Source organism: Symphalangus syndactylus, chromosome 19 (assembly GCF_028878055.3).
Source record: "Symphalangus syndactylus isolate Jambi chromosome 19, NHGRI_mSymSyn1-v2.1_pri, whole genome shotgun sequence".
Classification (NCBI taxonomy): domain Eukaryota; kingdom Metazoa; phylum Chordata; class Mammalia; order Primates; family Hylobatidae; genus Symphalangus; species Symphalangus syndactylus.
This window is the reverse complement of record NC_072434.2, coordinates 78,070,236-78,214,414: the sequence shown is the minus strand read 5'-3', so window position 1 is coordinate 78,214,414 and position 144,179 is coordinate 78,070,236. Positions and strand designations below refer to the sequence as shown.

The following is a 144,179-nucleotide window of genomic DNA, read 5'->3' as shown; positions in this document are numbered from 1 at the left end:
TAAAAAGTAAATGAGGCAGCAAAAGCATGATTCCTTTATCTCTAGTATGTTGTTTACAAACTGTCAGCTTTGAGGATTTTTTAATATGCATTTTGAAGAGACAAGCACATTGAATATACCTTTACAATTAGAAAGTAAATTGTAAGTTTTCAGGAGGAAAAGATCTATGGAAGAATTCATTGAACTTTCTACACCATGAATAAGAGCACTTCTGGCATCACAAGTATTTATACAATACCATTTATCTCAAGGGCAGTATAGTGGATTAGGAACTAGCAAACGTTATGTAATTCAATATAACCCTAATTAACCAGAATCGCATTCTGGAATTCGGTCAGAGAAGTAGCTAAAGATATGGTGCTTTCTGTTCACAGTAGAAAAAGAAGGAGTCCCCAGTAGACACTGGCTGATAGTTATGAAACATCAGAGTCAGGTGCTATACTAAAAGCTTTACATGTAAAATTTTATTTTATTCACACAAAAACCTTGTAACTTAAGAACTATTATCACCTTCATTTTACAGATGAAAATATTAGAACACAGAAAGATTGGCCAAGATCCCATAACTAAATGTGACAGGGCCAGGATGCAAACCCAGATGGTCTAAGTCAAGACTGCAAATGCAGGATCTACCCCTGATCTGCCTTTTAAATTAAATCACAGGTTCCAACTTCCAGTAATAGTGGAATAACTTGTATCTGACTACCCTTCTATAAACAACAATTATAAACACTGGGATAAAATACTGAAAACTGCTTGAAGACGCTAATAGACAAAGAAAAGCAAGCTGACAACAGAGAGGATGTGATCGAAGAAGGTAACTACATTTCTGTGATGCGCATTTATTTAGCTTTCCGCTTGAGTGCATGTATTAGTCCGCTGATAAATATACCTGAGACTGTGTAATTTATAAAGAAAAATAGGTTTAATGGACTCACATTTCCACGTGTCTGGGGAGACCGCACAATCATGGCGCAAGGTGAAAGGCGCATCTTACACGGCAGCAGACAAGAGACAGTAACAGAACCTGCAGAGAAACTCCCCTTTATAAAACCATCAGATCTCGTGAGACTTATTCACCATCACGAGAACCGCACAAGAAAGACCCGCCCGCATGATTCAATTACCTTCCACCTGGTCCCTCCCATGACAGGTGGGAATTGTGGAAGCTACAATTCAAGATGAGATTTAGGTGGGGACACAGCCAAACCATATCAGTGCACTTGTGGGTCTGTACAGTCTGTAACAAACAGAACTCAAGTAGGAAAGTCCACTTGCACTGGCCTAAGGAGTCAGGAAATGAAAACAGAGGAAGAAAATCCTAGAATAGAAAAAAAACTAAGGGAAGGGGAGCCCCTAGTCCTTGACTGACAGCTGAACTACATGTCTGTGGAATAAATCAAAGAATTCACTCTAAAAGGCTGAGTTGCTGAATAGTAGTTTCTGCAAACCAAGTTTCAGTTTGTGTCCAGCTTAGTTATAAAGGCTTGGGAAACGCATCTTGCTTTTTATTAGACGTCAGAAAAGACATGCCTTAGAGGAGCAAAACTCTCATCTCATGACTAAAAGGTTTGCCCTATCCCCAGCATTAAAGAGAAAATAAAGACCTATTCTAACAAAGCTTAAAACCATGCCCATACAACAAGATCAGGGTCTTTTCCAGTCTATCTCTTGGATAGACCCTATGTTGGGCAATGAAATAAGTCCCAGTAAATTTCAGAGGACTGAATTCATATAACACATATATTCTTTGATTACAACATAATTATATTTGAAATCAATAATAAGGACATTTGAAAGGAAGCAACAGTCTTCAAAAGAAGCTCATGGGTCAAAGAAGAAATCACCAGGAAAATTTTTAAAAATTTAAAACGCTATGTAAAAGAAAGCTGCTGTGTCTATATTAATACCTAACATTATAGACTTTAAAACAACGAGGGGTCTTTAGTAATAATGAAAGGTTGAATTCATTAAGATGACAAAAATCCTACATTCCTGTGCATCTAATAAGTGTGCCACAAAGCAGAAATCAGCAGAACTGAAGGGAGAAAAAAACAATCACACAATTATGATGGGATATTTTAAAACCCCACCTATCTCAGTAATTGGTAGAGCACTTGGCTAGAAAAACCAATAGGGATATAAAAGATTTTAGCAGCACTAATAATCGACCTGATCTAATTGAAATTTATAGAACATTGCACCCAACAACTGGAGAGTAAACATCCTTTTTAAATTCACTTGAAACATTCTCCAAGATAGACTACATGCTGGATCATGAAATACATTTCAAAGGATCAGAATAACAACAGAGTATGCTCTGTGATCACAATGATATTAAATTATAAGATATCTAGAAAATTGAAGAATATTTAGAAATTTAGCAACACATTTTTAAAATAACTCATACAGGTCAAAGAAGAAATCACAAGACAAATTAGAAAACAATTTGAGGCTTGGTGCAATGGTTCACACCTGTAATCCCAGCACTTTGGGAGGCTGAGCTGGGAGAATCACTTGAGGCTAAGAGTTTGAGACAAGCCTGGGAAACATGGCGAGATCTGTCTCTACAAAAGAAATTAGCCAGCCATGGTGGTGTGCATCTATTGTCCTAGCTATTCAGGAGGCTGATGCAGAAGGTTTGCTTGAGTACAGAAGTTTGAGACTGCAGTGAGCCACAATCATGCCACTGTACTCCAGTCTGGGTGACACTCGAGACCTTGTCTCAAAAAAAAAAAAGAAAAAGAAAAAGAACCTCTGTGAAAACCTACATCATACAAAATGGTGAACTATTGAATGCTTTGCCCAAAGACCAGGAACAATCTTTGGATAAGTATATCCAATTCCATAACTTCTATTCAAGAGTGTAATGGGATCCTGATCAGTAAAAGAGAAGGAAAATAAATAAAAGGCATTAAGATTAGAAAATAGAAATAAACTTTATTCATAGATGACATGGTTATGTGCATAAGCGATGCTAGGAAATCTACATAGCAACCACTAGAATTAAGTGAATTTAACATGATTGCATGATACAAGGTCAAGATACAAAAATTTATTGCACTGTACATAATAGGCACAATTAGAGATTAAGATTTTAAAATGGTAGCTTTTATAAAATTATTTAAAAATTAAATGCTTAAGAATAAAATTAACAAAAGACAAGCAAGACCTGTATGCTAAAAAGTACAAAATGCGTGCAAAAATTGTAGACAGAAATTTTAAAAAGCTCTAAGTAAAAGGACATATATAACATCATGGATTGAAAGGCAGTATTTTTAATATGTCAATTTTCCCCAAAGCTGCTGGTTCAATACAATCACCACCTTATTCCCAGTAGCTTTTTTTGGTAGATATTAAGTTCATTCTAAAATGTATATGAAAATGCTAAGGTTCTCAATTAGCCAAAAGGATCTTGAAAAAGAACTCAGTAGAATTTACTCTAATTTATTATAATTAAGCACTAATTATAATACTAAAGTATTTAAGATAGTTTGATACTGATATAAGACAGACAAGTAGATCAATGCTACTGGAAGAGTCCAGAAATAGACTCACATATTCAATTAATTTTCAACAAAAGAAGGCACCAAGGCAATTCAAAAACAAAAGTCTTTTCAACAAACAAAGCTACAATAACTAAATAAACACATAGGAAAATGTGAACCATGATCTCTATTTTAGACTACGGACAAAAATTACTTGGGGATGGATCATAAGCTAAAGCTGGAAAACTTATACATGAAAGCAGAGACTAACTATGCAGCTTTGAGTAGGCAAAAATTTCTTAGGTGGGCCATCAAAAGCACTAACCGTAAAATAAAAATTATTAGTCAATTGCAGTTCATCAAATCAAAAATGTATTTTTTGACACCATTAAGAAAATAAAAGGTGAGACACAGAGTGAAATACTTTCAATACATGTATCTGACATATGTTCAGGAATATATCCAGAATATATATCCAAAATATATAGAGAACTCCTATAAATCAATATTTAGGCCAGGCGGGGTGAATCACATCTGCAATCTTAGCACTTTAGGAGGCCAAGGTGGGCGGATCACTTGAGGTCAGGAGTTTGAGACCAGCCTGGCCAACATGGTGAAACCCTGTCTCCACTAAAAAAATAAATAAATAAACAAAATAAATAAAATATAAATAAAAATTAGCCAGGTGTGGTGGTGCACGCTTGTAGTCCCAGCTAGTAGGGAGGCTGAGGCAGGAAAATCACTTGAACTTAGGAAGTGGAGGTTGCAGTGAGCCAAGATCACACTACTGCACTCTAGCCTGGGCAACAGAGTGAGACTTTGTCTCAAAAATAGATATACATATAGATAGATATAGATATAGATATAGAGAGATATAGGTATATATATAGATATACGTATATTTAAAAGGCAAGCAACCCAATGTCAATTGAGCAAAGAACTTAAAATGAACACATTACAAAAAACAATATGAAATATTTGTAAGCACATGAAAAGATGCTCAGAATTACTAGTTATTATGAGGATGCTTGGTAAAACCCCCATGAGATACCACTATCCACCAGTATAATGGCAAAAGAAAAAGAAACAAAAATCTGACTACCTCAAACGTTAGTAGGATAGAGAGCACAGGGAATTCTCATACATTGCTAGTGGGAGTGTAAATTAACCCAACCACTTCGGAAGTGTTGACAATTTACCCAAGAAAGTCAAACATATATCTATTCTATGCCTTAGCAATTCCAGTCTTACATATTTCTTCAAAAATTAAAAAGTGAAAAGACATGACTCTGAAAAGCCTTGTAAAAGAGAAAGAAGGTTCATAGCAGCTTTATTCATAATAGCCAAAAATTTAGAAACCACTAAAAGGGCAAGTGAATGGCTTTCATTTGGAATCCTACTCAGCAATAAAAAAGCAATAAACTATCAACACAACATGAATGCATCTTAAAAAGCATTATGTTATGTGAAAGAAACCAGGTCCCCAAAGAAGTGTGTAACGTTTGATTCAATTTTTAGAAAGTTCTAAATCAGGCAAAACTAAGCTATATTATGAGGAAACAGAATAGTAATTGACTCTAATGAGAGGACTGACCAAAAGAACAGGTGAGGAAACTTTCTGGGGTAATGGAAATGTTTTAACATCTCTATGGGTGGTGACTGCACGGGTGTACATGTGTGTCAAAATTCACTAAGTAGTATGCTTAAATGGGTGTATTTTATTTTATCCCAATGAAATACTTAAAAGTTATATAACAATTAAATTATGAATGGCTGATGCTTCTGCCATGTCATCTCCCTTGAAGCATAAATGCATTTTTTTTTTTGAGACAGAGCTTCCGCCTTGTTGCCCAGGCTGGAGTGCAGTGGCAGGATCTTGCTTATTGCAACCTCCATCTCCCAGGTTCAAGTGATTCTCCTGCCTCAGCCTCCCAAATAGCTGGGATTACAGGCACACGCCACCATGCCTGGATAATTTTTTTTTTTTTTTTTGTATTTTTAGTACAGACAGGGTTTCACCATGTTGGCCAGGCTGGTCTCGAACTCCTGACCTCAGGTGATCTACCTGCCTCGGCCTCCCAAAGTGCTGGGATTACAGGCGTGAGCCACCATGCCTGGCCTGAAGCGTGTGCATTCTATGGCTTGAGAAAGCAGGATGCCACGCCCTCGAAGGGCACAGATATTCTGGTGTAGTGAAGAGGGTAGTGTCTTCAGGATAACTGCATGTGCTGCTTCTACCACAGGCCACGGCATGGATGCTCATTTGTCAGTCTGCAGTTGAGCTCCACAATCCCTCAGATTGGCCCCACTTACCATCCATTTTCCAAGAGGGGCAGCTCTCTGCTTGGAATGGTTTCCCCAGTGTCCCTGAAACTGAGTTGAAGCCTAAAACGCATATCTGAGCATCCATCTTCCTTCAGCCTTTTCCTTTCCTATACAAGTTTTGAGTTAGGCCTTACAATTCTGGACTCTGGATAGCAAATGTTGTCATTCTAGGTGACTCTAATGAAGCTTCAGGTATTTGTCTACTAACTCCACATTCTGTGACATGTCCATGTCGTAATTTTTAAAATAAGCAAATAAATAATAACCTCTCTCAAACCCAAGAACATAGCTTTACAAATCTTTAATACTAGACATGATCGCTTGTTGCTAATGACTTGATTCTAGAATCAAAGAATCCCCAAACATCCTTCTCACAACCAAGTATCAATCGCTCAGGAAATGTTGCAGAACTTTCTCCTTAGTTCGGCTAAAATCGGGCTCGTCATGCGACCAGGAAAGATTAGGCTCGTGGACACATACAAGGGTGAGGAAAATGGAACGTACTGTTCAAAAAAAAGGAAAAATTATTCTCAGCAAAGCGAGAAAGAGTCCTCTTAGCAGGTTTCCCGCCTTACCGATCGAATCCCAGGTCACCACGCAGGAATACGAGAGGCCAGGCTCCTCCCCTGGGCAAACTATTGCTGACTTCCCGAGGCTCCACCCCATCCTCCCAGCCCGTGGGTGGGCATTATTCAGAAAGAATCAGACGGGAAAGGGCGGGCGTCATTCGGGACCAGCAGTACGGTTTTTCCGCCTTGCGGCTGTTTAAGACTTGGAGGCGGGGTTTCGCCAGGGGCTCTTGGCTACCTTTTGCCTCTGTCAGAAACAGTCAAACCATGATGATTTTCCAGTTTTAAGTTTTGATCATTAACATTCGCTGTGAATAATCGTGTTTCTGATACAAACTTCCTGGCTAATTTTCTTATATTTAATTTATATTCAAAACATTTTTTCCTATGAATTATCATGTCCATTCTTATTTTAAAGCTCATTCGCTCAGCATTTATGGTAAATATGGCCTTAGCAGCTATTCTCATGTGAGTAGTTGGACCTAGGAGAATGCATACGGGGCTGGCAATCTGGAAATTTGGATTCTAGTGTTGGCTGTTATAAGGTAGGGATTTGGGGCAACTTCCAACCTATTTGGATCTCAGTGTCTACAAATATAATACAAAGGAATTGGACTAAGCATTCTCTGAATTTTCCCCTCTATTGAAACCTTTGGTGACAACATAAACCCTAAAAGGGAATTATTTTATTTCTATTTTTCCGGCTAGGTTATCATACAAGGATTCAGACGAGATGAGGTGGCTAAAATATTCAGGGACTTTAGCGGGGAAAGAAATGCTGGCCTTTTTCATGAGACTTTCTTCACTTAAAAGTATCACTGAGCAGAGGGGTCTATTTTGTTCACAACTGTGTCCCCATAACTTTAACCGGTGCCTGGCCCTATGTAGCCACTCAGTACACATTTGAGTGAACTGTAATTAAACATTTGCATAGGTAGTACAAGAAGGTTGTCCATAGGTGCAAGCACCCTGTCTGTCTTACTCACTGCTGTACCCTGATGCCTAGAATGTGCTTGGTATATAGCATATGTGCAATTACTGTTCATGGGAAAAATAAGTGAAAGAAAAAGTCATTCTCACAAAAGTGTTACAGAGCAAGGGCTGAAATCCAAAATATCTACATCTTCCTTGAATGGTTTTAATATCCAGATCAAGTGCAATGCCAACTGTAGCCAACTCCCCTGAGGAGGCCTGGAAAGCTATTTGTACTTCTCCTTTGGTGGAATCCTGGTGGGCATATCTGAGATAAGGAAGAAAAGGACAGTGATGAGTACAGCAAAACATAAGCAGCACCAAAAACTCTTTAGAGGTTCTGGACGTGGCTTGATCTTTGCTTTACACATATGCTGGGTCTTGAAAAAGCAAAAGTTAAGAAATAGAAGTAAAAGAACTAGAAAAGCAAGAGCAAACACATTCAAAAGCTAGCAGAAGGCTAGAAATAACTAAAATCAGAGCTGAACTGAAGGAAATAGAGACACAAAAAACCCTTCAAAAAATTAATGAATCCAGGAGCTGGTTTTTTGAAAAGATCAACAAAATTGATAGACCGCTAGCAAGACTAACAAAGAAGAAAAGAGAGAAGAATCAAATAGATGCAATAAAAAATGAAAAAGGGGATATCACCACCGATCTCACAGAAATACAATCTACCATCAGAGAATACTATAAACACCTCTATGCAAATAAACTAGAAAATCTAGAAGAAATGGATAAATTCCTCGACAAATACACCCTCCCAAGACTAAATCAGGAAGAAGTTGAATCTCTGAATAGACCAATAACAGGTTCTGAAATTGTGGCAATAATCAATAGCTTACCAACCAAAAAGAGTCCAGGACCTGATGGATTCACAGCTGAATTCTATCAGAGGTACAAGGAGGAACTGGTACCATTCCTTCTGAAACTATTCCAATTGATAGAAAAAGAGGAAATCCTCCCTAACACATTTTATGAAGCCAGCATCATCCTGATACCAAAGCCTGGCAGAGACATAACCAAAAAAGAGAATTTCAGACCAATATCCTTGATGAACATTGATGCAAAAATCCTCAATAAAATACTGGCAAACCGAATCCAGCAGCACATCAAAAAGCTTATCCACCATAATCAAGTGGGCTTCATCCCTGGGATGCAAGGCTGGTTCAACATACGCAAATCAATAAATGTAATCCAGCATATAAACAGAACCAAAGACAAAAACCACATGATTATCTCAATAGATGCAGAAAAGGCGTTTGACAAAATTCAACAACCCTTCATGCTAAAAACTCTCAATACATTAGGTATTGATGGGACGTATCTCAAAATAATAAGAGCTATCTATGACAAACCCACAGCCAATATCGTACTGAATGAGCAAAAACTGGAAGCATTCCCTCTGAAAACTGGCGCAAGACAGGGATGCCCTCTCTCACTGCTCCTATTCAACATAGTGCTGGAAGTTCTGGCCAGAGCAATCAGGCAGGAGAAGGAAATAAAGGGTATTCAATCAGGAAAAGAGGAAGTCAAATTGTCCCTGTTTGCAGATGACATGATTGTATATCTAGAAAACCCCATTGTCTTAGCCCAGAATCTCCTTAAGCTGATTAGCAACTTCAGCAAAGTCTCAGGATACAAAATCAATGTACAAAAATCACAAGCATTCTTGTACACCAATCACAGACAAACAGAGAGCCAAATCATGAGTGAACTCCCATTCACAATTGCTTCAAAGAGAATATAATACCTAGGAATCCAACTTACGAGGGATGTAAAGGACCTCTTCAAGGAGAACTACAAACAAACCACTGCTCAATGAAATAAAAGAGGATACAAACAAATGGAAGAACATTTCATGCTCATGGGTTGGAAGAATCAATATCGTGAAAATGGCCATACTGCCCAAGGTAATTTATAGATTCAATGCCATCCCCATCAAGCTACCAATGACCTTCTTCACAGAATTGGAAAAAACTACTTTAAAGTTCATATGGAACCAAAAAAGAGCCCGCATCGCCAAGTCAATCCTAAGCCAAAAGAACAAAGCTGGAGGCATCATGCTACCTGACTTCAAACTATACTACAAGGCTACAGTAACCAAAACAGCATGGTACTGGTACCACAACAAAGACATAGATCAATGGAACAGAACAGAGCCCTCAGAAATGATGCCGCATATCTACAACCATCTGATCTTTGACAAACCTGACAAAAACAAGAAATGGGGAAAGATTCCCTATTTAATAAATGGTGCTGGGAAAACTGGCTAGCCATATGTAGAAAGCTGAAACTGGATCCCTTCCTTACACCTTATACAAAAATTAATTCAAGATGGATTAAAGACTTCAATGTTAGACCTAAAACCATTAAAATCCTACAAGAAAACCTAGGCAATACCATTCAGGACATAGGCGTGGGCAAGGACTTCATGTCTAAAACACCAAAAGCAATGGCAACAAAAGCCAAAATTGACAAATGGGATCTCATTAAACTAAAGAGCTTCTGCACAGCAAAAGAAACTACCATCAGAGTGAACAGGCAACCTACAGAATGGGAGAAAATTTTTGCAACCTACTCATCTGACAAAGGGCTAATATCCAGAATCTACAATGAACTCAAACAAATTTACAAGAAAAAAACAAACAACCCCATCAAAAAGTGGGCAAAGGACATGAACAGACACTTCTCAAAAGGAGACATTTATGCAGCCAAAAAACACATGAAGAAATGCTCATCATCACTGGCCATCAGAGAAATGCAAATCAAAACCACAGTGAGATACCATCTCACACCAGTTAGAATGGCCATCATTAAAAAATCTGGAAACAACAGGTGCTGGAGAGGATGTGGAGAAATAGGAACACTTTTACACTGTTGGTGGGACTGTAAACTAGTTCAACCATTGTGGAAGTCAGTGTGGCGATTCCTCAGGGATCTCGAACTAGAGATACCATTTGACCCAGCCATCCCATTACTGGGTATATACCCAAAGGACTATAAATCATGCTGCTATAAAGACACATGCACACGTATGTTTATTGCGGCACTATTCACAATAGCAAAGAGTTGGAACCAACCCAAATGTCCAACAACGATAGACTGGATTAAGAAAATTTGGCACATATACACCATGGAATGAATACTATCCAGCCATAAAAAATGATGAGTTCATGTCCTTTGTAGGGACATGGATGAAACTGGAAAACATCATTCTCAGTAAACTATCGCAAGGACAAAAAACCAAACACCGCATGTTCTCACTCATAGGTGGGAATTGAACAATGAGAACTCATGGACACAGGAAGGGGAACATCACACTCCGGGGACTATTGTGGGGTTGGGGGAGAGGGGAGGGACAGCATTAGGAGATATACCTAATGCTAAATGACGAGTTAATGGGTGCAGGAAATCAACATGGCACATGGATACATATGTAACAAACCTGCACATTGTGCACATGTACCCTAAAACCTAAAGTATAATAAAAAAAAAAAAAACTATGAGAAAAAAAAAAAATAGAAGTAGAAGCCAGTGGTGAAGATTTCTTTCCTAACGTTGGAAACAAAACTGATTGGAAACTTTTTTCCTAATGGCAGTAACCTCCTTTGAAATCTTTACCATTGGTTTTTACCTATTAACTTTTGCTTTATAAGGACCTGGCACCTTATGTTTTATAACAACTATGTGGTTGGGAAAGACAAAAGAGCAATTGGGCTATTTCTAGCCCTGGGGATCTCGTCCTAGCTTCACTGAGCTACATACAAGTTATTCAGCAAACCAATTAATTGCCTACACTTCAGTCTTCTCCTCAAGTGAAGAAGTAAAAGTGTAAGTTATTATAACAATTTAATGTAAAAGAGCTATTAATCATCATCATTGTTATCATGTTGCCAAAAAGCAAGACCCAACTATATGGTGTCTGAGAGATACCCACTTTAAATACTAAAGCATATTTAAAGGAGGTACAACTTACAAGTGTTAAAAGTAAAAGAATGAAAAGTACAAAACTCGAGCAAAAGCAGAAACTTGTGGGGGACCTAACGTAGCCCCAGGAAAGTCAGGGATGAGGCTTGCCTCAGGGAGCAGCTAACCCAGGGATACAGAGTGATAGTAAGGCATTGCTGTCTATTTTTGTCTGTCTCTGGCCTCTTACTTTTTCCACTGTAGTTTTTCTTAGCTCTGATTATCTTTCTCCAATGGGCAGCGAACAGGGATGGGAAATGGCAGCTACTATTTCTCACAAAATGTACTGAAAGTTTATTGTGTGCCAAATATTGTTCTAAACTTTTTAGATGTATTCACTAAAATTTCACCACTTTATCAGGTTAAGTGCTATTATTATCCTTATTTTACAGAAGGAAACTAAGAGACAGAGTCAAAATAAGTTGCCCAAGGTCACACAGATAAAAGTGGTGAAACTGGGATTCCTAGGTTTAGTCCCAGAGAGACTCTGTGTTTTTTTCTCTGGCTTCAGTTGGGAAATCCTTAAAGCAAGACTCTGAGTTGGTGACGGTCACCAGTCCTCTTCCCTCTTCTTCCTTTGCCCAGGTGTATTCTCTAATGACAAAGCTGCTCCCACTAAACCAATATGCTTGGAACGGAAGAAGGTGCATTTCCCAGAGGAGAAAGGAGAGCTGTATTATAAAATCAGTATGCATTCACGCAGTCACCTGGAAATGAACCAATCAAAGGATGCCGTTTAAGATGTGCAGGTTCAAAGGGGTAAATGACACCAATCTCCTTGCAACTTGCTTCTCTTTCTCCTCAACAGTAACTTCCACTATACTTTGGAGATTTACCTTCTGCATATGTGAGAAAGGAAAGAAGTGTGTGTGTGTGTACACATGTATGTATATATACATGGATATATATACCATTTTATATATATAGGTATACATGGATATGTATACATACATGCGTACTAAACTTAAAATTTGCATTGCTTCGGTTTTTATACCATGTTAATGTTTCAGTAAAACAGGGCTCTGCCAAGATCGGGCCACTGCACTCCAGCCTGGTGACAAAGCAAGACTCTGTCTCAAAAAATAAAAAACAAAACAAAAACAGGGCTGTGTTTTTGTAAACTAGCCATCATCAGACAGGTCTGTAGCATTTTACTGTATTTTGTCACCACATATTTGCTTAATATTCACAGCTGATAGAGGCACTTAACTGCTTCCAGTCAGTGTGGTTCAGAAAAGATATATGTTAATAACCTGTTAGAGAAGTTATGCCTAGAGGCTTTATTGTAGAAAGGGAACTGCTCCTGTATCTGACTTAGCAATCTTATTTAGACATTCCTTTCTCAACTGAACATATAATTCTCTGTTTCTCAGATATTCTCCTAAGCAGCTCTTTTGTCTTTCTGTTGGTTCAGCCAGTTAAACTTTGGTACTTTCTATCAAATATGTTTGAATGTTGCCTTAACATATGGAAGGCACATGCATTTTTTGACCTAGATAAAAGCTATGATGTTGGCTGTATAATACCCCTTCCCCTCTTCTGATGGAGGAAATGCTGCTGAGTACTGGATTGGGCATCTTGACACCATCAGCCACCTCCCCACTTCATGAAGGGTCCTCCTGTGGCAAAGGAGCCCTAGAAGGGGAGACAAGGGTATGGGAACAAAAGGTAGGGGTCAGCTGGCCATGGGTGGGGAAGGTCCAGTCTGAGAGCTGCTATTCTGAAGTACAACCTTAGGGCATTTTCTATTCCTAGCATTTTTGCTGTCCTGAGGCTGTCCAGACATTAAGGCTGAGTTATGCTCCTTGCTTCAAAAGGAAGATAAAATCTAAACAAGAGCAAGGGAATTAAATGGCCCCCTTTTGGCATTCAAAGCGCTCTTGAAGCCCTTTTCAGAGACAATAGTTGCAAAAAGCTAGAGCTAGTCTTTTTTGAGAGAAAAAGAGATTTTCAAGTCCCAGTGAGCCAAAGCTTCCTGGAATCTAGGTTTATAAACTAAACATAGGTAGGAAAGATGAGGATATCATGTTCGAACATTTCCCTGGCTCAAAGTGTTACCGGAGAGGGGTCTCAATCAGGACCTCAAGAGAGGGTTCTTGGATCCTACACAAGAAAGAATTTGAGGTGAGTCCAGAGAGTAAAGTGAAAGCAAGTTTATTTATTAATAAAGTGAAGGAATAAGGAATGGCTACTCCACAGGCCCTCAGGACTGCTGGTTGTCTATTTTATGGTTATTTCCTGATTGTATGCTAAACAACAGGTGGATTTTTCATGAGTTTTCTGGGAAAGGGGTGGGCAATTTCCGGAACCGAGAGTTCTCCCTTTCTTAGACCACATAGGGTACCCTCCTGACGTTGATCATGGCGTTGGTAAGCTGTCATGGCTCTAGTGGGAGTGTTTTTTAGCATGCTAATGCAATATAATTAGCATATAATGAGCAGTGAAGACCACCAGAGGTCGTGAAGTGAAGACGACCAGAGCAGTGAAGACACCTAGCGGTCACTTTCATCATTTTGGTAGGTTTTCGCTGACTTCTTTACCACATGCTGTTTTACCTACCCTGTTGCCAATTCTAGGTCACTGTCCCAACCTGTCATAAGTGAGGGGAACACACTCTTGTGTTGACCTCGTCTCTCATCTTGTGACTTAGAATGCAGCTCAGTAGGTCTCAGCCTTATTTTACCCAGCCCCTATTCAAGATGGAGTCGCTCTGGTTCAAACACCTCTGACAAAAGGAAGGCATGGAAGGTTTTTCTGACCTGCACAAGGATGCAGGAGATATTTCAAGCTAAGGAGCAGATGGCGGACTGAGTAGGGACCCAGTGCCTCAGCCACCCTGGCCCTTGTGTATATGTGTAGGTGTGTTTATAAGGGACGGGGCAGCAGATGATAGATTACAGAATTGATAGGGCTTGTTTTTCACTTTTTGTTTGGAACTATCGGAAGGAAACCATCTCAAAAGGTTCCCCATACTTATGACAGGTTGGGACAGTGACTTAGAATTGGTAGTCGGTAGGTTGGAGAGAAAAAAAGCTCAAAATAGTACCTCTGTGGCCTGCCTGAATGAGGAGAGAGGCAGATGTTTCCGCAAGTCTAGTGAGGGTTGAAGGAACGTAGAGGGGATTGGTGGATTGAAAGAGGCCTGGGGCTGGCAAGAGAATGTTGCAGTGTGTGCAGACTTTGTGGTCCCACACCTGACAGAAAAAAAATGATATCAGCAATAGGTGCACTGTCCCCTCTGGAAGACTAGGTGGGACCAAGGATATCTGTAGCAGGTGCAGAAGGACTAGAGATCACCTTACAAGGATAAAGAGTTTATGCAGATCAAAGCTGGTAGGACCCAGAGAACAGCACCAGAACGCGAACCCTGCTGTTCACAGATGCCATCTTAGGAGACAGGCAATACACAACAGAACTGATAGAGAATCTGAACTTTAAGTTTAAAGCTTGGATTGAGTGAGTAATTACCCCAAAATGGGACGTACTTCTAAACCAAAGAAACCAAATCTTCCTAGGCAGAATTAAATGGGAACTTTGGAGCTAAGAAAAGTTCATTTTCCAAAAAAAAGTCCCATCTCTATGAGAACTGAACTCTGTCCTTTTTTTTTTTGCCCAAATTTTTTTTTTTTTTTTTTTTGAGACAGTCTCTGTTGCCCAGGCCTGGAGTGCAGTGATGCGATCTCGGCTCACTGCAAGCTCCGCCTCCCGGGTTCACGCTATTCTCCTGCCTCAGCCTCCCGAGTAGCTGGGACTACAGGCGCCCACCAACACGCCTGGCTAATTTTTTGTATTTTTAGTAGAGACGGGGTTTCACCGTGTTAGCCAGGATGGTCTCGATCTCCTGACCTCTGATCTGCCCGCCTCAGCCTCCCAAAGTGCTGGGATTACAGGCGTGAGCCACCGTGCCTGGCCTTTTGCCCGAATTTCTATCTAAGTGGCCTGGGAGTCATGCTCTACACACCATAAAATCTTGCCAGATGGGTTTCATTTAACCCTATATAATATTTACTTTCCAACCTGACTCTGGCATCACATCACATGACAGATAAAGAGGAAATCAAAATATTTTAACACAAAATATGTTTCTTTGCCATATTTTGAAATGATTCTGTGGAGTCGTCTTTTGTTGGGGGGAGATTTGCATCCTGTAAAGAATCTATTAACACAATGAAATATTTTCCCTTCCAGACCCTCCTAATCCTGAAGAGATTAAGAGTCTAGCACTTTTTACAGGTCTGAATAGGAAACATTTGCCACTTATTATCTCTAAGAGTGGCCACTTCTGAGACTTGATCTACATAATAAGTACCTTGGTCTCCACAACCCTCTCTCTTAACACAGACACTTCTTTCTGTTGATTCCAGGCTTTTAGATCATAACTTAATTTTTTCAACCAATTGACAATCAGAAAATTTTTTGGTTTTGCATGTGTGTGTTTTTTGGTTATTTTTTTGAGACAGTCTTGCTCTGTTGACCAGACTGGAGTGCAGTGGTGCCATCTTGGCCCACTGTAACCTCTGCCTCCTAGGTTTCAAGTGATTTTCATGCCTTAGCCTCCAGAGTAGCTGAAATTACAGGCATGTGCCATGCTGGGCTGATTTTTGTATTTTTAGTAAAGATCAGGTTTCACCAGGTTGGCCAGGCTAGTCTCAAACTCCTGGTCTCAAGGGATCTGCCCACCTCGGCCTCCCAAAGTATTGGGATTACAGGCATGAGCCACCGCGCCTAGTTGCCAATCAGAAAATCTTTGAATCTACCTGTAAGCCTCCACTTCAAATTGTTCTGCCACTCTGGACCAAACCATGTATTAATGATTAATGTCTTATGTCTTCCTAAAAGGTATAAAACTAAGCTGTAACCCAACCACCCTGGGCACATGTCCCAGGACCTCTTAAGACTGTGCCTTGGGCCATGGCCACTAATATTTGGCTCAGAATAAATCTCTTCAAATGTTTTACAGAGTTTGGCTCTTTTTGTCGACATCTACATATATCAGCATTCACACAGAATTCACTCACAGAATCATAAGATGTTCATAAGATACAGGAGACTTCAGCCCCAGATCAGTCTTACCAATATCAGATCTAACCTGTGACTGTACAAATAAACGAAAAGATCTAATTTTTAAGATAGCTTTTAACCAAAGGCAAATCCTCTTATTTAAAAGCCTTTCTTAGGATAAACAAAGCTTGCTTGCTTGCTTTTCTTTTCTTTTTTTTTTTTTTCTGAAACAGGGTCTCACTTTGTCAACCAGGCTGAGTACAGTGGCACAACCTTGGCTCACTGCAACCTCCACCTCCCCAGTTCAAGCGATTCTCCCACCTCAGCCTCCTGGGTAACTGGGATTACAGATGCATGCCACCATATCCAGCTAATTTTTATATTTTTTGCTAGAGACAGGTTTTCACCCTGTTGGCTAGGCTGGTCTCAAACTCCTGACCTCTGGTGATCCACCCGCCTCAGCTTCCCAAAGTGCTGGGATTACAGGTGTGAGCCACCTGCACCTGGCCCAAAGCTTATTTTGTATTAGGTATCTCAGTTCACTTGTACAGCAGTGTCTTGTTGGTTTTTTGTTTGTTTTCGTTTCTGAGACAGAGTCTCACTGTCGCCTAGGCTGGAATGCAGTGGCATGATCTCAGCTCACTGGCTCACTGCAACCTCTACCTCCCAGGTTCAAACTATTCTCATGCCTCAGCACCCTGAGTAGCTGGGATTACAGTCATGTGCCACCATGCCCTATTAATTTTTGTATTTTTAGTAATGACGGGATTTCACCATGTTGGCCAGGCTGGTCTCAAACTCCTGAGATACAGGAGGGAGATAAGGGGGCCTGGAGAATCTTCCACTGGCCTGCCCACTGGGTGGATGGGGTGGAGCCTTGGGAAGTTGCTGCCATTTGCAGGGGGAGGAGCATGGTTCCTCCTCAATCTGTGAGATGGGGGCCTGTTAACAGGAACCCCTCTCACTTTGCTGAGAGTTTATCTTCCATTTCACTCAATAAATTCCATTCTCCCTCACCCTTAAAAGTGTCTGCGTGTCTAACTTTTCCTGGTCGTGTGATAACGTATTTTTTTTTCCTACAATATTTTTGGCATCCAGACATAGAGCGTGAGAGGGTGAGTATCATGCAAACCAAAAGATCATTTTTTTCTTTTGCTTCTAATCCTTTTTATCCTCATACCTCTTCTGAGGATAGAGGAAACTGTACTCCACCCCACCACAACAGCTGCAGGTGCACATGGGATCGATCAGTGAATGGTGGCTCTCCTGCTCCCATCCCGGCCAGGGCTGAAATGCATGGCCCAAGGGTGCCCAAAGGCAGGCTGGCCAGCTCCCTGCCACACAGCCACAGAGCCTTCCCCTCCCCCAGCCAAGGGGTCCTATTCCATTGGACAGCAATTAAGTTACTCTCGCAAGTGGAGGAACCATTTGCATAAGAATAAAAGGTTCTTCCCCAGGGATCTTTTTTCTTTTCCCTACCCTGTCAGCAGTTGACTTTTAAGTGAGGTTTTTTTCCCTTTTGGAAGACATTTTGCTGTGCCAAAAATAATAGAGATCACTGTTTATATTCTCTGTAAAGTTTTAATTATGAAAAAGGATTTGTGAGGTTGGTCTTGAGTTGTAGCCAATCTGGTGTGCTTTCCATGTCTTTCTGTATAGTCTGTAGCAAACTCTGTGGCAAGCCTCCATCTTGTTTCACATCTTTGGGAGTGTGGCCCATAACCACGTGACAATGGTTTTGTTTTGGCCTCCGCCATTTTACAATGGTGGCCTGGGTTTCAATCCTGGTGTAGGGAATGAGTCTTTTCTGGTTTGGTATCTATGCAACTTTTGCTATCTGTTCTCTTCCCCTCCACAAGCAGCCTTGGATTTTCCTTTCTCTGAGCCTCTAATAAAGTTTGAAAGCCAGAAATATTGGCCCCCTGGCGTGGCTAAATTAAGTTTATAAGCGAGTTAAAAAGATATTCTTAAAGAGCACCCAAGTTAATTATAAGTGGATATAAGTCATAAGTATATTTAAAAGGCCTTTACGTTTTTCTTTTCTTGGATCTTGCTTTGCTGCAAAGAGGTTTTTTTCCTCAGTCGACTGAATTATTTTCCTCCATTTTGCCTTGCCACTCTCAATGCATACATGAGAGAAGAGAGAACTCTGTTTTCCTCACGGAAGCCCAGGAATTAAAAGTGGATAGATACTTCTCAAAATCTGTTTTTTGCCCCATTTATGGCTGTTTATTAGGCCTTAGCAGCTGCATGTTTTCCTAGCCCTGTTTCTTATTTTTTTTTTTTTGAGACGAAGTCTTTCTCCGTCGCCCAAGCTGGAGTACAGTGGCATGATCTCGGCTTACTACAAGCTCCGCCTCCCGGGTTCATGCCATTCTCCTGCCTCAGCCTCCCAAGTAGCTAGGACTACATAAGGTGCCCACCACCATGCCCGGCTACTTTTTTTTGTGTTTTTAGTAGCGATGGGGTTTCACTGTGTTAGCCAGGATGATATCGATCTCCAGATCTCCTGATCTGCCCACCTCGGCCTCCAAAAGTGCTGGGATTACAAGCGTGAGCCACCATGCCCGGCCAGCCGTGTTTCTTAAAAGGTTCCACCCAGAGGCCAATAATACAATTAGGAGATTGGCAAATGAAAGATCTTATGGTGACTGGGTTTTCTTCTGCCTGTCTCTGTAGCTATATATGTGTTGTGTGTGATGTCAATAAAAAGACTTCTAATTAATTGACCTAAAGGAAGTTAAGTGCTTGGATCAAATATTTTTTATAGGGAAGATAAAAAGCTGTGGTACCTTTCAGTTCATGTGACTTTAATCTTTGAGAAATAGAAACAGTATTAAAGATTACTGGCTAAACACAGATGTTGTCAAAATATAAATAGATTGGCTAAATTATGCAGGTCAGGTGCCGGGTTTGCTAAATGTTTTAAGGTTATAAACTGCTTTTTGGGTTTTGAGAACTGTTTGACTTGCCTTCTCCACATTTGGTAAGGCCTGAGGACACACAGAACTAATCACACAATTAATTACGCTGGAAGGACTAAAACCTTCGCTGCACCTAGCACACAATCAAAACAACTTGCCAAGTTTTACATTAAAGTTAAAAATTACTAGGAGTTACCATTTTAACATGTAATTGGAACTACTGGAAATAAATTTACATGCTAGGTGTGCAGGAACAGTAAAATGTGTTTTAGTGAAAGATTATAAGAAGGCATGGAAATGTAAATTCTTGCCTAGGGTTAAAGGATTGTTTTCAATTAGATAGAATAAAGCTAAAAGTTTGAATAAGTGGTAGCAAGATTGTCAAAATTAATCTTGCAAAAATTCTGTGTGTGAACATATTGACTAAATTCAAAAAGGTATTATATGGCTTTTCTGTAAATTGAACACTGAAACAAAGGCACAACAAGGTACTCTTAAGGCACTAATCTGTGCTAGCAAAATTTTTAAAGGGTTATAAAAAGTTTTTGCTTTTTATAAATTTCTGAGTCATCATTTTGGCAAAATAAATAATTTATGATAATCTAGAATTCTATTTCATAACATCAAGTATTTTAAATCTAACACTTAACATGCTTCCCAAAATCAAACCTCAGTTTCAAAATTCTTTCCTCACCCCTGGCTTTTGGATGCTTCAGATGGCCCCTGGAGTATCCAAAAGAGAGGCAAACAGGATTATTTGACATGTTTAGGTACATGGGATTGCCAAAGTGGTGTTCAATTATCTTTAGGTTAAATTTTGGTGAATGATATTAATGTAAGTTCCAAAATTGTATGGGATTTCTAAAATTCTAATGTCTAAAATATATGCTATTAACCATGATTAAGGTTATGTTAATTTATTGTAAACTACAGAGATAACCAAACTTCCTTTTCAATTGTGTTTCCAACTGTAACTACCCTGGACATTTTGTTATTCACAGAAAGTCACTGTCTTGTTTTAATCCTTTGCAAAAGATGGTTTATAGTAAGTTATAGGACTCTGACAGGTGCTCTCAAATACAGGTTTCTGATAACTTAGGAGATGGTAACATTCTGATAATGATTCTGATAACTTAGGAGTATGTTTGTTTCTCTTTGCCTGGTTCCTCTAGAATTTGGAAACTATCGTGAGTATTCTTAATTTATGGCAATATAGTTGTTTGCATCAATGCAATTAAGAATCCATTTTCTTTTGCAAGAGAAACTGGTTTTTCTCTTTTTAGAGAAAAACTAAATTTAGAGAAACTGGTTGTTTTACCAAGGCTTTGACTGGAAGGGTATGCTTCCCTTTAAGGAGTCAAGCTCAACTTGCAGAGCCAATAAAAGGCCCTTGGGAAAACTGGCCTCATACCCTTGTCTACACAGTCCCTGTACAGGGTTCCTGGCCTGTGGTCAGTAAAGCATGTCACCTTCTAACAGGCCCAGGAGCTCCAAGTTTATTTTGGGACGTTTAGAGGAGAGGATCATCCAACTCACAGGTATTTGAGGATACAAACCCATGGCTGGCCTTGGCTTCAAAGGTCATATAAACCCATGGGTAGGCTCAGCTTAAAAGGTCTTATCTGAGATTCCTTGTGGAACAGAGTTTCATCAAAGCCAATCTAAAAGGCCTATGTAGAAATAGTTATTCTTGCTGCACTTTATGCAAATAATCAGGCCAAGTATAAGCCTAAATTTATTTTGCAAACAACTCAGTCCTATCATTTTTTTTTTAACAAAAATGAGGACCTGAGAGATAGAAATTATGTTTCAAAACTTATCACATATTTGTCATTAAATTCTAAACTCATTCGTTATTTTTAAATTTTTGCCTGCATTTTAGACTAACCCTACCTAGTTCTGTAAACCAACCAGCAATTTCTGGCTGCAGTCAGAAAGAACAAAAGGGATGGGTAATGTAGAAATATGGATCAATATTCTAGTTCTAAATAATTATCCTGCAAATCCTATCAGGTGATGGGAATAAATAGGATGCCCATCCCTGGAGATTTTTTTTTTTTTATTTTGTGGTTTTTTTTTTTTTTTTTTTTTTTGGGAAAGTAAGACCATGAGCGTTAACCAAAGCCAAGCACCACGCACCCAAATCTTAGAAAGCATAACTATAGCCACCAGTTATCTGGGCATGTCACAAGACATCCTTTTTTCTCCCTTGTTAGAGGAGGACTCAATTCCACAGCTCACCTTAGCATTTGGATTATGATAAGGAGTCCACGCAAACCCCCTGAGACAAATTTTTGTCCCAAACTCAATGTCAAGCTTCAAGTCAAAGCTCTAGGAAAGAAAACTGGATCTGAGGGATCCAGAGGCAGATAATAACAGAAATTAAAATGCACAACACAGGTGAACGTCGCCGATTCCTGCCCATTAAGCCAAGCTTCCCATTTCATGGATAAAAGTCACACTAGTATCACACTTCATCCATAAATGAAGGCTAGGGAATTCAAGGCTATTGATTGCAGAGGATATAGGGCGTATTTGGGTAAGAGCAGATCCTCCCACCTACTAGGCCCCCGATTAATATGGTGAAAGCTGCTTTAACACTTATGTGTGGAACCCTGCTGCAGTCACCAGGACTCAGGGATACAAGGTCAGAACAAAGAAAGAGGAAGGCCTCACTTTCCCTCCCTCACATGCCCCAGGTATTTGCTAGAAAGAGAAAGAAACCAGGGTCACCTGCTCCACTCTTTCTAGATGAGCAGCCATTCATCTTCAGCCTGTACTGCTTTCAAATGAATCCTGAACCCCTGGGACTCCTTTGAAAACAAGTGTTTTTTTTCCTTCCTCCTCTTCTGTCCTCTCTTTACTGATAAGTAATTGTGTCTCCATACTATAGGACACTCCCCTCAGATGCTTCCTCCAAGCTGCAGTTAACTTCCCAAACCTTAAACTGGTTGCCTTAGGATTGGGCTCAGGGGAAGAGAACCCAGAAACCTGACATGCTCCCTAACGGGCCTTTGGCTTCCCTTTCCCTGTGCAAACTGGTAAAAGGCCTCAGGATTTTTGAGTTGTCGTTACCTGCCCCCAGCCCAAACCTTATTTCGTTTTGATACGTTTTCTAATAATCCGGTTTGTCTCTTCTAGCCTTCAGTCCATCCCACTCCAAATGGTCATGCACCTGAAGCCTTGGATGCTGGCCCCTTCTGCCAAGGACCCTTACATAAGCCTCTGAGGGAGCTCTGACTACCATTTCCTCAGAACAGCACCCCCTGTCCGCAGGAAGCAGTTAAGATTGATCTTCATCTTTATCCTTACTCTGATGGCAGTGAGATGTACTTCTTCAGAGGGGTGAATGATAGCTGCAGGAGGAAGATAAGGGTGAACATCCCCAGAGAATCTCCCACCGGCCTGCGTGAGGGAGGGATGGGGTGGAGTCTCAGGAAATTTGCGCTGTTTGCACCGGGGGAGCCTGGCCCCTTCTGTTCCTGGGTAGAACCTGGGATTCAAACTGTGAAATGGGGGCCTGTTAACAGGAACTTCTCTCACTTTTCTGAGAGATTTTCTTCCTTTTCACCCAATAAATTCCATTCCCTCTCCCCCTTCAAAGTGTCTGTGTGCCTCACTTTTCCTGGTCCTGTGACAAGAACCTGGCTTTTTTTTCCTCTTTTTTTTTTTTTGAGACGGGTTCTCGCTCTTTCGCCCAGCCCGGAGTGCAGTGGCGCCATCTCGGCTCACTGCAAGCTCCGCCTCCCGGGTTCACGCCATTCTCCTGCCTCAGCCCCCCCGAGTAGCTGGGAGAACCCGGCTTTTTTTTCTACAACACTGGCCTCAAGTGACCCACCCGCCTCAGCCTCCCAAAGTGCTAGGTGTGAGCCACCGCTCCCAGCCTGCAGCACTTTTTGACTTATTGCAACCACCAGACACACCGTTAACTCCCAACACTATTATTCCTTGAAGATGTAAATAATTTTAGAGCTGGGCATGGTGGCTCACACCTGTAATCCCAACACTTTGGAAGGCTGAAGCGGGTGGATCACCTGAGGTCAGGAGTTCCAGACCAGCTTGGCCAACATAGTGAAACCCCGTCTCTACTAAAAATACAAAACGTTACCTGGGTGTGGTGGCAGGCGCATGTAATCCCAGCTACTGTGTCCGGAATTGGTGGGTTCTTGGTCTCACTGACTTCAAGAATGAAGCTGCGGACACTTGCGGTGAGTGTTACAGTTCTTAAAAATGGTATGTCTGGAGTTTGTTCCTTCCGATGTTCAGACGTGTCTGGAGTTTTTTCCTACTGCTGGGTTTGTGGTCTCACTGACTTCACGAGTGAAGCTGCAGACCTTCACGGTGAATGTTACAGTTCATAAAGCTGGCGCTCTGGAGTTGTTCATCCCTCCCGGTGGGTTCGTGGTCTCGCTGGCTTCAGGAGTGAAGCTGCAGACCTTTGTGGTGAGTGTTACAGTTCATAAAGCTGGCGCTCTGGAGTTGTTCGTCCCTCCTGGTGGGTTTGTGGTCTCGCTGGCTTCAGGAGTGAAGTGCAGACCTTCACGGTGAATGTTACAGTTCATAAAGCTGGCGCTCTGGAGTTGTTCATCCCTCCCGGTGGGTTCGTGGTCTCGCTGGCTTCAGGAGTGAAGCTGCAGACCTTTGTGGTGAGTGTTACAGTTCATAAAGCTGGCGCTCTGGAGTTGTTCGTCCCTCCTGGTGGGTTTGTGGTCTCGCTGGCTTCAGGAGTGAAGTGCAGACCTTCACGGTGAATGTTACAGTTCATAAAGCTGGCGCTCTGGAGTTGTTCATCCCTCCCAGTGGGTTCGTGGTCTCGCTGGCTTCAGGAGTGAAGCTGCAGACCTTTGTGGTGAGTGTTACAGTTCATAAAGCTGGTGCTCTGGAGTTGTTCGTCCCTCCTGGTGGGTTTGTGGTCTCGCTGGCTTCAGGAGTAAAGTGCAGACCTTCGCAGTGAGTGTTACAGCTCACAAAAATTAGCGCAGGCCCAAAAAGTGAGCAACAGCAAGAGTCACTGTGAAGAACAAAAGAACAAAGTTTCCACAAACTGGAACTGGACCCCAGCAAGTTGTTGGTGCTGCCTGGGGTTGCCTGCTTTTATTCCCTTATTTGGCCCAACCACATCCTGCTGATTGGTCCATTTTACAGGGAGCTGATTGGTCCATTTTACAGAGTGCTGATTGGTCTGTTTTACAGAGTGCTGATTGGTCCGTTTTGACAGAGTGCTGATTGGTGCATTTACAAACCTTTAGCTAGACACAGAGTGCTGATTGGTGCATTTACAATCCTTTAGCTAGAGACAAAAGTTCTCCAAGTACCCTACCTGATTAGCTAGACACAGAGTGCTGATTGGTGCATTTACAAACCTATAGCTAGACACAGAGCCCTGATTGGTGCATTTACAATCCTTTAGCTAGACGGAAAAGTTCTCCAAGTCCCCACCCGACCCAGAAGCCCAGCTGGCTTCACCTCTCACTGCTAGAGAGGCTGAGGCAGGAGAATCACTTGAACCCAGGAGGCAGAGGTTGCAGTGAGCTGTGATCGCACCATTGCACTCTAGCCTGGGCTATAAGAGCAAAACTCCATCTCAAAAAAAAAAGAAAGAAAGAAAAAGTAGATCATTTTTTGAATATTTGCCTCATGTAATGCAGAACTACTATTTACCTTTTGAGATTTTATTTTATTTATAGACCTTTTCTTAAGCTCGAAGAAGATGGTGTGACCCTATAACCATAGGCCAGAAGAATGAGAATGCCAATGGTGAAAGGAGGCTAAGGTGGTAAATCAGACAGGAGCTCGATGCAGAATACAGCAGGCTGAAGTGCCTCCGACATGGCTTTCTTATTTGCCATGCAAGCTTAAAAGAGGAGAAATAAGGGGCATGCTCTTCACAGGGCCAGCTCTCATCTGGTGGGATGAAGAGTAACACAGCTCCGTGTTATCCTTACTGGGCAGCCTTCCCTGGCACCTCTCAGGCTAGCTGAATGCCTTTTCTCCTTCTTTGTCATCCTAGTATGACACTGTATTATGATGGCCTGTTTGTTCAGCCCTCTAATAGGTGAGCTCTTTTAAGTCAGCGATTTTTGTTAATAACTTTAATAATCCTGATGCCTTGCACACTGCACAAAATTTAATAATGTAACTGTGAGACCAGCCCAAGCTGGGCCTACTCTGATGATAACAACATGTTAAGTTACCTTGTAGGTATAACAGAGCAAAATAACTGCATGTCATGTAGCCCAAGGATGCTCAAGGGAAAAAGCTTTGACCTCTGCTAATGTCCGTAACCAGCCAATTTTCTCAGAACCAAGACTAGGATATGACCAGAACCTGAATACTGGAACTCTTTCGGAAGCAAAAGTTTCATTGGCCTGGAAGATCTTGTGCTAAAATCTGTCTTCAACATACTTTCAATCAGACCCTGTCAAGTCAACATTCCTAAATTCTATCCCTAGCCTCTCATCCCTTAAAACTTTTCCCAGATCCCAAATCAGGGAGCCAGATTTGAACCTACTTCCTGTTTTCTTGCTTGATGATTTTGCAATAAAGCCTTCCTTTTCTCAAAAGCTGGTGCCATGGTTCTTGGTTTCTGTCTACATCAGGCAGAGAGCCCATTTGCACAAAAACAGTAAAAGCTTATTAATTGAGAACTGAGTAGAAGGAAAATAGGAAGAAGAAAGAGAAAAGAAGGGAGGAAAAAAGGAAGGAAGGAAAGAAAGAAGGGAGGAGGAAAAGGGAGAACGAAAGAAGAGAAAATAAGTAAAAGGGAAAGAGTGGGAACTTCAGGGCATTGTGCCAACCCTCTGATCCCAAGGCATCATCCTGGCCTGACGTGAACTTGAAATTCTCTGGACACGGGAAGCCAGGACCTCTGTGCACTAACCTTGCTAAAATTCTCTCCTGCCTCTGCACTTTGCCAAAGTTGAATTGAATAGCATCCATTCTTTTCAGTTTCCACCCTAGAGCAACATTTTCAGTAGTAGAGTTATTCTGGGTTCTACAGGCAACAGAAATCAATGTCTGCCTCGTCTCTTTGACCTTGCATGTGAAGGGGAGCTTTTTTAGGTGATGCAAGTACAAAGGGAGAGTGAAGCCATAGGCAGTTTGGACAGCTAAATATAGAGTGGCGCTTTTAAAAATGCTGTCTTGGCCGCTCTGAGTGTCTGGAAAGACCTGCCGGTCACTGACAAGGACAAAGGATCAGCTTTGACTGGACTATCTGAGGATTCAAGGACCTATATGGAATTGAGAAAGATTATTTGTAGCATATCTTTGGAAATTGCCATGGCTAATTATGTGCATCTTGCCTCCTGGCATAATTTCCCTGCAGGTGACCAATATAACTGTTTTTATCCCTGTTTCACAGCAGCCCTGAAAGCAGGCTGGAGTGACTAATCTGGTTTTATAAAAAAGTGTTGGGGCTCAGGAAATGACTTCCCAAAATATGGAACTAAACAAAAAGTCTCAAGGTCCCTCTGACATTCCCCCGACCCCCATCTCTCACACCTTTGTCTCTCCCAAAGCAGATGACGAGGCTATTCTCTGAAGTTCCCTTATCTACCCAGAAACCGGACTCCCAAAGAGAAATCCAACTGCCTGTGATCCCTTCCTTGAAATTTCATTAACCAGAGAAGATTAAAACTCATCACAGAGAAAAAGACTAAAAATTAAACACCAAACCTAGAGCTCAGATAGACTTTGAACTGTGTTTGTTCTCCAGTCCCATTCAATTCCCTAAGATAATTATTTAGTTATCACTATCTGAATATTGGGTGCATTCATTCTCCCTAAAATTTATTTACTCCTGCATTCCCCTCACCCCTTCTCCTATGAAGAAAGGTTTGTAAGCACCTAGACCCCATTGGATTATTGAATAATCATTTTCCTGCAATTCTCCCATGCTATACATGTTAAAATGATGTGTATGCCCTTTTCTCCTATTAATCTGCCTTTTTTTAGTTCATTTTCAATGAACCTTCAGAGGATGAAGGGGAAAGCTTTCCTTGCTCACCCTTGCACAAGGAAAACAACAACTGTGAGCTAGTGTCATTGCCCTGGGCATAGCTGCCATATAAGGGCATCCTGGGGAAGAGCATGCTGCTATGAGAAGAGAAAGTGTTACAAAATGATAGGGCATGACAAAAAAAGGGCATGAACACATAATGGTAATAAATTGCCTAGAAGCCAGTAAAGTGAACTCTTCAGCTAAAGCCATTCTAGGCCACACAGTGTCACTCAGTCAGGTCCCTTTTAGGTAATGGCAGAAACTGGAAATTGACAAGGAGTTATTTCTCTATGATACAGCTTTTACCTCCTAGCCTATCATGTGACTCCTACTCCAAAATCAGGAAAACTGGTTGCTGAATCAAAGACAATGAGCTGAGCTTCCTCGGAGGTCTCCACAGGTGAGTTGGGCATATGGATAAAGAGAACAGTGTGATTTGGAATTGCATCATATCCAAACACCTTTAACAAGATAGACAAAGCTTGCTTTTCATCAAAATAAAAATCTGCCACATGCTTCTATCCTTGTGTCATTGTACTAAATTATGTTCAAAGAAATATGCACAGGCATATTCTTGCTTTTTTTTTTTTTTTTTTCTGTTTTTGAGACAGGGTCTCACTCTGTCGCCCAGGTTGGAGTGCAGTGTCATGATCTTGGCTCACTGCAACCTCCGCCTCTCAGGTTCAGGTGATTCTCCTGCCTCAGCCTCCCAAGTAGCTGGGATTATAGGCGTCCGCCACCATGCCCAGCTAATTTTTGTATTTTTAGTAGAGATGGGGTTTCACCACATTGGCCAGGCTGGTCTCGAACTCCTGATCTCAGATGATCCGCCCACCTCGGCCTCCCAAAGTGCTGGGATTACAGGCGTGAGCCACTGTGCCTGGCCCATATTTTTGCTAAGATAACTGAGTCAGATACGAAATATGAGAGGCAAGATTTTATTATGGCATGAGTTCTGGTGCCTGAATAGGTTCAAATTCATTTCCATTTCTCATTTTCAAGGTGGCATTGGGAAAGTTACTTAAGTTCTATGCCTCATCTGAAAAAGGGAGGCAAAAAGAATGCTCATTCATAGATAGGGTTGCACTGAAGATTAAGTCAGTTAATAATGTGCAAAGTGTTCAGAAATGTATCTGGCATGTGGTAAATCATGGATAAACAGCTGTTATTCTAAATGCACAGAGCATAGGGCAATTTGAAGACCTTAGTTGTGCAGAGTTGTACAGACAGGGACAGAAAGAATTCACCCATGATCTGCATTCACTTATGAATTCCAGCACTCACTCATGACCGGAAGCCAGGGCCAGCTGTCCAGGAGAGCTCTGTCATCCCTCAGGCAAGCACAACCAGATTCTGTGGGGTGCAGGTGTACTGGGTGTACTTGGCAAAATGTTGCTCTTATTTGTATGAATGGAACAGGCTGTCTCATATACTGAACCATAACTTGCTATTGCCTGTTTCCTCTCTCCTAGAGAACTTCAAGGAGATTGTGGCGGACAAACCAGATGATGCCAAAGCTCAGATGTTTAGGGCCTAATGAATGCCCAGAAGGAATAGAGGTTGGTGCTTGCCAGGTTTCTGTCTTTGAACCAAGTGCCAAATGTTTGAACAGTTTGCATAAGTATGTCCCAAGTCCTTCCCTTGATGTGTTAGACACTTTAGTGACAGCAGCGATGGGAGTCAGAGGAGCCCTCAGGAAGTGCAGTGTGGCTGTGCAGATGAGTCCTTGGATTGAGCACAGTGTGGCTGACATGTGACTGTAGGCACTTCGGGGCAGACAGAATTAACGGTATCCAAGTCTTATGCAAAGGTAGCTGTAGGTTTTGTCCTTTGCTCTGGGCCTTCCAGAACAAAGATCAGATCAAATAAGGTAGTTAATGATCCTTCCTGGCAGGAGGTTCCTTTAACTCATTGAAACAGTGTCTGGAAAGGTAGGATAAGGAACCTAGATACAGTATCCTGAATAGGACTACAATTGCATGAACACGTAGGACATCCATTCATTCGGCCAACAAATACTTATTCAGTTCTGACTATTCAAAAGGCACTGAGGTAGATACTCAGGTGGTTCAAATTTTCTTTGGCAAGATATTGAGCCTCTAAAAACAGTCACCAATAAAGGCACAGCCAGCAGCCAAGCAGTCCTGGAGTAGTGACTCCTAGCCCCTAATGGAAGGGACCACCCACATTCTATGGTGATTGGTATCTCTGGGGCTGCTTGAAAGTGGTTCTTAGGGACACAAAATCTCCATTCAATAGTCTTATTTACTTGAAATAAATATATACACTGAAGCACAGCAGGCATCCCAGCCAGTATTGAGAGATCCACAGAAAGAACTTCAAAGTTTAAGCTGTTAATACTGTTGATCAAGTGATTTCTCTTGCCACACCTCTAAAGTTAGCTGAGATTCTCTTTGGAAGAGGATCATAAATAAGAGGGAGGGATTGTTAACGTTGTTTAGGAGCTGAATTATCATCAATTATCATCAAGAAGCTTGACTCTTCAGAGGGCTCAAGGATTAAGGCAAATTAAAATGCTTTCTTCTTCATCCCACCAAGAAGTTGAGTGTTCTTTCTTTATTCCTTTAATTGGTAAAAGAGTTTTATTTTGGCTTTATTTTATTTTATTTAACCTCTAAAAAGCTGGAAATGTCATTTTAAAGCCTTGACATCAAAAGGTGACAGAGTCTCAGTGATGGGATATGAGAAATATACTCTTCTGAGATCTATAAAGAACTTTGCTCAAATCTTTATGCATGTAAATCCTTGAGTGCTCCATACTTCATATTTTTTTTAAAAAGTACTAGAGGTAGAAATCTATAAATTTAGTTCCTTCGAAATTGGAAAGATTGTCTCTAAAAACTGATAATCAAGTTCTTAGTCCTCAAAAGTATATTTAAAGAAAACAGAATCATTCTAAAAAACCTAATACCTATTTATGAGATAATAATAGGGGAAGAGGCTGGGCACAGTGGCTCACACCTGTAATCCCAACACTTTTGGAGGCCGAGGCAGGTGGATCACCTGAGGTTGGGAGTTCGAGACCAGCCTGAACAACATGGGGAAACCCCTTTACCAAAAATACAAAATTAGCCTGGCGTGGTGGCACATGCCTGTAATCACAGCTACTCAGGAGGCTGAGTCAGGAGAATAGCTTGAACCTGGGAAGCAGAGGTTGCAGTGAGCTGAGATTGCGCCATTGCTCTCCAGCCTGGGCAACAAGAGTGAAACTCCATCTCAAAAAAATTAAATTAAATTAAATTAAATTAAAAATAATTTAAAAAGTAGGGGAAGAGATCAATTGTTATCATGATAGAGAGCCTCTAAAAGGACTCCCAGTGATCCCTGACTCTGGACATTTATGCCTTTAAGCAAGACCCTCTCCTTGAGTGTGGGCAAGAGCCTAGGGACTCACTTGTAATAAACAGAATATGACAAAAGTGCTGACTATTCAAAAGGCATATGGGATGTGCTTTCTCACATTAGGTTGCGAAAAGATTGTGGCTTCCACATTGCCACCTCCCCGCTTGCCTCATATATCTCTTTGATCCTCACTCTATGGAAACCAAGCTGCTATGTTGTTAGTAGTTACATTGAGAGACCTGCATATCAAGGAATTGATGTCACCAGCCAATAGCCAGTGAGTAACTGAAGCATACCTGCTGGCTATTGGCTGGTGACATCAATTCCTTGATATGCAGTTCTCTCAGTAGAACGACTCACAATATAATGTGTGAGTTACAAGCACATCCTCACAATACATGTGTGAGTTAGAAGTACATCTTTCCCCAGGCAAGCTTTCAGATGAGACCACAGCTTCAGCCAACAGCCTTGTGAGAAACCTCGAGCAGAGGACCCAGCTAAGCTGCACTCAAATATCCAACCCACAAAAACTGTGAGATAATAAATGTTTTTGTTGTTTTAAGCCACTAAGTTTTCAGATAATTTGTGACACAGCAATAGATAATGCAATTATCAAGCCCTTAGAAATGTTTTTGGCACCATACTGGTGCTTTCTTGATACAGTATTTTGGTTAAGAATATAGTTTCTGAAGCCTGTTTGTCTGGAATTAATTTTCACCCCTAAATCTTGTCATTTGTACAATCCTGGAAAACTTACTTAGCTTTTGAGTGTCTCAATTTTTAAAACTTTAAAATGAAGATAATAACTGATAGGGTTATTGTGAGAATGAAATGATTCACTACCTGTGAAATATTCTAAGAACTCAAACTCAGTAACTATGAGCTGCAATTATTTTGATCCTCACAATAATTTTGTAAGGTAGATAATGTTACTCTTCTTTGGTAGACAAGAAAATTGAGACCTAACCAGAAACTTGTATGCAAAATAGAACCTCATCACTTACCTGAATATACAAAAATCAACTTGAAATTGATCACAGACCAAAAAGTAAGAGCTAAGACAATAAAACTTATAGAAAAAACTTAGGAGAAAATCTTTGTGACCTTATATTAGGCAAAGAGATCTAGGTTTTTTTCTGCCTACTGGCTATTCTGAATAATGCTGCTATGAGGATGGATGTACAAGTATCTCTTTGAGATCCTGCTTTTAGTTCTCTGGGGTAACATATCCAGACATGAGATTGCTGGACCATGAGGTAGTTCTATGTTTAATTTTTTGAGGAACCTCAATACTGTTTTCCACTGTTTTACATTCCCCAAGAGCACAAGGGTTCAGATTCCCCAACAGTGCACAAGGGTTCTGATTTCTCTCCATCCTTGCCAACAAGGCAACATAGCAAGACCCTATCTCTACAAAAAATTTTTTTTTAGTTAGCTTGGTGAAGTAGTGTGCACCTGTAGTCCCAGCTGCTCAGAAGGCTTGAGCCCAGGAGATGAAGGCTGTAGCGAGCTATGATCATGCCACTGTACTCCAACTCAGGCAATAAACTCTGTCTCCAAAAAAAAAAGGTACAGCAAAAATATGGTATTATAATCTTATGAGACCACCATTGTATATACTATCTGTCATTAGCCAAAAATCATTATGTCATTCATGACTGTAGTTGATAAAAAATATTTGTCCTATAAATGAGTGAAAGCAATGATCACCTACTAATATTTATTATTGTCAGCACATTTCTAACAATTTACTAATGAGGGGGGCTTCTGGCTGATGAGATGGGGAGATATGGGGTTTGGGACAGAAGATCCAGACAGTCTGGGACTCACATAGACCCAGAGCCTAGTGGTTATTGCTAAGTCCTTGCATAGAGGAACCCATTATTTTACTTGTAGTGGATGTTGCTGTTCCTTTGGGGGCCTTCTCTTGGGCTACACTTTGGTTAAGCTTCGGTTCATTTTCAGTGTGACTTTGTTGCTGCTCAGTTTGTATGTGTCCTCTTAAAATATAATAAAATAAGTGGCTCTGGAACATTGGAGTAGTGAGACTAGCTTTTCAGCTGCAAGTGGAGAGATGGAGCACTTGGTAGAGAAACGTTCTTTGATAGACACCCAGAGTAATCGCCAGCAGCAGAAGGTGGAGAAAAGCAAATACGTGTGATAAGCATACCCCACCTTTATTTTCCCCAGGTGATTTTGAAGAGTTTTTTTGCCCAAGCACAGGATATAAGGAATAAAGTGCATTTGTATTAAAACTAGGTGCAGAATCAAACTTTCTAGCAACTAACAATGGTGAAAGTGGTAGTTATCGGCCATCTGCTGAATGTGAGCACACATGGATAATGGAGAGCTGAAGTGATTAATTGGGGTGGGCAGAGGTATTCTTAGAATCTGAAGAGTACTTAAAGGAACTGTGTACAGTTATTAAATGAAGTATTATTAAAGTGTATCCATTTAGTTGTTAAACTATTAAAATATATCCATATAGAGTTGGTGAATGATATCAGACATTCAATACATAAATAAAATTATAATACTTGTGCAAATTCATAGAGCTTTTTCTCTCACCTCCAGTATCATTTCCCTACCCAATTATGTTGTGGCCATTCCCCAACAGTGCTCCTGTTACATTGTCAGTATGGTAACTTACTTTACAAATTCTTTAGAATAAACATGTGATGTGTGTGCTAATTAGTTTTAATCTGAACATGAAACGTGCTTAGTTAGCATGCAAAGTTTCTTAACCATCCATTGACATGTAGTCGTTCATTCATTCAACTGTCAAATATGTTCAAACTGCTTAAAGTTGTTGAGGCACTATTCTAGGAGACAAAACAGGTTAAAGCACCTGCCTCAGTAAAGCTCATGGTCTGGTCACAACTGATCACGACTTGAGGTGCTTACTTAGGACCTCCCAATATGGCTATCATATCCAGGGATTTGATAATTGGAAGGGATTTTAGAAATAATTTTTATATTGATAAATAAGTGGTACTGAAAATATTTGGGGGACTAAAAAGATTCTCCAGCCCCTGCTTATACATGAAGATCAAGGTCTAAACAAGGGACAGACCCAGCAGCCTTATATGTTCGAAGCAGGCTTGAAGTGTAAGTTCCTGGTGCTCCCATTGGTCGGAGCCCTCCACTTCTTGGAGGACTCTGTCACCTGATCTGATTCTATGGCTGGCTGACCTTGCCCTCAGAGTATTATTGCCTCGACTTTGGAGCAAACAATTGATGCCAGGTGCCTGCTGGAGTGTCTGAAAACAGAATAGAGCTTTACTGAGCTTCCAAGAAAGGTTGCCTGAGGTTTCTGCAACTGCTTGCTGAAAGTGTTTGTACACTTGGCATAATTTGATCAAACATTTGCTTTCATTGTAATCTACTGTCTGAAAACAACATTATCGGGGAAGGGATATTTAAACCCTACCTTCCTCTCATTGCTAGAGGTTACCCACATTTACCAGAAACACAAGCCAACTCAATTAGCCAAATGAACTAGATCAGTTCCTGAAAGCCCAATGCTTTCTTCCTCACCAGACCTTTAGTCTTCAAAATGGTCGTGTCTGTGATCTCACTTCCTTCTTTCTGCTGGACTCTAAGGGGTTAGTTAGATTTGCCAATTATTGTTAACTATGCAGAACACTCACACTTTAATAGTTTAGGTCAGTTAGAGCTGAGCTCAATAGGGTAGATTTCAGGCACTGAGAGTTGCTTAATCAGAGCTTGAAGTGATTAGGCAGCTGGGTCTTTTGATTTCTCCCAAAATATTCAAATCAGGAAGCTGTTCACTCTCCCAGGGTCATCCGAAAACATCGTCCAATGCCATGGCACTAACTTCATGGAAAATGACTCTTAATTCAGCCATTTTCCACAGAACTGCTTAATTTCCCATTAGTAGCATTTATAGAGTATTTTTTTTCTTGGGCATAGAATACCTTATTAAATGTTGCAATAAATCATCATTAATAATGACAACAAATAATTACTGAAAGTCACCTGTAGTCTCTTGAGAGTAGGGGTGAGAGTGGGCAACAGTGAGGTGCCTAAAGTACTTAGAAATAAACCCTCTGTATCACAGCAGGGATACATAAGCTCCTGTTAAGGAGACGGAGAGCTCTGAGATCTATGGCTGATGAACCTATTGAAAGTGAAATGCACATCCTGACATAACCACTGAGAAGTGGGCATGTGGTCCTGGAAATAGAAAACTTAATGAGCCAGTGCTAAACAGACTCGTGATACATATTAATAAATCTTGTGAATCTACAATATTTACAGCATTTTATTATATGGTATATACAATATAAATGCCATTAAAGGTTTATTGGCTGATTTCTATATCTTCCCTGCATTCTTTATAATTGTTTTAGTGATTCTCTTAATCTGGGCAGGGTGTTATAACAAAGCACCATTGACTGGGTGGCTCACAAATAAGGGAAATTTATTTCTCACAGTTCTGGAGGTGGGGAAGTCCAAGATCAAGGTACCAGCAGATTCAGTGTCTGGTGATGGCCTTTTCCTGGTTCATAGATGACTATCTTCTCACTGTGTCATCACATGGTGGAAAGGATGAGGGAGTCTCCAGGGTCCCTTTTATTAGGACACTAATCCCAGGGACTGAATCAACTACAAGAGGTTCCACCTCCTAATGCCATCACCTTGAGGGTTATAATTTCAACATATTAATTTTGAAGGACACAAGCATTCAGCCCATAGCTGTGATGGATCTACTTAATTCTAGAACATGACCCATATCCCCCTAACTACTTAATGTGAGTACAGTGTGTCGAGGGGGTCCTTGCCAAGAAGGAAGAGATGGGCATGGAACTAGTGCTTGCTTTAGAGTGATGCTGATAACCTCTATCCTTAATCAATGCTGCATGCAGCCTACTAAACATGGTAGGCCTGTGTTAACAAACACCAAAAAAAAAAAAAAAAAGACTGGGTCAGAAGGAGTTGGGTAGCGAGGATGCAGAGAAAAAGGAGAGTCTCAAAGTTGGCAGTATCCGTCTGTATTAGTCCATTTTCACGTTGCTGATAAAAGACATACCCAAGACTGGGTAATTGATAAAGAAAAAGAGGCATGGCAGCAGAGAAGACAGAATGAGAGCCAAGTGAAAGGGGAAACCCCTTATAAAAACATCAGATCTCGTGAGACTTATTCACTACCACGAGAACAGTATGGAGGGAACTGCCCCCATGATTCAGTTGTCTCCCACCGGGTCCCTCCCACAACATGTGGGAATTATGGGAGCTACAATTCATAATGAGATTTGGGTGGGGACACAGCCAAAACATATCACCGTCCAACTAATGTCTGCTTATTAGTCAGAGAAACAGAAACCAATAGGATATGTCTAGATATATAAGAGGAGGTTATAAGAATTGGTTCACATGATTGTGGAGACTGAAAAGTCCCACAACATGCTGTCTGTAAGCTGGAGAACAAGGAAAGCCAGGAAGTCATTCGGTTTGAGTGCAGGAGAAGATGGATAGCCCAGCTAAGAAAAGAGAGAATTTACCCTTTCTCCACCTTTTTGTTTATCTGGGCACTCAATGGATTGTGCTCACTGACTTTGGGCAGTGAGAAGGATCTTCTTTATTCAGTCTATTGATTCAAATGCTTGTTTTGAAACACCTTCCAGAAATACCCTTGCAGACACACCCAGAAATAATGTTTCGCTAGCTATCTGGGCGTCCTTTAATTCCGTCAAGTTGACACATAAAATTAACCATCATAGTCAGAAAGAAGATTCACTCTACCTTTATACATCCCTGCTGTGGAGGTAAACATAACAGGCTTTCAGAGCCTGATGACATTGAATATTCATATTACATAAATAACATCCCTTGTTTTCCTTCTTTTCTCCCTAAGCCATCCACTGATTATTCAAGTTCTATTGACATTAAGACAAATTTTTATATTCTTTAAAATACTATTATGTTCTGTTGGAAATGAAACACTCTACAGCCTTACATGAGAGTGGAGTCACAAAATGGAATGAGCCTAGATCTTGAATCACTATGTGAAAAGCCACCCACTCAACACACATTGGACTGCTACGTCTTAAACTTCTATTGTATAAACCTCTGGATTTTTAGATTTATTTGCACAGAAGCTTTCATTACCTTAACTAATACAGGGCCCTAGCAAATCCCTCATCTTCTTAAACTTAATGACTTTTTACTTCTCTTTTCTGCTTCTGATAATTGTGGTGGGAAGATTTATAATCCCAGAAGAATAGAAAAGGATTATATTATTTCAAATGACACTGCTAAATGCAAATACTATGAATGTGGATCTACTGAGTGTACCACAGCACCTCTCCCCAGCATATTGTATGTTCAGCCAGCATCTGGAAACTAATGCTCTCTCAAAATTGGCCTATTACGTTTGAAAGTGCGTTGACATATACAAGCCAAAAAATGTTTATGATGAACAATTTCATCCTATATAATTCCCTTCACAAATCAAGGGTAATTTCTAAGATCACATAGGTATAGGATTTATAGATTTTATTTTGCTGGTAACATAGGAATTACTAAGTAAATGATAGACTTTCTGTTTAATACAGTCCATTCCATGAAAATAACAGAGTAGCCTCTGCAGAGGAATTCAGATAGAGTAGGAGATAATGAACTATTATGTAATCTGTGCAATGAATTAAAATGAATACAATCAAGTATAATTATGATGCCTTGAGAAAAAAGGTATTTGGTAACCAAAATGGTTAATAATGCTTCTTAAGGAAAAGCTCCTTAAAAATAAACTTCCAAGTGCTTAAATACAGCAAAATAACAACATATTGTGAATAATAGATTATTGCTGGGACAAATATGAAAATGAAGACCATCAGGATAGCATGATTGGCAACCAGCTTGTTTTTCTCTGTCTTCCTTGAGCATTTACAAGAGCAGAGATCTGGTGTGTTGGAACATCAGCTGGAAGGTGTAGAGGGCTGTGTCCAAGGACAAGGGCTCTGGAGGCAGACAACCTTGGTTTCCATCACTCCCTGGTTACATATCATTGAGAAATTGACTTTTCTCTGTGCTAAACTTCATTTTTCTCTCTATAAAATGGGAACATAAGGGTGTCTATTTTTTAGATCTGTTGTGAAATATAAGACAAAATTACAAAGAAATTCCACAGCAATTTACCTAGCAAAAACTAAGCACTCACTAACCTTAGCTAGATGTACATTCAGAAAAAGATTAACACAAACACAAATAATAGAGAGTTGTCATGTCCTGAGATCCATCACAATGAGCCAACACTAGGTTAATCTGAGTACTGAAGATGATGGAGACTTTTTAATATTTCAAAGCACTTTTCACCCTCCTTCATTTTGTTCCTCAGTTTTCACTGTACAACCCCCCGCTTTATTGGGAATGACAAAACTAAGGCATAGTCAAATTAAGTAAATTATATAGATTGCATGCCTTGTTAATAGCAAAAGACTAGAATCTAGGTCTACTAGTTCCCATTATACTTTTTAACACTAACAGGAAGCATAATTTTGTGTAGTTAGCCTCACAGAGATTGTGTTATTGCAGAAATGTAATAAAGCACCCATATTAAACACCCCAGAAATAAGAGAGTTTACATACACAGGATTTTGGGGTCTGTGCTGGAGATGGAATGTGGGTAAACAGCCCCAATGACCAGAGTTTTTACTGGGGTTTCATTACTGAGGCAGGAACGATTAAATCAATCAAGCTGGTCCAAAGTGTCAATCTTCTAATAACGTGGCTGATCTTTCTGGGAATCTGCCCCCATCCTGAAGCAATGTAGGGGGCCCATCAGGAGTTCCTTCAATAGCATAGTAAGAGCACTCCTGTCAGTCAGGAAAGCTCAAGGGTTTTTGAAGCTCAAGTTGATAACCAGGCACAAAGATCAAATATATTTTTTGTTATACCACACAGTATTTCTTTGAAAAACCCAAGCCACCACCTCAAGTACTTGGGAGGGAATTTATTACTGATTAAACCAAAGAAATTCTCAATCCCCTGATATGCCTTTTAATAATTTCTCTTGACGTTTGTCACTCCTACAGTTTGCACTGATTTCAGAGGTGGGATGGTATTTTAGAGGCCCATCTGAGCCCCTGAGATAAGCTCTCATCAACAACTCTCTCTCTCGAGGGCTGGACAATGGGTCTTCTTAGAGACAGCTTTCCACTGGACAGCCTTATCAGGTAGTCCTAAAGTGTAATACACCATCATGAATGCATTTTTCTCTATAATTCTTGCCTATGTTTACCAGATTTTCAATGATGAACATAAGTGACTTGTTAACAGCAAATTTTTTTTAAAAAAAGGAGTAGCAGCCTATATTTTGGTATATCCATAAAATGACACTATGCAGCAATTATGAAGAATGGAAAGAAGTCCAAAATATAGCTTTAGATAAAAACATCAATGCTATATAAAAATCATTATTAAATTTAAAATATGTATCTACCCTTACATATACAAGCACATATATATATCTAACCATAATATAGCTTTAGATAAAAACATCAGTGCTATATAATAATCATTAACTTTAAAATATATATCTACCCTTATATGTACACACACATACATAAATATATCCTTACATATACACAAACGCATAAATATGTATCTCTATCCTTATACATATATGTACGTATACATACATACATATTTAACATATACATATTAAAAGTATGTATATATATATACATATATTCTTATATATACATATACACATGCAATAGGTATATATACACACATATATGTATAATATGTTAGGATATATATATATATTTTAAAGTTAATAATGGTTATCTCTGGTAAGTGATACTGGGAGAGTCAGGAAACATGGAGGAAAATTGGTTTCTTCCCACTGGATACTCTTCTATAGGTTTAGTTTTTAATATATAGGTAAATGCAAATATGCCTTATTGTCAAATTTTCTTCTTTATCTTTTTTCTGAGATGGGGTCTTATTCTGTCACCCACACTAGTGTGCAGTGGCTCGATCATGGCTCACTGAGTCCTTGAACTCCTGGCCTCAAGCAAGCCTCCCACCTCAGCCTCCCAAAGTGCTAGGATTACAGATGTGAGCCACTGTGAATGGCCTGTGCCAAGTTTTATGTCAATGGCAGGGGGTAGCCACAATTATGAAGTGGAAAAAAGGTATCTTCCCTGCTTAGGGGAACTTACAAGCGCTTAGTAAAGTGATATTTTGTAATAAAAAGTAAGATAGAAAAAAGAAGCAAGGAAGACAGGATAGGAAAAGAGAGGAATTGAGGGAGAGAGAAAGAGAAGGGGCAGGCATGAGTTCCATGACTGTGTACCGCAAGTTGTGTAGAATTTGACAAATAACAGCTATAACTAGTTCCTTCATAGAAACATAGCAAACTCAGTCATCATCCCTGATGTTATCATTATGTATGTATTTAAGATAAGTTTTTGCAACAACTGTTCTTTTCTCTCTCTCTCTCTCTTTTTTTTTAAATACAGGATCTTCCTCTGTTGCCCAGGCTGGAATGCAGTGGCATGAACTCAGTTTGTGGAAGCTTCCACCTCCCAGGCTTAAGTGATCCTCCCTCCACAGCCTCCCAAATAGCTGAGACCACAGGCGTATGCCACCATGCCTGATTAATTTTGTTTATTTTTTGTAGAGACAGGTTCTCCCCATGTTGTCCAGGCTGATCTGAAACTCCTGGGCTCAAGTGATCCTCCTGTCTCAGCCTCCCAAAATGCTGGGATTACAGGCATGAGCCAACATGCCCGGCCATCTACTGTTTTTATAGTCAGGAGATTATCACCGTAAATTGTGTAGCCAAGGTGACAAAGAAGTTATTAATAATTTTATGACACATTTCCCTTTTCTTCTGTGCCCCTTCTAAAATGTTTAAATTTATTAGCATAGTAATATGGATTTAATGACAACACAATGGAGAAATCTGGAATTGCAGAATGAATGGTGATGTTACACTGCTTTCTGTACAGATAATTTTATCTTCATTAAAAGCTAGTGATTTAGGGGTACTCTTAAGATTATAAGCCTCCTTCGGAGCCTGCAGTGAGCCGAGATCGCGCCACTGCACTCCAGCCTGGGTGAAAGAGCGAGACTCCGTCTCAAAAAAAAAAAAAAAAAAAAAAAAAAAGATTATAAGCCTCCTTTTATAGAGCTTTGGAACAAAAAATGTTCTTAATAAAGAGCAGGAAGTGAGGAGGGGCTGGACTCAGACGGGTGACCTGTTAGGAGGCATTGTCTAGTCTCGGGACAGCAGGCAGAGTAATTGCTAACTGTAGGAAGCTTCCAAGGATAACTCTGGGAGTCCTCATCTGGGCTGAAGACAGGACTACTACCAGAAGGGCAGCAGGATCAATGGGACTCCAAGTGAGTGCATGTCACAGAAGCCCTGGCCCTGGTCTCCCAAGGCAAGGATGCCTGAGTTCTACTTGTCATGTATCTCTCTGGCTGACCACAGCTGGCTGTCAGGCCCAGCAAACATCTCTGCAGTCTTTCCGGGGCAAAACGTCTCCCCTTCCAGACATCCAACTTCTTAATTCTCCTGACCTTAGAGCCCATCTTAAAACAAAATGAAAAACAAACCAGGGAACCAAGTTGCTGGATGACTCATTGCAGAGTTTCTCCTTCTTTCCCAATTACACAGGGTATCTAAGATGAGATTAGCCAAGGCCAACAGGGCAGACTATTGTGCACCTGGCTAGCACCGTCTTCCTTAGGCATTAAAGTAAAAACACTTGATCACATAACACCACCTGCCAACATTCAGCCTCCTCTGCCCATCAGCCTTGCTGACACAGGGAGTGGAGAGTTGTATAGAGAAATGACTCATTCAAATATGACTTAATCTAAACCGTAAGTGTATGATTTATTAATGTGCCACCAGGCCTTACACCACAAGAGCCATTCCAGAGAAGTCTTTTTTCTCCTGAAAACAGTGCCAGCAGCTAGCTTTGTGACATTCTGGAAGCCCCGTACAATGCTGTCAGGAGCATAGGGGTTTTACTTTATCTCCCTTGCTTATGCTCCACATAACTGAAATATCTCACCGGAAGCTGCAGCAGTGCTGGCTCCTTGCACAGCAATACGTGACCACTGCAGAACAATCAGTTGGAGAGACAGTTTGGACTACATGGAGGGTGGAGATAAGGACAAAGTGAAGAATACACAGGAACCAGTGCCTCCTCCTGGAACTAAGCAACTCCAAGCTGCTTCCATCAGCTGCTAGGTCCACTAGGGAGGGACCTACTGAGAGGTGATTGGATTATGGGGGCGGTTTCCCCCATGCTGTTCTCATGATAGTGAGTTCTCATTTGATCTGATGGTTTCATGAAAGGCTCTTTCCCCCTTGCTTTCTCTTCTCTCTCCTGCTGCCATGTGAAAAAGGTGCCTGCTTCCCTTTCTGCCATGATTCTGTTTCCTGAGGCCTCCCCAGCCATGTGGAACTGTGAGTCAATGAAACCTGTTTCCTTTATAAATTACTCAGTCTCTGGTATTCCTTTATAGCACTGTGAAAATAGACTAATATACTTGCCCTTCATCCCAACGATGGATTTAAGACTAGAGACATTTCAAATAGTAGGTTTTTTGCCAAATGCCTTTCGCTGTAGAAGTTCTATTCATGGCCTTTGTCCATTACACTGGAAGTCCTGCCACTTCTTCGATGGTGGAGATTAAAACAGTGATTGCTTGTGGTGGTGGCGGGGCTGGGATTGGGAACATTGAGGATAAGGTGGGAGCTGCTCATCTCAGACACTACTGAGATAGTGGGAAGGGCCACATAAATGTCTATGGAAGAGATGCCTTTGCCATACAATTCCTTCAACAAATACTCATTGATCATGCACCATATCTGGGGGTGTAGCTGAGAACAAAACAAAGCTGTTTTGAGGAGCTTTAGGCTGTAGAGAAAATAGAAAATAAACAAGCAAGCAAATGGATGTTTTTAAGTGGCAAAAGTGCTAAAAAGGAAACAAGTAGTGGGATGAGATGAGGGGAGGAGAACTTCAGGTAAGGTGGCATCAGAGCATGAAGCTGAACTGAGGATGAGTGAGCTGAGCTCAACAGAAAGGACTGTTGGACTGAGCCAGCCACATGGAGATCTGGAGAGGGGAAGAGGGCGCTACCATTTTGTTTTTGGTTTTTTATTGGATTTAAGACACCACTATTGTACCTCTAAAAGAAAAAAAACACTGTAATTATAATTGTAAATTGGAAATTACAAAATTGATTGTAAAACACATTTTGATAACAATGATATTAAAATATGTTAAAATACATGCCTTAGCATCAATATATTAGTTCAAAACCCAGAAGTGTTAAACAAGCTAAGTGCTTTTCTAAGCAACTGAAAAGAATCTGATATGTTTATAGTTGGTGAATGACAGAGAAAAAGGTGTGAGGTTTCAGCAGGGCAAAACGATAAATCTTGAGGTTTTAGTTTAATTAAAAATGGGTGACGATACTATTTACTGAGATAGGAGAGATTTCAGGTTGCCAAGATGTCAATTTTGAACATATTTTATATATGTTAAGTGACAATTAAGAGAAGGAGGGTTAAAAGGAGACTTAAGATTCAGTGAAAACTCAAGATTTTTGAAGACTTTTGCTCCATATCCATCAGGAAACCAGAAATCCCTGAAATTAATAGCTGAATAAATAGAATAAGGTCAACATTATTTTTAATACATATTTTTATGTCATATGCATACTATGTCACCATAATCAGTAAAGTGTTAAAGTGGCAGAAAATGCTTCTACATCATTTTCATTCTGACAGGAAGTAGATAGAAATGGCATGTTATCTACAAAGCCAAGTTCTTTCAAAATTTATAGCTTAATTTCTCCAATTGTTTAGAATGATAAATTTTTCATTGAGGCCATTGACCAGCACAATAATTGTGTCTACACAGCATGTTTATACCAAATACCATTGCATCTGTTATGTCCTGTTCATGCTGTGACCTTCCCAGAAGGCAGTTAGGGATTGAAACTAGTACCCAGAATAGTGTAGATCAGAAAACTGATGTCAGGCTCTAGTGACATGTGTAGGTAGTGGCAGAACTGGAATTAGAACCAGATTTCTGTAGTTGCACCCCTGGTTCTTTGCTCCAAATGCTAAAGCCCTTGGTTATTTGATTTTCCTGTTGTCTTTATCCTATCCCCAGGCTCTATTTGGGTTTCTGTAGTGAAATTAAGGATAACCTCATCTGCATGCTGTACTTTCTTAAATAGATTTTTCTAATCTCCCATACTCCCACAACCATAAATGACAAAATACAAGCATGCTCAAAATCATTGTGCCCCACAATAAAAAAGGCTGTTGCTATGTTTTGGAAACAGATCAATCTTGGTATTTAAGTGTTGTTTGAACAAAGATTAACTGAGCCTGTTCTCCTCCCCCAGGTACTCAGACCCAGAACATACTGTTTTCACTCCAAGAGAGAGTCTGAATGTCTCTTTTCTGAGAAATACAAAGAAAAAGTACTTTTTTCATGAATTTAATGCTCATTAAAGTTAATAGTCGGAAAGCCTGGCTAATTAGCCGACTTCTTCAGAGGGCTTTAAATAATATAGTTACTGTATTTTTATTATATTGAAACCTCCAAATATATAAAGTTAGCATCTTCAAGGTGGGAGGAAGAGGAGAAATTGGATTTCTCTAAGCTCCCCGGTGATTCTGATGATGACTCATTTGGGGAACTGCAGCATTGAATGGCCCTCCTAAAATGAGGACAGCTATTTTCCGGACTAAGTAGCATTACCCCTCCCGACTCTCCCCATTGCTCATCCTCTCAGAGACTTCCCTGTCTCAGATTGCCCCATCTTTCTCATATATTATAATCACTTCCCCTCTACTGGTTTCTTCTCATACGTTTAACTTGTTCAATTGCCTTCCATCTTTAAAAACAGTCAAGGCACAGCCCTTGATTTAACCATAGGAAGGCCACTCCCCACCACCCTGCCCACAGCTCTTTTCTTCCTGTGTAGTGAGCACTACTTCTTTGAGCTTCTGAAAGCTGTAGTCACTGCCTCTTGCCGGTAACTGAAAGCACACTTCTAAGTTTGCATATTCCCTGACTTCTCGACAGCACTTGTGACTCGCCATCTCCTTTTCTGGAACACTGTTTGCTTGGCTTTCACAATATCACCCTTTTCTACTTCTTTTTCCTTTTCTGGACACCGCTTTACAGAAAATTAACATTCCTCCTTTTCCCGCTGACCCTGAATCTAGAAAGAATCATGTTTCTTTCTTTATTTTTTATATCTTAACTTTTGACGGGTAGATTTTCAAGCATGCATAAAAGTGAAGAAAACAGTATAATGAACTAGATGTACACATGACTGCATCTTATCAGTGCAATATACACCCATATTACTTTTTCTATACTTCATCCATTTTCTCCCCGCTCCCTGACTTGGATCAAATCCCAGACATTATATTATTTAACCTGCAAATATTTCATCATATATATATGAGAATGTATAGATCTGTATCACTATATAGAGTGAGAATTTCTTTCAAAGAAAAGATAATCACAATATTATAATCTCATCAAATGTAGTTGTTATAATTCCTTACTGTCTAATAACAATCCTGTTTTCACAATTTCTTCTCTTGAAATTTTTAAAAATTAATTTCATTGAATTGAAATCTAAATAAGATACAGAGATAAAGATTCGTTGACACATCCCTTGAGTATTTTAATTTATAGGCTCTCCTACTATATTCCCTGCCTCTCCTTGCATTTTATCTTGATTCAGTTGAAAACTCTGGGTCATTTGTCTTACAAAGTTTCACAGGGTCTGCAATTTGGTGAAGGCATCCTTTTGACATCACTTAACATGGATCTCTGTTCCTTGTATTTTCTAGAAATTATTGGTTATATCTAGAGGTTTGATCAGAGTTAGGTGGAATTATAAAAAGATTCCTTCATAGGTGATTGTGTGAAGTTCCATCAGAAGGTAACCATCTGGTTTATCTCTCCTTTTGTGATGCTAACAGCCACTGAATATGGTAATCTTCTCCAATCATTAAATAAATTTCTTTTCTGGAATTATTCCAAAAGAGAAACTTTTTTTCATCATGTATTTGGTTGTCCTGAGTTATGATTGTATAGGAAAAACGGGATAACCTACTGATACTTTCTCTTTAAACTAGTATTCAAAATAATAAAAGTAGTCCCCTAGTATTATCTAAAGATTTCAAAAGACTTTTAAAAAAATTATTGATGATTTTATGAGCTCAGGGATTAAACATAGTCAATCTGTTTCAATCCCTTGCAGTTATTCCAATTAATAATAAAAATTTCCTGCCTTTGGCTTGTGGCAGCGTATTCATGTTATTTCTGGGTCACTTTGACATGACTCTAGTTGTCTTTGATGGTATCCTTTTTGTGACAAAATGTTCCAGGATTATAATTTCCTGTCCCATACTGGGAAACAGCCAGTTCTCCAAAGAGCTCTGGAACCATTCAGTGAGAAATGTATTTAGATGCAACATTCTGGGTGCTAAGCATGCCCATTAACCTGATCAATCTTACATCTTTCCTTACTTTCAGCATTGCCAGAAAACTCATTTCTCAGTGACACCATTGTAATTACTCATTTGATTATGCCACAATACACATATAAGAGTCTCAGAAAAACAGTACCATCAGCATTATATGGCAATATCTACAAGCACTTTAATATTTTCTTATTGGGGGTACACTTTTTTCCATAGAGAATATTTTACTAGGTAAGAACAATAATATTGATATGTTTTAAATTCTCTTGAAGTGGTTCTTCTTTATAAGGTTATATCACCAAGTAGATACACAGTTATAATGTTTGATTATTAGGCATTGCTTTTCTTAAAATTTAATTTTGTTTTAAAGCTATTAAAATCAGGTTTCTTAAAGAAACATCCTCATTCTATCTGGATCAAAATCACTTTCAGGGCTAATTAAAAATGTAGCATCCTAGATTCATGAAACCAGAATTGCTGAGGAGATAGCCTGAGAATCTGAATTTTTAGCAGACTTTTTTTAGGTAAGAACTTCCCAATGATTTTGCCACAAATGAAGTAAAGAAGAATAGACACCCTCAGCTTTCTAGTGGCTTGTGGCAAAGAAAGCCACAGGCCTTGGGCTGATTGTCTTCCTGCGTGAACTGCCTCATTCATTTCTCTCAGGTACCTTACCCGCAGGATCAGTTCTGTGAATATCATGAGGTGAAAAAGACTAGGAAACACTGTCCTAGGTAACTTTTTAAAAAATTTATTTCATTTTAATTTTTTTTTTAGAAATGGAGTCTCGCTCTGTCACCCAGGCTGGAGTGCACTGACACGATCACAGCACACTGCAGCCTCAAACTCCTGGGCCTCAAGCAATCCTTCTGTCTCAGCCTCTTGAGTTGCTGGGACTATAGGCACGAGCCACTGTGCCAGGCTCTAGGCAACTGCTATGCACAGTGAAATTTGAGGACCACTGCCTTAAATATCGGTGTCCTCGGGTTCTTCTATCTGGGCCAGATTCCTTACTCGCTGTTCTGCAACCCCATCTGGGACAATTCCATCACTCCATAGCTTCAATTCCCATAACCACAGATTTGCTGTCTCATACCTGGAATCTACAGCCATGCCCCTCATTGTCTTTTGGCCATCAACTTTTAAATGTGTCCCAAAGGCTCCAAACCAATATGCATCAGCCCCAAGGTGGAAGACAAATCTCCATGTGTCCTAAATCAACTCACCAGGACTGTATCCCACCTTTCTGCAGTCTAGCAAATCATTTTAATTATAACAGTTGAGATGAAACGTTTCACCCCCCACTAGACTATATTGTTATTAATGGCAAGAACTTTATCTTCTTCAGAGTAACTATTTCTCAGTAGTGTTATATTACATTTTACATGAAGGACACTCAATAAACAATAACTTCCACCTGAACTCATTTCTGAGCTAGCAGCAGAATTGGAAAGGAGTGAGTTTAAATTCACCTCTGCTGCTTAGTAGCTATGTGACTTTAAACAAGTTATTCTACTATTCTGGTAATTAGGGTTTTCACCTGAAAATTGAGAGAAGCCAATTCATTTCATAGGGCTGATGAGGAAAAGCTTATAAAACAGCTGGAAAAAACCGCCAGGCTATGGTAGGTGCTCAACAATTATCAATGTATTCCCCTGACATTTATCTTATGAGGGAGGCATTGGCCGCCAATCACAGATGACAAAGTGAAGACTCAAACAGGCAACAAAAGAGGTTCTCAATGTTATTTGGGGGTGGCACCCACCTTATAGGGTTCATGTGAGGATTTAATTAGATAACTCAGGTACATTATCTAAGCTGAGCCTAGCCTGTAGTATGTATCCCCTTAAATGTAAGCTTCCTAAGAACAAGAATTTTGTCTCTTCTTTTCATTACTGGGTCCCAAGCACCTAAAACTGTATATGCTGCATTGTAGGAACTCAATACATATTTGTTGATAACACAAATATTAATTCCCAATCCCCATTTTCAGTATTTCATTCACTGTGAACCTAACATTGAGATGCTTCTGCTCACCATGTATCCTGCCTGTGTTGGTGTATATTCAGCTCACTTTTGCTGGACACAAGAAATAAGGAGAAAGGGCTCCTGTTTAGTGGCTTGACGAATCATCTAATAGAAAAATATTAAAATCCACCTGGGCAAAACAAAAAAGAAAGACATAGTGTGAGACGTAGCCAATCCTTGTGGGAGAAGGGGTTAAGAGAGAATTTTGGAGTTGAACAGCATGACTCAAGGGAGCAGCTTTGAAACAATGAAAGAATCTGGAAATGATTATGATGTGGGTACATAGCAGGTGGTGGGGTAGAAAGGAGGTGGGGGGAAGAGAAAATTAGAAACAGCAGGGACAGGGCTGGCACTAGCACAGACAGCGAGGTGAAAGCTGGCACTGGAATAGGATTAGGCTATTAGAAGAGCAGCTGATTGCAGTCAGGACAAATGGGCACTGAGCTGGTGCCAATAATGACAGAAAATAAAGGAGAAAGCAAATAGAACCTGAAGTGGCAGTAAATTTAAAATTAGACAGATGAACATGTAGTCTAAGACCCATTTATTAATCCCTGCATTCACTCTTCCATAGTAATAGATGCAGTCCTTACAGGGCAGGTTCCTTCCCCCTCCAGTAACATGCTTGTATTTCCCCCAAATATCTTGAAGGAATAAACAAAAGAATATAAATTATGGCTTTTTTGAGCACTAAGCAATTTCTAAAGGAATGCAAGGATCCCCTAATCAAATAGCTGTGTATCAATAATAGGATTTTTTAAAGGAGCAGATCTGTTGTGTGGGATAAATCAGAGATTAGTGTGCCAGTGCTCCAAAGAAATGAGAGAAAGGTAGAAGAAGGTCTGCAGTAAGTAGATTTCAGTTTGTGCGTAATCAGTGAGAACCTGCAACCTGGAGAGAAGTTTAACATGCACTCTGGTAGAGAAGTTTAACCTTTGAAATGTTAAAAAATAGGATTGTTGTCAGAAAGTAAGACTTGTCTTACAAAATAAGTTTTTATCTCTATCTTTATTCAGACAGGAAACACGAAGTGTCTGGATCAAAGAACAGACTGTTGCTCACAGAGCACCTTCATAGCATTGTTCTTGATGCCCCAGTTGCCCAAAGGGATGGCAGGTTGAGGACCAGATGTACTTGCACGTTCAGGGGATGCAGCACAGAGAGGAACTCCAAAATTTTTATTTATTTATTTATTTATTTATTTATTTATTTATTTATTTATTTATTTATTTTGAGATGGTGTCTCACTCTGTCACCCAGCCTGGAGTGCAGTGGCGTGATCTCCGCTCACTGCAAGCTCCACCTCCCAGGTTCACGCCATTCTCCTGCCTCAGCCACCCTAGTAGCTGGGACTACAGGCACCCGCCACCACGCCCGGCTAATATTTTTTGTATTTTTTTTCGTAGAGACGGGGTTTCACCGTGTTAGCCAGGATGGTCTCGATCTCCTGACCTCGTGATCCACCCGCCTTGGCCTCCCAAAGTGCTGGGATTACAGGCGTGAGCCACCGCGCCTGGCCGAACTCCAAACTTATTAAACTCTGAGCTGCTGTAGGTGACTGACACATCTGCCCTTCCATTCCTCCAGAGTGTGGGGAAGAGCGAGAAAAAGATTTCCGCTCTGGAAGGTAAACAAATACTCTCTGGAGAGAGAAGAGGAATGTCCCTAGCAGATGTCTCCGGAGAAGACAAGACTTTAAATTCCGACAGGGAAATATACAATGTATAACTTCTAAGGCACATTTGCCATTCAATCATGCTTTAACCCATGTTGCCAGAAATTTTTGCTCACTAGGTTTTGACTGTACAGGAATGTGAAAATATTCATGAAGAGTTGTTTTCCAATGCTAAAGAATTGATGTGTTTTAATAGTTGAATTAATTGTATTGACTATGATCACACCTACTTTTTATATATCTTCATTTCTAATGTTTCTGTACAACCTGCCTTTCCACCTGATATGGTTAGGCCTTGTGTCATCATCCAAATCTCATCTTGAATTGTAATCCCCAAAATCCCCACGTATTTAGGGAGAGACCTGGAGGGAGGTGTTTGGATCATGGGGGCGGTTTCCCCCATGCTGTTCTCATGACCGTGAGAGTAAGTTCTCACGACAGTGAGAGTAAGTTCTCACGAGATCTGATGGTTTTATAAGCGTCTGTCATTTCCACTGCTTGCACTTCTGTGTCCTGCCACCTTGTGAAGAAGGACGTGGTTGCTTCCCCTTCCACCATGATTGTGTTTCCTGAGGCCTCCCCAGCCATGCGGAGCTGTGAGTCAATTAAACCTCTTTCCTTTATAAATTACTCAGTCTCTGTATTCCTTTGTAGCAGTGTGAGAACAGGCTAACACATCACCACTTTATTTACTTTACTCTCTCCCCATACCGAGGTTTTCTAGCTTTTCTTTCTAGGGCTCTAGAGTTTCTGCAAAGATCCTTTATGGAACTCTTAGGGAAGCTGGGATGTATAATAAATAAAGGGCTCTTTTCTTTGAGTCCCACATCCATTTTCCGTGTATAAAAATCTTCAACTCCACTTTTGTCTGTTCTGTTTAAATGTGTGCACATTTCCTTCTAATGTTGTATATGAAAAAGAGACACCTCTTAGCAGTCTTTCATAGAGCAAAATTTTTTACTTTGATAAAATCTAACATCAATATTTTTAAATTTTATGGATCAATCATGCTTTTGAGGTTGAATTAAAAAAAAAAAAAGAACGCTTTGCCTAGCATAGATCCCAAGTATCTTTTAAAAAATTATTTTTCTAAATGCATTATTTATGTTTTACACTTAAGTCTATAATCCATTTTGAGTCCATGTGTAAGATTTAGGTTAAGGTCAAGATTTATCTGTTTTTGTTGTTTTCTCTATAAATGTCAATTGCTCCAGCTCTATTTGTTTAAAAGCCTATCTTTCCTCTGCTGAGTTCTTCCTATAAGTTTGTCAAAAGTCAATTTGGCATCTTTGTATGAGTTTATTTCTGGATTCTCTATTCTGTTTTATTGATCACTGTATCTATCCCTCTTGATTAGCTAGATAATAAATCCTACAATAAGGTAGAATTCTTCCCACTTTATTCATATTCAAAATATTTTAAAGCTATTCTAGTTTCTTTTTATTTCCATATATATTTTAGGATAATCTTATCTTTATTTACAAAATATGTTGCTAGGATTTTGATAGAATTTGTTTTAAATTTGTGTATCAATGTAGGGAAGACCTGACATCTTTACTATTACGTTGATCTTCCAATCAATGAATATGGTATATCTCTCAGTTTATAGCTATTGTCTTTAATTTATTTCATCATGGTTTTTAGTTTTCAGCAGAGAAAGCTTATACATGTTTTGTTATACATGTATAACAAAAGAAGTCTTATATACTTACGTTTTATATTTTGAACAATTGTAAATGGTATTGTTTAAAAATTTTGTTGTCTACGTGTTCACTCCTAATATATAGAAATAAAATTGATTTTCATATGTTCATCTTGTAACCTATGACTTTGCTGAGCTCGCTCATTAGTTTTTTTATTGTGATAAAATATATATGAGATAAATTTCATCATTATAATAATTAAGTTTACAAATCAGTTGTATTAAGTACATAAATACCTTATGCAACCATCATCTCTATCCATCTCCAGACCTTTTGCATCACCCTAAAATGAAACTCTGTGTCCATTAAACAATAACTCCCCATTCTGCTCTCACCCCAGCCCTTGGTAATTGCCATCCTACCTTTTATCTCTATATATTTAACCATCCCAGGTACCTCATGTAAGTGGAATCATACAGTGTTTGTCCTTTTGTAACTGGTTTATTTCACTTAGCATGATGTCTTCAAGGTTCACCTATGTCATAGCATGTGTCAGAATTTCATCCCTTTTTAAACTTAAATAATATTCCGCTGTAGGGATATACCACATCTTGTTTATTTGTTCATCTGTTGATGGGCATTTGGGTTGTTTCCACCTTTTGGCTACTGTGAATAATGCTGCTATGATCATGGGTATGCAGCTGTCTCCTGGAGTCCCTGCTATCAATTCTTGTGAGTTTATACCCAGAAGTGGAATTGTTGCAACATATGGTAATTCTATGTTTAATTTTTTGAGGACCTGCCATAATGTTTTCCACAGTAGCTACGTTGTCTTATATTCCCATTAAGAGTTCCAATTTCCAGGCCGGGCACGGTGGCTCACGCTTGTAATCCCAGCACTTTGGGAGGCCAAGGCAGGCGGATCACGAGGTCAGGAGATCGAGACCACAGTGAAACCCCGTCTCTACTAAAAATACAAAAAAATTAGCCAGGCGTGGTGGTGGGCGCCTGTAGTCCCAGCTACTCGGAGAGGCTGAGGCAGGAGAATGGCGTGAACCCGGGAGGCGGAGCTTGCAGTGAGCTGAGACCGCGCCACTGCACTCCAGCCTGGGTGACAGAGCGAGACTCCATCACACACACAAAAAAAGAATTCCAATTTCCTCACATCTTCACCAATACTTATTGTTTTCTGTTTTTTTAAATAATAGCCATCATAATAAAAGTAACGTGGTATCTCATTGTGGTTTTTACTGCATTTCCCTTTTTACTGGATTGTTTGTAATATTTCTGTAATTGAGTTGTAGGAGTTTTTAAATATATTCTGAATAATTAATTTCTTATAAGGTATGTCATTTGCAAATATTTTCTGCCATTCTCTGGGTTGTCTTTTCACTCTCTTGATAGTGTCCTTTGAGGCACAGAAGTTTTGAAATTTGATAAAGTTTAATTTACCTATGTATTTATTATGTTGCTTATGCTTTTGGTGTTATATCCAAGAAATTATTGCCAAATTCAGTGTCATGAAGATTTTCCCCTGTGTTTTCCTCTAAGAGTTTTATAGTTTTAACTCTTGCACTTAGATTGATCCACTTTGAGTTAATTTTAGTATATGGGGTAAGACAAGGGCTCAAATTTATTCTTTTGTTTGAAGATTCTACGTCATTTGTGATCTTTAGGATTTTCTATGTGGACATTCATGCCATCTTCAAATATGAACAGTTTATTTCTTCCTTTTGTGTATGTATGAATTTACTTTCCTTTTCTTGCCTTATTGCACTGGCTAGAGTTTTCAGTACTATGATGAATAAAATCAGTGAGCGCAGACACCCTTGATTTGTTTCTACTCTTAGAAGGAAAGCTTTCGGTCTTTCATCATTAGGTATACTGTTAGTTGTAGGCTTATTATAGATGCTCTTTATCAGGTTGAGGCAGCTTCCTCCTTGGTTAAGACTTTCTATTTTTCATTTTCAGTTATGACCAGGCATGTTCGTAACTGCTCATCAAAACTTTGAATTAGTGGCTGCTTTAACATCCTTCTCAGACAATTGTAACATCTGTTTTGTTGGTGTTGGCATCTATTGATTGTCTTTTTCATTCAGTTTAAGCTCTTCCTGGCATTTGGTATGAATTTTTTTTAATATTATGTCGTGAAACTGCATCTTATTTAAATCTTCTGTTTTAGTTGGCTATGTCTGACATCACTTCCCCAGGGGAAGGTGTTGTTACTGCTAGTGGAGGGTGAGAATTATGGCTCCCCACTGACATTGTGGTGGGATTGGTCCCATTACCACTGGGCAGTGTTGAAAGTCCTGACTCTCCGCTAGGCCTTCGCTGACCTCATCGCAACAGGAGGAAAAGGTGCTTCTGGAGTTGAAGTCAGGTTGCACCGACACTGTGTGTGTATGGAGGTAGCCTGGGGTGAAAGTGGAGACTCATTACCACATGGTGAGTAGTTTCCAGCTCTCTATTTGGCCTTCTCTGATACCACCCAGACAGGGACATTAGGGTATCTCATTACAGCCTAGTGAGGGTCAAAGTCTAGGCTCCCCACTCAGTCTTTGCTATCACGGACGCTGTAGGACCATAGTTTTTTCTGTGGTGTTTGCTTGATGTGTCTTCCTTGGACCCTGAGTTCCATAGCTGGTCTGCATTCCTCTTTCCACAGCTAAGACGTCTTCTTATGTTTATTTCATATTTAACATCCAGGGCGGTAATTAGAGGGAAGAACAGAGGGAAAAGTATGGTTGCTCTTTGTCGTTCAAAGAGCAGTTTTGAACTGCACAGACCCATTTCTCTGAGTATACCCAGGGATGATTGTTCTTGTATAAAATTTTTGTTCCTGGATGCAGAATTCTAAATTGACTGTGAAAGTTCATAACAAAAACAGTGGGGAAGACAAATCTGGAAATGAGGAAAATAAAAATTAAATAGTGAGACCACCCATGGAGCTTGTGGCAAAGCCTGAATTGAATCCACTGTATCTTAAGATTGTGCCTCATTCTAAATTTAAGTCACCCTTCTCATTATGAAAGTGTCACAACTTCTCAGTAGGTGAGGAGACAGTCTAAATTTGAGAAAAGAAAGTTACAACAAAGGTTTTGAGGAAGCAAGCTGCTAAGTGGATTTATTCGTGTTTGAGAAATCAAATATATGATTAATGAGCTCTTTAACTAGAAGCCAACACTAGGGAGGAGTAGACAGAAGTCACGGGGAGGGAGCCCCCTGACATTTCAAAAGACTTTGCCCTGCAACATCTCCTCCACATTTAAGCTTTTAGATTATTGTAGCCACATCACAAGCATGTTCCTTACCCAGATATTGTCTGTACATCATTCCCAAAAGGTTCTCTGGGTCTTCATAATATTAATGAGATTCTCCCCCACGTTAGACCCGTTTGACTTGAGTCAGGAACAGAGTTAATCAGGGGGAGAATCCAGTAGCACCCATCTCTGGGTCGCAGAAATATCTGAGGTGACCAGGCAGTGTTTGGAGTCCCCTCGGTTAGCTAACAAAGTGAGTTCACAGCTTCCAAGACCCCAGGCTTTCCAGGCTAATAAAGAGCTGAGGTTATAGGCTCCCCTTATCAAACACCCTTTGGCAGATGCCATAACCATTCCAAGTCTAGTCCTAGAATAGAAATGACGCGGTTTCAGGAGCCGACAGATGGAATCTTAAGCCTTCCTTCCTGCCACATCTGAAGTTCTTTTTTAAAAAAATAGAAAACCATGACAATAAACACTCCTTGAATGACCTGTGGAAAAGTGTACTCCTCAGAATTCACTAAAGTGGGGTGAAGCAGTGGGTTGTGGTGCTGAGGAAATATCTCTTCCTCTTGGCAAGATATTGGACTCTCATAGAAGCTTCTGTGGCTGAGAAGCAAACATGCTCTCTGCCCCATTGCTCTTATTCATCTTTAGACCTGATAATACAGTTTGAACTTCAAGTTGCACTCTAAAAGGCATGCATTTTTGGCCGGGTGCAGTGGCTCATGCCTGTAATCCCAGCACTTTGGGAGGCCGAGGCAGGCGGATCACGAGGTCAGGAGATTGAGACCATCTTGGCCAACATGGTGAAACTCTGTCTCTACTAAAACACAAAAAATTAGCTGGGCGTGGTGGCACATGCCTGTAATCCCAGCTACTTGGGAGGCTGAGGCAGGGGAATTGCTTGAACTCGGGAGGCGGAAGTTGCAGGGAGCTGAGATCACGCCACTGCACTCCAGCCTGGCGACAAAGCAAGACTCCAGCTCAAAAAAAAAAAAAAATTAATTAATAAAAGGCATGCATTTTTTACTTTTACCTAAGGAAAGCATCCATTTAAAGAGGCGGAGAGACCTACTGTAGGAGCACTCAAATGATGTTTTAATTGTATTTTATTGCAAAGTATATTGTTGTAAAGAAGTATGAAGGGTAACGAGGTGAGAGAGCTGCTCAGAGAAATAAAATAATGCCTCACTTGAAGAGAACAAAAGGAGACAGCTTTTTCATGCAGTTAGTTGGAAGTAGCTGAATGGAGGATCTGAAAAGTCAGATTCTGTTTCTTCAGCCTGGAGATGGCCATGTGGTCAAGGATGCCGAAGGAAAGCAGCTCTCAAGAAAAATATTGCTTACTCTGAACGTGTTGGAATAAGCCAGTACCACACAAGCATTTATCTCTATGGATGAAATTAAATACATATTGTGTTTTTTGGAACATTTTTACCTTTACCCCTGAGATAATGACAATGACTTAGCTCGTGGAAAGTTTGTGGGCATTAATTAATTAATTTTGAGGCAGAGTCTCACTCTGTCACCCAGGCTGGAGTGCAGTGGCACGATCGCGGCTCACTGTAACCTCCGCCTCCTGGGTTCCAGCGATTCTCCTGCCTCAGCCTCCTGAGTAGCTGGGATTACAGGCATGTGCCACTACGCCCAGCTAATTTTTGTTATTTTTAGTGGAGACAGGGTTTCTCCATGTTGGCCAGGCTGATCTCAAATCTCTGACCTCAGGTGATCCGCATGTCTTGGCCTCCCAAAGTGCTGGGATTATAGGTGTGAGCCACTGTGCCCAGCCTGTGGGCATTAATTTAAATAAAGTGTATGTGAAGTACGTACTTACCATTCACAAGGAGACCTAGACCTGAGGTTGTTTTTCTTATTCTCATGTAATAAAGGTTGCATTCTGTGATGTAATATGGCTTCAATTTTAATTGTGATTTGGGCAAAAAATAATTCTTCATCTGCACATGATTTTTATCAGCCAGGTGACAAGTCAAGTGCTATATAGAGGACGACCAGATGTCAATCAGAAAACTTGGTTCTGCTTATTGATGTCACTAATTGTATTTTGGACAACATATTTTTTTGCTTTATTGTTTGTTTGTTTTTGTCTTGGTTTCCTAAGTTACAATTGTTTCATACCTGAAAATCGAATACTTGTGAGTTGCTTTGAGATCTCCTGGTGATGGCTAGAAAAAAACCACAGAAACAAATGCAATATCAGGATGAGAACAATTTAAATACTGACAGGGTTGGGTCCAGAAAAACATTCCTACTTATTTTTTAACCACGCCATCCTTTGCTCCTGCATTTCTTTCTACAATTTTGTCTCTCTGACATCTATGTGCCCCAATCTGACACACCTCTCTTCTCTCAGGAGGACTAAGATCTTTCCAGACCCAAAAGGGTAAAAGTTCCCAGCTCTTTCCCTTCAGAAACAGAAAGTCAAACTCACTCATCTCTGTGGAAAGTACTCTTAGCAAAACATTCAATGGCAAACTTACTTTACCTTTCTTCACACTTAATAGCCCTCTTGACCAGGTGCAGTGGCTTACGCCTATAATCCCAGCACTTTAGGAGGCTGAGAGGGGCAGACCACCTGAGGTCAGGAGTTTGAGACCAGCCTGGCTAACATGGTGAAACCCCCTCTCTATTAAAAATACAAAAATTAGCCAGGTATGGGGTGGGAGCCTGTAATTCCAGCTACTTGGGAGGGTGAGGCACAAGAATTGCTTGAACCCAGGAGGCGGAGGTGGCAGTGAGCAGAGATCATGCTACTGCACTCTGGCCTGGGAGATAGAGCAAGACTCTGTCACACACACACACACACACACACACACACACACACACACACACACACGATAGCCCTCTCTTTACAGCAAGGCTTTCTGCTTTCCTGGGTAAGGGATCTCAGCACGGCTTTTTGACACAGGGAGGGTTTGGAGACGGTCCCAAACATCTATGTGCCCGCAAAGTGGTGGGCTCTAGAGGTGATGTCTCAGGGATCACATGAGTTTTCAAGTTCAAGATAATTTAACAGGCCTTGTACCCACCCTCAGTGCACTCGGCTCCCTTTCTCATTCAAAATTTACTGGAATCAGTAGTGATGTCCACTCAGACTGCATGTGCCTGAGCACCATTCAGAAGAGGAAAATGTTTTGTGAGGCGCCAAGCCCTGAGGCTGCAGAGAAACCATGTAAGACCTGCTCATGAGCTCTGCAGTGGCCCTATGTGGGGTGTCAGGGGAATAGGCAAAGCAGCTTCACGCCACGAAGGGTAGGACCTCAGAGGCTCATCACCCGTAACTGGCGTATAACATTCACAAAATAAATATTAAATGAAGAAATGAAGGGTGAGAGGGAATAGCAAAGCAAAAGAGACAGATGACAAGAGAAGGGCCATTGGAGGTGTCAATTTATGTCAAATAATAGAGAATTCCCCCACCCCCATCTCTTTTCTTTACCTTAAAAACAAAACACATTCTTTGGATATGATGGTATAAAATGGTATAAAATCCTGTTTTCTTATAATTATCATGCTGGCTCTTTCCTTCCAGGCTTTAATTGATTTGGCAGAAGCTCTTTGACCCCCTGCTTATAGGCTTAGCCATGTTCCAAACTGGGCTGATACAGGCCCTAGGCGTTGGGGGAGTGGCCGGGGGAGGGGGTTGGTGCATAAGACTTGGGCCAGTGTCCAGCATTCTATCATCCTTGCTTGCTACTGGCTCTAAGGTAACTGTGGCATCTTGCAAATTTCATCCCCTACACTTGGGGATCTATAGGGTCCTGTTACTCTCCTGCCTAAAACCCTTCACTGGCCTCTCATTGCTCTTAGGATATAGACAACCCTCCATCCCTTGACCTGGTGGGCTGCCTCTGTGGCCTTAGCTTTTAGCCCGCCTGCTCCTATTACTGTCAATGCTTGGGTCACATTCGGTCCCTCCTCATCACCATAATGGTCTTCTCCACTACAGGGCCATTGTTCATGCCATTGGCTGTGGCTAGAACTTATCCCCTTTCTTGTTTGCCTAGTTAATTCCTGTTCACTCATGATCTGCTAATTAGGTCAGATCTCTTTCTCTCTTAGGCTCCCACAGTGCTAGGCACCTTTCCCTCTGAGCACCTGGCACAGTTGCAATGTTAGACATTGGTCATAGGTTGGCTTCCCTGGGGACTGACTCTGGGACTCTGAAGTTTGTTTATAAGAGGTATGTTGATGAGGAATCCTAGGAACAATCAATGTGTGTGAGACAGGCACAAGGAGGAGTTGAACTGTGATGCAGTTGAAGCAGGCATCTCATGAGCCAATAGGGTGCACTGGAGCTAGAATGGCCCTTGAAGTTGCCTGGAATGGAACAGGAGGGCTGGACCTTTGTAACTCACATTGGCCATCACTGCATCAAGACTTTCCAGGTAGGAGATACAACTTTGAGCAGGAAAGCTTTCTTCAGTAGAGGGTGATTACTAGAACAGACTCAGCAGTGAGCCATTAGTAGGCAACACTCCCACCAACTAGGGAAGGAAGGGCCTTGGTCCTGAAGGGGTCCACTGCAGGGTGCACTACAGCATTTGTGTTATTTAGTCAATGCCTTACTCAACCGCCATATTGCAAGCTTCTCGAGGAACTTTTTGTTTTATAAAGGCTTAGTGTAGTACTTGGCACAGTGTAGGATCTCAGTAAGTGTTAATCAAAAAAATAATAATAATAAATGAATCCAGTCTTGCTGTGACCCCTAATTAGGGCAACTGACTATTCAGGTTTGCCCAGAACTATCCTGGTTTTAGTACTGAAAGTCCTACATTTCAGGAAACCTTCAGTTCAGGGAAAACTGGGGCAGTTGGTCACTCCACCTTTATATTGTTAAGTACTGTTTACTGACCCAGAACAGAACTCACCAAAACTATTGGTATGCTCTGCTAATAATCTGTTTTCCAGGGATTGGCTGGAATTACTTCACTACTCTGCTCACCCTTAAATGGGCCAGTATCAGCCCAGTTTGGAACATGGCTAAGCCTATGAAGAGGCAGTCAGATACTGACTTTAGTTTGGCTTTTCTACTTTCTATAAATAGGTCCTATCCTCCCTTTCTTTCAACATCAAGCTGCTGGTTTCTGACCTACTTAGCCCTTACTGCTAACCCTGCAAGTCTGTTCAGATTCTTGATCTCAGGGCTCTCTACTGGGCCTATCCTGTTATCACCAGCATACCTCTTATTCTCTTACCACTCTTTTCCCATTCACGTGAAAACATGGAGATGGTGTGATTTGTGGACTCCTTCTGTCTCTCAATCCCAATCTCCCCCAAGGCTAGCCATAGAAACTAGAATCCCTCTTCTCCAAGGCAGGTCATAGAAACCAGAACTCCTTTTCCCCACAGCCAGCTATAAAACCGAAAAATGTGACTTAGTGTCCCCATCCAGTCTTTCTGTGTAAAAATTGGACATAAATAAATTTCCTGACCTATCTCAGTTAATTGTAGGTCATAAGACCCCCATTCCAGGGAGGGCGCTGCCTCCCACCCACAAGGAAGGAATGCGTGCTCAGAGAGGCTGAGAAGAATCTAGACAGACAGGTCTTGCTGGGTTTCCCCTCTTAGTCTATTAGCATTCGATCATTCCCTTTTGGTCCAGTTATATTTCTATACAGCTATCCATACTTTGTTGAACTAAAGCATAAGAACTGACAATTTTACCTGTATCTTTGGGTCTCCATTCTGAAGGCTCCTGTGTCACATAAAACTATGATCGAATAATTGTGTATGCTTTTCTCTTATTAAGCTGCTTTTGTCAGCTGATTTTCAACAAAACTTTGGAAAGAGAAGAAGTTTTCCTTTGGCCTTGGCATTATCCACCATTACCCTCAGGGACCTCCCCTTCCCTTGAGTTTATTGTTTCGCTAACTCCTTGCAGGACACCAACTAGCACTGGAATTTCATGACCCTGTGTTGCTAATTGGTGTGTGTTTATACTCCAAATAAAAAATGGGCAATTTCCTTGAAGATCTGTGCCACATTTCACTTCCACAGCAGCGGGTATCATTTTGTGTTTTAGAAAAATGACTAAAATTGGTTTTAATAGTAGCAGCTAACAATTGTGAAAAGTGTTTGCTAAGCACCAGTTAGCAAACTGATTGCTTCGCATTCATTATTACAATCTGCCCCCAGAAAAGCTCTCTTCTTTTAACACTTGAGCTCTAACACTTTTAGACAACGCTTGGATTTACCTGTTTCCAGAAGAACTAAGCTCCCTTTAGAAACCATTTAATTCCACTGTCGTAGAACAGATGGGGGTATAGCACTTAACGCAGACCCCTTCACAGCCTCCACCAGCTGACTAGGGGCTCCATGGCTGATCTGAGGGGTCTGGAAATATATAGTCACATTCAAAGGAACTGGGAGCGACAGCCCATAACTTAAGTGTGCAAATGGTGTAATATTACATTGAATTGTTTGCACAGGGATTCTATTTACCCATAAAGATAATGATTCACTGTTACGTTATTTATAGTTGTCTCAGAATACTGATTTTTAGTCATTGCTTAGAATTAAAAAAATTTAATAAGCCCAGGCTTTTAAATGAATGTAGTAGCTTAAATTGAATTTTTTAGAATGTTCCTTAAAAAGTGTTCACTTATTCAGTGAACTCTACATTCTTTCTCTAGCCTCATTGATTGCATCTTTTTCTTTTTCCTTGGTTCACAGGTATAATTGTCAGGAAAATCATATTCACATCCATCTCTTCTCAGTGGGTTGTTTATTTTAATTCTTTTTTTTTTCAGAGATGGGATCTTGCTTTGTTGTCTAGGCTGGAGTGCAGTGGCATGATCACGGCTCATTTCCACCTTGAATTCCTGGGCTTATGTGATCTTCCTGCCTCAGCCTCCCGATTAGCTGGGACTACCTGCACGTGTCACTATGCTGGGTCAATTTTTTTTAATTTGTGGGGTTATTTTATTGTTGTTTGAGACAAAGCCTTGCCCCGTTGCTCAGGCTAGAGTGCAGGGGCACCATTGTGGCTCACTGTAGACTTGACCTTCTGGGTTCAAGTGGTCCTCCCACCTCACCCTCATGAGTGTGCACCACCACAGCCAGCTATTTTTAAAATTGTTCGTAAAGATGGGGTCTTGCCATTCTCAGTGGATTTCACTGGGTCTGAGTGGGATTGCAACTGGACTTTTTAAATATTATGTATGAAGGGAAATAAATACACAGGATGTTCTCATTTTACAACTTGGGTAAAAAGCTATTTCACAATCACTCAGCCAGATATTCTGCGTAACACTCACAAAATACTCCTCTTTTTACCTTATATATAGCCATGGAACATTGAAATCTACAGATGTAAGTAACACAGGTGATCAGCTGGCAAGAAAACAAATGTGAGTGCAGTGATTAGGCTCTTTAAGACCCTCCATGGTGACCCAAGAAGTGTTCCAGGTGGCACAGCTAGGTTTCCACATTGATCCACTGTTCTTGTTGTCCTTCTCCAGCCAGTGCCCCTTTTGGAGGGAGTCACCAACAGAAATGTGTGCTGTCAATGTCTGGCTGTGCCCATGCCCTGGGCTCTGCTTCACTCGCCCAAGACAGGGGTCCCTGGGGCAGCCTGATCTCGTTTTCAGTTCCCCAAATTCTGAGGGAAAAATGATAGACTGTGACAAAAAGGCAGTCTATTATTTTACTTTTTAATAGAGTTCTGCCAGTTATAGCACGTGCCATAAATTACAGTGACCTTTAAAATCTAGCTTGGTCACTGCTGAATGGGTGAGAATAGGTTTGGTTCCAGTTTTTAAGGTCACACTGTCCTAAATTGCAATGCATCACACCATGTACTAAGTTGGTAACAACCGCTTAGAGGAAAGCTTTCGTTATGCAAGGGAGAACATAAAAAAGGGCACTTATCCCAAATGAATGCAGCAATTTAAACCAAGGATGTTTATGCAGGGCAAGAACAAAGTAAGGCAGGAGTTTGGGGTCAACTAGGCTGATGTCTTTGCACACCCATGAGCTCACTGGAAGGTCTGAATATCTGGTGGCTGATGGGCTCGGGGTGTCTCGTCATTGCTTAGAAGCGAAAATTAAATGCTGAGTTATGTGGGTGAAAATGTTTATGTTTGCATTTACACATGGAATGTAAACCAAAGATACAATTCTAAGCCCCCCAACCACTACATGGATCCCTCCTCTCAGCCAAGGGCATTCCAAAGTTAACCTGAAACACTAGTTCAGGCTGTGATGGAAATGAGTGGTTGGACATGTCTCCATGGAAGGAATTCAGACACAACTGACCAGCATGAACATTCAAACAGAGACCTTAAGTCTAACAAAACAGACTCTTTGTAGCAAGAAGATGCTGACATGACAGCAGAAAAGCAATAGAAATACTTTACCCCAAAATATATTTCTTTGATATATTTTGAAATGGCCCTGCAAAGCTGTCTCTTGTGGGAAAAATCTACATTCTATAGAGAATCCTCTTCTCTTTCTGGGTATTTTTTCTGATCTAGGAGAGAATTAACTAAGTCTGGCACCTTTTTAAGTCTGATAGGAAACCATTTACAATCTATTCTCTCAGAAGCCTGCTACCTGGAGACTTTATCTGCAAAATAAGAACCTTCATCTCCTTCACCCCTTATTTTAAACCAAACACACCCTCCTATTGACTCTGGGTCTTTAGATAAACTCTTTCAACTAATTACCAATCAGAAAATCTTTGAATTCACCTATGACCTGGGAGCCTGCCCATCCTGAGTTGTCCTGCCTTCTCAGACCAAACCAATATATATCGTACATGTATTGGTTGATGTCTTATGTCTCCCTAAAACGTATAAAAGCAAGCTGCAGCCCAACCACCTTGGACACATGTTGTCAGGACCTCCTGAGGCTGTGTCACAGGCATGTCCTTAACCTTGACAAAATAACCTTCTGCATTGATTGAACCTCTGTCAGATACTTTTTGGCTTACAGTCATTTATATAAATAGTAAAACCAAGAGGATGAAAAAAACTCTCAAAACTTAGCTAATTTCTTCACCTAAAATTAATAATATAGACATTTATTTATGCAAGATTTTAGCAGTAGTGTCATCTTCATATGTAGACAGCAAGTTACTTCATGGTGGAAGATAAGATGCTTAGCCTGAGGGAATTTTCTAGACAAAGGGAATTACCACTTAAAAAGGAAACATCTTAAAACAAATCTTAATCATTTTGCATGGAAATACTATTCACTTACTTTGTGTCTGTAAACATAGTTTAATGCTGTCATGAAAATTGTGTTAATAACATTTCATTATGAAAATAATGAAAATCTTATCAAAGTAATGAAATCATTATGAAAATCCATTTTTTTCCACAAGTCAAGTATTCATACTTTGTAATCATATTGACCTGAGTATGTTCTGTCATTGGCTTAAAATGTGGATTTTCCACATTGGTAAAAATTTGCTAGGCCACCTGTGTGTGGTTTGTGGCTCTGAATACACTGTGGCACCCCCTTTGAGAGCAGCATGTTAGCTGCCATGCTAACATGTAAGTGAGGCTCCAGACTTAGTTAAAAGTTGCTTTCAGTAAGACAGGTTGTCATGTCTCTAGAGGGTGTGACCATTTCTCCTTCTCAGCATAAAATAGAGTGGTCAGACTGTTCTACTCAGATGCTGAGTGCCATAGGATGCTAAGGGAATGGTGCAAGTACTGTGGATGCTTTTACAGAAACTGAGAGACTGCTTACTATTTTAAGGCTGCCTAAGCGATTGCACAGTAATTATTGCCAAGTTGCATATGGAGACTTTTAATTTTTTTTATTGTGTCATCAAAAATTGTAATGTCATTTATGTTGACACAAAATTTGGGTAGCAATTGTTAAAATAATTGAGAGGCCATTAGGCTGAGATGGCCCCAGAGCCCTTTTTTTCCTAGGTGAACAAATCCAACCAAGCCCAATTTAACATAAACAGTTAAAAACAAAACAAACAAACAAACAAAAACCTTTACCAGCCAGAAACCACCAATGAGCCCAGGGATTTTCCAGTAGATCATATTCAATTAAGACAAATACGTAGCTGTAGCCAATCAAGCAATTGCTTTGCTTTGCTTGCATGTTCAGCCTATAAAACCCCGCACCTCTTGCTGCTACAGTGAAATTCTCTGAACCTCTTCAGGCTTTGAATGCTGTTCAATTCATGAATCCTTTAATTTCAAATAAACTCTGTTGAATTAGTTTGTCTTAAATTTTCCTTCTAATACAACTCTCTCCTTTATTTACTGTGGGTTGGAAAAACAGAGTAATACTTTTATTAGAACTGTGTGCAAAGTAAGTATGTGTATGCCCTGAGTGAAGCAAAGAGAGGGCTTACTTCTTTTTAAATGTGCTTTCCTACCAGGGAATGAAAAATACTTTAAAAAGCATTTTTGTTTACTTCTGGGTCCTTTACTGCACTCCAAAAAGCTGAGTTTGCCTGACAGTACATATTAGATAAGAGAGATGTTAGGAAAATTGACTTCAGCAATTTTACATCTTGCCTCACACAAAAGGCTTGGATGCACCAAATTTCCACAACATAAAACCCTTGCAAAATAAAAATAAAGTCACCATAGGAAAATCTTAAACATGCTACAGAGACAGGTTTAAAACGTTACTTGGCATAGTCAAATAAAGTAAATGGTATACTGTCTCATTTCAATTTCAGCTATAAGTTGCTAAGAAACTTTTGTTTCTAAATTTGCCATATATACATGGCTGGAACTGCATCCTAAAGGGACTGCCTTCCTAAATTGAGGATATCAGTATTTATCACAGCTCTTCCCAGCATGGAGGCTTTGACAACAACAAATACCAAAATAAATGTATTATGCCACACAATCAGGAGGCTCTGCTCTCACTGAATTCTGAATGAGAGACAGATAATCCTGTTCTAATTCTCCAACATGTGCTTCTGCCAATTGAAAACTTTTCTTCTTTGAAACAAATAGCTGTTTTTAGTAAGAGGTCAGTGTACTTTAAAGAGTTGAGAAGGTTTTGCACTGCCTGTTTCCATTATCTTGAGGCCTCCAGATTTGTAAATATCTCCTCATTCATTTTCCAAAAGGCCCATAAAGCTGGTTTGGAGAAAATATGAGTGTGATTTTTTTTCAGGTAAAAAAAAAGTGACCCCATGTCAGTAATCTAAACATTACTCGATTTTTTTTTGAAGTCAGACCAAATTTCTGTCTTCGGAAAATGTTTCTTTTTTCTCCCACTTGTCTTCTTCAACTTTTGAACAAATACTTTAAAAATATCTTGGTGGCATGATTACTATAGAAAGAAACCAGTGTCATAAATGGAGTGATCTGGGCTAAACTTTATCTGTCCTGGGAATCTTGTACGTGATTCATTTAGAGACTACTCCCATCCCTTGGTCTCTCCTCCCTTGGATTTCTGAGAGCTTAGGAACTCCCACTCTGAGATACTTTCTGTTCTCTCCTCACATGAAGTGTATCTGCTACTTTGAAATCAACATCCTTACCAGACACATGTCACATTTAAGTTCACACACAGGACCATGTCCTGGAATGATAAGGCTTTCTGCTGCTGTTCTACCCTGAGGGCATTCCGCAGACATCTTAGGAATTCAATTTTGAAGGCTCAAGCTAAGCAAGTGAGTTCAGCTTGTACTCATCACCCAGAATCCTCTAGTAGTCACTTTTACCTCCAACTTCCCACTCTCTCGCCTCCAACTAAAGGGTTCCCAAGGTCAGTTCTGGCTTAGCTACACTGTTCATCTTCCACCTCCTTGTCATGCCTGCAGCAAGCCAAATTTCTGTTCTCTGAGAGGCTGACCCAGAGCTCCTCCTGGGTGACCAAGCTCGCTTCTCCCTGGGGACCAAAGGGCAGCATCATCGGCCAAAGACAAAAAGAGACCCTGGGGAAGACATCCTGCCTTACTTTCCTGTCTGCTGGGGTGGGGGCCGAGGCAAAACTTGCTCCTACTTTTCTACTTTGCCCTTCACATTAACAACAACAATTTGAAGGGCATTAAGGTTTAATGTATTCTCTGCAGATTCAAACGAGTTCCTAAAATTAAGTACTACACTCTATTACTTATTAATCACATCTGATTCAGAAGTTTTTCTTCATGTACTTCCTCATTTTCTGGACTTTGAACTTCCCTCTCATGTTAGAGCCAAGCAGCTGTAGCAAACTAGCCATTGTTTTTTCCTGCATTGCATAAAATAGAATAACACTCTTCAAGTGTAATCCAGCTTCTGTGATTTATATTCATCAGCATCTCAGGACTCTGCACCACACCAAGCCTTGTGACCATCGGAAATGTTGCAGATCCAGTTATGGCAGGATGCATGCCTATATTCTCCAAGGATTCTCTATTCTGCCCTTAACCAATGATTTGGCCTCATAACAGCAGTCTTCCATTGCAGGGACATGGTCAGCAGGGAGGAAATATGCTTACAGGGCAGCACACTTGGATTCCTCTGCAAATCATACACTATCCCTCTAAAATCACCTACATTTTTCCATCTCCCTGTCCTCTAATCAGTAAGATATTTAAGTATCTGAACCCCCATTGAGATATTGGACAATCACTCTGTAATTCTTCCTGTGTGCACGGTAGTAATAAATGTGTATGCCTTTTCTCATTAATCTGCCTTTTTGTGAGTTGATTTTTCAGCAAACCTTCTGAAGGGAAAGGGGGAGCTTTTGCTTTGCCCTGCAGCTGGTAATAATTTGCTCATGGCAGCACATGGTACAGAAGGTAGAAGGTTACTGAGTGAGTGGCCCACTGTCAGGAGACTGGCCCACGATCAGAGTGCTTGGCTGGCTCATCAGAGGGCGCTGATTTTGCACTGATTTTTACCAGCCCCTCAACCACCAACTTCTGGGCGGCTACCCATGGGAGGTAAGGCTCCATTGCGGGGGTCAGTGGGCATTCATTATCACACAGGGGCTTTCTCATTTTCTTTTCTAAAATCCTTAATAGAATAGCATCCTGTGTACATCATCTAAATGTGACCTTTATGTTTTCTATGAAGGAGTATATATATATATATACACACACGTATATATACACATATAAATATACATATACATATACATATACATATATATATATTCTACATAGAGGCATACTTGTGATATATGAAAGCACAGGATTACAACCAGATGTGATTTTTATTTATTTTAGCTTCTAAATTTAAAATTCTCAGATTAATGTAACAATCTGTTCATTTAGGGATTTGTGTTTAAGTTCTGTGCTTTAGTGCTAGGTGGCTGCAAATCACAATGTACTTTCTAAACAAAGTATCTTACCCTTTTAATAAATCTTATTCATAACTTGTTCAATTCAAAAAAATGTTTTTAAACATGTTAGACATCTGACACCATTCTATTGCAAGAGGGTAGAAACATTTATTGCAGCAGAATATTATGGTTATTCACTCTTAAGTTTATTATTCCCCTTATTTTATTGTAGCAACTCTGGATTCTTTAGTATAAAGAGAAATCAAAAGAAACAAAATATCTATAGTCTTGGTTTAAGAAGTACACTGGGATCTGGTGACCTAAACCATATGTACAGAATATAAACATATTTATACTTTATATGTACATAGTTAATGGTTACCTATGCATTATAAATAGTAAGTTTAACTTAAATTCTACAAAAATAATCATTTTGGATGGGTACATGCAAACCAGTACACATAAACCTATTTATAAAACACATCTCTATGCTTTTTCTTTTTGCTTCTAAATATAAATTTTGCTATTTAGCCATCAGCTAAATGATTTAAATGCAAACCCCAAAGTTTCCAGTTAAAAGTATAAAATCTGCTTCTAACCACAGCAGCATACTGCTTCAAGTATTCTCCTCTTATGTAAGGTCTAGATAAGTTTGTCACATATGAATTTTAGGTGCACATCCCATTTCCTCACATATAAGACATCCTGCTGGGGTCACAGCTTCTTTGTTCCATTTTTTTTTTAATAAGACATTGCAAACAGTAGCTATTTCTTAAATTGACATCATTTTTGCTTTTGCATTCTGACAAAAATGAACATACTTAAGCCTCTTCCTTGCACCCTGACCCTGGTGCTCTAGGATAATGCAACAAATCCTACGCTCAGTGGTTTGCAGGGCCATCCACGCAGGCAGATGACTGGGTGGCCACAAAAGGCTCATTTTGCTTCTGGTCCTCTTTCATGCCAGCTGCCTGGTCTGTGATCGAGGAGAAGGACAGCTGGTCATGCTCTATGATGTGCACTTGATCCTCGTCCTTGTCCTTCTTCACATAGAACATTTTTCTGAATTTTTTCAGCTCATGGAGTTCACAGAAGGTTTCCAGAACTACCAACATGGCAATAAGGCCAAGTAGCAGGTAACCTGTGTGAAAAACAGGACACTGTCTTAGTATGATCTCAACATGGATAAATCAAGTAGTGGTGATTTACCTCCCCACCTCATGCCAACACAGTGTTTGTTAAGGAATAAACTCATTGCCAGTTTCTTAATTTTTAGAAGTGTTTTTAAGTTCGTGGCTCAAAGAGGAACTACCCATTATTAAAGAGTGAAAGATAATGAAGAATGATTTAACCTCCTATGAACTTGGATTAGTTAGAATCACAGGCTGCAATTTTTGAGAAAAAAAAATACTTGGGGCTGACGTGGCATTATTAAAGACACATAACATACTGCACTTACCCAAGTGTGATATTTTATGCAAGGAGGGTTTGCCACCTCTGCCTTATAATCAGTGGCTCACAAAAAGTCAGTGATGTTTTAGAAAAGTTTTTATCATGGGGTGCTTGGAAGAAAGCTTCGTATCTTTTTAAGCACTCAATACTCTTACAATTTCTATTACAGAATAAGAGTTTAGTAATAGAAATTGCAGTCTAAATGCTATGGTTTGGCTGTGTCCCTACCCAAATCTCATCTTGAATTCCCACGTGTTGTTGGAGGGACCTGGTGGGAGGTAGTTGAATCATGGGGGCAAGTCTTTCCCCTGCTGTTTTCATGATAGTGAATAAGTCTCATGAGATCTGATGGTTTTAAAAAGAAGAGTTCCCCTGCACACGCTATCTCTCTCTTTGCCTGCTGCCATCCATGTAAGACGTGACTTCCTCCTCCTTGCCTTCCACCGTGATTGTGAGGCTTCCCTAGCCACGTGGAACTGTAAGTCCAATTAAACCTCTTTCTTTTGTAAATTGTCCAGTCTCGGGTATGTCTTTATCAGCAGTGTGAAAACAGACTAATACACTAAACTAAATCAAAAATTTAAGAATATATGTTGATATTAAATAGGTCCTTGTGCATGGCTCTCTACACTTGCACCTAAATCCAGCAACAAAGCCAAGCTCTTCATTATCTCCCAGTTGTTTTTGGACATGTGGACTATTCACTGGCCAACATTACCAGTTTCTTACTGGGAAACTAAAGGATAATTGTTGACTCAAGTAAAATGTATTGCTTGGAATCTGTGACGGGAAATGGTGATTTAAAATTCCTTCCATCATTTTAAAAATGAATTTCAGAAAAAAAATCATCATAAAAAGGAACAGAAATGTGAAGATGAAAACTCCAAGAACAACAAAAATTCTGATTTTATGTCCCAGTGGTAAAACATTTGAGAAGGATTTTCGAAACTGTATGAAGTAGGGAAGCTAAAATTGGCAGCATAACAGGAATAAAGAAACTAATTAAACCAAGAATACAAAGTTTTAGTATCTTCAGAATCTGACTATAGCTTTTGAAAACAATATCGTGCATTCAATGTTCTCTCCTGTACTTTAAAAATAGTAATGACATTGTTAGACTAATTGATGAATCTGTGTCTTTTCCTTTATTATTATTATTACTATTTTTTGAGACAGAGCCTCATTCTGTCACCTAAGCTGAAGTACAGTGGCACGATGTCGGCTTACTGCAACCTCCGCCTCCCAGGTTCAAGTGATTTCTGGCTAATTTTTGTATTTTTAGTAGCGATGGTGTTTCACCATATTGGCCAGGTTGGTCTCGAACTCCTGGCCTCAAGTGATCTGCCTGCCTTAGTCTCCCAAAGTACTATGATTACAGGCATGAACCACCGTGCCCAGCCTCCTTTATAATTATTTTGTCAAACTCTTGAATGCTGACAAAAATATCCATGGGGTTTCAGACAAAAACAGTGGTATTTTATCCTGCCCACATCTAATATATCTTTGGAACATTCATTTGTTAGATACTCAGGTTCCTGACGCTCAAAACATAAACTAATTCTATGTAGATTGCTTTTTAAAAAAAGATGCACATTGTAAGAAGGGATAAAATGTTATGCAAGGATTTAGTATTATATGAAACACTGAAGAAGTTAAGTGGTTGGGCAAAATTTATGAGAAGACAATTTATATAAGAGAAAATTATTGTAGCTAGCAAACATAATTAGAGAAACATTCTACTCTCCAAGTCACAGAATAAAATAAAATAAAATAAAACAATCACCTATTATATGAAAAGAAAGTTAAGATAATGTTTATTTGACTATTAAACTCACATACACATAAAACATCTCTGATGCTACTGGCCATCACCACCCCAGGAGTGCTGAAACTGTCACATTCAGATAATGCTGGTGACGTGTCAACTCATAACAACATTTGGAAAGCACCAGGTCATTGTGTTCTATGAGTCACAAAAAGGCGTATTCACTTTGCACCACTAATCTCATTTCTTGGAAGAATATCAGAGGAGGAAATGTGTATATATACAAAAATATTCTTGGCCGGGCGCAGTGGCTCACGCCTGTAATCCCAGCACTTTGGTAGGCTGAGGCGGGCAGATCACGAGGTCAGGAGTTCACAACTAGCCTGGCCAACATGGTGAAACCCTGTCTCTACTAAAAATACAAAAAATTAGCCAGGTGTGGTGGCAGGTGCCTGTAATCCCAGTTACTTGGGAGGCTGAGGCAGGGAATCGCTTGAACCCGGGAGGTGGAGGTTGCAGTGAGCCGAGATCATGCCATTGCACTCCAGCCTAGGCAACAAGAATGAAACTCCATCTCAAAAAAAAAAAAAAAAAAAAAAAAAAAAGGAAATTCTCTGCAGTGTCATTTATAATACCCCTGAATTAGAAGAAAGCTAAATAGTGAGCAATAGAGGCATGATTGGATGACGGTTTTGCCACCAGGAAATATAAAATTATCCTAAGTCACCATTTGGCAAAAAAAAAAAAAAAAAAAATTATTGAACTTGTATGGTAGCCAGGCACTGTTCAAAGCATTAGGGATTTATGAGTAAAGTCTTTGTTTTGGCTGAGCCCATGGTTTAAAGGAAATGTCAAAATACACACAATTCAACTAAGCATTTTGTAGGGTTAAGAATTACGAGACAGGGCCAAGACAGAGCATCTGGCTGCTTGAGTATCTACTATGATTTCCTAGAAAACGTGACCTGAGCCGAGTCATAAATTGAAAAATTCTTAAGAAGGCAAGACAGAAATGAAAACAGTAGGTACATTATAACTACAACTCTGTGCATCCTGAAAAGGACAGAAGGCTCACACAGAAATGAACAGTTTCTTGAAAATGGATGGTTAAGTTTTCTATGATATTACATTGAATTTAAAATGAAAACTGTTAAAAAAATTATAAATCCCTGACCATCTGAATTTGAATGCCCATTTTATTTTCCACACACAAAATTCTGGAAACAGTTAATAGAGGCTAACTTCTTCTAAAAAGAACCAGATGGATAAATGAGGTAAGCAGCTCTTTTAAGACTTTTCTGGTAAATTAAAGAACATGATTGATAACACGCTCTATCCGAGGCCTAGTTTTCTTGGCCTTAAAATATTTAATAAAGTAGAGCAATCTTTTTTTTTTGATTAACAGTTGGTTATCAAGTACATTCTGTATGATGTATTTTTACACTGTCATTTATAATGCCTACATTATTAGTAAGAAATTCATCTGTAATTTTAAGGTGTTGCGAAAAATAACTCAGTAGTAAGATTTTTGCATAAAGAGTTTTGAAGGAAACCATAAAATGAAATGGTTGAGAAGGTGGTAAATTCGGAAAACTTCTCAATGAGAAGAAAGCAATCAGTGCTTTTATGAATGACCCCTCACTGGGAGGTGAAGTGGAGCTTGCAATGGCAAAATAGAGACAGAAGACTGTAAGCCCAGCTACTTGGAAGGCTGAGGCAGAGAGTCCCTTGAACCCGGGAGGTGGAGGTTGCAGTGAGCCAAGATCGCGCCACTGCACTCCAGCCTGGGCAACAGAGTGAGACTTGGGCTCAAAAAAAAAAAATGGAGACGGAGCAGCCAGGGAGCTGTAATACTCACACGTGATCCCAATCTTATAGAGCTCTCTGAATTTTTGATTGTAGCCTTCCCCAGGCACATAATCCCCCAGGCCAATGGTGCTCAGGGAAATAAAACAAAAATAAAAGGATTCCAGGAAGTTCCAGTCATCCTCCAGGACGGAGAAGACAGCGGCTGGGATGAAGAAGAAGCAGGATACGGTGACAAACCCAAGGAGCACGGCGTGGACGATGGCCACCACTTGCTTCGAGAAGCCCCAGCGGATGTGGAAGTAGAGGACTGGCCTGCGTGTGACGTGCACGGTGATGCGCTGGACCACAGCCGTCAGGAACAGGAGGGTGAAGGGAATGCCGATGACGGAGTAGATGATGCAGAAGGCCTTACCCCCATCTGACAAGGGCACGGTGTGGCCATAACCTGCAAGGAGAACAAGGTCACTGAGGCGAAGAGGAAGAGACGAAGTGGCAAACACATTTTTAAACAATATATGCCTATCATCTGCCCTTATTCCCCTCAAACCAAAGAGAACAGCGAGACTTCAGGTCTGCCACTTTAGAGGCTCTAGCATAATTGTCATGTCCCAGTAAAATTCAACAGTGGTCACCATAAGTTTGAAAGTCCACCATTCTTTGTAAAATCCAACCAGCAATTCCAACACATCAGGGTCTCTGGTCTTGAATTCACTATCAGGCTCAAACATAAGTTCTGTGTGCTAAGGAGCTAAGGCCCACACCCATCTTAGACCGTCAGGAGAAATTCATCCGAGGCTACCCGCTTCACCAGGGCCGGTCTATCCCCTCCACCCCTTCACTTCACTTTCCCCGAAGATCCTCAGTGTCTAAACCTCAGTCTACACTCACCTCCCAAACTACTCAGAATGTTCTAACAGGAACGACTGACAAACAAAGGTGTGTGAATAGAACCAAGATAATACGAGTCCAGTAAGAGGGTGGAGTAGAATCAGTGAAGATAGAGATATCAAAAAGAGGAAGAAAAATGAAGATTAAAGCATGCCATGTCACAGGATCAAGCACTTGTATATAGCACCCTTGACATGAGTAACTCCATCTTAGAAAAAGACTCCATCTTACATTTCATAGGGCACTTTGCCAACGGGGTCAAGATGTTATGCTTAATAAATAAAGTCTGCTTCCAACCAGATAAGGGCAAAAACAAGCACATTCTGTCACTATCAGTCCTCGCCAGAGGACTCCGTGGCCATAAAAAGAACAGGACATCGGTAGCTCAAAATGCCCATCTCAACTGACACTGTCTTGCTGTCAACTGTGATTAGCACTTGGCATTTGCTGGGAAGGCTCTGCCCCCACTGAAGACTCTTCGTTGCAAAACCTGTGGACCACTCGCCTGGCCCCGACCAGGGGATTCTTTGGGTCTTTGTTGCTCTCCCAGTCTCCCTGGACTGGTTTGTTAACCCTTCTTCTTGTCCCTTTTCTCTTGATGTTATATGTTACTTTGTTTGTTGTGAAATGTTTGATCTGTAACACTTATCTATTGATTAAGTATACTATTATGTATGGTTTGCAATACAATTGACTTGTGAAGTGGCTTGTGTGCCTGCAGCTCTGACTACCGAGTGAACAGGAGGTACCAGGGAGAATTCCCTCCTTGGAATTCCATGCAGCTCCTGGCTTTTGTGACTGAAATAGCATCAGTAAAAGTGTGACGCTATGGAAAGGCACAAATATGCATGGACGTGGTTATCTCTGACTCTGTAGCGCTCATGAGAATACTTCTTGTAAAATATTTTGCCCAGTTATCTGGTTAAATGGCACATTCATAAACTGGCACATTTCCCCCACCCCCCTTGTCATTTCTGTATTTTCAAAGATGTCATAAATTCCACAAACATTGAAAAAATTACATTAGGACCAGTGGTTGCAACACATATCTGTTTTACTTTCTACCAGGTTGAAGTTTTTCCCAAATCAAGCTAATCAGGGGACTCTTCATCCAACCAACGCCAACAGAGAACCCAGCTGGGCATGGGGCCTGGTAGCTATTTTTAAAATCTCATGAGCACTTCATCTTAAAAGAACTAACATGTCTGAAAAAGTCAATTCATGAAAAAGCCAGCTAAATACATTTTTTTTTTATGAAATTGGATTCTGAGAAAAATCCACATAGGTGATAATTGAAAAGTAGCTTCAAAATCTGATCTTTAAAATACACTCAGCTTAAAAATAAACAAACTCCTTAGCTGCAAATCTCCCAAATTCTCTGCCTTATACCTAAGGCTTATACAAGTGTATGTGGTTATTAAAAAGCTTCCTTGATTATTCCCATGTACGGCCTCACCACCGCAGAGGCAGGGTTCTTGACCCACTGTCCCAGAAGGTGCACAGTTTATGAATGAACTACATACAGCAAGGCCCAGGAATCCTCTGAGATTGTACATCCGCTTTCCCGTGGAGAGATTCCAGGGCTTTAATTCTCACAAGGGGTACGCGTCCTCAAATGGTTAAGAACTACCCTTGTTCTGAGTGTCGGTTCCTGAATCCATCTGGTCCCTGCACACCCAACTGCTCCTGGAATGCGGTGACTAATTTTGGGCATGATATTGAAAGAGGGAAATGGGCAAGTGGGAGAGTGCCTTGAGAATAACATGAAGGATGGTGCCAAGTAATGTTCATGCTACATATGGAAGCAGGAGCCTTTGAATGTTTCATTTTGAGAAAAAAATATGTGAAGGAAGAATGAGACTTGTTCTGAGGAAAGCAGCTGATGTCACAGAACCACCTGAACTAATGGGAGCTACAACTTCAGTGAGGCACCAAGGAGGGATGTTCCAATGATTGCAGAGATCTGGAAATAGAATCTGAAAATGGAACTTTATTTAACCATAAAAAAGCCAACTGAAGGCCGGGCGCGGTGGCTCACCCCTATAATCCCAGGACTTTGGGAGGCCGAGGCGGATGGATCACGAGGTCAGGAGTTCGAGTCCGGCCTGGCCAACATGGTGAAACCCCGTCTCTACTAAAAATACAAAAATTAGCCGGTCATGGTGGCGGGCTCCTGTAATCCCAGCTACTTGGGAGGCTGAGACAGGAGAATCGTTTGAACCCATGAGGCGGAGCTTGCAGTGAGCTGAGATTGGACCATTGCACTCCAGCCTGGGTGACACAGCAAGACTCTGTTTCCAAAAAAAAAAAAGCCAACTGGAAAGCGATTCACAAATGTAGTTACCAGCTTGTGACTGAAAGTGTTAGGAGATATTAATAATAGTGTTCACACGACCAGAGGGTCAAGCAGAAACTGCAAGAGATGAATTTAGCTTTGGCACTGATTTTGTTGAGAAAACATAAGATCAGCTGAGTCAGTTGTACTCCACGAAGGCCTTTAAGTCTATGATTTTATTACTTTTTTTGGTAGCCTTTTTATAAATTTTTATAAATCAGCTTTACTAAAAGTGTAACACACAATCCAAATTTTCCATACCATCTGTTGCAATAAATTACATAATTTAGGTTCTAGTAGAGAAAAAAAAGTAAACAAACTTCTAGTTTAAAAATATTTTAGCTTAGGAATTTTCTCTCAAATTATGATAGCTCTTTTCATTAGAATGTTAACTAAATCTCATTTACTAAAATGTTATCTCCAAGCAATAAAGATAATCATTATAAGACTCTAAGACCTCTCTCTGCAGTAATGGCATTTTTATGTTAGTACTGTAAAAATATTATATATTCCCACTAAGAGATTAAAAATCACCACCATGCAGATCCTTACTGAAAGTAATTTTCCTCTCCTGATGTGTACATAAATAATTTTTTGGTAATGGAAAGTAAAATATAAAATTCACATCTCGTTTGCATTCCATACACATAGCACAGGCCACATTGAGTAAACCACCCTCTGCACCAACTACAACACAGCGCTTCGTTTGCAGTAGATGGCTTAATGCATCTGACGGAAACTTTTAGTCCTATTGAATTTTAATGAAGTCGTGAATAATTCACTCAAGTCCAGTCAATTGAACCTTCAGATAAATCATGAAGCAAAATTTATATTTTTAAATCTTATAATCATATTTAACTCCGTTACAAACCACAAAGAATTTAGCAAAATGTTAATAGACCAGGCTTACTTTGGTTACATTTTTCTAAGGCCGGTCATCACATAATTTTTGGAACCAAAAGAGTGAACATAACAAAGACTGCTGAAAAAACTGACTTCAAAATTAGTTACAATCCTGAGACAAAGCTCTCACTCACTAATGTTCTTGTATTCTAGCCTCCTACTCCACAACTGCTGGGTTTCCTGTTATGAGCTTGCACCTGTGAGGCATGTATGAGTATACGTATAATGGGTAGTTGTAATGATGACAGTCTCCTACTAAATTTGCCTTCCCATCTGGCTACTCTAATTACAACAGCCCTGACACTATGCTGGCTAATATCCAATCAGGGGCTATGCTTCACTAGACTTTTCTGGTATTTAAATGCTTCTTAATGAGGGCCAAGACAGAGAACCTTTGTGGGCTCCTATTGAGTATATCAGAGCAAGTCACTGATATGCAACTTCTTCACATACAGCAGATGCATTTGAGAAAGGTGTAGCTTACAATGGCCCCACGTTGTGACCCTGAGTCTGTAACAGTATCACTTATTTGCATTATTTAGTATGATATGGAACAATGTATACATTCTCCATTAAGTTAGCTTGATACATGCAAAAAGAAGAAGAAGAAGAGGAAGAGGAAGAGGAAGAGGAAAAGGAAGAAGAAGAGGAAGAGGAAGAGGAAGAGGAAAAGGAAGAAGAAGAAGAGGAAGAGGAAAAGGAAGAAGAAGAAGAGGAAGAGGAAGAGGAAAAGGAAGAAGAAGAAGAGGAAGAGGAAGAGGAAGAGGTAGAGGAAGAGGAGGAAGAGGAAGAGGAAGAAGAAGAAGAAGAAGAAGAAGAAGAAGAAGAAGAAGAAGAAGAAGCAGCTACAAAAGAAGAACCTCAGCCTCTCCACCTCAGCAGAGATACTGAAATCAGTCGCAATGTTTCCCCTTCTGTAAAACAGAATTTACTTTGCAGTCCTGGACTTCAGCTTATTAACTATCTCTTTCCCACTGGACTGTGTGGCCCTGGAGGTAGACCACATCCTCTCCTACTTTAAATTTCTCCAGGATCCCCAAACACAGTGCTGTCCTATCTACAGTGAACGGTAACACCGGTGCTGTTAGTGACTTCAGTGTCACGTGGGTCAGAAACTCACTGTATGGTGAAACTCATTGCACCTGAATAAGCTTCAGGTCAGGTTGATTTTTCTGTGATGTTCATTTTTCACTTTGCTGGAAATAAGTTGTTTCATATTTTTAAAAAGTTAACTTCAAGATATCTTGCATACAACAGGTCTTCATAATTCCCTTTTTTGACAGCCATACTTTTCATGGATAAACTCTGCTCATCCTTCCTATCCATGCCATGCACACAACAAGGAATGTACATCTTCCGTTATTTTGCTTAAGTTACAAAAAGAAGTTTGCCAGAGAGAGAAGGCTCAAGGGAGCTCTAAATAGACTGAAGAGAAATGCTGACAGAATGCAAGTGGGCTACAGTCAATACACGTGACCAAGGAGTCACAGATGGTAAGAGATCACAGAGGTAACAAGTCATGGCAGGTGCAAGTGGTCTAGGATTTTCTTGGGATCACTTTTTACTGCCTCATTCATTTAATACTTTTCTAAACACTTATTGTGGTTTCTACTCATCCATGAATGGTTCTTGTTAACAAGCAAAGACAGGGAGGCAATGGTATTCCTAGTTGGGACATGGCATCAATTCTTTACCTTACAGTGGACATCTGAGAGAGGGACTAAATTAATACACTGCACTTAAAAGCTAGAGGAGCCAGCAAACAACTCAAGTGCCACAGATGAGAACCTTGCACTTTTTGCAATAAAGTTTCCACTAAAAATGGCAGCGCAGTGAAAGAACAATTAGAAATAATAACTTAGGCAAGGGGAACTCATCATGCATCCATCAGTCTGAGGAGATAGGTTCTGGAAAGGAGGAAAACGGGCTCAAAACACCCAATAAAAACAGCCACACCTTGCTACTTGCCATTATGTGTATAAGCTGTGGTGTATGCAGAATTGTGAACCTTCATAACAATTTCCAAATCCTAGAGTTGCTATTTCTACTCTATAAATAAAAAGACTGAGTTTTTGAGAGTTTAGACAATTTGTTCAAAGTCATGCAAATAACAAGTTGAGCCCATAATCTTTGCACTCTACCACTCCAGATATATTATATGATGCAAAGGACATGGATGCATCAAAAGTCAACTCAAGTCCTAACATTATTTCTTAGGTGCTCTCAGTGAGAGGGCGGTGTTACTGGCTACCCGCAAAAGAAGAACAATGATGTCTTTCCTGTGGTTCCATGAAGCTGATTCTAAGATAGTGAGACTGAAATGAAAGGACAGAAGAGAGCAAAAACAACGTTTAGTAATGAACAAAGGACCGTGCAACTCACACACAGAACTGGTTGGTGGAAGGTGGAGCCTAGGGTAACTCTACAGATATCAGGAGGTGGGTCAGCAAAACATCTATCAAGGGTCAGAGAACGTAGGCATAACCTACATGCCTTTCATATTCTTGAAATAGAGTTTGGAGCCAGATAGATGAACTTCTATGGTAAATAGTAAGGTCATCAATGAAGACTGTCCCTCAATTTTGACAAACAAACATGAAACATAACAAATTAGTGGCGACCTTGAGAAGTAGAGTTTCTGTGGCAATAATTAATATCAGTGACATAAGCATAAACTAAACTCCAGTACAATGCTTATCTTCCTATTTAACTATTTAATGTAAATGATACCTCTCAAGGAATCTCTGTTTATAAATAAATATCTAATTGCAGAGATACCAGCTAAGTAAGATAGGATGTCCAACAGCCCAAAGAATGAGTTATATTCTAAAGACATTAACTTAAATATCAGGTAAAAGTAGAAATCAAAATTGTGCATTATGATTATAAATTACTCAATATATAAGTATATTTTCATTGTAAAATATTCAAACAACACTGATGCAGCAAATGTCCCCTTGACTACTCATGTCCTCTTCAATTCTAGTTCTCTCCAGAGGTTACTGTTAGGAGTTTTCTTTTAACAGTATATCCTGGAGATGGCTCCATTTTGAAACATGAAAAGCTCCCTGTTCTTTAAACACAATATTCTGCTCTATACTAGCACCATAACTTATTTTATCCACCCCCCAATGGAAGGACATTTAGAGTGTTTCCAATTCTTCACTGTTAGAAACAAGTCAAAGACAGCCTAGCCAGGTCCTCTGAGTCACTGGTAAGAAGAGTATAACAGAATGGGCCATACAATCTCTGATATTCTTTGCTAGCCTTATGCACTACACAAATTTTTGGCTCAAAATACAGCTTATTAGCAGAAAGTTAAAAATAACTCCCCTAAAGCTCTAACAACCCACTAGCTCCTGGCAGAGGCCATTCCCAGGGGGTACACACACAGTGCCTGTGTGGTGTATGTTCAAATGGCACTCATCTGGCTGAAGTGTGCAGTACTGTGTCTTCCAGGTGAGAACTGGCCCCTTGCCCTGATGTAGCTTCTTTTTCCTAAGAAGGTTCTCTTATCATCCTTGGCCTTTCTTCTGGACTTCTCACGTTTGTTTGTGTTTATTGTGTTTGTTTACTTAAATAGGAGCTTGCCGGCAGTAGAGTCAATGTACCACATAACAACGTTTCAGTCAATAATGGGCCACATATATGACAGTGGTCCCATCAGATTATACCGGACCTGAAAAACTCCCATCACCTAGCAATGTCGTAGCCACGGTAACATCATAAGGCAATGCATTACCCAAGTGTCTGTGGTGATTCTGGTGTAAACAAACCTCCTGCGTTGCTATTTGCATAAAAGTATAGCACATATGATTATAGTGTATGTATATATATTGATAATTATAATAAATGACTGTTACTGGTTTATATATTTACAATTTATTTTACTAATTTTTATCATTATTTTAGATTGTATTCCTTCTACAGGACTTGCCTGAAGCTGGTTTACATTTGACTTTTTTTTTTAAATAAAAAATATTTAAAATAAAAAAATGTCAAATGTAAACCAGCTTCGGGAAAGCCCTTCAGGAGGAATTCAGAAGAAAGCATTGTTATCATAGGAAATGACAGCTCCATGCATGTTACTGCCCCTGAAGGTCTTCCAGTGGGACAGATGTGCAGGTGGAAGATCCTGACCCTCTGTAGGCCTAGGCTGGTGTGTGTGTTCGTGTCTTAGTTTTTAACAAAAAAATTTAAAAAGTAAAAAAAACCTGAAAATTTAAAAAATAAAGCTTACCAAATAAGAATATAAAGGAAATATTTTGTACAGCAGTATAACATGTTCGTGTTTTAAGTTAAATGTTATCATGAAAGAATCAAAATTAAAAACATTAAAAAGTTTATAAACAAGTGACAAAAGCTAAGATTAATATAATAAATTAAAGAAAGAAAATAAATTGAAGAAATGAAACAATTTTAAATAATTGAACTTAGCCTAAGTGTCCAGTGTCTAGAAAATCTACAGTAGTGAACAGTAATCTCCAAGGCCATCACATCCACTCACTACTTAATCACCCAGAGCAACTTCAATTCCTGCAAGCCCCATTCATGCTAAGTGTCTCATACAGGTGTCCCATTTAAAAAAATCTTTTATGCTGTATTTTTATTGTATCATTTCTAGGTTTGGATATATTTAGATACACAAATACTATGTGTTACACTTGCCTACAGTCTTCAGTACGGTAACATGATATACAAGTTTGTGACCTAGAGCAATATGCTATAGCATTCAGGTTTGTACACTCTATGTTGTTCACACAATGACAAAAACACCTAAGGATGCATTTCTCAGAACATATCCCCGTCGTTAGGTGACGCTTGACTGTAGTCTCATTCTCTGTCTTGGCATCTAGGAGTTAGCATACAGTCTTTTATATAAAGAACTGTTTTTGTTAGATGATTCTTGCTTAATATGTAGTTTTTCCTTTTAATCTACGTGCTTATTATGTGTCCAAAATTATGCAATCAAAAAATCAAATTTTCTAATTTTAAAGTAAGCAATTTGGCCAAATTAAAATTTCTATTATAAATGCTTTCTTTTCTAACCATTAAACATTTTCAGGTTCATTCTGTATGATTTTAAAACACATATAATTATTTATTTTGGCCCTCAAACTAGTAAATGAAAGATATCCAACTCTAATGGATCCCTGTTGTCCCATTTCTGTATGTTTTCTTTTCCCTAACACTGTTTACAATTTAACTTTGAAATGTGTTGAACCTTTCTTAGCTTGAGAACTTAAATTATGATTATTTGTCCCTATTTTTTCATACTTTTAGAACTGTTTTTCCATCCATTTTAAAAATATGGATCCCTGCCATGTCTTTTCACACCACCCTCTGCATAATCTCACAAATGAAGATCATCTCATCAAGCCTTGCTTCCTAAAACTGAAATTTCAAAAGAAACATGTATGTTACATACAATTATTCAAATTCTTTATACTCCTTTTCTCCATTCTCTCTAAGCTGGTGAGTGCCTGGTTGACAGTCCAGCTTTTGATCCATCACCTTCTGCTGTAGGAGGCTAAGTTTGTCAAAATGATAAAAAAAAAAAAATTTTTTAAAGTTATAACTTAGTAAAATTTGCAGTAAGATATTAAATGCTGTAGTAGGACAGCATAGGTAACAGACCAGGCTGTCTCTTTCTCTCCCTCTCTCTTTCTCTCTCTTTCTTTTCTTTCTTTCTCTTTCTTTTCTTTTCTCTTTCTTTCTTTCTCTTTCTCTCTTTCTTCTTTCTTTTTCTTTCTTTTTTCTTTCTTTTCTTTCTTTTTCTCTTTCTCTTTCTTTCTTTCTTTCTTTTGCTAATCTTCATAATTATACAGTTCCTTATGAAAATAAATTCTGTAATAATCTCTTTATCATCCCAGATTCCTGCAGACAATATGGCTCGGCTTGTTCAACGGTACCATCTACTGTGCACTGTGATTTGATGTCTTGCTAGGTTACTGTGGGCAGATCAAGGTAGCACAGGAACATGACCCACTACTGGATATGGGTAATAACCACATTGCTTCACAATTTTAGTACGGCTTTCCCCCAATTCCAAGCAGTCACATTTCAAAAACATAAGAATCCCACCTAAGGCTTTTCCATCCCAAAATTTACTGAATCTGCCTTGGTTGTGGGGGTTGCGGATGAAGGGGGACAAAAAGCGATGAGAAAGCAGCTCTTGTGAAAAGGTGGATTTGTCCCCCTCTCGCCAAAGCTAAAATAAACTCATCCTCACTCATCCTCACTGCTCATTCTCCCAGACACAAACCAAATGGGCTTCTTACTCAGTACTGGCCATCTCTTGGGCAAGATTCCCCTTTAATATTTTCTTACTAAATTACATGAACAGGTTAATTAGAAAAGACTTAAAATACAACATGCTATCTAATTCTCTAACAGAGTATACTTACAATGTGTTATGACTAGGACCAAAAAAAAGTAAATAAAAGAGACTTAAAATGAAGCTTTGGGCTGGGCATGATGACTCACACCTGTAATCCCAGCACTTTGGGAGACTGAGGTGAGAGGATTGCTTGAGGCCAGGAGTTCAAGACCACTCTAGTCAACATAGTGAGCTCTGTCTATTCAAAAACTAAATAAATTAGCTGGGCATGGTGGCATGCACCAGTAGTCCCAGCTATTTGGGAGGCTGAGGTGGGAGGATCACCTGAGGCTGGGAGGTTAAGGCTGCAGTGAGCCATGATCGTGCACCACTGCACTCCAGCCTAGATGACAAGAGACACTCTGTCCCAAATTAAATAAATAAATAATTGAAGCTTTGTCACCCTTGTGTGAAAGCTGATCACATGAACTGAGTCATTCTTGTCATACACAACAAAGACAGAATCAATAAGCCAGGGGGAAAAAGCACTCAGAGTAAAGAACATTGCTCCAAAAAACAAAATTTTCTGCAGGCCTGGCAGCTGACACTGCCTGCAGTAACCTGAAACCAGTTTTGTCTAACGACTACTGAGACGACCTGCTGCAACTCTCAGACTGGGTTTACGCACCACCCTCACTTACCAGTTGAAGCTTGCCAGCTCCTCAAAACCTTACTGGTGCCAATGAAACTTCTCAAAGAGCAATATGCAACATTTCTCCTTTTTATAAAACCTCTAACCTTCTCTTTGTTCTTCGGAGAGAGCATTTTCAGTTCACACCGGAGACTCTCTCTTCCAGGTTTGTAAACCAGTATTGCCAGTGAAACTCTCTTTTCTGTTATCTAGCCATCCTGGTGGTCCTTTGGATGACACTTGTTTAATCCTGTAACCCATTTGAAAGCAGAGATGTCAATATTACAATTACTGATGGTCTCACAAAGCTGTTGTTTCCTTCTGCAACCTTTCCTAGGGACTTGAAATCCACAAAAGTAGAATGCTTTACGGTTAACTGAAAATGATGAGAAGCAACTACCAAGCATAAGTTAGAGAGCTGTCTAGTATGACCTTGGCATTGGAGCAGTTTTTTTTTTTTTTTTTCCCACATGTTACCTCAGTTGCTCCTCATCCAAGGGTATCTTAGTCTGTTCAGGCTGCTACAAAAGAATACCACAGGCTGGGTGGCTTATAAACAATAGAAATGTATTTCTCACAGTTTTAGTGGCTGGGAAGTCTCAGATCAAGGCACCAGCAGATTCGGTGTCTGGTGAGGGCTGCTTCCTCATAGCCTTCTCACTCTAATCTCACAAGGCAGAGGAGGAAGGAGTCCCTCTTATGTCTCTTTTATAAAGGCACGAGTCTCATTCACGAGGCCTCCACCCTCATAACCTAATCACCTTCCAAAGGCTCTACCCCCTGATACCATCACCTTGAGAGGGTGGGGGTTAGGATTTCAAAGTATAAATTTGGGAGAGACACAAACACTCAGACCATAACATTTTACCCCTGGCATCCCAAAATTTCATGTCCTTCTCACATGCAAAATGCATTCAGCCCATTCCAATGGTTCCAAATGTCTTAACTCATTCCAGTATCTACTTGAAGGTCTGTAGTCCAAAGTCTCATTTAAACAGCACCTACATCATAGATGGGTGAGATGCAAGGTATGATTCATTCTGAGGCAATTTCCCCTCCAGCTGTGAGCCTGTGAAATTAAACAAGTTAAGGGGCTTCCAAAATACAATGGCGGCACAGGCACAGAATAGACATTTCCATTTCAAAAGAAAGAAAAGAATAGAAAGAAAGAAAAGAAGAAAGGATAGGTCCCAAGCAAAGTCCAAAATTTTGCCTGGAGAATAGTCTTCTTTGGCTCAATGCTCTGTCCCCCAGGGCCCACTAGGGCTGTGGTCCTGCCTTCCCAACCCACGGGGGTGGTGGCCCTCCCTCCCCAAAAGCTGCTCTGTGCCCTTGTGGCTCCCAGAGCTAGAATCGTGTCTATGACTCTACAGGTCTGGGGCTGCTGGGGTGCTCCTACCACTCGGCTATCCTGGATGCTGCTCTAGTAAGGGCTGTCTGTAGAGGTCCCATGCTTGCCTGCTCAAGCTTTTGCACATTGGAGCTGTGGGAGCTGTGATGGAGGTGGCAGCCCCAATTACTTCTGAATCACCTTGAGCAACAGGTTCCACTTGGTTGACTAATCTCCTTATCAGATGGTCATTTGGCTGCACCCTTGGTGTTCTTTCCCAAGGTGCCTTCTCATTTATTTATTTTTTTTTTTAAGAGATGGACTCTCACTATGTTACTCAGACAAGTCTCAAACTCCTGGGTTTAAGGGATCCTCCTGCCTCCTCTTCTCTAATAGTTAGGACTACAGGCATGAACCACTGTGCCCGATATCTCATTCTTTATAATATGGCTAGGGTGAGAATTTTCCAAATCTTTAAGTGCTGCTTCCCTTCGATTAACAATTCTGTCTTTAAATCTTTTCTCTCTTTTCACATTTTAATGTAGGCTGTCAAGAGAAGCCAAGCCACAAAACTTTCACGCTTTGCTTAGAAATTTCCTTATCCAAATATGTAACTTCAGTGTTCACTGCTCTACCTTCTGCAAAACACTAGAATACAGGCACAATTCAGCCAAATTCTCTGACACTTTTTAAAAAAATTTTTTTTCTTTTACTTTAAGTTCTGGGATACATGTGCTGAACGTGCAGGTTTGTTACACAGGTATACATGTGCCATGGTGGTTTGCTCCATCTATCAACCCGTCATCTAGGTTTTAAGCCCCACATGAATTAGGTATTTGTCTTGATGCTCTCCCTTCCCTTTCCCCCTACCCCTGATGGCCTTTTCTCCATTGTCCAATAACATGGTCCTCATTTCCCTCTGAGACCTTATCAGACTGGCCTTTATTACCCATATTTCTGCCAACGTTCTGTCCATGATCACTTAGGTATTTTCTAGGAGGATTAAGGCTTTCTTTATAGCTCTCCTCTTTTCTTTCTGAGCCTTCACCAGAATCACCTTTAAAGGTCAATTCACAGCAATGTAGGCTTTTTCTAGTGTGCACCTCCAAACTCTTTCCAGTTTCTACCCATTACCCATTTCCAAAGCCACTTTCACATTTTTTGGTATTTGTTAGAAGCACTCCCACTTCTTGGTACCAATCTTATTATTTGTCAGGACTCTCTGAAGAAACAGAAGCAATAGGATATATATAGATATATAAGAAGAGATTTATTATGAGAATTGGCTTATCCAATTACGGAAGCCAGCAAGTCCCTTGTCGTGCCATCTGTAAGCAGAAGAACCAGGAAAGCCGGTAGTGCAATTCTGCCCAAGTTTGAAGGCCTGAGAACCATGGAGGCCAATGGCATAACTCCCAGTCCAAGGTCAGGAGAAGAGAGAAGTCTCAACTCAAGACAAATAGCCCTTTCTCTCCCTTTTTGTTCTATTCAGGCCCTTCATGAATTAGATAACACCTACTCACATTGGTGAGGATGGATCTTCTCTACTCAGTCTACTGATTCAAATGCTAATCTCTTCCAGAAACACCCTCACAGATGCACCCAGATACAATGTTTTGCCAGCTACCTGGGCATCCTCTAGCCCAGTCAAGTTGACACAACAATTAACCATCAGTAAGGGAAGGTGTTTTGAAATGTAAGTTTTATTATTATTCAGGTATAGTGAGGCCAACAGACCAGGGGATATTTGCAATTGAAAAGACAGCTTGTTCATGTTTCAAAAGTGGGGCATGCCATGCTATGCTGTGGGGGCACCTAGGGAAATATCAGTTGGTTTCTGCAGGAATAAATGTGGTTTCTGCAGGAATAAATGGGTGAAGCAGCATAAGCAGGTTTAGGGTTAGCTAGTTTAAATCATTTCAGAAAGCTTTGGAATATAGGAGTTGTCCCAGTTGTCTGGCACCAGGCTCTGGGGTGACTGAGGCAGAGCATGAGTGGCTCAGAATGTGAAAGCCTGATAAAGAAGGTGGCTGGGGGATGGGGCTCCAGAGTGTTCAGTTTGCATAGGAAAGGCATGCTCACAGGTGAGTCCTTTACTATCCTTAGGAATTGGCCAGCCCTGGGAAGGGCAGTTCCTTCGGGTCAGCAAAGCCCAATATGTCAAAGCATCAGAATAAAAAGATAATACGGAAGGAGTGTGTGACCAGAGCCAAGCTCTGCAAAGGCATGTCCACCAGCATGGCCTAGAAACAGTCCCAACCCAACCCTGAGGAGCTTGTTCTAGTAACCAAACCAGGAAGCATTCAGTGTACTGGATAGTTATAGGGGAGGCGTGCTTGAAAGCATTTAGGAAAAAGTCAGGGAATGTGGTCTATGGATAGTTACGGCATGAACAGCATGAGCTCCTGAAACCTTTAAATCACCCCCACGGTTGTTACTTGTTAACTCTTGTTCCCCCTCACTCCAGACCTGTGAAGAGCATTCCAATGAGAAAATGAAAGTAAAACATTTGGTATGTTATGCTTTAAAGGTATAACCTCCTTTAATCTTCACATCAGCTCTTTCAGATAACCATGCATATCCCTATTTTACAAATAAAGAGACTAGGGGGTTAAATAGTTTTCCAAAGATCTGAAAGCAAATGCATGATGGGGGCAGGATTTGAACCATGGGTTTATCAATCTATTATGTCTGGCCTCAGGGGTAGCGGTAAGGAAGAACAAGGAAAAATCAAAGAGGGGTGATGGCCAATGTAGAAAATAAAAGCTGGAGAAAGAAATCCCTGGATGTTTCAAGAATAAAGGGTTACTCTGAGATAGAATGGACCTAAGACAACAACCAAAGATCTAACCCACCCAAGCAGGAGCTCCCAGGAAAAAGAGGTCTCAGCCCCCATGATCCAGTGAGAGTTAAGCTACAGCTTCAGAACACTTGTCCAGTCCTTCCTGGATCTGAGCCTGATTGTTGCTTGGCCCTGTTTGCTTTTATCTCATGGTGGCCTTTGCCTTGGGGTTATTCTCAGGTAAAGGCTACCTTTGTTGCCTCATCACCTTTGTTAACCTTTGGTCTAATCTAGGTGAAATGTCCAGGTCATCCCTTGTCTTCCTGTTCCCAATTCCATGAGAATAGGAATAAGAGTGTTTATACATCCTCATGTGAATGTAATCCACATAAACGTCTTGTAGGAGACAGCAGCCTGTCAAAGATGAGGCAATGCCATCAACGTGCCCTGCTGTTCTCACACCAGCTCCTGCTGCCATGCCCTTGACAGCACCTACCTCCACTTCGGTGTAGGAGTCAGCACACTGCACACGTCCTGCTCCCATCTACGTGTCTATCAAACACAGACCCACCTTTCTATCTGGGACATTTGAAGAGAGAGTTAGAAACCTGACCCCAATTATTGCATAAAACAGTATAGCAAAGGGAGAATCATATATTATGTTCTAGTAGGCCCCTTTTTCTTTCTTTTTGTTATTTTCCCCTCTCACTTTCTTTACCATTTCTTAGAAATTTTAACAACAGGACAACAGAGTGAAGATAAGATGAAGAAGCTAACAGAGAGGATAAATCTAGTTTTTCCTAAACCCTCAATATTTTAAACGAGGTTGCAAATCTATTAACCAAAGTGGTATTTCTTCCACATGCCACCTCCTTTGGGTTTGCTTTCAGGTTTGACATAATTATCCTGCAGCCATCACTACCCTTAGGTTTAAAAGTTATTATACTGTAAAGCCTTTTCAGTAATGCACTTTTAGAATGAGGTTTTTAAATTCATTCTGTAGGCATTTTTCCCTGGGGCGTAGATGCTGTGCAGGCAACTCAGGATTTAGATTTCTTTTCCTTCAAGAACAGTTGGGCACTTTGCCCAATGGAAGACAGATTGCAAAGGTAATGGGGAAAATGCTAGATGACAAGATGACACACCATTTACTTGATGCTGAATTTCCACACTCCAAACCTGCAGATAATCAATATAGCTCTTGTTTGGTCCCAAAGCTTAACTGAGACTAGAAAGCAAAGTAGTCCTAAATTCTCATATTATGTAAAGGGATGCGGGAACCCTAGATGCTCTGTAGAATCAAACCAAACCTCTGCGCCTCCATTCACAAGAACTCAGAACAGCCACTTGCTAAGGCTTCTGGTGCCCCCAGGAGGAAAACATGGTGTCCATTTTGCCTTGGTGGGAATCTCTATACCTTTTGGAGAAAGACATTCTTGAATTGAAATCAACAGTTTTTTTTTCCATTGTTCGAAAGACTTTAAAGGAACAGGCTGAGGAATCACATTTGCTAAATTTGAATCCTGGTTCTGCTTCTTATTAGCTATGTTTCCCTGAAAAATGTGATGCCTTAGTTTCTTCATCTGTCAAATGTGAAGACTATTTCCTATCTCATGCAGGTATTATGAGGATTAAATGAAATAATCCATGTAAAACGTTTAGTACAGATGCTGCACATAGGAAGTACCATGAAGGTAAACTCTTCTATTGCTGTGGAAAGAAAAAACTAATTGAATTATCTCCACAATAGGTACACCCCTTCATATTGGCCACACTCTTCCTAGCTATACTAGTTACAAATGACCTATATGCTCCCCTCTGTTCTCTGCACACATTTAAATATTCCCCAAGTCCTTCAAGAGACCTTCTTCCATACTAACAGTTAGATGTTATTAAAGTGGTCCCTGATGGTAATTAAAGACTTAACAACAGTGCTTGGGAACCAATCTGATATAGAGGAACTGTGTGGCCACTCTGTAGCTTAGAATGACTACAATGACTCCCCAACAGAAAAATCCAAATGCTCTCTCTCAAATTCTTACTCCCCTCATTGCAAACGGACCCACTATGATAGCTGCTCACCAAGATCACGTTCTTATCAGTAGATGCTGGTAAATTCTAATGATTAAAGATTGGTGAGAACTGTAGGTCTCCTCTCCTAAAAGTTCTCTTCTAGGTGGCATATTACAAGGACAAGAGGCAAAAAAGTGTCACATCACCTGGTGTACGCTCAGGGAAGTTCAAGCTCTCTCCTTTAGGCACTTGAAAGGCTTTTATAGCCAGATTCAACAACCTTCTAACCAAATCAGGAGATAAAACCCTCAGGACCCATCATTTAGTGGCAGAACACAGAATAGGATGGCGTTCTAGACCTAGAATCCTGTTCTTAAAGATATCCATTTGCTGGGTGCCCAAAGATTTCATTCCCTGCTACAGTCTGAATGTTCGTGTTCCCCCAAATTCCAAATTCATGTTAAAGCCTAATCCCCATTGCAATAGTATTAAAAGGTAGAGCCTTTGGGAGGTGATTAGGTCATAAGGATTCTGCCCTCATGAATGAGATTAGTGCCCTGATATCAGAGGGCAGAGGGAGCCTATTTGCCCCTTCCACCACATGAGGATGCAACAAGGCACCAGCAGAGAGCAAGCCCTTATCAGACACCAAAGCTTCTAGTACCTTGATCTTGGACTTCCCAGCCTCCAGAACCAGAAGAAACAAATGTATTGTTTATAAATTACTCAGTCTAAGGTAATTTGTTATAGCAATCCAAAGGGACTAAGACATATTTCTTCATGCAAGAGTAGAAGAAAAATATCTCTAGTCCATCTACATAACTTGAAAACCACCCATTTCACCAATGAAAAATCACTTCCAGCACTCCTCCTGCTTATGAATGGACTTTCTAGTCTAGATACTTAAGAACTTGCTGAGACAGCCTCTGGAAAGTGGATTTCTAGTTAGAGTCTTTCAAATGCTAACTTTCCCTGAGGAGTAGATTCTTACTTAGAAAAATTCAAAGGTTAACTCTTTGTCCCTAGGGTGCAGATTAATTGATAAAAATGTGATCACAATCTATGCAGAAAAATACACCTTTTTACTCCTCCTAAGTGTCGGACTATGCTGACAGGACTTTCTCCTAGCAAATCTGGCTTCTCTTGGCTCTAGGTTATGGCTCAATCCATGTGAGATCCCTTTCAGAACAACCTTGAGTGGGGTCTTCCAAGGTCTTCCACAGATAGAGACTCATCTCTCCAGCTTGGTCCCAGAATAAAGAAGTTATGGAGCAAGGGTCCCTGTACCCACGAAGGACATGTGACTTGAGCAAGGAATAGACCTTTGTTGGCTGGGCATGGTGGCTCACGCCTGTAATCCTAGCACTTTGGGGGGCCAAGGCAGGTGGGTCACCTGAGGTTAGGAGTTTAAAACCAGCCTGGCCAACATGGTGAAACCCCATCTCTACTAAAAATACAAAAATCAGCCGGGTGTGGTGGTGCGCATCTGTAGTCCCAGCTACTCAAGAGGCTGAGGCAGGAGAATGGCTTGAACCTAGGAGATAGAGGTTGCACAGTGAACCAAGATCGCACCACTGCACTCCAGCCTGGGCAACACAGCGAGACTCTGTCTCAAAAAAAAAAAAAAAAAAAAAAAGAAAGCAAGAGAGAAAGAAAGAAAGAGGCCTTTGTTATTATAACTCACTGAGAGTTTGGGGCCATGTTACTACAGCATCTCGTGGTTAAAAAAAAAAAAAAGTACTGATATGCCAGAAAAAAATAAAAAGAAAGTGGGTGAGGTATGTGGGATGGATGAAACAAGAATGGCAGGATTCACAGAGTTGACAGCTGGCTTGTGTATGCACTGTGTATTTGTTATCTAATTCTCTCTTATTTTGTATATGTTTGAAAATAACTATAATAAAAAGTTAAAAAGTTGAGGCTTGGAAATATGGACATAGGAACACAGTTTTTCATTTGGACAACCTCAGTAGGAAGTTCTAGATTTTCTTTACTCCTTAAAATTCTGCTTTTATAGAGACAGTACTACAAGTATACCTTGCCATATAAACAGAAAATGAATTAGAATACAGAGGTATGGCACTTACAAACATTAAAGTATAGTCAAATGTGATTTCTTAATTTGAAACCCTCCAAATCTGTGATGATTCCATAATATCTTCAGATGGAAGAATTAAATTTTTGGAATGTTCTTTGAGAGCACAAACTCCCAGGCTATAAGCAATTCAAAAGCACAGGGGCCAAATGGATGGAGGAGAATATACTTGGGGTTTTTTCCTCAGTGCAGTTTGCAGAGATTTAAAGTAAATCAGCTGTCAGCTCTTGTGCAACATGGAACAGAATTCTTGGAAGAGCCCAGGCTCATCTGCCAGGCTGGAGGGGTGCAGACCAGGGAGCACCTCCTGGTCTTACCAACCTGTTCCTGGTGTGCAGTGCTCCAGAAAACGCAATTTCACTAAGGCTACGGGAGCTCACCCACACATGCCAAATCCGACTTCCAGCATCCTGTTAACTACCGTGGATGCACCAGGATCCTTCCAGAGCAGAAGGCCAGAGTGGAGCAGAGAATTCATAGCCAAAACTTAAATGACAAGGCAGCCCTCCCTCCCTGTTGAGCATCGTGAGGCCCTAAGGAGAGCACTGAGGACTCAACAGAGGATGAGCAGGTAACAAGGACAGCAGTTGGTAAAGGGCAGAAACTCTCCAACCCACAGCCATGGCTCCTGTGCCCTCCTCTGAAGGAACCTCAAAACATTCACCTCACTCTCCCCAAGGCAGCTGCAGTGTCCACCACAGGGTTACTTTCACCCTAAGTTTCTTCAACTCATGTTTCCTGAGACCCAACTAGATACCAGGCAATGAGGTTTGACAGCCCCACTGACATCATGTCTGAAGCAGCTGCGATTCATTAAACCAGAACAACCTCTCTCAAGATGAATGGCTAGCAATGCTAAACAATCACACATACCCAGGGAAATACCAAGAGGATTTCATCTGGAACAAAGTCAAAAGAAAACGATTTAGAGGAAAGAAACAGAAGCACAGATGACATGCCGTTTATAAAACTGACACACTAATAAGTGATCCATGTACTACATTCCAGAAGATTAAATATGTGGTTCAATAAAGTCATTTTGAATAAAATTTTCTAACTCTCAGAAATGCCAGATTTTAAGGGGAAATAGCAGAAGCAGTGTGCCAATAAGAGGCCTCACTCACTGCTTCAAGTTTGGTGGGAAGATCTATGGGCTCAAAATGCACTCGCTTCCCCTCAGCTGGTTCAATGTGAGCTTCCGTCCAAGCCGCTCTTCTCAAACAAGTCTGTCGTCTCAAGGCCACCAGTGACTTCTATCTTCACAAATCCCTGGATTAATTCTATCCTCATCTTTCTCAGCTTCTAAGGACCACTTGACTAAACTGAGTCCCCTGTTCTGTCTGAAACACTTTCTTCCTCTGGCTTCACACATGCCACATTCTCACTGCTACCTCCCAGTTCAAGAATTTCTGTTTCCTGTGTTGGTTCTTTCTTCTTGGTGACCCCACCACATTAGAACCCTCCAGGACTCGGCCTTCAGACCTTCCATCTGCTCTCACTCCCTGCACTCGGCTTTTCCTATCTCTTTCACCTCATGGCCTACCAAAATAATAATAATAAATAATAATGGTGCCAACACCAAAACTGCGGCCACCTTGAGAGCTGAGGAGGATCAGTCTGGTCTACCTGTGACATACATTAGCAGCATCTTATTCACTAGGCAGCTCTCCCTGAGTGATTCCGTCCAGACCCATGCCTTTAAATACTGTGCTTACATCTGTGGTTTTTCCACCCTGGCTGCCCCTAGCCTCACCTAGAGAGTTCTTAAATACATTAGAGATTTCATCTTAATCAGTCCAGGATGGAGCACAGGTATGGGTATCTTTTTTTGGAAAGCTCTTCAAAGAGACTCCATTATAGAGCGAAGGTTGAGAATCATGGATCGACACACAAATGACTCCTAACTTACTGACTTTTACCTCTTTTCTGAGCTCCAAATTCATACCTGACATCCTATTCAAAATTCCATCTTGAATGTGACGTAGGCATCTCAAAATCAATACGTCCATGAAAGAAGTCTTGACCATGTTACACCCGAGGCAACCTCCATCCCCACCATCACCTCTCACCTCTCACCCTGAAAACCTCAGCCCAAATTGTTCCTCCCCTAGTCTTCCTCATTTCAGGTAACAGTATTAGGCAATCTGTTTAGTTCTTCAGACCAAATATCAAGAAGCTTTTTTTTTTTCTTTCCCTTGTCTCCAACATCTAATCTATCAGCATATCCTGTTGGTTCTACTTTCAGAATGTTCTAAATAGAGCACTTCTCGCTATTCCCACTGCTGTTGATGCAAGCCCCGTGATTTTTCTCTTGGATTAATTTATCAGCTTCTGTTATTTCCCCCATGATTCCAATCCTCCACCCCCTCATGTACGCCAAGCCTATGAGACACTGGTATTCATTTCCTGTGGCTGCTGTACAAATTACCATAAACTTGGTGGCTTAAAGCAACAGAAATGTATTGTCTCAAAATTTCTGCAGGGCAAAAATCTGAAATCAAGGTATTAGCAGTGCCTTGCTCCCTCCAAAAGCTCTAGGGGAAAAGGCTTTCTTGCCTCTTCCAGTTTCTAGTGGCTCCAGGCTTCCTTGGCTTGTGACTGCGTAACTCCAATCTCTGCCTCTGTCTCCACATGCCTTCCCCCCATCTCTTCCCCTTTTCTGTCTTGTATAAGAATACTTCTCATTGGATTTAGGGCCCATCTGGATAATCCAGGGTGACCCTATCTGGAGATCCTTAACTTAATTATTTCCACAAGGACGCTTTTTCCAAAGAAGGCCACAATCACAGTTTCCAGAGGTTAGGGTATGCACCCATCTTTTTATAGTCACCATTAAACCCATTACAACACTACAGGCTTATCTTTTAACAATAAAAATGATGTCATATCTCTCTCTTTTTTTTTTTTGATACAAAGTCTCACTCTGTCGCCCAGGCTGGAGTGCAGTGGCACGATCTTGGCTCACTGCAACCTCTGCCTTCTGAGTTCAAGCAATTGTCCTGCCTCAGCCTCCCGAGTAGCTGGGACTACAGGCACCCGCCACCACACCCAACTAATTTTTTGTATTTTTAGTAGAGATGGGGTTTTACCATGTTGGCCAGGATGGTCTTGATCTCCTGACCTCGTGATCCACCCACCTCGGCCTCCCAAAGTGCTAGGATTACAGACGTGAGCCACCACGCCCAGTCTACTTTTTAAATTAAAATCCTCCAATGATTTCCCATTGCAAATACTGGAAATAGAATGTAATCTTAAATTTCTTGAAATGGTTTACAGAACTCTACAAGATCTGGCCCCTGACAACCTCTTTGACCAAATATCTTACCACTGTTCCTCTTACCACATCCCTCTGGATAGAAGGGCCTTCTGTCTACTCTTCAAAAAGCTTGAGATCCTAGCTCAGGGCCTTTGCACTCACTGTTCCCCTGGTTTGATGCCTTCTGCACTCAGTCTCACAAGACTGGCACCTCCTCTTCACTCAGACCTCAGACCAATATCACTGTCTCAAGAGAAGGCTTTCTGGTCACCCTTCCTAAAATAGCCTCACTCCCTCCCCAGTCATGCTCAAGCTCAGTGTCCTGTTTCAATTTGTTGTAGCACCCACTACTATCTAACTGAATTATGTACTGATTGCCTTCCCAACTAAAATGGGGACAGGGAACTTGTTTATCTTGTTTATCATTGTATGCCTAAGTGCTAAGAGCTGCTTAGTCAGAAGTATGTGCTTAACGAATATTTGTTGAATATATGAATTAGTAGGTGCTATGGTCTGACTGTGTCCCCCAGAATTCATGTCCTGGAAACTGAATCCCCAGTGCAACAGTGTTGGGAGGTGGCGCCTTCTGGGTGGTGCATAAGCCATGAGGGCTCTTTCCTCATTAATAGGTTAAAGCTGCTATAAAAACGGCTTGTGGGAGTGGGTTTATTCTAGTGCCCTTCTGCTCTTCTGCCATGTGAGGATGCAGGAAGAAGGCCTTCATCAGATGTTGGTAGCTCGATCTCGGACTTCCCAGCCTCCAGAACTTTGAGAAATAAATTTCTGTTCTTTATAAATCACCCAGTGATATTCTCTTACAGCAACCTCAAATGGACCAGGACAGTAAGTGGTCTGTTTAAGAAGCACCATGAACCCTCCTGAAATGGGTGGCAGTTTTATTGCAAAGAAATGTGAACTGCAACAGTTGTCTCAGAATTGTGGCACCCTGGGTAATTTTTGTCTTGTCATATCATTTTTGTTTTTGTTTTTGTTTTCATATTCTAAATATTATTTGTTGGCTATGACCAGGAGGCTGGATTTGGGGTCGGGTAGAGGGGTGGACAGGAATTAGGTGAATTTAAGTGCTGCCCTGTCTGGAGATGCTCCCAGCGGTGGTATAAGTGAATCCAGCCCTACCACATTCATGCACTAAGTAAGGAGAAGGGAAGCAGTTTTGGCTCCTCCTGCCAACTTCGTCTAAGACCTGGTGGGCAGCCCACACCCATTTATAAGGTCCAAGTCTCCATCTCTCTTCTTATAACTTCTGTAAACAGGAAACAACAGGAAACACAGCCCGAGGATAAGATAAAGAGAAGCACTGCCTGGGAAGAGGTACAGTGTTTAAAGAGAACTGACCATAGGGAAAGTGCTGCACTCACAATAGAAGCTCATCACAGAAAATATTTTACTTTGAAAGAAAATGCAAAACCGTGAGCTCATACATAGACATGGATTCCAGTTAGAGTGTAGTGAGTGGACCAGCTGCTCACCCTGAACATGCCCATTGGCCATTTTATTTCAACTAGTACCCACAGCCTCCCCACTCTCTGCTCAAAGTCCCTTATCTATACTCTAAGTCCCCACTTCTCTCACCAAATCCAGTCCTCTATTCCTAACCACCTGTGGATGTGCCATAGCCACCTATAACCCCACATATCTATGACCGAACTAGCAAGCTCCCCTCAAACCTGCTGTGGCTCAGAGATCAGCTCTACTTCCCTGACTCCTCCTTCCTCACCACTGACATTAAAATGGCACCAAGAGGCTGGGTGCGGCAGCTCACGCCTGTAATACCAGCACTTTGGGAGGCCAAGGCAGGTGGATCACCTGAGGTCAAAAGTTCCAGACCAGCCTAGCCACCATGGTGAAACCCCATCTCTACTAAAAATGCAAAAAAAAAAAAAAAAAAAAAAAATTAACCGGGTGCGGTGGCGCATGCCTGTAGTCCCAGCTACTCAGGAGGCTGAGGCAGAAGAATCGTTCAAGCCCAGGAGGCAGTGGTTGCAGTGAGCCGAGATCACGCCACTGCACTCCAGCCTGGGTGACAGAGTGAGACTCTGTCTCAAAAGAAAAAAAAATGGCACCAAGAGCCACTGACTTTGGAATGATTTCCCGAATTCATTGCTTTCCCTCTATCACCACTGCTGTGTCTTAGTTTGGGTTGTTCTACCCTGTCCATCCCCCACAGCATCACTTCCCATGGCCACAGGCTAAAGGGCAGATCCTGCAGGTCCTCTCGGTGTCCCTCACAAACAAGCCCTGCCCATCTGTTCAGCCTCACTGCTTGCCTGCGCCTGCGTCAGAGAACCAGGACGTGGTCTCAGAACATCCCCTGCCCTTTCACGCTAGCAAGATTTTGTACATGCTGCTCCCTTTCATCTTTCTGACCTGTCTTCAAGCCCCTCAGGGCCAGTATCTGCTCACCTGCCCTTGTCCCCTGTCTGTCCCTACCATGGAGCAGAGGAAAGCTACACAGTTCCTTTTCTCACCTCCTGGGAAGCTTGCAGTGACCACGTGACAGAGCTCTGGCTAATGAGATAGAAGTGGAAACCTGGAGGGAAGTTGGTTTGGGGGAATCTTTGTTTCTTCTTGCCTTTATCACAAACAACACATCTGCAGCTGAGCAGGCATCTCATGAGGTAGAGTGACTAGCATGAGGTCAAAGCTAGAGTAAGAGGCCAGAACATGACTCCTCAAAAGCAGGAAAAATTGCTAAGCTGAAGACAAGGAAGAAGAAGACGCAGAGGAGCTCTCTGCCCTCCCTCTGTTTGCCTAAAAGCGGGAGACAGATGATTGACAAACACATAAGGAATCCTGCCCACCTCTCCACCAAAAGCTAACCACTGAAGACAGCTTTGACCCTCATCGAACTTGATATGACACCAGAGGAATTGATATCAACAAGTTTTATTAACTAATCTTTATCTGCCCTGACATTTGTTCATCTTCTGCCCAAGCTGCTCCCCGCAGACACTCAAAATCCTTTTCCTTTGTCTTGTCACTTGCCTTGAGTTTATTGTTCTTTGTTGAAGATGCTATCTAAGCCACTGCCTTGAGTTACCATTCATGAGGTTTCTCTCATGGGACATACACTGCTTGTGTTAATAAACTTGCTTGTTTTTCTCTTGTTAATCTATCTTTTGTTACAGGGATCTGTCTCAACAACTTATGAACTTGTGAGGGTTGAGGAGAAATTCCATTTCCTCCCTGACACCAGCACAGCAAGAAGGAATGGCAAGCCAGGAAGTACCAACGGGACCCTGCCATGTTAAGTAGGGATATAACACCCCATCTGCTTACTGCCAGACCTTACAGTGTGAGAACATTTACGTGTCCCTCCTATAAATTTAAGCCATTATAAATTGGGATTTTTGTTTACTGCAGCTGCAAGCAATCTTAATTGGTACATCACTTGTATTACAATAATCAGTTTAGATGTTTCTCTAAGATACTAGCTGCTTGATTACTGAGTCTATTTGTGTCTCTAACCCTGAAACCCTGGCATAGGGCTCTGCATGGAGCAGGCTTGTAGAAGTCTATGAAATTTGAGAGGACTCAAAATATAGAGGAAAGCAGCACTTTAATCAGAAAGTGGTGTGCTCTGGCTGAAGATTCTTCATTGTGACTCAGCCCTCCGACAGGCAGAAAGTAGAGTGAAAACACCTGGTGAGAGCCATCCTCTAAGGACCTACAGAGTGTCCTACATAGAAAGTCTTCTGGCTTGTCTGTGCTTCCATTTATTTGCTGATGAAACTTACCATCTCAGGATAAACTCACTAGATTTTAAGAGAGATGCCAATTTAGACCAACACCCTCAGGCGTCGCCTATGAGAAAAGTAGAGCCTGTTGGCCAGGGATGGTGTGGCTCATACCTATAATCCCAGCAGTCTGGGAGGCTGAGGCAGGTGGATCACCTGAGGTCAGAAGTTCAAGACCAGCCTGGCCAACATGGCAAAACCCCGTTTCTACTAAAAACACAAAAATTAGTCGGGTGTGGTGGCACAAGGCTTTAATCTTAGCTACATGGGAGGCCGAGGCCTGAGAATCACTTGAAGCCGGGAGGTGGAGGCTGCAGTGAGCCGAGATTGAGCCACTGCACTCCAGCCTGGCAACACAACAAGACCCTGTTTAAAAAAAAAGAGAGAGAGAGAGAGAAAAGCAGAACCATAGCACAAGAGCCAGACCTGACCTTCATTCTCTATGTTATCCCAGGAAACCACTTCTTTTGGAACAATTTACAGGAGCACTTACTTAAGAGATTAAAAATACAAATGTAAAATGTTACCAAAGTTCCATCACAGGGAAACCAGTTCACATGAAAATGACTTTTGAAGTCAATTCACTTGATCATTAATATCTAACTATAATGAATTACTTCTAAGTCTGTTTTATCTTTCAATGGAGATGAAATTAGAATATAATGAGTCTGCTGAATTCAAGCTAATCAGTAGGTCGAAAGCAAGGTTAGGTTTCCTGAGAGTCCTTTAGAGTTCAGCAATAAGAATTCCAATTATTTCTTTATTACTTCACCTGCCCACCTGGCAATAAGTCAGTCTCAGCAGCTAAGTCCACACTGACACCAACACTGCATAATTGGTATTTCTTATAAGTGTTTCCACGCCTTTTAGAAACTACGGTGCAAAAAAAAAAAAAAAATTATCAGAGGAATATGTTTCCAATTATTCAAATGTTACCAAGAATGTTTAACTCTTCAAACCAGGATTATTTGGTTTTCTCACTGTAGCTTCCCACACACCTGGTGGGATTCCAGTCTTTCTCATTTGGAGAAAAGAATTCTTACCTCTGATCTCTCTTCGGATGGAAAGCTGACAGTCCTCTTTGTAAATCCTCACTTGAAAAATGAGAATATTGAAGTAATAGCAACAACGCCTTTCCTCCTCAGCTTATTTTCTATTTGTCCCAATGCCCCAGACCATCAACTGCCCAGAGCAGGAAACAGGCAGGGGAAGAGCCCCACAGAGGAATCCCACCAGGTGTGTTCTGACGTGGCTCATGCGTAAGAAGGAACCAGCATTCAGGCACTCTGCAGGAAGGCGCTCTCCGGATAAATGCCAGGAGTACAAAAGCAAAAATAAGCAAACATGCAAACCATAATGCCACGTTCATGAGATGACCAATTGCCTCACAGTTGTGTGTTTTGTTTTTTTGTTTTTTTGTAATTGAACAGCTTAAGAAGCATCAACTCTCTCCCTTATGATATTAACGAGAAAGAGAATCAAGTATTTGATACAAATACAGAAAGAATGTTCAATGCTTTGTCAGACGTTAGGATTCTTCTACTTCAAATACTCTTGCCAGATAAATGAGAAGGATGCTTAGAAGTGAAAAAGAAGGTGTTGCTTATGGGAAAAATGGATTCAGCTAGGCAACATAAAAGTCAGAAAATCAACCCTTCTCATATCTAATCAAAATACACAGGAATACACTTTGGTTCTGATATTCACATCCCTATGACATACCTACTATTTATCCAACGATTTGAAATGTTGCAGATTCTTCAAAGAAACACAGGACTAGATCCATGCTCTTGTCTTATGAAAAATATACTTGTGGAATCAAAAAGCAAAGAACATTTAAAAATGCAAAACAGGATATTAGTGGCCAAATGAGTGGTTAAAAATATGCTATATAAGAAAGAAAAAGGAGAGCAAGCACTGTGTGAGGTCAGTTAGCCCCTTCTTTGGACTTTGTCCTGATTCAGGATCATATGAGCGAAAAACTCAAGCCCTGTATATTCATCTGTTCTTTGGGTGCATTAGGACTGGAGCCCATCAGCCAGGGCAAACCCACACATGGGTGCACAAATGTGGAGAGAAGACTTCCAAAGACTTGGATCAGAGGAAACTAATCATCCCTAGGCTTATTTTTTAATTTTCCCAAACAGTGAGTGTTATTTTTTTGTGGACATTTACCCCGAGGTAGTGGGAAACATTATCTGCCACTTCCAGACATACACACTACCCCATAGAGCCAAACGTAGGAAGAACAAGCTGCTCAGTAGAATCACACGAGTTCCTCCCTTTCCAAAAATATTACTCTCTGGCATAAAACATTTTCCTGCACATGGATGGCCTCACTTAGTCATCGAGCCCATGGATGCAGAGCTGGAGTGTTCATCACATGCTGTGTGTCCTCGGTTGGCTCCCCACAGCCCTGCACCTGTGCAATATGGCCACTCAGCCCCAAAAGGATGACCCAGGGAGCCTCCTCAAGGGGAGGCCCTGAGGCTGGCGTCACCGTGGCCATCACTGCTCTGCAGCCTCCACAATCGGTCAACGATTTGCTCCACAAAGCTGCTGCAGAGCACAGTTTACTCTGCAGTGCTCCAGTCCCATCAGGCCCGGGAAAGAAAAACATTCTCCCTTCTGCAAAACCCTCATTTCTTGAGTTGACAATTTCATTCTTGTTTTTTTTTTTTTCTTTTTTAGGTATTGGTTGTCAAAAAACAAGAGAAACAAGGAAAAGAGCCATTTTTAATTTTTAATTAATTTAATTTTTTCCATTTAAAATTTAAAAAAATTATTTTTTTTTTCCTGATAAAACCATCAGACCCTTCTTTGTGGGACCTCAGGAAAGAGCTTCAGGTGGGCTCACTGTCCAGGGCAGGAATACTGGAGTCAGGGGAAGAAGGAGCTCCCAGGCCTCCCGGTTTTAAGGATCTCACATCAGACACTTAATTTGGCTTTGTTTTTACCACTTAAGACATATAAGCTAACAAAGGTGAATATCCACACCAGTATTTCACTAACTGTTATAATCAATGCCTCCTTTGGATAAACAACATAACAAAAATAAATATACCAGAAGCAGGAGAGGATAACCCTGTGTTTTTTTTTTTTTCTAATTTTTCCACAGCCCAGGACATTGTCAAGCATTCATTTCTGTAAATTGCATGATAAATAGCAAATATTAAATACAGTACTGAGTCTTCAAACTGCCTATCCCTCTCCCTCCACAACCCATTGAGAATCACTGGTCTTAAGGGTTTTAAATATTGAGTCTATTCAGCCCAGTGAATAGAACCATTGAAAATGTAAAATGAGTTTCTTGCTCCTCCAGTGATTGAATTGGGTTTGCTCTCAATCCTGAGGTTCCCAAAATGACATCACATTCTAACATTCTGTTGCACCAGAAAGCAAAATTCCAATTTGTAGGTTTTACACAGATGAAAACCTCATCACTGGTCACGTCCTTGGAAGACACCAGAGTCATAAAATCTTCCATCAAAAGGCTGGTCATTCTGTCTTTAAGAAAAGATAGACTTGCACTGCCAAATGGAAAATTTTAATTTGAAGGAGCTGAGAGTCTAGCTTGAAAGAAAGGACGGTGAAAATTGAGAGATAGGCAGAAAAATTGGTATGTATATTGGTGAGTTTTTAAAAGTCCTTGTTTTCTAATTTTCCTTACATTCTCACCTTACTGAAGAAATGGATGCCAACTGACATGAGCTCTTATAAAAACCCACCAGCACATCTCCCATCCATAAAAATGATCTCAGTCTTCTGTTTCTGATGCCAGCTCTCTTCCTGGGTATGGAGTCTTAGCCCCATTCACCTGCTCAAAAACACAGCTCAGTGAGCCTGCCTTGTTTCCATAACCATTACTGCTCTTCCATGTCACCATCTTTTTTTTTTTTTTTTGAGATAGAGTCTCGCTCTGTCACCCAGGCTGTGGTGCAGTGGCATGATCTCGACTCACTGCAACCTCCGCCTCTTGGGTTCATGCCATTCTCCTGCCTCAGCCTCCTGAGTAGCTGGGACTACAGGCGCCCGCCACCACTCCCTGCTAATTTTTTGAATTTTTAGTAGAGATGGGGTTTCACTGTGTTAGCCCGGATGGTCTCGATCTCCTGACCTCATGATCCTCCTGCCTTGGCCTCCCAAAGTGCTGGGATTACAGGCATGAGCCACCACACCTGGCTCCATCTCACCATCTTAAACACCATCTCTTGATCCTCCACTTCCTTGCCACCTACTGCCCATTCTCCTGTGCCCCTTTGCAAGACAACATGTAGAAACCATGATCCCCCTGCTGCCTTCAATTCCTCTCCACCTCTCTCGTGATCCCTTGACCTCCAGGACACCGCAATCACCTGTTTTTCCTATGACATCACTAACCACGCCCCAGTCTTCTGATCTGATTCCTCCCTGTTGAGATATCTACTGTGAGGGAGACCAGACCCACACACCCAACTTCTTCCTCTGTATCTCCACTTGGCCATCACGCAGGCATCTAAACTTAACACATCCACAGCTGAGTGCCTGGATTTTTTTCACCACCTCCCAACTTGGCTCTACTGGGGTTTAGCTCTTCTCAGTCAGTGGCACCTTCATCTCACTGTTGCTCAAGCCAAAATCCTGCAGCCTCACTTATCTCTTGTTCTCTCTTTCACTCATTTCCAATCCACCAGCAAATCTTACTAGCTCTACCATTGAATGACATTCAGAATCCACCAACTCTCACTCTCCTGCTGTAGCCCAAGCCACTGATATCTCTCTGAGGATTACAGTAATAGCTTCCCAGCTGGTCTCCCTGATCGGCCCCAGCCTCCCATAAACAGGAGCCACAGCAGCCCTAAGAAAACAAGGATATCATGTTACTCCTCAACTTCACTCTCTTGCAACAAAACCTAATATCCTTATCAGGGCCCATAAGGTCCTACATGATCTGACTCCACTACTTCTCTAATCTCATCTGACTCCCCACTCTTTATTCAGCTCCAGCCACACTGGCCTCTTAGCTCGATACTAGGTATACTCCTGGCTCAAGGCCTTTGCACATGGCTGCCCCCATGGCCTGAATGGTCTCTCCCCTGTTATGCACAGAGCTGGCTTACTCACCAACTTCAGGTCGCCTACTCAGAGAAGCCTACCCAAGTCACTGTATGTAAAATATCAACGTTCTCTTCGACGCAAACTTTATATCACCTTTCAATGCTTTATTGTATTTTTCCTTAACACTTATTTTATGTAAAATATTTTATGCTTTATGTATTTATATTATTGTCATTCCTGCCTTCTGGAGTAGATATTACATAGCAGGAATTTTAGTCTGTTGTTCCCTGATGTTCCTCAGCATCTAAAAACATGCCTGGCACACAGTAGGTGCCCCCAAAATATTTTGCCCAAGTATGAATAAATGGATCAGCAAATGATTGAAAAAATTTCATTAGGCAAAAGCATATTCATAGCTTAGTTTTTAACAAAAAAATTTATTGGCTTATGGCTTATTAACATGTTATTAACCAAATCATATGTAAAGAAGTATTATAATTTCAAATAAAAAATATATATAGTTGTGATGTCCTACTGGCTTAAAGCTTCCATTTTTACTCAACAATTCAAAAGCATGAAAAGCAACAAAAATGTGATGGCCTTGGAGGCAGATTCCAGGTTGCCTTTAGACAAAGACTATCTGTTGTTTATTACCATATTTCAAGCCTAGCAGAGACAGGCTCACAGTGGAACTCAAAATATATGTGTGACCTGAATAAACACTAAATATGGCTTTTATTTTCTAGTTAAATATCATCATTTATTGTGCTTTTCTGTGGTGACTATTCCCTCAGGGATATTCCCCATCCAACCAAGTACATAAATAAAACATTTATATGAAAAAGATGATAATTTTCCTTTCACAAATTGATAACTGCTGTTAACACAATCTTAAAGTAGTTTCTAAAAGAAAAAAAGCACTTGGATGTTTACCTGTTTTGGCTATTAGGAGAATTCTATTTTAAAGAAGTGGGCTAAGCGGTCCATAGGTTGGACTAGAGAATTATTTATAAGTAAACACTCTTCTTTCTTTTGGAGCTGGGCCAAGGAGTAGAAGCCTTGAGTATGAGTGAGGGTTATAATATATATCAATTTAACTTGGAAAAGAAACACTTATTTCTTTGATGAAGTGTTCTGTCTGGACATAATGACCACTTCATACTCATATGCCTCAGCAGGACATACTGGCAAACTGAAAAACTTAATCAGGCTTCTGTCTGCTCCCAACAGATGATCTTGCTTTTCCTTCAGCTTTTCATTAAGTGATTCTAAGGCAGTGTAAGTGCATGATCATTAGCAACAGAAGTTGCCCTAGTGACCCTTATTACTAAAGAATAACCAGGGCGGCCGGGGGCGGTGGCTCACGCCGGTAATCCCAGCACTTTGGGAGGCCGAGGCGGGCAGATCACGAGGTCAGGAGATCGAGACCATCCTGGCTAACACGGTGAAACCCCGTCTCTACTAAAAATACAAAAAATTAGCTGGGAGTGGTGGCGGGCGCCTGTAGTCCCAGCTACTTGGGAGGCTGAGGCAGGAGAATGGCGTGAACCCTGGGTGGCGGAGCCTGCAGTGAGCCAAAATCGCGCCACTGCACTCCAGCCTGGGCGACAGCGAGACTCCGTCTCAAAAAAAAAAAAAAAAAAAAGAATAACCAGGGCACTTAATAAAGCTGGTCACTGTTGCAGAGCATCTGGTGGGCATAACAATCCCATGAGCCCTGCTTTGCTAAAAACTCTGCTCTCAACCTCGTTGACTCTCTCCAACAGCCTCCATCCAGGACTGTGTGAGCACCTGGGTTTGAGTACCTGTACTGCCACTTCCAACTGCTGCACATTAAACAGCCATTTATTAATACATTTTCTGGCCTCAGATTTCACATCTGTGAAACAGGAGTCATTAGTGTCTGTCCTGTTGTCTGCACATAAACATTTTAACTACCAAGAGAAGTGATGTTTGTGAGAGCAGTTTAAGAACCTGAAAAGCTATACCAAAATGTAATTTTTTTTTCTTTTTTTTTTGTTGTTGAGACTCTGTTGCCCAGGCTGGAGTGCAGTGGCAAGATCTCGGCTCACTTCAACCTCCGCCTCCTGGGTTCAAGCAATTCTCCTGCCTCAGCCTCCCAAGTAGCTGGGATTACAGGCACCCGCCACCACATCCAGCTAATTTTTGTATTTTTAGTAGAGACGGGGTTTCACTGTGTTGGCCAGGCTGGTCTCAAACTCACTCCTGACCTTGTGATCCACCCACCTTGGCCTCCCAAAGTGCTGGGATTATAAGCATAAGCCACCGCGCCTGGCCCAAAATGTAAATATTCTTATTGTGTGTGTCTATCTCTCATAGTCCCCTTCTCATCATAGTCATTGCCAAGCACATATCTTCACAATTTTTTGTACCCAGCTATTAATAAAGGAATAAACTACTGCTTTGTTGTGGATGTGTGACTATGTTAATTTCACTCCCTCCTTATACTAAAGGCTAATGTTAGGGTTTTCCCCTAACACCTACCATTAACAAGGCTTAATGTTTTCTTCTTAAATCATGTGCTGTTTGTATCTCTTCCTTTAAAATCTTCTTCTCCAACCCCAAACAACAACCAAAAACTATGCCTCCTAAAATGAAACAAAACATGGAATTTTAGACACTGGAAACTGCAATACCAAAGCTTGTGTCCTTTTCAGAGTGTCCCTAAACACTCAATAAATTTAGTATTTTACAGGGCATTAATCGAGATTTTAGACAAATTAGCACCATGACTTTATTTTTCTAGAGAGATAGGCCTATTTGATACTAGGACTTCAAATTTCACCTTACAAAATTGGTGGTTTAGTAGTGTAATGAAATCACATATTCTCAGATTCAAGAATATTCCTTGAATCCTTCAGAAAAACAAATATTAAGTTCATTGGGCTATCAACATTTCCCAAGACCATTATGTTAATCTAGCTTATTTTAACACGCTAACCTACATGAAAATGCTCTGCAGAAGAACCCTATAATACATACTCTAATGGAGCTTTCTTCTAAAAATGTGGTATGGTTTTGTTTGTTTGTTTGTTTTTTTACAACTTTGACAATTTCATACCTGTCAGAAGAGGGCAAATGGCAAATCCATCTAGTATGGGATAGATTTCTCAGGGTCACAAAAGAAACCAGTATTGCTTATAACCTCCTCTTCTCCACCCCATGTTTCTCCAGGTTCTCGTTGCTATTTTCATACGATTCACTCACTAAAAATCAACACAGTTATCATTGAAATGGCAGACAGACAGAAGCAAACCCAAGTCAACAAAAATGAACCTCGTCTTTGTAAAGGCCAAGGAGGAAGAGCTGGTCAGGAGCTGCACGCAGACACAAGACACTGAGAAAACAGGTTTCAAAACATTTCTGAGAATAGAGAGGATGCTCTCCTTCCGAATGTCTTTACATAAAAAGACTGCCTAAGAGATGGGATGCCCCAAAAAACTAAGTCCTGAGAGCTGAACTGTTAATGAACCTGATGACGGAGAACAGCGGGAGGACAAAGAAAGCCGAGTTGCCAGTCAGGAAGTTGCACACTGGGCTCCTTCTGAAAAGAGCCACAAACCCACGATCCTCAGGAAGAACAGCCAGGACCTCTAAGACCAGTGAGTGGACAGCAGAAGCACCAATGAAGGGAAGGACAAAGAAGTCACATCCAGTGTGCAGCACCACTATGTGGTCACCGAGTGGTAGCCATTACTGGAATCACTGAACCAGAACCCCTTGTGAAGCCCACACAACGGAGATCAAACCACCGCCAGCACAGCCAGCAGCAGCATCTACATTGAATCCTGACAAGAACTGTTGGCAGCTTAAGAAAAAAAGAAAGAAAGAAATCCAGTCCCAGTAGGGTTATGAAAAAATGAACCTTGAGGTTCATTAGTTCATTAATTGACCTTACCATCCTATCTTGTCAAAATTACTAATAAAATATTCTTCTTGCTCTATCCAGTAATTTGGTTGCTTGCATGTCAAAACTTATTAGCTTCAAATTAGAGCTCACATTTTTAGGGAGAAAAAAAAAGAGTAGAAAACAGAGCAATGATGTTAAAGTGAATTCATGCAGAACCTGTCATCAAAGAAATCATTAATTTAAGCAGCAGCCTGTGGGAATAAAATGAGAGAGTTCCCTGAGCTGAGTGGACAGAGCACATATTAGCCCATGCTAAGAAGCTTTTCAGCCAAATGTCCTGTTCCCACTTAGCAGAAGACAACGCAATGTTTTCCTGTTCCAGTAAGCACAACAGCACGCATGCGGAACAGGGAACAGGATGGGTAAGTTTTGTCATGGCATCTTGGGCAACTGCTGTCCAACTGACTTTCAGGGCTGCAGCCAGGTTGAACCATGAGACCTCTGTCGAGCCTAATGCAGTGGATCCCTCTGTTGGAGCCAAAAAGGACCAACCTAGAAGACAGACTCAGTCACGGACATTTCCGGGTGAAACTCCTCCCTCTGCCTCTGCATTTAATGGGAAAAGGAGAATTACTTGCTTAGAAAAAAAGCAGAATCTATCAGCATGTAATGAGAGCCAGCACAGGAACAAGGCTAATGTGTGAAAACAGTGAGCACATTTCTTTAGGAACACACAGCTAAATTTTAGCTCAGCCTCACTGCACAGATGAGGAAATGAGTGGAGAATGGAAACACTTAAAAATAAATGAATTGTCTTACTGTGTACCCTGACACGTGCCACCTTTTTAGACTTGCAGAGTAGAGATGATGAGTGAGGGTAACTTTAGTGCACTCTTAGAAGGCTGCTTTCAAAACCATAATGTCTACAAGTAGGGAGAAATTCAGTTAGATTAACGGCGAGCTCACCTACTGCACAGTCTTCAAGATACAAACGGGAATGAACATTTTCTGCTTTTGAGCTGATAACCGTTGAGCTTAAAATCCTATCATTAAAGAGAAACATAAAGAAGCAGGCCTAATTAAATTCTGTGTCTCAGGGCAGTGATTCTCATTCTTCCCCAACAGTTAAACAGGCATTAGGGGTTCAGTGAGTGACAACCTTTCATGGGCATATCCTGATGTTGTCAGAATCCTGAACCTGGTGGCAAAGGGAAACACAATGATAATCGGTCACCATCACGCCTATTTGAGTTAGCAGTTACCACGTAGGTATAAATAAAATAGACTGTGGATGATACACAATTTTGAGAGCCAGAGGTGAGGCATGGTCTTTTCCTTGTCAAAACATGTAAGAACAGAAGTATAGGGCTCATATTCAACCTACTATAATTGTTTTAAGTAGCTCTTTTGGAAATGCTAATATCTACCTCTCTCTTTTGCTGCAAATGAGCTGTGTATCAAGTTTCTATGGTGCTGTCACTGCTCTGAGAGTGCACTTGACTAATGTGATCTGGAGAGGGAGCATGTCTGCCATTGACACTTACCAGAGTGGACCCTTAGAGGTTAGATGACAGGTTATTAAGAGATTGAAAGTCTCATCAACCTGGCTTTGCTTTTCAAACGTTTCCACATACCTGTGTATCTCCAGACTTGGGCATGAGTGTGGAAATGCCTTGGCTAAAAGAATCACCTGTGCACATGTAGGTTCAACATGGGACCTACTTCTTGAGTTCACAGCTTCTAAATAAAGTAACAAGAAGGAAAAGAAGACTTTGCAAGTGTGATTCTGTGCATAGTTAAAAAAAATTCCTATCTGATGAGGAAGAAAACAGAATCAAAGGTCTGCACTTCTGAGCATTTCTGAGTTTTCATACAGTAGTTCCGTCATCCCAACTTCCTTGTCAAGAACAGACTTGTAATATTCGGAGCCCTAGAGCAAAAATGAAAATATTAAGAGATTAAAGAGAAGCCAGACATCCTTAATCTGAGGCCAATGTACTAAGAAGTTATCTTGAACAATTACAAAATGCAAAGAATTGTACTTTCCTTGAACAATTACAAAATGCAAGGAATTGTACAAAATGCAAAGAATGCCTGTTTCTTTTAAAGATGAGAGTAAACTAAAGCTTAGTTAAGTTACAACTCAGTGACTTAGGAACTGAACTGAAGTTGGGGTTTGCTCTGACAAAAAATAATTTATTTAAAGCCAATTAACAGTATAAACACGATTGGAGCAACTACTCAAACGCTTTCAAAACTATTTAGAAGTACCCATTTGTAACTAACTGACACAGTAATTACAAGCAGATCCTACAGGTACACCCTTGAGAGCTTACTCATCATTTTACGGCTGAATCCATGAGAATTCGGATGGTGGAACCAGCTCCCATTGCCCACCTCTCAGAACACCCAATGTGTGGGGTCGGGCCGGCCCACACAGGTGTTGGGAGGTGAAGATACACAGAACTGGGGTTGTTCCCTTCTATATCCCCTGCCACATACACACCCAGAAAAAACTTACACTCCTACATACAGCAACAACTTTGCTACTCACCCAGCCTTTCTAGTCGGGTTTGGGTTGTGAAATTCTTGTTTTGGCCATCCAGGGCCGTCTCCCTCTTCCCGCCGTGCCCCACGACCAATGAGTTTCCATTTATGTCCACCTAGGAGCTGTCCATGACAAGCTTTGCCCATGGCTTTCCTTCATCCCTGAGACTACGGAGCGTCACACCCTGGCGGTCCTCTGGTCAGCGCAATCTCTTCTTCCATGCTTGTGTTTGAATGGCTGAGAAAGCCTCGGCACTCTGTTGCCTAACTCCGGCTTTCCCTGTTTAAGCCAGGCTGCAGGACAGGCTATTTATCATGGTGCAGGACCAGGAGCCTACAGAGGCTCCCCATTTTCTACTGACTCAAGTGCCAGATCTGCTTCCCACGTCTCACCTCCACCTTCAGTGCCTGTCGCCTGCTGCTGTGTGCCAGCAGGGAGCTTTGGCTCTGAGAGGCTGGCACCCTCACGGTCTCTCTAAGGCGAGGCTGCCTTCCACTTCTGGATGTGTGTGCTGAGTATATGTCCCTTTCCTTAACAGCCCTCTTCCCCGGCCCACTCTACCTAACCTTACCATACTGCCTGTTTATCTCAATGCGCCTACTCCATAAAGCTTCCCTGACCACTTCAGCCATCTCCCTGTCAAAGTCCTACAGATGTTACCAGGGGTCTCATACAATTCAACAGTTAGGTCTCTACATCCTATGCAGCTTTCTGGGACTTTTATGTTTCAGTCGAGTCTCCCCAGCTGGCTGTGGGCTTTTTTATTTCAGTGATTATCCCTTTACAGTATTTTTTAATGCATCCCCACATGTTGGGATGTACTCAGTAAATATTCCAAAGACCTAGGATTATAAAATGTTAGAGTTAGAAGGGGGTCTTACTTAGCCTTTTCATTGTATAGAAGAAGCAACCAAAATCTAGAGAAATCCACAAGGAATTTTTGTCTGAAGAGAACTCAGGCCACCAGTCCCCAATTCAATGCTTTCACACTTCCAATCCACACATTGACTTCAGTCTATGTAAGGTAATTCAGTATCTCTGAACATAAACATTTTCCCTAAAAATAATTCATGATTCTCACTTTTCACTACATTAGGTTGGGCTTTTAAAATTTATTATTATTATTATATATATATATTTTTTTGAGACAGAGTCTTGCTCTGTTGCCCAGGCTTGGAGTGCAGTGGTACAATCTCAGCTCACTGCAAACTCTGCCTCCCAAGTTCAAGCTATTCTCCTCCTCAGCCTCCCGAGTAGCTGGGATTACAGGCACCCACCACCACGCCCAGCTAATTTTTGAATTTTAGTAGAGATGAGGGTTTCACCATGTTGGCCAGACTGGTCTCGAACTCCTGAGCTCAGGTGATCTGCCCGCCTCGGCCTCCCAAAGTGCTGGGATTACAGGCATGAGCCACCACATCTGGCCGACTTTTTAAATTGTTACAATTCTTTTGTACTTTAGGTTCGGGGGCACGTGTGCAGGTGTGTTATTTGGGTATGTTGCGTAATGGTGAGGCTTGGGCTTCTCATGAACTCATCACTTAGATAGTGAACATAGTATCCAATGGGTAGTTTCTCGACCCTGGCCCTCCTTCCACCCTTCCCTCTTCTGGATTCTCCAATACCTACTGTTTCCATCTTCGAGGTTGGACTTTTCAGTAGTATTAATTCAGTCTGATATCACCGATGACAATTTGATTTGCCAGCTCCATTCCCCAAGCCAGTGATGGTTATGAGGGAATGCTCCTGTGAGATGGCACCGCCCTTAGCCGGGCTTGTGTAGAGACTGGGACAGTGAAGACAGGCAGAAGAAATTCCGAGGGCACACACACTCCACTGCCACTGGGTCAATGTGACACAGCTCAGACATCTGGGTAGAGATGACTAACACAAGTCAATGCACAAAACATAGTTCTGAGTGAAGCAAAAGAGAAAATCTGGACAGGCAAGTTCAGGTGCCAAACATGTCTTTTTAGCCTCATTCAGATTACAAATAACTCTGGTGTTCCACCAGAGTTGCTGAAAGAGCAAATATCACTTTAGGTCACGTCCCATCAACTACTAACAGAAATTTGCTTTTTTGTGCTCCCCAACTTTCTTAAAATTTTAGGTTTTTTTCTTTATTCCATCTTGGTTGGTTGGATTTTCAAACATCAGCTGCTCTGCAGTGGAGGGGAGGGTGAGATGGGAGTAGCAGTGGATGACAGATTGTGGATCCACACAACAGTGCTCTTCCCTGCTGTTTGAGGGTGCGAAACGGCTCAGCTCATCCGCACCCGCCCACCCTCCCACTGCGAGGTGCATCTGCTGGAGCTGGCCCGTGGGCGACAGACTGTTTTTCTAAGATGGCTCGTGTCAGAGCACTGGGTGGCAGGTAGGTAGCGATGTGGGCGCTTTGCTACTCAGAATTTCTGAGTCAGAATTTCTGAGTCAGTCTGACACGTAGGCAGCTGCAGAACAGCCTCTCCAGGTTCTTTAATTAACTTAATCCATCTAACCATGGGCTTTAAATAATTAAGTGCCTTGGTAACCCGTGTTCAAACATTTGAAGAATGTTAGTTACAACCATATTTTAACCTTTTAATTCTAGTTTAAAACATTTTATTTCCCTTTCTGTTATTTACAAGCTGTGGCTTCATAAAAAATACAGTATTTGAGGGAAATAAAGAAGATGTTTAGATGATCAATAATGAGCAAGGAGCCAGCCCTGTTATACTCATGGGATCATTTCAAACAACAAAGCAACAACACAGTAAAAATGAAAATCACTCAGGTGTTTTTCTGAGAGTCACATGAAAATCCTCCCATCATTACAAACTGTAAAAATCGTCAATGTGTTTATTTGAACCTGACATACTCCTAAAATGTTTAGATTGTTTGTGAAAAAAAATCATGTTTTACTTACTTCCTAAAAACAGAAACCACCTAGATTCATTCCTTGGTGGCTTTATTTAATATTAGCTACTCCTTAAAAGAGTACCAGAGATATTTACTTATTCTTTGAATTATATAAAATATAATTTTTATGAAACAATTATATCAAATACTAAATATCCTACTGTTAATTTTAAGAAAATATGAAGCAAATACTTCTTTTGGGGGCTTTCTTTTCAGTTTCCCAAACAACCTTTTGTAATATTAAATTAGAAAACAATATTACAGTTTAGGCACTTTCTTAGCCTGGAAGTATTTAACACTGTTGTTAAATGTATTGATTAAATGGCAGATCAGCCCAGGGAATTCACATTCTCAGTCTGAATGACCTCTTCTTTCTTTTCTACTTACTGACATTCTATTTTTCCTTCAAGGTCAAAATCAGACATCACCCCCAAAAGCCTTCTTCAGCCTCTGCAGTGAGTTAATCGATGTGTGTGATACAACATGACATCATGGCATGCTGCACCAACAGAAGGCACTGTCACCTATACTCCGAGTGTGGCCCTCATCACGCCCCATTAGGGTTTACTGTGTGCCTTGTGTAGATAGATCCTCCTGGACACCCAAAAGGGACCTCAAGTTCAGCAGGTTCTGGACCCTGCTCGAGATTCTTTATCCAACACCTTCTCCTTCCACGGCCTTCCTTTGGTCTGTAAAGAAGAACCACATTGCCAGGGGCTCAGGCCAGAAACCCTGGGGTCATTCTTCACTCTTCTTTTTTTTTACCCTTCACATCCAATCCATCAGCAAAGCCAGATGGTTTGGCCAACAATATGAATCCAGAATCTGACCACTTCTCATCACCACTTTTCTGAGTCACCGAGAGGCATCGGTGGTCCAGTGACCCCCTGGGTCATCAGAAGAGCCTCCTTTTAGGTCTCAGCCTCAGCCTTGCCCTCCTACACCAGCCAGAGTGAACGCATTGGAACAGTCAGTCAGACTGTGTCAACCCTTTGATCAAACTCTCCCAGTGCTTTTCCCCTAGCTCAGATAAAAGCCAGAGGTTTTGCAGTGGCCTAGGACATCCTACAGCATCTGCCCCCTCCCCTTCTTCCTGACCTCATCACTCCCCTCTTACTCAGCTCCAGCCACAGTCACTGCACCTCCAACAGGGGCCTTTGTTCTGGAACACAGCTCCCCAGAAAACTGCATAAGGCACTCCCCACCTCCTCTCACTCTTTACGTAAGTGCCATCTTCTCAGTGAGGCTTTCACGGGCAACTTTATGGAAGACTACAATCCTGGACTCTGCCCCCTTCACCATACACTAATCACACACTCCCCATCTCCTTTGCTCTGCATCGTTGTTCGTGAGCATCTATCACCACCTAACATCCTGTGCATTTCCCTTAGTGGTCTCCTTGTTCATGCTGGAGCTCAGAAAATGATAACCCAAAATGAAGGTCCCAGAAGCAAAAGTTTTTCTCTGATCTTCTCCTGCCCTCCTATCTCTCACCCCTCATCCTCCCCGAGGCTAGCCATAAAATCTGGAATACCTCTTCCCCAAGGTGGATCCTAGAGACTAGAGCCCCGTTTCCCCAAAGCCAGCCATAAAACCATAAAACTTTTCCTCCACCTTTCTATGTAAAACCGGCCAGTGAAATTATATGACCCATCTTGTCTGACTGTAGGTCATAAGAATCCCTATTCCAGAGAGGGTGCTGCCCCACACCCAGAAGGAAGGAATACATGCTCAGAGAGGCCAAGAAGATTCCAGATAGGCCTTGCTGGGCTTCCCCGCTCGGTCTTATAAGATTTAGATCATTCCCTTCTGGTCCAATCCTATTTTTTACACACCTGTTTATACTTTGTTGAACCTAAGCATAAAAGCGAATGGTTTCCCCTGTGTTTTTGGGTCTTCATTCTGAAGGCTCCCATGTCACATAAACTATGATCAAGCAACTGTATATGCCTTTTCTCCTATTAATCTGCTTTTTATCAGATGATTTTCAGTGAACCTTCAGAGGGTGAAGGAGAAGTTTTCTCTTGGCCCCTACAATTGTATCTCCGATCCTGACCCAGACTGACACATTCAGGAGGGCAAAAGTGATTTTTTTGGTTTTGTTCCCTGACATATCCCTAAGTGCCTGGAGTAGTACCTAGTAACCAAAGTGCTCCACAAATACTCAGTGAGGAATAAATGCCTCTCTTCTCTTTACATCACTTAGGGCCTTTTGTGGTGCACTGAGTACACATGAGGCTCCCCAGATATCATTGTTTTTATATGAATAGCTTCAAAACCCATTTTGTATTTTTAGTAGGGACAAGGTTTTGCCATGTTGGTGGCCATGCTGGTCTTGAACTCCTGGCCTCAGGTGATCCACCTCAGCCTCCCAAAGTGCTGGGATTACAGGCGAGCCACCGCACCTTGCCAAAAAAGCTTTCTTTAAAAAAAAGAAATTAAACCTGAAACTATTGAAGCCAAAAAACAAAACAAAAGCAGGTAGAATGTTTCTAAGGGATTTAGAGAGAGTAAAACATGTTAGGTTTCATTTCTCTGAGTATGATCAATAGGGTTGGAGTTGGAGGCTTCAGTTGTTGACGGTCATCCCTTGTTATGTGGGGGGCTCTGTGACCTGAGTTAAGCATTTACTCAAGTTGATGCCCCAGTCCCCTATTCACTCTGCTTCACTGAAGCCTCTTGGGGCTTATTCAGACAATGGTTTCATCGTTTCATCTGAACAGAGTCTGAAGAGTCTTTAGTGGAAGTATGCACTGAGGAGGGAGGCGGCAGAAGTGCCCTATCCCAGGAAAGGGTGCCCCCCAGGACGCGCTGAGCCAGGCACACACAGGACTTGGGGCTACTGAGAAGCAGGTTCTTTTCAGGTTCTGTTGTCCCAGGCACCTCCTCCATTTCTTCCCGCTCTTTCTCCATAGCACTTAGCTTTCCACCTGCTGGTTCCCATAACATCTGTCTTCACCTGGCCTCACCTGTCTTCACCTGGCCTCACCTGTCTTCACCTGGCTTCACCTGGCACCTGGTTCCCATAGCACCTCTCTTGGCCTCACTTGGCATCCCAAGCACTCAACAGGTGCTCAAAAGGAGCAACTTAAGGCACATTTCTTCATATATCTGAATCTGTGTCCTTTTCTGAAAAATGAAGAAGGTACTAAAGATGTTACTTCTATTCAAGAGACCTTAGATATAACTTTATTCTCTTGATGAGGAAACAGAGGCCCATGTGCCTGTGGTCCAGTTACTCAGGAGGCTGAGGCAGGAGAATCGCTCGAACCTGGGAGGTGGAGGTTGCAGTGAGCTGAGATCACGCCACTGCACTCCAGCCTGGGTGACAGAGCGAGACTCCGTCTGAATAACAAAAAACAAAAGGTTTCTTTCTTCTTTTTAAAACTGACACATAACAATTTTACATATTTATGAGGTACACAGTGATACCTCAGTACATATAATGTACAGTGATCAGATCAGGGTAATTACCATATCCATCATCTGAAATGTTTATCATTTCTTTGTGTTGGGAACATTTAATACCTTCCTTTTAGCGACTTGAAACTATATATTACTGTTAACTATAGTCATTCTACAGTGGTATAGACAACCAGAAATTATTCCTCCTATCTAGCTGTAATTTCGTATCCTGTAACAAATCTCTCCCCATCCCCCTCCCCGTACCCTTTCCAGAAGCTAGTATGCTCGGTTTACTTTTTGCTTCTATAAAGCCAACCTTTTTTTTTCTTGCTAACCATTTCCATTTGTTTTCATTATCTTCCATTGTTTTTTTTTTTGAAAAGATAATCCCAGAAGTTAGTACATTAGAAAAACTGTTTAACTTTTTTTAGCTTCCACATATGGGTGAGAAAATGTTGTATTTAACACTCTGTGCCTGGCTTTCTGTCCTCTGAATGAATCAGCCGTGATTTCACTAACTCTCTCTGAGCTTCCTGGGAGCTTTCTGCCTAAAGCCCTTCCATGGGTACTGATAACTGCGTCTCAGAGGCAGCAGTGGGCAGGCTTTTATTTCACAAAGTTCATCAATCCCAGTCAGAGGAGCCAATGCAAAAAGTTAGACTCTGATCTGGGATCGAGCAGATGGTAGCAAATTAAAAACACTCCCATGTCTAACCTAAGCAAATTAATGTCGTCAATATAACAATCAGCTGTTTTACAAATTAAAGAAGGCAAACATGAAAACCAGTAGAAAGTCACAGATAAGCCCTTCTGATCTGACTCAAGTTCAAGGAGACAATCCCACAGTCCTTTCAGGTGCACAAACTCTACGCCTCCAACTCCCCATTCTCTTTCTTCCTCCATTCAGCCTCAGATCAGGGGCATCACCTTGCAATATTCTGCTGACAGAGAGTGGGCCACCAACTTTGGGGATTGAACAAAAAATAAGGGATCTATGCAAAAGAAACAAAGAAAGTCAGAGTACAGACTGAGTCTAGGAGATAGAAGGATCATGGGAGTCAATAAAACACCCCAAAAGTTGCTTGCTTTCCAATAAAGTGACAACCTTTATCTCCTGCCTTGAACAAGCCACCTGGGCATGACACAGTCAATGAAGAACTTCAGCACCTTAGTATTTCACAGATTTGTCAATAATACAATTGGAAGATGTCTTTGGAGAATAAAACCCAGGACAGTGCAACTCTGAGTATGTCAGAGCGTATGAGGCAGATGAGATTTCTGCCCCTGAAACCAACCTTGTAGTAAGCTGAACCTTGTGGAATTGCCATGTTTATGGGTCAAAACAATTGAGTGTCGGCAATTCACATGCTCCAAAGACAAGAGACACCCACACACAGCAACAGTCCAATGAGCAGTGTCATAAAACAACTTGTTCTCAAAGCACCAGAGTTCCCATTAGGTTACTGGTTCAATCAAAGATTCTGTTCTTGACAGGACTTACAGTTATGTCATAAAAGGAGAGACATCACTTCTTCCAAGTTATTGATAATAGTAGCAGTATCTTCCAGGGGCTATAAAATGACAATCACACACAACACTCCAATGAGCAATGTCATAAAACAGCTTGTTCTGAAAGCACTGGAGTTCCCATTAGGTTACTGGTTCAATCAAAGATTCTGTCCTTGATAGGACTTACAGTTATGTCATAAAAGGAGAGACATCATTTCTTCCAAGTTATTGATAATAGTAGCAGTATCTTCCAGGGGCTATAAAATAGGCATAGATAATAACACATTTATAGTTAAAAAAAAAACCCAAACCTTCAAAATACTAAAAACTAATATGTTTTATAGACAGGTATGAGTTCACAGATTTAAACACTAAGCATCTGTTTTCTTTGACCATTATTGGGTGGAAATGTTTCTAGAATTTATTATACACTTCCCTGCCTTCTTAAGTAGAAACAAGTTGAGATAATTTTCTTGATGATTCAAGGACATCGATTACTATATTGCGCTCTAAAACAATGATGCCACATTCAGGTATATAAAATTGTTTGTTGCAAGACTAAAGACTTAAAGATTCTGTCTCTTGTCTTCCACTATTTGTATGGTTTTTGTGCAACTAAATAAAAACTATTATGTACCTCTATATTAGTTTGCTAGGGCTGCCTTAACAAAATATCACAAGCGGGTGGCTTAAACAACAGAAATTTATTTTCTCAAAGTTCTGGAGGCTTCAAGTTCAAGATCAATGTGTCTACAGGCTTCATTTCTTCTGAGGCCTCTGTCTTGGCTTGCAGATGGCCACCTTCTCACTGTGGCCTCATTTTAACTTAATCACCTCCTTAAAGATGTTACCTATAAAAACCGTCACATTTTGAAATACTGAGGGTAGAACTTCGACATAAGAACTTAAGGGAGATGATTCGGCCCATAACAAGCTCCTATGCCCAGGTGCTAAAGCTCAGGTTCTTAGATATAACTGCGTTCAAATCAAGACCATGTCACTTCCAGCTTTGGGAGCTAGGTAGAGAAGTTGTTCAACCTAAATTTCCGTTTCATACTCTGTAAAGTGAAGACAATGATACCTATATCTCATCAGTTTATTGCAATGCATGGAAAAGAATATGTGTAAACATTGCCTGGCACATATAAAGGGTTCAATAAAGATGCTATTTTAAAATAAAATCTTAGTTTGGAATTTTTTAACTATTTATCTTTTTATAACCTGCCATGTATATTTCCCCATAGCTGTGCCCTTCCCTCTGTATTGTAGGCTTGAAAAACCAGATGATTAAACTTCTAGAATTAAATGTAAAGGGTCAAAATCAAGACCTGTAAATACAGAGCACAAACGTCAGAATACGGGATTTTGGATCTCTCTTCTGGCTGATACAGAGTTTGCTTGCTTAATTTAATGTAAATTCTATAGTAGATATAATATGGTATTTATTGCATATTTTAGATAAGATAATCACAGTGTGAAGTGTAGCTTGTCACCAATAAAGGAAAAAAAAAGCAGTGACATAAATTGGACCACAAGTAAGTGACATCTGAAATAAACATTTGTTTTGAAAGTGGTTGGTGGTGACACGTAATTTATTCAATGTTGCATACCACTTAAAACAATAGCATAAAGAAGTCTGAAAAGCTGAACTTTCTGACACGAAGTTTCCCAAAAGGAAGTGAAATACTCAGAATACTCTTAGTGTACCTCTCAAGTATCATTCTGAAGCAGATGTCAGCAAACTTTTTTTGTCAGACAGTAAATATTTTAGGTTTTGTGGTCACATGGTTTCTGTTCACCTATTCAACTCTGCCACCTTAGCCGCTAAGCAGTCATAAATGATACAGAAGCAAACAGGTGTGGCTACACACCAATAAAGGTGTGTTTATGGACAATGAAATTTGATTTTCATAAAACTTGACTGTGTCAGAAAACATTCTTTTCCTTTTTCTTTTTCTTTTTTTTTTGTCCCACCCATTTGAAAATATAAAGCCATTCTTAGCTCAGGCAGCACAAAAACAGGTGGTGGGCTAGATTAGGTCCGGGGGCCCTAGTTCGCCCACTTCATTCTATTCTTCGCCCCACCCCCACCCCCACCCACTGAATGGAGGAGTCTCCCTCTGTCGCCCAGGTTGGTGTGCAGTGGCGTGATCTTGGCTTACTGCAATCTCCGCCTCCCGGGTTCAAGCAATTCTCCTGCCTCAGCCTCCCGAGTAGGTGGGATTACAGGCATGCACCACTGCACCTGACTAATTTTGGTATTTTTCGTACAGATGGGGTTTCACCATGTTGGCCAGGCTGGTCTTGAACTCCTGACCTCATGATCTGCCTGCCTCGGCTTCCCAAAGTGCTGGGATTACAGGCGTAAGTCACCGTGTCTGGCCCACTTCACTCTATTTTAAAAGCTCAACAAGTATTTGTTGATGGTAACAACACATTTGTACTACTGAAAATAATTTGACAACTAAGGATCAGTCCAGCATCCCCCATTGCCTCTTCCCATTTTCTTTATTTGAAAACTACCTATGTTGTAGCAGCTCCCTACCTGCCTTAATCAAAAGCCACTGTACACCAAGCCCAATTAAGTTCACTTACTGAACACTTTAACTAGAGTTTCAATGCATCTCTTCATAAACAGGGATAAAGCAGCATCTTGGCTAAAGGCACCAGGGCTACCAATGGCAGGAACAGGGGCCAGGCATGGTGGCTCATGCCTGTAATACCAGCACTTTGAGAGGCTGAGACGGGAGATAGCTTAAGGCAACAAGTTGGAGACCAACCCAGGCAACAAAGCAAGACCACCCTCTCTAAAGAAAAATAAAAAAATTGGCCAGGTGCAGTGGTGCGCACCTGTAGTCCCAGCTCCTCAGGAGGCTGAAGTGGGAGGATAAACTGAGCCCAGGAGTTAGAGGCTGAAGTGACCCACGATGGTGTCACTGCACTCCAGACTGAGTGAGAGAGTGAGACCCTATCTCCAAAAAATAAAAATAAATAAAAAGGAACAAGAACTGAGCTGTCACGTGGATCATACATTTACAAAGCAGCAAAAGATATTAAAAGTTTGTATACTGTATGAATACAAAAATTGTTTTTTGTTTTGTTTTTGTTTGTTTGTTTCTTTGTTTTTTTGAGATGGAGTCTTGCTCTGTCGCCAGGCTGGAGTACAGTGGTGCGATCTCGGCTCACTGCAACCTCCACCTCCCGGATTCAAGCCATTCTCCTGCCTCAGCCTCCCAAATAGCTGGGACTACAGGTGCACGCCAACACATCAAGCTAATTTTTGCATTTTTGGTAGAGACGGGGTTTCACCATGTTGGCCAGGACGGTCTCGATCTCTTGACCTCATGATCTGCCTGCCTCGGCCTTCCAAAGTGCTGGGATTACAGGTGTGAGCCACTGCGCCTGGGCAAAAACTGTATTTTTACCCAACAGTTGTCATCATAACATGGCCTTGCTTTTGGGAATGAATAAAGAAGTAAATTTCAGTAAATCAACATTACAAATTGTTCTTAAGAATGAATGACACTGTTCAAAGTTTTAGGTGGCTACCAAAGTTTAGTAATTATTTCTTACTCCCCAAATATCACCTGGACATTATTTCCTCAATCCTTGGGAAGAAAAAAAAAAAAAACAACACAGTATAAAATTTCTGTGGGAAATTCTGCAGTCTATAATACTTCCTTTTTTTTTTTTTGTATACAACTCTTCTTTCTGAAAAGCTCAAAACTGTATTGCAGTGTTCCACTCGTTCTCATATGATTCCTATGCAGATGTTGCTGTATCTTTTAGAATGAAGGGTGATAGAGTTCAGAGCATGCGACCCCCAAACAGGGCACCTTAGCATTTGAGAAAACAGCAGAAGCAGGAAGGTCATTCTCGCCTTCCTCTCAACCTTCTTCCCTGAAGCTCTGCCCTTCCTTTGAAGAAGACCCTCATTACAAGAGAGCCCATCCTATATCTTGAGAAAAGGAATGCTCTATCTTTGAAGACACAGAGATTCCAAGAAAAATCTGAACAAATAGGCCTTGCTAAATTCCTCCAGTTTATTAGCTTTTTAGATCATATCCTCTTTGTTCTTTTTTTTTTTTCCCCTCCAAGACAGAGTCTTGCTCTGTTGCCCAGGCTGGAACACAGTGGCTCAATCACAGCTCACTGCAGCCTCAAACTCCTGGGCTCAATGCCTCAGCCTTCTAGGTAGCTGGGACTACAGGCACACGCCATCACTCCAGGCTAATTTTGTTAACTTTTAGTAGAGATGAGGTCTCACTCTGTTGCCCAGGCTACAGTGCAATGGAGCAATCACAGCTCACTGCAGCCTTGAACTCCTGAGCTCCAGCAATCCTTCCACCTTGGCCTTCCAAAATGCTGGGAGTTCCTGTGTGAGCCACCGTGCCTGTTCAGATCATATCCTTTTGTTCTCCAATCATTCGTCTACACAACTGTCCCTAAAAATACATAAACTTCCCCGTTTCTTTGGGTCTTCATTTCTAAAGGCGTCTATGTCATCTAAAACTTATATTAACTAAATGTGTGTGCTTTTATCTTGTTAATTTGCATTTTATTATAAGTTCCCCGGCCATGAACCTTATGATGGGTGAGAAATCTTTTCTTTCCTACAAAGGGAAATAAAGAGATGTTAAATTGTTTGCTGGAAATAATTCAGAGTCTTTGGCAAAGCACAGAATGGGAAGAATATTGCTGAATTACCAACCTAAGCCTTCTTCCAAGTAGACCATGAAGACTTTACTCAGTTCCTTCCAGAAACGGAAGTTTGTACATTCTGGGGTGAGAAGATTCTGACATAAAAGCACTCATGGGCCTGTGTTACAACAATGACTACCAATAACAGCATCTTTGTAATGCTCATTGTTAGCATTCTGAATAAGTCAAGGATTGACTGTACTGATTAATTAGGTAACAATTATCTCAGTGATTTGCCTTCAAAAAGACTAGAAGTGTTAAGAAAAGAAAAGAAAAAAAGCATAACGTGTCTAATATCCACCCAAAAAACGAAAAGCGATTGCAATTCATTTTATTTGGTTGGCGCTTTTCCAGAAAATATTTTCCTAGTAATGAAGCACATCAGCTTTACTCTAAAAAATTGTCTGTTTCCAGCAAGCCATTTAAAATATTGTTTGTTTCCAGCAAACAATTTAACATCTCTTTATTTCCCCTTGTAGGGAAGAAAAGATTTCTCACCCATTATAAGATTCATGGCCAGGGCACCTATGATAATTTGAAGACTTTCAAAAACATCAAATGAATCAAATAATGGGTAGTTATAGTTTTGAAACCTTAAGAAATATCAAATGTGTCAAATAATGGGGCAGTACAAAGCCAACAGAAGAGTACTTTTCATTTAGAATAGTTGTATTCATATAACAAGAATTCATTGATGTGCTAACTTTACAAACCAAGAGGCACCTTTTTCATTTAGTTTATCCTCAAGTGCCCCTTGCACTGATTTCTTAAATGAACACTTGTTTTGCATGAATACAGACTTTCTTAGGAACTACAAAGCAATCTGAATACCAATAATAAGACGTCTATTCCCACCCCACCCCTTTCTTAAACAGAAACTACCCCTTTTTCTAATTCTCCTCTGGGAAGAATATCTCATCTATTCAAGATTATAAACTAATTTTTAACATTTAGTTAGACAATACGATGTTAAGACTATACTTGAGTCACGAAAAATCCCACCCAGATAAAAGCAAACCTTTTTCCTCCAAACTGTTATTCTTGTTCTATCCTCACGATATCATTAGTAAGAAAACACCGCACGCTATAATCATCCTTCAAAATGTTTACCCAACATTGTGACCCAGTTGTAAGCTTTCTGTAGCCCCGTGGAAACACTTACTTCTGGGAAGAATGAATGACTCTCAATATAGCACACATATACTCCAAAGGAAAGGCATGGTGATCTAAATGATCTGAGGAACAGAGAACTAGGTAAAGACAGTGGAGGCAGAGTTATGGAAAGAAAAATTAAATTGTATTGGCAAGGGAACAGGCATTCTTTGGAAAGTGAGATAACAGGTCTGTCTTGTCTAGCGCTACATTTAACACAGTTTTTTGGATCTCACAATACAAGCTAGAATTCCACTTGTTTATTTCAGGGTAGATTTACATCAGTTTAGTAATTAACCCCAGACCTCTGAATAATTGTTTCATGTGGTCTACATGAATAGTGTATTATTACTCATTACCAAGTAATTACCAAGACAGTCAACAAGATATAGCCCAAAGGGAATTATACACAATAATTTGGGTGGTGGAGAGGCGGTGGGGAGGAAGGAAGAGCTGGAGTTACACAAAGGGATGTGATTCACCTGTAAAGGTTAAGGGTGGGGGGTTACAAAGTGTTCCTGGCAGAGGAATCACAAGGCCCAGGTTCTAGGACGACACTGGTAACTAGGAAGTGTGTGACCTTGTGCATGACGAGATGGATTATTTCAAAGATTGGATCTCATAGATCAAAAGAAAGGACTGTGCTGAACGCTCTTTGAGATTCCTCCCACTGTCCAAATACCAACTGATATCTCCACTCCGGGTATGTGCCTTACTAGGTCCGGCTGGGGAAATTCGGCCTTCATTCATCTAATCTGGCACAGTGACCGAGCCCGGGGTCATGCGCCCGGCCTCATCCTTCACCTGCGGACGCTCCTCCATGGCCGGGCGCCCCACGGGGACGTGGAGCTTCGAAGTTTATGGGGAGCCTCGCACACCTCAAGTTGAAGGAACTGCTGAATCAGGGTGCCCCCGTTTAGTCAGATCTTAGGCAATCCTATGGTTCCTTTACTCTCCCTCACCTTTCCTCCTACTCTGAAAAGAAACCGGATCGGCCTGTCTACCCAGAGGTCACCTGGGAAGAGCAGAGTGATGTCACTCGACTACCCCCAAAACTGCTCCAAGGTACAAAAGAGCCGGAATATCTGTGCATGGTCCAAAGGGACGGCAGACTCCGGAAGGTGACCCTTTAGAAGGCATTATTACTAGACTGCAGCCTCAGCCTCTGGGATGGGGTCGGGAGGAAGGTGGTGAGTTTCCATCATCCCGCTGCCTTGCCGCCCGGCGGCCAGGTGCTGCTACACATTCAGACCCGACAGTTTGGCTTAGTGGGTTGCGAAAAAAGAACTCAAGGAGAGGAAGCACCTGCAGCCACCCAGGCCGAAGTTAGGGACCACTTCCCCAGAGTTACGGACGGCAACAACCAAGTCACGTCTGGAGCCACCTCTCTGGCTTCCGGCTCCGCAGGGCTTGCCCTCCCCGAGTCACCGAGGCAGAGGCCGGGGACGCCAGTATTGGGAAGGTCGGAGGGTCGGGAGCACAGTGAGGGGAGGCGGGCTGGAGGAGCCGGGATGGCGAAAGGTGGGGGGTGGGGTGGGAGGGTTAGAGGTGCCCGGGGCGCCGGGGCGCCGGGGCTGGGGTGTGTGGGGTGTGGGCGAGGTGGCTGGGGCGGCCAGGGGGCGCGCAGGATACCCTACCTGTGGTGGAGAGCACGGTGCTGGCGAAGAAGAGCGCGGAGGTGAAGTCCCAGTTCCAGTTGCCCGAGGCGTTGCTGAGCACCGACACGCCGTAGTTGCTGGCCTCCAGCACCCGGCCCAGGAACTGCTCCAGCTGCTGCTCAGACAGGCACTCGTGCTCCTCCAAGAAGCGTCGCTTCAGCTTGCGCAGCTCCTGGCGCAGCAGGTCCTCGTAGGGCAGCTCCACCGAGGAGAAGACCACTGCGCCGAAGACCAGGTAGAGCAGGTAGCCCAGCACCAGGAAGCCGAAGCACCAGGCCGAGCGGTGCCGCTCCACCAGGCGCACGCACGAGCTGCCCGCCAGGGACTGCAGCATCTTCTCCACCGCCGCCGCCAAAGCCAAAGCCAAAGCCAAGGCCAACGCCGCAGACCGGCCGGAGCGCGGCCCACCGCCCCCTCCGGCCCCGCCGCCCCCGCCCCCGCCCCCGCCCCCGCCCGGGCCTGGCTCCCGCCCGCCGCCCGCTCCGCTCCTCCGGGCAGCGCCGTCTCCCTGCGATTGGCTCTCTCGGGCGATGTTTTTCTTCCTTCTTTTCCTGTTTCCTTGCAATATAAAAAGCCCAGATGATGTGGCGCTGACGTGGTTGCCGGCTCAGGTAACCCGAGAGTCAGCGGAGACCGCGCGCAAACTTGGCCAGAGCGCCTGGGCTGGGCTGCCGGGGCCCGGGACGCACCGCCTTCTGTGCACTCCAGAGGTGGGGCGGGCACTCGGTGGCGCCCAGACCCCGACCCGACTGCCACCAGCTCCTCCCGCTTCCTCCCTTCCTGGGTCCAGTAGCCAAACTCTAACTGACTGCGCGCGGCGTGTGCGTGTGTGTGTGTGTGTGTGTGTGTGTGTGATCTCGCGCGTGTAGTGTGGGCCGCTTCTGGGCAATGCGCTGGCCGTCCAAGCCCCCTGTCCGAGCTACTCCTGTTTGCCACTTATTTTCTCCTAATCAAAGCGAGTATTACAAAACAGCAAGGGCTGAAGTACTTTCCTTCTTTGTCTTATTGGCCGAAGGACTGAGCAATCTGGTGCCAGTAATGACGGTGAAAATACCAGAACATCAGAGTTGGAAGGCACCTTGAATCAGTCTCCTCTCTCCCACCCATCCCCCTCACAAAGAGGACTTGAGGGAAAAGGAGAGTCTCAGAGAAGTCCTATTTCTGAGTTCGAATTTTCTAAAACATGACCTTAGGTTTCATGGTGAGAAAACATCCCAAATGTGTCAACTGCCAGAAGAAACTGAGCTTTCCCAAGTGTCACTTCTTTTTAAAGTGACAAAAATGTGGGCGAGGGTCAGCGAGCTGCCTGATTGTGGATGAAAATAAAAATTGGTACACCCTTTCTGGAAAGGCAATTTAGCGATATGTCTCAAGAACCTTGAAAGGGTTTATTTGTTCTGATTCAGTGATATGTCCTAAGAAAAAACAATCAGAGAGGCACTTACTTACAAAGACTGGTCATAGACGATATCTATATATACATACATGTAGTTGTATAACATAGTGCATACACATGTGAGACACACACACACACGGTATAGATGAAATAATGAAGACTCAGAACAATCTAAATATTCCAAAATAGAGAGTGGTTAAATAAGTTATGGCATCTTTACAGCATGGATACCATATAGACATTAAACACATTAAAGGTGTGTCTAAAGACTATTGAAGCCAAACTGTGTAGAATCTCAAATATGTAAAATATTTGTATTTTGTTACAAAATAAAATGACATCTGCATTATTAATCAGCTGCATAGGAATAAAACTAGCTCCTGGAATTTGTCTTTGGGTAATAGTAGAGTATATAGATGACTTTCCTTTCTTGTGCCTTTTAATATTTTTCAAATTTTCTACAGTGGATATATATTATTTTTGTAATCAGTAAAAACATTTAAAATAAACAAAACTGAATTGTACTATTAATCATTCCAACACCTAGCTGAACATCTGCCTACTTTACTGAAGTTCTCTAAACAAGTCATGTTTTGTATTTTCATAGAAACTCGTGCAAATGTCTAACATATATATCAGTGATTTTTCACTTTTAGTCAGTAGCCTTACCTCCTACGTTACTCAAAAGATTGAAGCCAGCCCTCCACTTTCCTTCTCTGTACTTCAAAATTTACTCATCAGTAATCCATTTCTTCCCTTTGCTCTTACCCCCAAGGAAAAATGCACCTCCTTATTTTCAAGGTGAAAGGAAGCACTTACCACTCTCAGTCCTTCTGCCTCTGGGAACCCTTCCCCATCACCAAGTGCCCTACTCTTTTAGAACTTGAATTCCTCCTTCTCCCTCAAGTCTCCATCCTACAATGTCTTTCTCTGTCCTGCTCTGTAACCCTTGCTTGCCCTATCCTATCCTTGATCTTTGCCTATTTGCCCTGTTCAGAGACCTCTTCATTCATGAGGCTACCCTCGGCCATAGCAGACCCTCAGAATTCTCCTCCTGTCTGTCATGATCATTTTTCTCCCCATGTCTCTGCTCACCTGATTCCTTCTGCTTGGACAGTTCTTCTGCCATCTCCATCTGTAACACAGCTTATATCCTTCAGGACCTGGCTCACTCATGAAACCTCTGATTCCCCAACAGGATGCGAGTTCCTCTTCTCAAGCCAAACGACCCTTTGAATGCCAGATTGTGTGGGGTACTTGTGATGAACTGCAGGTGCAGGTGTGGTTATACCATCACACTCAAATATACATACATGTATTGTAGGAAAAAGAGTTTTTGGAATGCCAGTTGAGTTGGTCTCCCCTGTGTGAGACACCCATGGGGAGCCATGGGCGACCTCTGAGGAGGAAAGTCTCCTTATTGCCTTCATGTCTTTATGCCCTGAGAGGATAACTGCTCGGCGGCATTCCACAGGTTGCTCAGGGAGATAAGACTTCTTTGAAGCAGTGGAGTATAATCAAACATCTTGGCTCCTCCTGAAACTCACTCCCACCTGTTTCAGTCCCAATAAGTTAAAGATCTTAAGTAGTTTAGACACACGCAATCTTAAGTAGTTTAGACACACACCTTTGCTCAAGGAAATTCACAGAAACCACCACTACTATACATCTTATTGAATGACTCACGAGTTCGCCTTCACTGATTAATCATTTTCCTAATCCCTTCTTCCCCCTCCCATCTGCCCTAAGAACAAATAGCTTGTAAACCAATAAATTAGTTGGAGCCCAAGAGCTCTGGGTTGTGAGCAAGCCTCCTACACAACGGTTCCCTGGACCCGCCTTTTAAACACTTATTCTGTCTCTTTCTAATTCCTGTGTCACCGCTGGACTCGGGGTACCTGCTGGTTGGTGTGGGGCTGGTTCCCCCAACATGTATATGGCAGCTTTGAAATATGGTTGCAAATTCTTTGACAGTCCCTCACCAAAAGGTAGGGTTTGTGTCCCCTATCCTTGAAACTTGTGACTACTTCAACCGACAGAGTACATAAGAGATGATACTAGGTAATTTCCAAGGCTAGATGATAAAAGGCCAGCAGCCTCCAACTTTGTTCACTGGAACAATCCTCTCTTGGAGCCCTGAGCCATCATATAAGATGTCTGATTAACTTGAGGCTGCCATGCTGGAGAGGCCACATGTAGGTGTTTCAAGGGACAGCTCAGTGAGCCCAGCTTCCTTATCATTCTCGCCAAGACAGCAGATAGATGAGTGCAGCCATCTTCAACTCTCAAACCAGGGCATCCACCTGCTGAATACCACTGGGTGTCTTACCTCTGTCTATCTACCTAGGAACAGAACTCCCAGCCGAGCTCTGCCTGAATCCTGAGATATCATCAGACGGCTGTCTTAAGCCATTGAGTTTTTGGCTAGCTTGTTATACAATAATAGATAACTGGAACAACATGCATCTTGACTACATTGAATTTTAAAAGTTATTATTAGAAGTTTTCTTCAGACAAATTTGCTGTTTTCTCCATAGTTCACTTCTCTGGCTGAGACTCTGCCCCAGCTCTACATCACAACTAGGCCAAGGATACCAAATATTTTTAAATCATGTTATCCTCAGACTACAAGCAGAAACTGGAAATGTCACGGAAGTGGTCTGATAGGGGCATAGATCTCATCCTGCAGGACGAGATACGTTGAGGGGAGCCTGGATGTGGGGCTGGGAAACGCAAAGACTTCTGTGGTTCTGGCTTTCCGAGTTGATGGGAATCCCAATAATAGAGGTTGGCTGCCTTCCTTCCTCGTCCTGGGCCACTGCTCTAGACAGATGCTCCTGTCTTCAAAGAAGTTAGCAATCTCAGAAATGTTAGAATTTTTTCTTCTGAAGTTTGAAATCTTTACCCCACAAGATTTGTGTGTAACTCACTGCTGACTAGCTACTTCTCTCTGGACCTCCCAACACGGATTAAAGGGACCATACAAGCTGACATTTTTGCTGACTCACCCCCACCTAGCATGCCACATGCTATCCCCAAGCATGTTTTAGAAGAGAATGGAAATATGGAAGAAAACTCAGAGAAGAGTGCAGAGATACAAAAGAGGGGATCAAGGGGAGTAGGAGTGGGGGAGTAAAGAGAGTGGGGGAAGAGGCTGTGGCTTCTTTCTGCTTCCTGCATCAGTGTTCCCTGTAACAGACATAATTTGCGGGCAGGTGACCATGCTTTCTGAGAAACAAACTCTGGGCTTGGCACAGAGCCTTGCAAGTTAATCTGATGTAGGGCTAATGATGTAAATGATCACTACTGTGTTGTATGGTAGATACTTGGACGTCAATGGGCTTCATGACCTCAACAGGTTGAGATGATGAGAATAATTTGTACAGACAGTGGTTCTATAGGAACTTGGGATCAAAAAGTGAAATTTACAAATACAGGGTTGGGAAAATCCAGTCAATCAGCAATAAGTACAAAAAGTTAGCATTTGCAATTCCACCTCTGGGTATGTACCCAAAATAATTGGAAGCAGGGACTTGAACAGATGTTTGTATACCCATGTTCATAGCAGCATGATTCACCGTAACTAAAAGGTGGAAGCAACCCAAGTGTCCATCCACAGATAAACGGATAAAAATTATGATACATACATACAGTTATAGAGTATTCAGTCTTAAGAAGGAGGGAAACTCTGACGCCTGCTCTACATTTGATGAACCTTGAGGACATTATGCTAAGTGAAATAAGTCATTCACAAAAAGACAAATACTATATGATTCCACTTGCATGTGTACCTAGAGTAGTGAAATTCACAGAAACAGAAAGTGAAATGGTGGTTGCCAGGGGCTGGGAGAAGAGAGAAGGGGGATTGATTGTTTAATGGGTATGGAATTTCAGTTGTTCAAAATGAAAAATTTCTGAAGATAAATGGTGGTTGTGATTGCATAACAGTGTGGATGTACTTAATGCCACTGAACTGTACACTTAAAAATGGTTAAAATGCTAAATTTTATGTTATGTGTATTTTATGGCAATTCTAAAAAAAGAAAAAAGTTAACATTCGGATGGACAGAGGGGCCACATGCATTAATAGCAAGCTGAAGCTCTCCCACCAGCTGATGAGCTCCCAGGCTCTATCTGTGACATGGGGCCCTTGAAGAAGCAGACAGCCACCACTTCCAGAGAGTGCTGGGTGGTTCAGGTGGGGCACAGTACAAGAAACCTGAAAGACCTGGCACAGACGCAGATGCGAGGCACATGGCTGGTGATGGGTCTGGAAATTCTGCTTAGAGAAGTGGCTGGAGGATTCCAAGTGCTTTCCCTCAGAAGAGAAAACTTAGGAGGATCTGGTAGCTACACATGGAAAAAAAATGTGAGTTTATTTTTTATGTCTTCAAAGGGCAGTGCTAAGATTAATGGGTGGAAGATACAGAGTGTAACATTTAAAATTCACTGTACAAGAGAACATTCTATTCATTTGAGTTGACTGTCAATGGAATGAGCTGCCTCTAGAAACAGTGAGCTTCCTTTCATGAGTGTTCAAGCCGAAGGCAAACAATGACAAATTAGAGAGGTAGAATGAAGAGCATTCAGCCGATGTCATGTAAGGTTCTTTCCAAGTCTGAGATTTTATGGTTCCAGCATCTATAAGGTCAACGGCAGGGGGAGAAAAAAAATGAACCAAGTGAAGCAAAAAGTCACCCTGAGATGCCTCTGAAAATTTTTGGATCCACAAGCAGGGATGCCCAGAATGTTCTAGCCCTGAATCTCTAACTCCCCAGTGGTGTCACATCCAGGTGTCAGGGAACACAGACGGAGCAGGCGCTCAGCTTCTCTGTTATCTTTGGCTGAAGGTGTTGCCAACTCCTCTTGTTGTGGTAAGGTGGCTATGCTCTGAGGCGTGCAGATCAGGGCTCAGCCTCCAGACAGGGCCTGCCAGGAGGCAGCAGTGACAGATGATGCTCCTTTGTGTCTTCTTTCTCCCCACACAGGCCTGTGGTGGCCTGTCCACTGGTGGCCTGAGTGATGCTTATCATTTTCCTGCCTTCATCACCATCTCTTACCCATGCCCTCCGATCAGACTTTACCTGTGAGTGTTAAATCATAAATGGTCTCTGCTCATCTCTCATTCAACACATACTCCATGGGTATGAGAGGTGAGGAGAGGAAGGAAAAGAAGAAGGGGCTCTCCTAGGAGCAAGTGAAGAAAGATGGATGAGAAACAGATCAAATGACAGGGAGAGGAGCTGAAGGTATTCCGATGCCATCCACTGCTCTGTCCTGTCATGCATATTTGGAAGGTGGCCCCAGCCCAGCCATGCACTCCCCCACTCTCCCTGGCCTCAGAGTACTCCTGTGCTGAAGTGAGATGGTCATCTCAGTATTCACTCAGCTACCTCATTGCTTTCTCCCAAACAGGCCATATGTGTCAGCTTCTTGGAATGGGCTCACCCACGCTTGTTTGCTACCATGATTTCAGACCATGACTATATCGGGGGTGGTGGCCTTGACGCTGAAAAACAGAAAGAACACAAAAGGTGGATGATCTTTTTTGCCTCCTGGAGCAGTCTAGCCCTGGCTGCCAGTTATTATCTGTGCACTGAGTCTTATGGGCACTGGGCTGACACCTGGATGAACAGCACCTGAGCTGTAAGCTCTTTGACAACACTGGACAATACACTTCATAAACCAATGTATTTGCATGTGACACATGTCAGCAGCACAAACACAGGGCACTGTGTGGCATTAGGAAGCTTGCCAGCAGAGAGTAGTTTGATGCTGAAGGTCAGCTTTTTATCTTTTCAGGAACCTGCGTATTCAGAAAAAAAATGTTCAGATCTGGGGACACTGGGATTCACCACTTCCTCCTGCTGAATTCTAGTGCCTGAATGAGATCTGCAAACATTCACTTCATACAGTTTTGAGTTTGCTACATTAGCAACTGCCTTAGATCCTAGAACAGTTCTGTTCCTTCCCTCTTCAGTGCCCCTTTCATTGGAACTTTCCCTTACTTCAAGATCCCATTCGAATTGGCCCTTGAGGTAACCTCCTTTAACAATGTAAACATGCAAAAACCCATCTCTCCTCCGTCTGAATTCATGCTACACATGCTCTCTGTTTGAGTCACTAGGTCCCTAACATGCACCTCCTAGTGTTGTTATTATTATTATTATTATTTGAGACAGAGTCTCGCTCTGTCGCCCAGGCTGGAGTGCAGTGGCTCATTCTCGGCTCACTGCAACCTCCGCCTCCTGGGTTCAAGCGATTCTTCTGCCTCAGCCTCCTGAGTAGCTGGGACTACAGGCACGCGCCACCATGCCCCACTAATTTTGGTATTTTTAGTAGAGACGGGGTTTCACAATGTTGGCCAGGCTGGTCTCGAACTCCTGACCTCGTGATCCACCCCCTCGGCCTCAGCCACCGCGCCCAGCCTGCTATTTTTATGAGCAAATGTATTGTCTCTCCACTGAATTGTACACTCTTAGGAGGAAACACGTTAAAGATGTGTCTAAAAATTATTGAAGCAAAACTGTGTAGAATCTCAAATATGTAAAATATTTGTATTTTGTTACAAAATTAAACGATATCTGCATTATTAATCAACTGCATAGGAATAAAACTAGCTCCTAGCAGTTGTCTTTGGGTAATAGTAGAGTATATAGATGACTTTCCTTTCTTGTACCTTTTAATATTTTTCGAATTTTCTATGCTGGATATATATTGTTTTTATAATCAGGTAAAACATTAAAAATAAACAAAGCTGAATTGTACGATTAATTACTGCATCTCTTAGTTCTTTTTATTTTCTATAATATTCTTCCCTGTGATACGTATACAGTAAATATTTTTCATTTTTTAGTTAATAAATATTCACAATAATTACACTTCCCTCAGGCAGCAGTGTGTTGTTCAGTGGGAAGTATTTGTAGAACCATGGTCAACCACCCAGTGCTTATGCGTAAATATCTGTTATTGTATTTAATGTGAGGAAATTGGCTCTTAGCACCCGACATGCCCAAGGAGTTCTAGACAGGGAATGATTTATTTGCGGAGTAATTCTGCTCTATTGGATTCTAGGATTCTCCATATACGGTTGACAGTTGAACAACATGAGTTTGAACTGTGCAGGTCCACTTATACATAGATATTTTTCAATAAGTATATTGGAAAATTTTTCAGAGAACTACAGCAATTTGAAAAATCTCGCAGATGAGGTGCGTAGTCTAGAAATATTTTTCAATTAAGAAAAATTTAGGTATGTTATTAATGCATAACATACATGTAGATACTAGTCTATTTTATCACTTACTACCTTAAAATATATACAAAGTATTATATTAAAAGTTAAAAATTATGAAAAGTTACACACACCAATACTTAGACCATATATGGCATCATTTGCAGTTGAGAGAAATGTAAACAAATGTAAAGATGCAGTATTAAATCATAATTCATACAATTCACTGTAGTACTCACTACAGTGAATTTTATGCAATTAAAAATTTTGTAGTTTAAATTTGAAATTTATGCAGTTAAAAATTGTGTAGCCACCTCCTGTTGCTATTGCAGTGAGCTCAAGGGTTGGGAGTATCAAACACTGAAAATGCCATATGATGCTAATCATCTCTGCGTGAGCAGTTCATCTCTCCAGTAAATGGCATATTGCAGTAAAAAGTGATCTCGCAGTCTCACATATTTTTCATCATGTGTAGTGCAATATAATAAACCTTGATTAGCACCATGGGGCCCATAAAAAGTGCCACTAGTGATGCTGGGAGTGCTCACAAGAAGCAGAGAAAACTCATGATATTACCAGAAAAAGCTGAATTGCTTAATATGTACCACAGATTGAGATCTGCAGCTGTGTTTGCCCACCATTTCAAGATTAAAGAATTAAGCAGTGAGAACCATTGTAAAAAAAAGAAAAAGAAATTTGTAAAGCCATTTCTGCAGTTAAACTGGCATGTGTGAAAATCTTGCATTTTATTCAAACTATGTTTTTATCTTACATTGAAAATGCAGCAGCTGGGTGCAGTGGCTGACGCTTGTAGTCCCGGCATTTTGGGAGGCCAAGGCAGGTGGATACCTTGAGTCCAGGAGTTCAAGACCAGCCTAGGCAACATGATGAAACTCAGTCTTTCTAGAGAAAATCCCACAAAAATTAGCTGGGCATGGTGCCAAGCCTGTAGTCCCAGCTACTCCAGAGGCCGAGGTGAAAGAATCACTTTAGCCTGGGAGGCAGAGGTTGCAGTGAGCTGAGATCATGCCACTGCACTCAAGCCTGGGTGACAGAATGAGACCCTGTTTCAAAAAAAAAAAAAGGAAGAGAGAAGGAAGGAAGGAAGGAAGGAAGGAAGGAAGGAAGGAAGGAAGATGCAGCTTTTTTGTGGGTGCAGGATTGCTATAAGAAAGGCATACTTATAGAGTCTAATATGACTTAATAAAAAGTAACGTTATTATATGACAACTTAAATAAAAAGGAAGGTGAAGGATCTAAAGCTGGAGAATTTAATGCCAGCAAAGGATGGTTTGATAATTTTAGAAAGAGTTTTGGTTTAAAAAAGATCAGGATAATAGGAGAAGCAGCTTCTACCAGCCAAGAGACAGCAGACAAGTTCCCAGACACCAGTAAGGAAATCACGGAGGAGAAAAGATATCTACCTAAACAGAATCTTCATGCAAATAAAAGTGCCTTATTCCGGAAAAAAAATGCCACAAAGGATGAATATTTATTAGTACGGAAGAGAAGCAGGCACCAGGATTTAAGTCAGGAAGGGACAGGATAACTCTACTGTTTTGTGCAAATACAGTTGTGTTTATGATCAGGACTGCCCTTATCTATAAAGGCACTAGCCCCTGAGCCTTGAAGGGAAAAGATAAACACCAGTCACTGGTCTTTTGGTTATATAACAAGAAGGCCTGAAAAGTGGGAATGCTTTTTCTGTATTGGTTTTATCAGTTTTGTCCCTGAACTCAGGAAGTACCTTGCCAGTAAGGGACTGCATTTTAAAGGTCTTTTGATATTGGACAATGTTCCTCGGCACCCAGAATCCCCTGAATTCAACATGGTTCCCATCAAAATGGTCTAATTGACCCCAAACACAATGTCTCTAATTCCGTCCCTAGATTAGGGGGGTCATAAGGACCTTTAAGGCTCATTACACACAGTACTCTATGGAAGGATTGTCAATGCTATGGAAGAGAGCCCTGATAGACAGAACGTCATCTATTCTGTCTGGAAGGATTACACCATCAGAGATGCCATTGTTATTACAGAAAAAGCCACAAAAGCCATCAAGTCTGAAATAATACATTTATGCTGGGGAAAACTGTCCAGATGTTGAGCATGCCTTCCCAGGATTTATGATAGAGCCAATCAAAAAAATCATAAAAGAGATTGTGGAGATGGCAAAAAGGTGGGGGGCAGGGGTGAAGGGTTTCCAGATGTGGATCTTGGAGGAATTCAAGAGCTAATAGACACCACACCAGAGGAATTAACAGACGATGACTTGATGCAGAGGAATGCTTCCAAACCAGTGCCAGATGATAAGAAAGAAGGCGTAGAAAAAACAGTGCAGTGCCAGAAAACAAATTGACATTAGATAAACTGGCAGGCGCATTCTGATTATTCAAGACCATTTTTGGCTTCTTGTGTGACATGAACCATTTATGATATGGGCACTGAAATTAAAGCAAATGGCAGAAGAAGGATTGGTACTATATAGACTTTTTTTTTCTTTGACGGAGTCTCGCTCTGTCACCCAGGCTGGAGTGCAGTGGTGCAATCTCAGCTCACTGCAACCTCACCCTCCCAGGTTCAAGCGATAGAATCACTTTTTGAGAAATAAAAAAGCGAAAGACAGAAATTATGAGACATTTCCATAAAGTTACACCAAGTGTGCCTACCTCTCCTGCCTCCCCTTCCACCTCCTTCATCTCTTCCACCTCTGCCACCCGTAAGACAGCAAGACCAACTCTTCCTCTTCCTTTTCCTCCTCAGCCTACTAAACATGAAAATGATCCGCTCCCACTTAATGAATAGTAAATATATGTTCTCTGCCTTATGAGTTTCTTAATAACATTTTTTCTGTATCTTATTTTGTTGTAAAAATACAGTATATAATACATATAACACATCAAATATGTGTTAATTGACTGTGTTATTGGTAAGTATTTTGGTCAACGGTATGATATTAATAGTTAAGTTTTGGGGGAGTCAAAAGTTATACGTAGATTTTTGACTACACAAAGGGTCAGAACCCGAACTCTTATGTTGTTCAAGGGTCAGCTGTATAAAAAAGATCTTTTGCGTTCTATTTAATCCAGTGGAAGGCAAAATTCCTCCATTAGACATTTAATTCTCAATGTCTGCTGTGTCCTTAACAAATAATAGAGGTTGAAGAATATAAACAGACAATTGATAATGGCAAAACTTTGTAGACAATTAACAGGCTGATATGAAAACTGAGAACTTGGCATTCTAAGCCAGATCATCCAGGCTCAACTACCGCTTGCAGCCACCTACTCTTAGTGCAGCCTTTGTAGAATGAAACAACCTTTCTAAGCCTCAGTTTCTCTTTCTTTAAAAATAGCAATAATAACCGTACCAACCATTTGGGATTGGGAAGATAAACGAGATATGCTTGTAAAGTACTTAACACAATGTTGGACACAGAATAAGTGCTCTATAAATTTTTTCCCTTGTAAAGTTACAAAACAGGAAGGGCTGCCTTGTTTTGCCAGTGTGGAATTTCAGCACTGTATGTGGTGCCTGTCACAGAGTAGGCATGAAATAAATACTTGTGCGATGAATACATGGAGGGATCAGGAGGAGGCCAAGAGTAGGAAGAGGGAATTGGGGTGGGGAGACTGTTCAGTGTGAATTCAGTGGGAGCCGCCGGGCGTGGTGGCTCATGCCTGTAATCCCAGCACTTTGGGAGGCTGAGGCAGGCGGATGACTTGAGGTCAGGAGTTCGAGAGCAGCCTGGCCAACATGGGAAAACCCTGTCTCTACTAAAAACACAAAAATCAGCCGGGCGTGGTGGCAAGGTAGTCCCGGTTGCTCGGGCTCGGGAGGCTGAGGCAGAAGAATCGCTTGAACCCAACAGGCAGAGGTTGCAAAGAACCAAGATCATGCCATTGCACTCCAGCCTGGGCGACAGAGCGAGACTTCATCTGGAAAAAAAAAAAAAAATTAAAAAGAATTCAGTGGAAGCAAAGCTGGCTTTACTTTGTTTTTCCCTCTGCCTTTGCTGTCTTTCATCCTCTGGCCATGCACTTCTTAGCGATGGCCTCTTTGTCTTCAAGACCTCCATGTACATTCCCACTCTCCCTCCTGCTGAGGCATCTCTGTGCCTGAAATGACTTCCTTCTCTTCTCTGGTAATCCCCAGTCCAAGTCCCCTGTCTCCTCCAGGAAAGTTTCCCTATATGTCTTCCACTTCTGACCTCAACTCCTGCAGTGCTTAGGGCGGTCATTCATTTGGCATCATGACTCTTGCTTGTGAGGCACCTTTTCATCTCTTGATCTCTTCTCCTTGGCTGAAAATCTCTTACAAGATGCTCCCATAAAAAGAATAGGAAAGAAATTTAGGCAATATAAACAAGCCAAGTCTACCACAGAGAGCAAGTGGGAAGTGGAAACTGGAATTTGCCCAGTAGCTTCCATTTTATCTATGAAGCAGGAGGGGAGATAATTGCTAAGAGTGATTAAAAAGAGGTTGGGTAGTGGGCTTGAGGAAAGATAAATGGGAGAGAAAACCGACAAGAAACAAAAGAGAATGTTGAGATGTGTGGAGAACACCACTGAGTCGGAGACTGCACATGTGCGGTGGTAATCATCTCTTCAGTTTTGCCGTTTTCTTTTTTTTTTTTTTTTTGACACGAAGTATCACTCTGTTGCCCAGGCTGGAGTGCAGTGGCGTGATCTCCGCTTACTGCAACCTCCACATCTCAGGTTCAAGCAATTCTCCTGCCTCAGCCTCCCAAGTAGCTGGGACTACAGGCACCCGCCACCACACCAGGCTAATTTTTGTATTTTTTTTTAGTAGATACGAGGTTTCACCATATTGACCAGGCTGGTCTCAAACTCCTGACCTCGTGATCTGCCTGCCTCAGCCTCCCAAAGTGCTGAGATTACAGGCGTGAGCCACCACGCTCAGCCCAGTTTTGCCATTTTCTGCAGCAGTTGTCAGTTCTTTGAGTGACATGAAGATAGAGATTTGCTAGGTGAGGGGAAGAGTAAAGGAACTAGTGAATTGAAAGGCCTCTTTAAAAGGAGATTAGTTAAAATAATGGACCACAGTGTCTACACTGCATAGAGAAGAAAATAAAGGCAGTGAAGAGCTAATAAATCAGAAGGAAATGGAAGAATTACACAGCTGCTGGATTCCATGTGGTGGGAGACTGGTTATAGTTGGCAGATGGGAATGAAAGATGAAAAGAGAGGAAGCTGTAGTCGCAGGGGAGACGACTTAGTTCGGAAGAAAGGGATGAGTCCTGGGTTATGGCCATCTCTAGCAGTTAGCTATTGCCAAAGTGGAGGGAAGAAAGTCACCAGAGGGGCTGGCAAGTTTAGTGTTCTGTTTATCCACGTTGAAGATGCATGACAATGCCTGGACCAGGAGAGAGGAAGGCAACATGCCAAGAGCAGAAATCTTCAGGGTCTCAGGAATGAGTGGGAGGTTAGTGGATGATGGAGACAGTGGCTGAAAGAAGAAATACTGCGGTCAGGAGTGCCTGGCCAATTGAGGGTCCTTTTACTGAAGAAAGGAAGGGCAATTGTTTGCAAATTGATTCAGGGACTTTAGAAGGATGCGAATCCCATCTGCAGCCCCGAGGGGTAGTCAAATGAGCATCCTCCTCCAAGGGATGCCAGGACTATTCCAGGACAACCGAGCTTCAGGAAGGCATAGAGGTAGAAGGTATTCTGTGTAGGCGTAGGTGCAGAAGTAGGTGAAATGGATTTGACTAAAGGGTCCCAGAGGGTACATAGAAAACTTTTCACAGGAGAGGAGCCATGGAAACTAGTTACAGGAGAGGAAGCCCAGAAGAAACTGCAGGTGATAGCAGAGGAGAGGAGGGATACATGGAGAGTTTACATTTTGCAAGGTGAGCAAGACAGAGAAATGCTGCCACACAGAATGAACTGGTCTCGAGGTTTCAAAGTCAACTGTGGTAGCTTGAATGAACTGCAGCTGAGGCTCAATGTTGAGTGGCCCTGGCCATGGTCCACCTGGCTAGCAGGCAGTGTCTTCTGCTCACTCATCCAGTGTCCTCTACCCCCTCACCTAGTCTTCCCCCAGACCCCACTGGATGCAAGAACAGGGTCACTTTCAACTTCAGAGATAATGTCACCATAAACCAAACACCAACCTTGGCTGGTCTTTGTTACTATTCCCTTAATGCGGTGTGCACGCTAGAAATTTTCATTCTACATGTCCCAGTCACTTAATTTCAGAGCACTTATTTTTCTTTTAAATACTTTCACTTTTCTCTTTGCTTTTTTTCTTAAATAACTTCACTTTTATTTCATGCTTTAAAGTTTGTAGATCATTTCCATGAAATAATTCATTAGACAAATTCATTATTGTAATTTCATTACAATAACTAAGCAGGCCAGGCAGCATTATTCAATTTGCATAGATGAGTAAACTCAGATTTTGGGAAATCGTTTTTCAAGGGCATCTTTAGTTCAATGCTCTTTCGTTGTCACGAAGGGCCTGTCCTTTGAACTGCAAAGTCACAGCACATACTGACAGAGTTACTCTGAAACATGCAAAACGATTATGATGCCGTTGTGTGATGTATTTAAAAATGAAACCTAAGGGTTTAGTAATAATAGCTTCCTGTCACTATTACTTTGTCTTCTTTCAAGGACTTTTAAATCACTGAGAAATATATTTGTTCTTTTCTGAAAACCACATGAACACAGATGACAGCGACAGATAATCAATCAAGAGAATGATATAGTGTGGTGGCTGCGTTGGAAACAATGAGTACGTTTAAAGTCTGTTTAAGGTGACAGTCGTCTCTGAAAAATAGGAGTTGATGGGCCTCAGCCAGTGCTTCTAAGATTTTTATCATTCTGAGAGAGTAAATGCCTTTTCAATCCAGATTTTAAAAAGTCAGAAACTTCCTGAACGAGCAACTCTTAGAATGAACTTGGCACTTAACATGTTTGGAGATCTGGGAAGAAGGAAGGTTTTCATGGTTGTCTTCAATCTTATCTAAACATACTTGGCCAGAATTAATAAGAAGTAAAAATACCCAAAGTGTTCATCCCTTAAAGCAAAACAGATGTCGATTAGGGATTCAGCATATACATCGTGATCAACTTGTAATGACCCCAAATCTTTATTGGGCTTTTTAGTAAGTATTTTGTATTTTACAATATTCACCTGACTCATGAAGTTGTTGTTTTTGTGGGTAGAATGATGGTCTACCTGCGATTACATGGTTCAAAGTAATGTTTATCTAAAATATCAGACAGTTAAAGCTCATTCTTTGATACACACTCCTCTATGCTACCTGAAAAATATCTTCAGTTCTCCTCAATTTTTTATTCTTTTTTCAAGATACGTAACCTGTAAGGCTCATACAAACACACATCAAAGATCTTCACCTGGACTCTTTTTTTTTTTTTTTTTTGAGATGGAGTTTCTCTCTTGTCTCCCAGGCTGGAGTGCAATGGCATGATCTAGGCTCACTGCAACCTCAGCCTCCTAGGTTCAAGCAATTCTCCTGCCTAAGCCTCCCCAGGAGCTAGGATTACAGATGCATCACCACACCCGGCTGATTTTTGTATTTTTAGTAGAGACGGGGGTTTCACCATGTTGGCCAGACTGGTCTCGAACTCCTGACCTCAGGCGATGTGCCTGCCTCAGCCTCCCAAAGTGCTGGGATTACAGGCGTGAGCCAACATGCCCGCCTGCACCTGGACTCTTGATCCTCTGGCTGACATTCCTCTCCACATCTAGATCACACTCCACAGCTCGTTTCCTAGAGGAAACCTGTCATCCTGAGAGAAGGGAGAAAGCACTTGAGACCTAAAAATCTGCCCAAGAAATCCTTAAATCCAGCTATAATCAACTAATGCATTATTGCTTTATATTTATTCATCAGCCATAGTCATTTAAGTGTTAAATAAACAATGCAAACTCTGTCCTCTCCTTTAGTTGCTTTTCCTAGAGTTAAAGGTAAACAAGAATAAAATACTCCTCTCCTCCCACCACCACCGCCCCAGCGTCATATCATACCCAGTTTGAGGGATTTCTTTACACAATCTGAAATGCTATAAATATATACTGTGGTTAGCTGGTTCACATGACAAAAAAAAAAATGATTAAACGTGTTTTGCATCAGGAGACTGATGAAATATCACTATGGAAACTTTGATGCTGAGTTTATATGTGTAAAATTTTCACTTGCAAAATTACAGTTGCAAGTATCTTTGTCCAGATAATTGGGCTTCTTCATCAGAAGCAAGGAATCACCTTCCCATTTTACTAGCCACCTATGTTGAACATTAGTCTAAACTGTCAGTATGATTTGTCATTTTTTTCACTGCTGAAGTGACAATAACAATCGTCCTCACATCTGTATTTTTCTATAAAGTTAACAGAGATAATTCATACGAAAGCATGAATATTTGGCCAATATGCATCACCTCAATGTGTGCTTATAGTGTTCCTAATAGTGGTTTTACATATATATGTGTATATATATGTAAAATATGGATATATATTACAAATATGGATATTGGCTGGGTGCTGTGGCTCACACCTGTAATTCCACCAATATCTGAGTGCAGATATTGGCACCCAGCCAATATCCATATTTGTAAAAATGAAGCTCAGGCCATGTGCGGTGGCTCACGCCTGTAATCCCAACACTTTGGTAGGCCGAGGTGGGTGAATCACAAGGTCAGCAGATCGATACCCTCCTGGCTAACACGGTGAAACCCTGTCTCTACAAAAAATATAAAAAAATTAGCCAGGCGTGGTGGCAGGTGCCTGTAGTCCCAGCTACTCAGAGAGGCTGAGGCAGGAGAATGGTGTGAACCTGGGATATATATATATATATATCCATTCTTCACCCCAGAATAGTGCACATTCAAGATTTCCAGCAGATTTTGGCATTCCACCTTTGACAATCGATTGACAATTTTCTTTTAAAGAATTTAAATGGTGATATAAGGAAAGGAAGACAGGGGACCTAAAGTCAAAATCTCATCAGCCTATGATCAACAAACTCATCTAGTGCAGATATTTACATGGGTTGTGCCTTAAAACCAACCAACTGACAGAGATTACAACATCTCTGCCATGAGAAGCTTACAAAGAGTGCATTATAAGAGTGATAACATTTTCTCCAAATGTTTTAGAAATATTAACAATAAACAGAAATACAACCAATAGGATTTGTAGTTTTTCATATAATAGCATATTTATGAATGCACAAATATCCTGTATTAAGGGTTAATAAAGTCCTTTATATAACTTAGATATGTATATATATGCATGCCTACCTATATCTGTGCCCTTTAATTACACTAATATTAAGCAGAATTCTTTTACTAAATATTTAATTCCAGCCAACCACAATCTATTGCATTAAAGTGCATTTGTCCTGAACATGATTTTAATTCATTC

The 144,179-nt window shown here is 41.3% G+C and overlaps 1 protein-coding gene across 2 annotated transcripts; it reads right to left on the bottom strand.

Annotated features, from left to right (window-relative positions):
• Window positions 1–67,883: 67,883 nt before the first annotated feature.
• KCNK1 (potassium two pore domain channel subfamily K member 1) lies at window positions 67,884–126,573 on the bottom strand. Of its 2 annotated transcripts, XM_055233729.2 has the most exons (3): window positions 126,115–126,573; window positions 73,036–73,431; window positions 67,884–69,101 (listed from the first exon to the last, which is right to left on the bottom strand). In XM_055233729.2, the coding sequence occupies exons 1-3, from the start codon at window positions 126,467–126,469 to the stop codon at window positions 68,842–68,844; spliced, it is 1,011 nt and encodes a 336-aa protein (XP_055089704.1). In that variant the 5' UTR covers window positions 126,470–126,573; the 3' UTR covers window positions 67,884–68,841. The 2 variants fall into 2 exon arrangements, with proteins under 2 accessions (XP_055089704.1, XP_063470090.1); XM_063614020.1 differs by lacking the exon at window positions 67,884–69,101 and having other exon boundaries at window positions 72,356–73,431; window positions 126,115–126,556.
• Between the last annotated feature and the right edge of the window lie 17,606 nt (window positions 126,574–144,179).

What these genes read in the sequence shown, in the direction of transcription:
- KCNK1 (XM_063614020.1), bottom strand. Translation starts at nt 126,469, where the DNA reads ATGCTGCAGTCCCTGGCGGGCAGCTCGTGCGTGCGCCTGGTGGAGCGG. An exon ending in CACCGTGCTCTCCACCACAG is followed by an intron (nt 73,432 to 126,114) that starts GTAGGGTATCCT and finishes TTCTCCTTGCAG; the next exon opens with GTTATGGCCACACCGTGCCC.